Genomic DNA, 144,179 nt, shown 5'->3' with positions numbered 1-144,179 from the left:
CTCCCGAGGATCAGGAAAAGACTACATTTACTTTCCCTTGGGGAACATATGCATATTTTGTTCTTCCTTTTGGGTTGTGTAATGCTCCAACTACTTTTCAGAGAGCATGGAGATCTATATGGATGATTTTACCACTTATGGTTCAGAATTTGAAGAGGAATTGAAGAATTTGAAGAAAGTTTTACAGAGGTGTGAAGACTATAATTTATCATTGAACAGTGAAAAGTGCTTTATGATGATGCAGGAAGGCATAGTTCTTGGTCATCATATTTTTATAACTGGAATACAGGTTGACCCAACCAAAACTGAATTCATTCAAAACCTCCATGCACCCACAAAGCAAAAGGATGTCCGAAGTTTCCTTGGTCATGTTGGATATTATAGAAGGTTTATTAAGGATTTTAGTAAAATTGTAGAACCTTTATATTGTCTTTTGGGATATAGAATTTGATTGGACCTCTGCATGCCATGAAGCTTTCTTGAAGCTCAAACATGCCTTGACTCAAGCACCAGTGCTCAAGGGTCTGAATTGGTCATTGCCTTTTCATATTCATATAGATGCATCAGACTATGCAATAGGAGCAGTTTTGGGGCTGAAGATGGACAATTTGGAGAATGCAATTTATTTCATCAGCAAAAACATGTAGGGACCTGAGCTTACTATCACCGAAAAGGAGATGTTGGTAGTCATATATGCACTTAACAAATTCAGACATTATATCAAAGGATATTAGATATATGTGCACACTGATCATACAACAATCATATATCTCATGAACAAACCTTCAATTATAGGAAGATTGGCTCGATGGTTACTATTGATGCAGGAATTTGATATTACAGTTGTTGATAAGCCAAGTAAAGCTAATGTAGTTGCAGATTATCTTTCTAGGCTTCCATTGCAGGATGATCCTGCAGCCATAGATGATGCTTTCCTAAATGAACATTTGTTTCTGATAAAAGCTCACACTCTCTGGTATGCTTGTAATGCCTGCCAAAAATACCCCAGAGAAATATAGCTAAAAACACGCTAATTTAATTTAATTTTTTTTAAACAATACAACACATAACATCACTTAAGCAATGTAGTGAGCACACAACAATAATTAAGTGTTATGAACATAGAATAATTCACTCAAGCTATTCAAACAATTATGCAAGTGGAATACAATAAATCATTACTACTAACTCCCTAGGGTATCTCAACGCCATTACTTAATCTACCTACATAAGCAATAAGCATTTACTTTCTTCCAGATCAATACCTCATAGTCTTAATCATTATACACACATAGGTGCAACATAGAAATACCTAACACCCATGATATGCAGCCTACCTAATCTTTCATTTAATATGAGATTTTATCTTTTAATGCATAGCTATTTCCCTTTTTCTCTTAGGTTCATTTTATATACCAAGTCCAAATGTTCCTATTACCATTAACCAACCTTCGACTATGAACATCACCATTCACATACCAAGATTAACCCTTACATTGCATTAACATAATTTCCATTTACGATTAGTTTCCACGTAATCATTTATGATTCTATGCTCCTAGCATGCTTATTACTTCATCATGATTCCAAAAGCATAGAATGCAATAATCACAAAGTTCTCCTAAACATTTAATCCATAGCCCATTTAATTCTCATAAAATCTCTTACACTATATCAATGAGCCAACAATCATCTTATTACAAATTAAGAAACTACACGAATTCATCTCAACACAAATTAAGGTACAATATCCTAATTCCATAACAACTAATAACATCCACCAAATGGAGATATAATTATTAAACTATAACACATGATACATTCTAATCCTTTCCTAAAAGACGAGCACTCATTTAATCGTCTTTCCATACACTTACTAGTAATTTCCATTAATAAGATTAGCAATTCATTCACTAAGAAGATCCATACAATATTTCATAAGGAACTTTCAATTACACCCCAATCAAAGGAACCTTCAATTACACCCCAATCATTATAAGATTTCAATTCAATCATTAGATCACTGTCTACGAAGTATGATACTATGATTTCAAATTCTTTAATCACAACTCCTAAACATGTCCTAAGATATCTGCCAACATTACTCAAACTCATACATCCTATCAAGACATAACATTTCTTCTACTTAAATCATTAGTTAAAGACATCATTTCAAATCTAATACCATTATCATAACATTTACCTAATTTACTTTTAACATGGTTCATCAAGAATACAAAATACATCATTTAGTTTTGAACAACAATAATTATCCATATCTCATGCATCCATTTCATTTAATATAAATGCATTACAATACCACTCAAGGTTCATCATTATAATCATCTACCATAATCAAAAGCTATCACTATAACTAGAACAACAGAGTCATTTCTCATATACATGACTTCTTTTACAACCGTTACATAAGAATTTCATTACATAAATCACATCATCATTTACATTCTTGCTGCAATTATTATCTATGAATAATCTGAAGAAGCATCCTCATCCACGCAAGAAGAATCCAAAGATAGGAACATCCCAATGGTTTAAAAGCACCAACCACCCGACCATGTGGAACCACCCCCTGTGCTAGGAGATGACACAAGGTCCCAACACACACTCTACATCTAGGCTGACACTCAAAACCAAAGAGACTAACCAACGAGGACTCTCAAGCAAGAACTCACACAGAGCCACAAGAATAAACTCCCAGAGGCGTAAAACTCATTAGGACATAAATGCATCCAATAAGCATAATCATAAATCATAAAGGGGGAACACATGTAGGAGTGGAGTGTCATCACATGCCATCCTCATAACATAATAACTTAATAGCACAAGGCACTAGCCTGGTGGACATGTGGAGCCATCTCAACCTATGAGAGACCAAGGGAGATTAGCTTACCCTCTTCATGGCCTTCTCATGCTTATCCTAAAACATCCTCCCTAGGACTAAGCCATGAGGATCAAAACTATTCATTATCTTGTTTAAATGAGTTATAATTACCCATCCCAATTAATTCATTGTCAATGTTATCACTTGTTTACAAATCATGGAAAACTCCAATGTGCCCTGGTGGTCTAGACTTCATGCATCCTTACAAGGAACCTCATGCCAGCCTATCTCTCATGACCCTGGTCATCACAAGAAATCCCACTCATCCTAACATGGCCCAACAATAAATCACAAGAGGCTCTAAAAAAAATACCAATCTGCAACATAACACTCATATGCATCCAATGGCTTACTCCCCAAAACAAGGATATTCAAGTAGCCAAAATCACAATGAACCTCTTGGCAATACCACATCAAAAACTATAATTAACCATCAATGAAAAGCATCATAAATATCATAAAATCCTTTTAATTCAAATCTGATTTAATGAAAACAAAACAGCAACCAAACTCATATTCATAAAGCCTTATGACAAGGAAACTTGACATGGTCAAAACTACAACAACATAAAAAAAATGAGCCTCTTGGCCAACAATAAACATAGGCATATCAAGCCATAAAATTTGCAATCATTAATGAAATTAAAACCACAGCAAGGCCAACTCACTTGCTGCCCCAAAACAATAACACTTCCAACTCACCAACCATAGCATATCAATATAGATGAGAGCACAATTCTTTCCCCAATAACATAGGAAGGTAAATATGCTTGAAACCAACAAAATACATCAAATAAAATCAGATATAAAAACTAGAAAACTCACCAACACCCTCAACAATGCCTCTGTACAAGAATTAATCTAGAAAGTACCACACAAGCAAACAAATAGAAAATTAACCTACAGGAAAAACTATAGGAAAAATTACAGGAAAAAGCACACGAAACCATTTCTCACATTCTAACTTGATTTCTCAAAAACAAGAAGAATAAAATAATCCCTTCCAAATCTGATTTCTGAAAATAAGAATCAATTTAAAATTCTTTTCTAAATCCCCAAACAATCTTTCAGACACCTTGCAGACAATTTGTTAAAAAAGCACAATGCGAAGTGCTGGTAAAACCACCAACCTGGAAAATGAAGAAATTGGAAAAAAATCTGATGTAGAATCCAAAAAAACAATCCAAGCCTTTAAACCAATTTGAATCCAACCACCAGCAATCTCCAAATCAATCTCAGAAAATCATTCACCAAAGATGCCAACCTCCGTGAATGCACAGGAAGGCCTATTTATCAAAAATAAAAATAAAACAAAACAAAACCAAGCAAAACCATCCTCCAATCAAAATATTTCAAAAATATTATATTCCATACCTACCTTCCCAAAGTTCAAGAACATAAAATATATTTTCTACCTACCATAAACTTCCAGCCAATCAAATCCAAGGGTAGGTAAAATAAATTAAACCATTGACCTGGGGTGAAAATGACTTTTAAATAAAAGAATACAAATTACCCCCTTTTAATTACTTAATGGGTAAAATAATATTACTCAATAAATAAAATCTAATAAATTAAATATCAAATACTCAACATTAAATTAAATAGATCAAATAATAAATTAATCTTTATTAAATAAATAAATAAAAGATCAAGCCAATTAGATTAAATACATTATTCACTTAAATAAATTCCTTATAAGGAGAAATCCAATTACACAATGAGAAATCCATATCTCAAAACTCACACAAAAGAAGCTGGAGGGATTTGATCTCCAAACCTCCAACTCATGATGAAGAGGCTTAACCAATACACCACAATACTTACTTGACCAATAAAAAGGAAAATAAAAATAACATAAGATATCAACAAATTAGCTAACATCAAGATAACCTCACAAGGTGAACATCTTAGACCTAGAGTAGGTGAGGGGAACTTGTGCCAACTTCGAACCACATGCCATTAGGATTTAAAGACATGCTCAGACTTGTGGAGCCAGGTGGAGTCGGTGTCTGGTACCTGCAAATCCTGCATCCACAAAGAAATGATACGGCATATGCATATATATTATAACAGACAAGGTTTAGAGAATCACAACGACACATCCCGCTCGCAATGAGTGATGTGGCATTGTCTCTATCCCGAAGACAATCAAACAAACCATATGATCAACTCATCATAGATAATCATTAAATATGGTTAGTACATAAAAACATCATCAAGTGCATGATTAGTATAATTCATGATTATAGTAAGTCATGTAAAATCCATCAACACATATGCTCATCAAATCACATGATCAATATAATCTTTCGATAATCAATCACATAATAAGTATATATATTGTCTAATAAATCACGTGATCAATAATGATAGTATCAACATCATATAAATCATCTGAAATAGCCTATGCCCAATAATGTCTATCATGCATGAATTGAAAGTCAACTCTAGTCAAAACAAGTCAAGTCAAGGGTGGACACTACAATGCTGATATTGCAAATTATTTAGCTACTAATAAGATGCCTTCTCAGTTTTCTCCTAAAGAAAGAAGACTGCTAGTTGAGAAAAGATTTAATTTCTCATGGATTGTTGATTGTTTATTTTATACTGGACTTGACCAAGTCATAAGAAGGTGTGTCAGAGAGGACGAAACATATGATATCCTTCATGCATGTCATGATGAGCCATGTGGAGGACGTTTTGCTACTAAAAGAACAACACTTAAAATCCTTAGCACAGGATATTATTGGCCAACTTTGTATAAAGATTCAACACAATATACTAGAAAATATGATAGATTCCATCGAATGGGTAGGCCTACTAGATCTGATGAAATGCCATTATATCCCCAAATATTGGTTGCACCGTTTGATAAATGGGGACTAGATTTTGTTGGACCAGTTGATCCTCCTTCCAATGGGAAATCTTATATTCTAGTATGCACTGATTATGTTACAAAATGGGTGGAAGCAAGGGCCATGACACATACAAGAGATGATAAGGTAGCTAAATTTCTCTATGAGGAAATATTTACCAGATATGGAGTACTAAGAGAGATTGTTTCAGATCAAGGACCACAATTTACTTCCACATTAATTACAGCATAGGTAAATGAATATAATATCAGACACAGGAAGTCTACTCCATACAATCCTCAAGCCAATGGTCCGGTAGAAGTTACGAACAAGGATTTAGAAGCTATTCTTACCAAGACAGTAACTCTTCATAAGAAAGACTGGAAATAGACTTCTTGAAGCCATGTGGGCATAAAAAACAACATGGAAGACAACAACTGGTTTTACACCTTTTGAAATGGTGTATGGAAAAACAGTAATGATGCCCATTGAGTTTGAGCATAAAACTCTTAGGACAACTATACAATTGAATATGACTCTCTCATAAGCATGAAAAGACCACATCATGTAATTGAATGCTCTAGATGAGCTAAGAAAGATGGTTGTCCAGCATACAAAGATTATTCAATAGCAACGACGTAAATGGCATGATATGTATATCAAGGATAGAAAATTTAAATCTGGAGATTGGGCATTGCTATATGATTCAAGATATAAGAATACTATGAGAAAACTCCAAAAACGATGGTTAGGCCCATATGAAATAGATGAAGTTTTTCCAAATGGAGCAGTTCAGTTGACAACAATAGACCCAGTCAGATTTAAACTTTTGGTCAATGGTCATCGACTATGCCTTTATCATAAGCCTGCAACAAAAGAATAGTTCTTGTAGCAATTTGCTAATCAATTGCAGACCACAGTTCCTGCAACATCTAGAGAGGACATTATGGACGCAGCTTCTACAAAGGGTCTTCTTGGTCCTCAGTCTTAAATTCTTCATGCGCGCCTTCATAATAAATATCATTCTCTGCTAATAATTTTCTCATCCACCTCATCCCAATTCATATTTGTTTCTATCACATCATTCACTTCATGCCATCTCATATCATATTATGAATAACTAATCATTTAATACAACATTAATTAGTACGATTGCAGGTATGTGTATTATTTATTTTTCTTTTGATTATGCATTTATTCTTTCATTATGATTATTACCTGTTTTGATTCGCATAATCTGTGTACCCTTCCCTGTGTCCTTTTTCACATGTGTGGACACGTGTCATCTTAAGTTGGGGGGGTGGTATTTTATGGTCTAATTTACGGGTTGTGTAATTAGGTCTCCTTGTCAATAATGTGTTTTAATTTTTTTGAAATCATTTTTGAATGAGAAATCCTATGGCATGAGTGAGTAGTTCATCCTGCCGCCATAGTCGATGAAAGGTACTGAAAAAGAAGTAAAGTATTTCGGAGCATGAATTTTCAATTCTGCGGAATATTTCAGCCTTTAATTTTGTTGTGGTAATTGTTTTGAAAGTCAAATTAGCCATGGGAGGGGACCCTATCCATCATGAACCTATAGTTCATGATGCTTTGCTGCAGGACGTTGAGTGTGAACATTACTTTTGGATGTAAGGGTGGATTGACTATATTCTAAAATTGATGGATTTTAATAAATAAATTGCTCATGAATTCATGCGCACATACAGTGAAAGAGAAGCCTCTGTAAAAGAGTTAAGGGTCATTGCCACATAACAAGGAATTGTCGATGTCACTGGGTTACCGTGGGAGGGAGAGTTGTTTCCTGAGGTGAAATATGCAAGAAGCGCTAGGGAAGAGAATACTCACCCAGTAGACGAGCCTTTGAGTGTGGTCAAGCAGGGAACCAAACAGACATCTCTTCTAGCAGAATGGCCCCAGGTTTCATTTTATGTGATGAAATATATTACATGTGATGGTATGTACTCTAATTTGCATTCGATTCATTTTAAATTACTGAGTCATCTACGACATGGCCGAAGGATGAATGTTCTGAATTTCTTGTACCATCTTATCTCCATAAGGGTGGTAATCATTCTGTTAACCATCACGACTTGATCAAATTGTTGGTAGAACGCTCTCTCAGAGATGTCTCGCAGATGTCATGGGGAGAGTTCAAGGATATCTTGCAATTTGGGGAATTAAATGTCCCAACTGCAAAAGAAATTGCAGCTCAAGAGGAATATATCGGAGAACCCTCATCTCCTAGGGTTTCTGCAACAAACTAACCTCCTATTGTCGAAGAAGCCTTGCCTATTGTAGAGGAAATGGTAATTGAACCAAATATTGAGGAGCCCTCCACTCAATCTCAAAGTGGAGTGTCATCTTCTAGAAGGAAAGGAAAATAAAAAGAAGCAGTTGATGCAGAGGAAGAGACCATAGAACGGCCTCAAGCAGCACAGGTTTCTCCTACAACTAAAAGGCGTAAGATAAAGGGGAATTCTCTTGCAGCAACACCTCCTACAACAATGTCTCCTGCAGCCACTCCAAAAATGTAATTAAGGAGTCAACAGGGTAAAAGAAGAACTCAAGCAACAGGGGATGTGATTGAGGTCATTTCTGTGGAAATGTTGTAACTAGGGCACGGAAGTCAGATAGAGGTTCAACCGCGAGAAGAACATGGAGCCGATAGACTGGCAAATTTGGCACATGTAGCAAAGAATTTTGAAGAACCGGTTGATGAGATTTTGATCCCTCGGGCAATAACTCACAGGCTCCCTTCGTCTCTCACTAGTTTATCCATTGCACTTACATTTTATAGACAATGGGAGATAGAAAGGGCTAGGCTACAAGGAATTATTGATAAGCAACGGAAAGAGATTGAAAAGAGGGAAAATCAAATTGTTGAATTGCAAACCAAAGTAGACAGAGTTGCAAACATGGTTCTTGAATTGATTCAGTGCAGGGCTCTGCCAAGAATTTATGTCTTATATTTGAAGGAGCAGTATTTATGTTTCAAGCTAAATCGCATTGTTAGGGATCTTAGTCCTTCTTTAGATACTTCGCAGGAATTTTATAATGTCTATCAAAACTCTCCTACAACCGTTAAGAGTTTATTATGTGATTTTTATTTGTATAATTATGTTGTCTCTTCTGACAACAAATGGAATCCTTACTGTACATTGGTGACATTCAGCTAAAAGAATTGATGTCATGGATACAAAATGAAATCAGTATGGGAACACGAGCTAGAGAATATAGGAATTTGGAGTTTGATTGCCCACTGCCACTCAGAGTTGAAGACAAAAACCCACGATATATGTACTATGACTGGCATAAGTCGTTGACTAGACCTGATGTCAGAAGCCAGGTTTAACAGCTGAGAGGAAGCATTTCAAGAATCTGAGCATTTGGTTGAAAATGAAAATCAAGTTGCAGTTGAATGTTTGGTTCAGCGTTGGAACAATCTTCCAGAAGACCTAAAGCAGGGTGAACCCCATTCACTGCCTAATTATCATGCAGCCACACAAAGAGCTCCCAAGTACATCCACTTTGGTAGGACAAAAAGCAATAACTAGCCACCCTTGATATTTCAGCCACCTATCCTTATGTGGCCATTGATGGGATACAGGGCTACAGACAAACCATATGAAGAGGCCATAGAGGAAGCCAGGTGGACTAGGCTGGAAAATATGAAAGAGTTTTATTGGAACTTGGCTATAGGAGGTACAAGACAAGGAACCATAGGCAATTTACAAGTCAGTACCCGGATTAGAAATTTTCCTCTTGCCGGAGGATCAACAAGACATTAAGTTGGGGGTAAATGATGAGCTGAAATAATAGCTCTTTTATTCCTATAACTGATAATTTTTTGGCATGTTTTAAGTTGCATATTGGGATAGTGTTTGAGTCATGTGATGTATTAAAGTTTGACTATGTGCATTCTGGATGATAACTAAACCCATTAAACCCTGTATTGTTTTGACCTATTATTCATGTTGCCATGCGGATTATTATAGGTAATATCATGTGTGAATGTATAAGTGTTATGATTAATGAAAATAGATATATATGTGTGCTTGTATGTCTATCTTTTAAATGCAGAATAAATGAGTTGTTGCAGAAGCGGTTATTACAAGCCAGATGGAGAATCACGTCATAAAAGCAGTTGGAGACATTCAAGGGCAGTTAAACATTCAAAACAACAAAGAAGATGGTGTGCATAAGAATCAGCAAAGGAATAGCAAGGCGATACCAGATTCATTTATGTTTGTCTTCAGAAAAAATCAATCTAGTAACACCGCCATGTTATATTCTTGGTTGCGGTTTAGCTGAGTTCCACGTTTCCTGTGGATTAATTTCTTCTCTTAGTAGACATAAATGTTTTTGCCTCATTTCATTGGCTTAATCTAGATTGTAGGAAGTTTGTTATAGTTTTCAGAATCTGGAGCATTTCTTTCATTTCATGTGTTGTATCGACTTTTGAAAACAATGAATAAAAGTGATGTTATTCTGAGTATATAGAATTATCTTTGAAGTCTGGATACACTCATCCAAGGGGGCCCACTTGGTGAGTATTCTTGTGTGTTTGTTAGATTAATTTTTCTCTTTGCTGCAGTAGATGTTCTAGCAACTGACTATTCCTGCAGCCACTGGACCAGATCTTGTGACTGTTCCTGCAGCCAAAGCAGACAGAGTAATTCCTGTTTGTTAGCTCTGAACTTACTTAATAGTTATTTAATTAGAATCTTTTGTTAATGTTAAGCTTTCTAGTAGCCATTCAGTTTTTACATTTTCACTTGTTTATTTCAAATAGATCTAGTTGATACAGTAGTGCAGAATGACTATTACCGGAACTTAGTGCATATACAATGCAGACCCATTTCAAGTAATACGTCCTTGGGTTGACAAATAAATGAACTTCAGTAATGGAGATAATAGCTACATAGAATGAATGACCAATCTTTGGGTTGAGAATTTAGCTCTAGTTATTGTTCCTATTAGCGAGGTTAACAGTTACCATGTTGGCACGAGTAAAGGGTTTAAAAGATTCTCATTATTTTCAAAATTGGATGTGTTATTATATGAACATAATCAGAAAAGGAAGCTACCAAAATAGATTGGGGTGAGCAGATAAGTGATGCACTTTTTGCACAATTGAAAGAGGTCAAAATAACATTGAAGTTCTACATGACCTCATACCTTGTGTATGCAGCCACCTCTATGAGACAATATCCAGGTTTGTCTACAAAGGGCGACAAGAGGTTAGTGCCTGTTTGGAACTATTATGATCAGCTCACAATCAATAATCAAGGAAGTCATTTCAAAAGGGTTAATGATGCCTTCTTTGTTGTATGGAAATGTATGTTTGATAAGGACTTACAGAAGAAGAGACTTTCAGAAGCAACATACAGTAAGGTTTCTCATTTTGGTTGTGTCTTTCTCCAAAAGCTATTGGTCGATATTCAGTTATGACCAACCCAAAAGCTATTGGTCGATATTCAGTTATGACCAACCCAAAGGCCAAGAATATGGAAGAAGAGATGCAATGGAACACCATGAGAAAATTCAAAGCTGGAAATAATTTTGATTTTCACGGAATGAAGAACAAACTCAAAATAAGTTACACTCATGTATATAGGTTTGAAGATGTATGGATTGATTGTGAGGATGAAAAGGATGTGAGGAAGACGAATTTTAGTCGAATTACATTGGAGCAAATTGAAAATCTAGATTTGGCTAAAATCTCGATGACCATGGAGGATACTAATGACATAGTGGACCCAGTCTATTTTGAATGGAAGATTGTTGATTCCCCATTACCACATGTTCAATGGTCAAAAAAGGAAAGTAATTCCATGGTGCAGGAGCACCTACCTATGAAGGCATAAGCCAGGAGAAAGATGATTTTCTATTAGTGAGAAGCAATATAATAAGACCCTATGGGTCCTTTTTTTTTTGTAATTCAATATCATAGAAGTGTGACAAGTTTGTCCATGTTTGGTTCAAATTGTCATCTAGGGTCTGGTAGAGCAAATTGAGTCAATAAGGGTCAAAATGGTCTAAATTGAGGGATCAAGTGACCACAAGTCTATTTGAGTCATTTTTTATGTTTTAAAGTCAAAAGTAATCATTTTGTGGGACTATGATAGTCTAGAGTCTAAGTTGGTCGAATTATGCAAAGTTGTCATATTGTCAATTTGTTGTCGTGACAATTTTGCACTTTTTGTAAATCGTGTTTCTCCAACGGTCAATCAGTTTGAAAAACAATTGGAGGAGGTTATGGTCATTTGGGAAACACCTTTAAAGGCATGTTGGTTATGTTGATTGATTTGTAAAGGAATTTGAAGCATCAAAAACTGTTGGAAACTCGAAAAATTGTTTGATTTCTATTGATTGCATATTGAAGGGGGATTGGTAAGAATGCTCATGACATAGATCCCGCAATTAGATTGTCTTACCTTTTGTTTTGCATTCAGTGTGGAACCCTGAAGTGATCGCTGCCCATTTCTATAAGTAAATCTTTATCGGGTAGCCTAAAACCCTTAAACCCTTAGGGTTTGACTACAATAATGGGTTTTCGCCTATCAATCCTTAACTAAACTCTCTGCCATTACAGGAGATGATAGAAAATTGTATCATATGTCATTACCAAAAGCCATTAATAGGTTACAATATGGTGAAGAAGATGGAGAACTAACCCTAGGTATGGAATCTCTATGTGATAGACCAGTTTGATGAGTGCAGTGCGTGAGAATTGAGAGGTAGAGCATTGGGAGAGGGTTTCAATGTGGTAAATAATTATTTTGGAGGTTTACATGACATTTCATGGTCAGAAATGGTCACCCATTAAGACAACCAAACCAGGTTGTGAAAGGCATTCAGTCAAATAGGTCTAAAAGCCCTATTAGGTCTGTTAGTGCATCACCGGTTTGAATATCTGCAAGTTGTTCCAATATCAAAATCTGAAATATTGTTTAGAACTCCCAAAAGGGTATCCAAAAACATAATTTGTTTGTCTATATCCTCAGGGTGCCAAAAGTTATCACCTAATTCCTTCAAAAGGAGGCCTAATAGCAACTGGTTCAAGTTTGTGGGCGAATGAGTCAAAATTGATGTTCCAGTGGATCTAAACCATGAAATCATGTTTCACTCATGTTCAGGTGTTGTGAGAACACCCCTCCAAGGATTTTTGTATTGAATCAGTCAACTGGACCATTCAAACCTCTAAGCCTAGTAGTAGCCCACTCATTGTTTGTAAGGGTGTGTGTAATCACACAAGAACCTGAGAAGTGTTAGTTGTCTGAAAGTGGACATAGTGGAGCCTTGGGTTCTTCCTAGGAATAATTTGGTGTCATTGAACCATTGTTTCATTCGGTGTTGTGTATAGACTTTTAGAATTAGGGATTACCGGTTGAGTATGTGAACCTTAAAGATTGACTAGTTCAAGGTCACTTCCTTCCGGTCTATTGCCTCCTCATCATATTGGTATCAGAGCAAGATTTTGAAGATCACTTGGGCGGTGTGGTCTTAGTGTATGTCAGAGGAAGAGATTGAAATAGGGGCTGATAGAATGCCTCATAAGGGTAATGTCACAAGATGTGGTGAAGAAGTTGATTGAAGAGATGTTTGAGTCCAAGCTTGAAGAATTGAAAAAGACTAAGGATAAGGAAGATGGAAGTGACATTGATGAACAAGGGGATAAAGAAGAGGGTAAATCCTCTAAGTGGGTAGAGGAGATACCTACAGATCAGAGGGAATTTTTAGATGCCTTGAGTTCAGTCAATAGGGACACCATTGATGGTTTTACTATATATAGTGGAAGTATGGAAGCAAAAGAGGTGATAGACTGGATTGAAGCATTGACCAGTCATTTTGAGTACAAGAAAATCACTAAAGATAAGAGGGTTAAGTTGGCAAAAGCAAGGTTGAAGGGGTCTTCTCTTACATGGTGGAACTATGTACAAGGAGAGAGATTTAAGGAGGGAAAAAGTATGATAACCTCCTTGGAAAGGATGAAAGCTAAAGTCATGGCAAAATTCATGCCCATTGACTATGAAGTGCAAATGTATAGAAAACTGAAGAACCTCAGACATAGAGACCTTGATGTGAATGCCTATACAGAAGAGTTTCATAAACTCAGTCTCGGATCAAAGAGACAAGAAGAAGAGTTAGAGAAAGTGGCCAGGTACTTGAACAACCTAAGGATGATTATCCAAGATGAGATCAGTATCTTGGCACCAGAGACAGTGAACAAGTGTTTTTAATTGGCCCTAAGGGCATAAGAGAAACTAAAGAGAAGAAGTGAGCAGAGTAATAGAGGTAAAGTAGGGAGAAGTTTCAGAGGAAGAGGCAGTTTTGGAGGAATAAGTCCTAACCAGAGGTCTAGTGGTGAGTCTAGCCAAGGAGAGCAAGTTGGGGACTCAAGTAGCAGAGGAGGCTACCATAGGAGAAGACCTAATGGTAGAGGTGGGACAAATGGATCAAGGAGAGGGTCCAATTTCTCAAGTATGAGATGCTATAACTGCAATCAGATGAGGCACCCGACCTACAAGTGTCCAGAGAAGGCCTCAACTTCTCATGGTGGTGAGAGGAGAACCACTTTGACTCAAGAAGATGCAAGGAGTGTGACATCTCCTAAAGTGAGTTTGACATCAGAGATGAGAGAGAACCTGATGATCAAGAGGACACTGCTCAAGGAACCAGTGAAGACTGAGCCACACCAAAGGAAGGCTTTGTTTAGAATCAACTGCAAGATTCAAGGTAAGGTTTGTAAAGTTTTCATAGATTCGGGATCTACTGATAACATTGTATCTTTGGAAGTAGTAAACATGTTGAACTTGGAAATAATACCCTATAGTTGTCCATATAGAGTCAATTGGTTGAACAAAGGGCAACACATACTCATCAATGAACAAGCATGGGTAGAGTTTAGTATTGGGGGGTATAAGGATAAAATTTTGTGTGACATCCTTCTGATGGATGTTTGCCATTTCTTGCTTGGCAGACTATGGCAGTTTGACAAAAGGCTCATCATGATGGAGAAAAGATTCTTACTCCTTCCAAAAGGATGGTGTGACTTTTAGGATACAGTCAGTGGTAGAAGGGGATCCACAACATGTAGGATCTAGTGTGATGATGGTAGGAGAAAAATAATTCCTTGATACACTAAAGGAGAAAGGTGGAGTAGGTTTTTCTTTGATTGTGAAGCCCAAGGAAGAAAGGAAGAACAGTGTGAGTGAGTTAGGACCATAGGAGGTCAGGGAACTGCTAGACTAGTACAAAGGAGTGGCTACATAAGATATACCTAATTCCCTACCACTTATCAGAGATATTAGTCATCAGATCGACCTCATACCAGGAGTAGTACTTCCTAACAAGGCAGCATATAAAATGACCTGACAACAGAATGAATAGATAGCGAGGAAAATTCAAGAGCTCCTAGATAAAGGGTTGATAAGAAAGAGCCTTAGCCCATGTGCAATGCCTATTGTTTTAGCCCCAAAGAAGGATGTGAAATGGAGACTTTCTACTGATTCTAGGGCTATCAATAGGATAATAATCAGATATAGGTTTCCTATTCCAAGGATAGAGGACCTAATGGATTATTTAGCGGGAGCTACCTATTTCTGTAAAATTGATCTCAAGAGTGGGTATCATCAGATAAGGATAAGAGAGGAGGGTGAATGGAAAACTGCATTTAAAACCAGTAAAGGGTTGTATGAATGGCTTGTTATGCCTTTTGGTCTTTCAAATGCCCCTGGTACCTTTATGAGACTAATGAATGAAGTGTTGCAAGAGTTTATAGGGAAGTTTGTGGTAGACTACCTTGATGACATATTGGTGTTTAGTAAGAGAAAGGAGGAGCACTTGAAACACTTGGAGATAGTCTTGAAAGCGGCTGCAAGAGCAGAAGTTGATGATAAATTTAGAAAAGTGTGACTTCATGAAGCAGGAATTGGTGTACTTAGGTTTTTTCATCTCTAAGGGTGACTTGAAGATGGATTCTTCTGGTAGAGGCTATTCTGAACTAGCCTACACCTAAGACAGCCGGAGAGGTAAGAAGTTTTCATGGGTTGGAAACATTTTATAGGAAATTCATTAGAAATTACAGAGATATTTGTTCACCTATGTTAGAAACCATCAAGGGTGGTGGTAAGGTGAAGTTTGTGTGGACGAAAGAAGAAGATAAGAGTTTTGAATGTTTAAAACAGAAAGTTGTCAAGTACCCAGTCCTAGTATTGCCTGATTTCAGTAAGGTTTTCACAATTGAATGCGATGCAAGTGGTTTGTCTATAGGAGCAGTATTGAGCTAAGAGGGGAGATCAGTGGATTTTTTTAGTGAAAAACTAAATGAATCAAAGCGGAAGTATTCCTCGTATGATTTAAAGTTGTATGCTATGGTACAAGCTCTGAAAAAGTGGAGGCATTACTTGCTTCCTAAGGAGTTTATTGTGTATATTGGCAATCATACTCTTAGTTTTTTGAATGGACAGGAGAAACTCAGACATAGACATATGAAATGGGAATGAAAGTCTTCAAGCATACACCTTCATCATCAAGCACAAGAAAGGGGTAGCCAATAAGGTTGCAGATGCCCTAATTAGGAGGGTGTTGATAGTGCAAGAAGTACAGTTGCAGAGTATGGGTATTGAAGCACTCAAAGGATTGTATGAAGAGGACCAAGATTTCAAGGAAATATATAAGGTATGCTGTGAGTTTGCAAATGCTTTTAATGAAGAATTTTCTGACTACACCTTGCAGGATGGTCTTTTGTTCAAAGAGGGTCAGTTATGTATCCCTAAATATTCAATGAGGGATAAAGTATTAAAGGAGAAACATAGTGGTGGTTTAGGAAGTCACTTTGGGTTAAATAAGACCTTGGACCTAGTTAGGAGGTTTTACTTTTGGCCTAAGATGCAGACTGATATCAAAAAGTTTGTGGAGAGTTGTACTATGTGTCAGAGAGAAAAGTGGGTCTCAACCAATGCAAGATTGTACCAACCTTTGCCTATACCAAGTAGACCATGGGAAAGTTTGAGTATGGACTTTGTGATGGGATTACCCAAGACAAAGACAGGTAATGCCAATGTGTTTGTTGTGGTAGATAGGTTCAGTAAGATGGCTCACTTTATTCCTTGTAAAACCACAAATGATGCTAGTTATATTGCAGGATTGTTTTTCAAAGAAATTGTTAGAATCCATGGGTTGCCTTTGAGTATTGTATCTGACCGGGACAACAAGTTTGTAGGGCATTTTTGGAGAGCCTTGTGGAAAAGGTTGGGTACAAATTTGTCTTTTAGCTCAGCCTATCACCCTCATACCGATGGCCAAACTGAAGTTGTGAATAGGTCATTGGGAAATCTTCTTAGATGTTTGACAAAGGATCATGGGAGTAGTTGGGATGGGGCGATACCCCAGGCAGAGTATGCCTATAATGATTCAATAAACAGGAGCATGGGTCTAAGTCCTTTTGAGATTGTCTATGGTAGTCATCCAAGAGGAGTCTTTGAATTGAGAGATCTCCAAGGGTTGGACAAGAGGAGTGGAGATGCTAATGAATTTACAGAGGCTATGAAAGAGGTACATCAACAAGTCAAAGATACCTTACAACAGAGTATTCAAAAGGTTAAAGCAAGAGTGGATCAAAGAAGGAGAGATGTGCAGTATCAAGTGGGTGACATGGTAATGGTTCATCTCAACAAGGACAAGTTGCTTAAGGGAAGCCATAGCAAGTTAAGGATGTGCAAAATTGGACCTTGTAAAATTTTGGATAAATATGGTCCTAATGCTTACAAAATTGAACTTCCTGATGATGTTGCTATTTCACGTATATTCAATCTTTCTGATCTAACATTGTATAGGAGTCCTACAGCAAGAGAATGTGCAGGTGAATCTATTTAGGAAAGTGAGGAGTGGATAAAACATTTACTACCTAAGGAACCGCCTAAAATGGAGTGCATCTTGGATAGCAAGGAAGCCTGGAAAACAAGGCACGAGACCTATTTTGAACACTTAGTTAAATGGCAGGGTCTTCCTGACTCAGAAGCTACATGGATGCTGGAGGAAGATATCACAAAGCAGGGTGGTGATTTGCAACAGCTAGTCTCTAAGAGGACTTGAGACAAAATTCACCCGAGGAGTGTGGTGTAGGAGCACCTACCTATGAAGGCATCAACCAGGAGCAAGATGATTTTCTATTAGTGAGAAGCAATGTAATTAGACCCTATGGGTCCATTTTTTTTCTTCTGTAATTCAATGTCCTAGGAGTGTGAAAAGTTTGTCCATGTTTGGATCAAATTGTCATCCAGGGTCTGGTAGAGCAAATTGATTCAATAAGGGTCATAATGGTCTAAATTGAGGGATCAAGTGACCACAAGTCTATTTGAGTCATTTTTTATGTTTTAAAGTCAAAAGTAATCATTTTGTGGGACTGTGATAGTCTAGAGTCTAATTTGGTCGAATTATGCAAAAGTTGTCATATTGTCAATTAGTTGTCATGACAATTTTGCACTTTTTGTAAGTCAGGATTCTCCAACGGTCAGTCGGTTTGAAAAACAATTGGAGGAGGTTATGATAATTTGGGAAACACCTTTAAAGGCCCCAAACACCAAATACTATATGTTTGTTGTCTTGGTTATGTTGGTTGATTTGGAAAGGAATTTGAAGCATCAAGAACCGTTGGAAACTCGAAAAATCGTCTGATTTCTATTGATTGCATATTGAAGGCAGATGGGTAAGAATGCTCATGACATAGATCTTGCAATTAGATTGTATTACCTTTTGTTTTGCATTCAGTGTGGAACCTTGAAGTGATCGTTTCCCATTTCTACAAGTAAATATTTACCAGGTAGCCTAAAACCCTTAAACCCCTAGGGTTTGACTGCAATAATGGGTTTTCGCATATCAATCCTTAACTAAACTCTCTATCATTACAGGAGATGATAGGCCACTGTATCATATTTTAGTAGCAAAATCCATTAAGAGGTTACAATACGATGAAGAGGATGGAGAATTAACCCTAGGTCTGACATCTCTATGTGACAGACTAGTTTGATGAGTGCAGTGGGTGAGAATTAAGAGGTAGAGCACTAGGAAAGGGTTTGAATGTGGTAAATGAGTATTTTTGAGGTTTACATGACATTTCATGGTTAGTAATGGTCACCCATTAGGAGAACCAAACCAGGTTGTGAAAGACATTCAGTCAAATAGGTCTAAAAGCCCTATTAGGTCTGTTAGTGCAACACCGGTTGGAATATCTCCAAGTTGTTCTAGTACCAAAAACTGAGATATTGTTTAGAACTCCCAAAAGGGTATCCAAAAAAATAATTTGTTTGTCTATATCCTCAGGGTGCCAAAAGTTATCACCTGATTCCTTCAAAAGGAGGCCTAATAGCAACTAGTTCAGGTTTGTGGGCAAATGAGTCAAAATTGATGTTCTAGTAGATCTAAACCATGAAATCCTATTTCATTTGTGTTCAAGTGTTGTGAGAACACCCCTCCAAGGATTTTTGCATTGAATTGGTCAAGTGGGCCATTCAAACCCATAAGCCTAGTAGTAGCCCACTCATTGTTTGCAAGGGTGTGTGTAATCACACAAGAACTTGAGAAGTGTTAGTTGTCTATAAGTGGACACAGTGGAGCCTTGGGTTCTTCCTAGGTATAATTTGGTGTCATTGGACCATTGTTTCATTGGTTTTATGTAAATACTTTTGGAATCAGGGATTATCGGTTGAGTCTGTGAACCTTAGAGATTGACTGGTTCAAGGTCACCTCCTTTTGGTCTGTTGCCTCCTCATCAATCCATTACTCAAATAATTGCTCCTATTTTGGCCAATACTAATGCATGGTTATTGAAGAAGAAGATCAAAATGAAACAACTTCCTACCAGTTCCGGCAATGATGATAATAGTGATGGTCCAGTTGGTAAAACAACTACAGCTGAATTGAGGACCAAAAGCAAAGAAGATGTGCAAGTACCACCATCGATCCCTTCAACACAATCCAAGGGAAAAGGACCTAAAATCAAATTCACTATCAAAGGGTCAAAGAAAGGTGAATCTTCTTCAGTAGTACAAGAGACACAAATAAAGGAGCCTGAACAACAAGCTCTTGAAGAGACGGAAAAAGAAAAAGAACAAGACGAAGGAGAAATTCCCGTGAACGGGAAACACAGGTTGAAGAAACAACTCATCAAGGTGAGAGCGATACTCCCACCACTTCACAAGTATCAATTCCTACACAGGTTATTATTCATTCTATTTAATCTGATCTAGATCAAGAAGAAGAGGAATATAATAATGAAGGGTTGAATATGGAAATACCACAACGGGAGGGTGATCAATAGTATTATACATTGTCTAATCTCTCCAGTTTTGATGATATTCCATCATCCACTATTAAATTTTCAATTTTGGATTTTACTGAATCTATGGAGCAAGCATTTGTAGAATAACAGATGGTGCCCTTACTTTCCACAACAATCATAGTTGAAGTTCCACTCCGTGTGAGTATTGTTGTTACCACTAGTGTGCCATCCACATTTCCATCCATAGTTGTTTTCAAGGAGGCATCAATAATGGCTACTATTTCTACATCAACTGAAATACCACCGGTCACCGCAGCCTTGATACCAATGATTTCATCTACAACTGTCGCAACTTCAAGTCAGAATGTTCCTCAGATACCAGTTGATTTTCAGAAGGAAGCCACAACTCCATCCACTAACACAGAATTACCACCATGGATGGATGTAGTAGCACCCAAAAGAAAGAAATAGGTAATTTCACTGGATGAATTTAATTTTGAAGAGTTGGCTCCTCCCAAATCCAAAAGTACTAAAAAGCTAATGATTGTTTCTCGGGTACTAGTGGATCCTACTACCAAAAAGAAATATGCTGAGGTTATGGTGCCATCTTCAGACAAGAATAAGGATAATATTCAACTTGGAGATTATATTATATAGACTGTAGAACTTGGAGTGGAGACACATGAGAGTGTCAAGTTAGAATCTCAAACTGCTTTCAATTCTCTGATGCGAAGATTTGATCAAGAAAGAGATGAAAAGAATGAATTAAAGCATAAATGTGAACAGTTGACTAGTGTGCTTCTCAAGGTCACACAATCTTCCCAGGAAATCGAGCCAATTGTTTCCTCAATGGATATTGAGGCTCTCAAGAAGGTGAAACGGGTGGGCATCAAGGGCTGAGTAGTGGATGAGTGGATATCTCGATTGAAATCAGAAGGTTCCCATCTTCTAGATTCAACGATTAAGTTGTTGACTAATTTTGAAATTATTCAAAGTCAAATGCAAGGTGTTAAAAATTCCTTATCTCAAGAGGTCAAAGATACTGAAAAAGGTGTAACTCTTTGGGGGTAAAATGGAGGATTTCAGAATTGATGTCCTTGTGGAGAATAAGATAATTCCAACAAGAGAGAAATATATACATATTCTGTCATTATTGTCTCATAAGAAAGAAATAATAAGCTCAATGATTATGGAGATGGATCGGGAAAAGAAGGAAGGTGATGATGAGATTGATCTTATTTCAGCGAGATAGATGATATTCCTTGTTATTTGTATGATGATAATTAAAACCTTGTGACCAGTGAAGCCATCATACAAGAATTTATTTCCTTAATAGATCACTGTACAAAACAAGATTTCACATCGAATGCATTTGATAAATTGTTAGAAATACAAGTTAGTTTTGAATTTCTTGCATCAATGTTGAAAGATGGAAAAACAAAATACATAAAGGCTCAAGATGTAGTTTCCAATGTTTGTGTCATCCCCAATTCTACCACAATGTCAGACAAAGCCGAGATGGAAGCTATTTTGGTCAAGTTCAAGGAATTCCAAAAAATCCAATGAGGAGGAGAAAGATGAATAAAGTGTCCCCTTTTTGACACTTTCTTTTCACGTAGTTGCATTGTTAGATGCTGCAAGTTTTCTCGCAGCTGCATATTATCTTTTTGTTGTAGTTGTATTCAAGTGAGACTATGCAGTTGAATTAGTCAACCGTGCCAACATTTTTCTCCACTCTTTTCCTATATAAGGAGGACCCTCATTTGTATATATTTATCTTTGATATGCTTAGCAAAACTCTATCGAAATTTTGTGCCAACTAAGACTTTGTGCTTTTTGTTGTAAAATTCGATTCAAGGAAATAAAGATAGCAATCAACTTATTTCCAAACTTTGTGTTGAATAGAAGATTGTGATTGTGATTGGGATTATTCTTATGTTTAATTCTTATAATCATTCCTTACGTTCTTGAATCTTTTGGTGAAAATCGTAAAAGTTTATGAAAGAGTTTTCTAATTGTGGAAATAGACTTTGTGTTGTTTACATATTTGGGAATTTTTTTGATGTTAAGTGATTAGTAGTAGGCTTTGTATTGCTGCTATTACTTGTAGTTTAAGGAATTGGGAATTTATACGAGAAGACTCTGAGCTGTAAGTTCAATTTCTTATCATTTGTAATCTTTAGCTTAGTTAGATTTACATTCAAGAAAGACTTTGTGCTTCTCGATTGTAAGCTTTTGGTGTAATTTGTTGGAGTAGTTTGTTCATTTCTTTAAGTATCATACGTGATAGGGAATTGTAACAAGTGGAGGGAAAATACATAAAGTCTAAAAAAAGAGAGTTATATGCCCGAAACTTACCCATGAGTATTAGTTTCTTGTTAATTAGAGAAGAAATTTCAAAGGGAACCTCCCCTTGCCTAGAGGAGAGATTAATTTCTCAACATAGTTGTGTGTGAATTATATATTTTGTCATTGGTACGCTACTGACAAAATATTCACCCAACAAAATTAGAAGAAATTCAAATTTGAGGAGATTTGAATTAATTGAAAGTAGAGGGAAACAAAATTAATTTAATTTGGAGGAAATAAATTAGATAATTAAATAATTTTAAAAAATAATTTAATCATGGGAAATTAGAAATTGAACTTAATTAAATAATAAAGATTATTTAATTAAGGTAAATAATCAAGATTAATTAAATAATAAATATTATTTAATTAAGGTAAATAATCAAGATTAATTAAATAATAAAGTGTCTACAAGATCTACTTTCAATTCGACTGGTAGAAAATCAAGCTCCTTCATACATTTTTCATGGGTTGTTGTTTTTTCCTTGTCAATTGATATTTCTTGTGGTTGACCCTTTTGTTTGGAAGCTGTAGATTGGAAGCCTTAGTTTGTTTTGGTGTAGTTGTCCTATATTAGAATTCATTCAGGAGTGGTGTTTTCTTTTTCCCTTGGTCAACATCCTCCTTTGCATGCTTGACAAATAAAGAGTTCTTTATGAGTTCAACTTAATTTTTTTCTCAACTCTTTGTGAGATTTCACGCACACTTGCACAACACATCTTTGGGAGGTTCAACGACATTTGTATTATTTAATCTTTTTGTCATTTTCAACATCGCTTGCATGTAATTTTTTTAAGGCGCACTGAAATAAAGTGCCACTTTTGTGTATGGTTTTTGGGGATTTTGCATATTTTGTTGTGCCTTATTTTGTGCATGCATTGTATTATAAAGTGTCATGGGGGGTTGTGTAGTGCCTTTGGTTTTGCCATCACACCTTTTTTTGGTGAGTATCTCTCCATGACAACATTGAGTCCTAGTGATTCTTGTCCCATGTGTGTACCTGCATTGGTTGCATACACCTTTTCAATTGTAGGTACTTTCTTGTGCACATTCAAATTCTCCTTCATGCACTAGGTGAGACACAATTTTAGTGGATCTATCATGGTTCTTTCTTGTCAACATTATGGCCTAGGGTTTCTTACTATTGATGCTAATGCTTTCTTAGTTTTGCTTTTGAGTGAGCTAAGTATTTAGTAATTGTTCTTATGTTCTATCTAGATGCAATGGTTGTATTTTTGTGAGATGGAGCTTTTACCATATAGACACTCTTGTATTCCAGTATTGTAGAGGTGACTTATCCTTAATTAATCAGTGTTCTTCAAACTATTGACACCTATATTTTTTACTAGCAATTTACTCTTGCATAGTCGAGTAGTGTCGTTGGGGTCACTCATGTAGATTAATGTGCCATTTGTATCCTTGACTACTAGATGTTTGCCTTTGTTTGCCATTTATTATTTTCTTGAGTAGTGTTGTTGGGGACCCTTATGCAGATTGTTGTCTTCTTGATCTTGATCATCATCTTGTTTTTAGAGGAGGTTCTTCATTCAACACTATAGCAGTTATCATTTGACAATTTTCAACAACTTCTTTGTGCTTCAGAGGATTCTCTTCATGTTCCTATTATTTTGGGACATTGATTTGGAGGCTTCTTAGTCCTTTATTCCTTTTTCGCAGTTCATGTTCTTTTCATGTATTGCATCACTTTCTTTTGGAGAGGGGATTTTTCCCATGTGGTTTTCCCCTTTTCTCCACTTATAGATGTTATGTTGTGGAGTCTGATTAGTCTCCAAGTGGGAGATTTTTGTTATATGGAACCTAATCAGACTCAGAGGTTAAAATTTCCCTACTTCCATTAGCATAGTTTCCCCCCAATTTGTTCAACGAGGGGTTTGGGGGCAGTGCCCCTAGCACACTCCCTGTCACAATACAAGGCGAGGTCGAGGGGGAGCGCCACACGGGCCCCAAATGCCTTTTATTATTTTATAAAGGCGTTGGGAGTTATTTTCCTATTTGATGACATATTCTAACCCTATTTCTGTAACCGGCATAGGTCTTGTTAAAATGGCTAAGGGTTAAGGTTTTTCCGTAGCATTTGCAATGGTATTGAGTTGCAAGAGATTGTTGGTTGTAATCTGTTCGATTTGTTATATAATAATATTAGACTCTCTGTTTGGTGGATGTAGCCCAAGTTTGGGTGAACCGGGTTAAAGTTGTCTCCTCGCTATTATTATTTATGTGTTTTTTATTCCTCTATTTAATCATTATTTGCATATAATTGATATTTTATGCGTGCAATTCCTAACAAGAGTGGCCTCCTTTTTGTACATGGGTACCTAGTCAGGCCTTTAGTTGCCAAGAACCATCTTACATTCATGCATTTAGAGGTTTTTACTTCACCCTAAGTTTCACTTAAGGGGGGGTGTTAGAGTATTTTAGCTATTAGTTGCTTTTTAACAACTAGTTATGCCTTTTTTTTGCTTAAGTTCACTTAAGATTGTTTGATTTTAGTTGTGCATCTAATTTAGCTATAGTTGAGATTTTTTTAGCTCCTCGTGCTTGCACTTTATTTCTCCTAATTTTAGCTTAGGGAATCTTTTTGCTCTTTATAAAAGCACATCTTTGTACATTGTAAATTCATTTAGTCATTAGATAATCATTATGATTCATCTTTCTAGATCACTTATCTTTTGGCCTCCATAGTCTTGCTGTCTCTCTCATTTTGTGATAGGTGTTTGATTTCATGTGATCTTCAGGAGCTACGGGGTTGAATAATCAACTTTAATAATTATAGTATCATAACTTTTTTAATAGCCCTTAATTATTTCTAATAGATTCCCACAAGCTTCCAAGCTAAGAAACCAAAAATAGAGGAATACCCAAAACCAGTTAAACCTTCGGCCTTGATACCAAATCTTGAGAAATAAATAGGTTCAATACCAAAGATTGTGATGGTCAATCTCTATCCAATAAACTAATCAAAGGATGAGATACAAGGTTTGGACAACTACAAAATGAAAATGTAAACTTATATGCAAATCTGAAAATTAAGTTGTCTCACTATGGAAAACCATGCTTAGATCTTTTTTCTCAGTGATGCAAAAAATTAGCCTATATATCATGCTCAACAATCCTATCTTATATGAACCTATAACTACAAAAAATAAATAATGACATCACCATATGATAGCAACAATGAAGCACACATCAACAACGTATGAACACCACATAAGACAAGATTCCCACATCGGGAAACCCTTGTAGGGAAAAACTCCACCAAGAAGGGAGGCCAAGTATGCAGTGTCAACAATAAATGTGATTACAATACATTCACTTCCATTCTCCTCCCTGCCACCAACATGGAAGCAACTTTGTACCTATGAACAACCTCCTTATGCCTCCCATGTTGAACACATTAGATACTAAGAGGGTGGGAGGGGGTGAATCAATATCCCATAAAACTTAATCTTTTCTATGTCAACTATTAATTCAGATCTTTAAACTAGTCAACACCAAACAAAGATAAAGAAAACAACACAAATGCACAAGAAAACACCACATATATGTGGAAAACCCCACGAGAGAAAAACCACTATGAAAAGAGCTAGTTGGAGCTACTGTCCAAATCTAGAGTCGCAAAATATGAACAAGTTTACAACTTTGTTTTAGGGATACAACTCATGGAAGCTACAACTCCCTGAATAAAAGTTCTATGGTTGCAAACAATGGAAGTTCACTACTCCCTAAACATTACACACTTATAGAGGAGGAAACAACCTCATAATAACATGAATAAATTAATAAATTCTACCACAACAATTCTGCACCATCGACTGCCTTTGACTCAATGCTTCTAGCAAACTTTTGGACTTATCTGAATGTAGATACCTTTAGCTAACTACTTCTAGTATGCATAAAGTTGTTTTGTGCAAACTTCATAACTACCACAACCACCACACACATCCACACTCCTATCCACACATTACAACTAAATTTATCTTTCATTTATATCCTCTACAAACATCAATAACCTTCACTAGGTTGACCAAGTATGTTGAGACGTGCACTATCCAAGAGATCAGCCCCAACAATATCAACAAAGAAAGGAAACCAACTGTGGTCCAATCTAAATGATAAACATGACCTAATTCAATCTTTAAAAATATTTTCATGATTGCAAAAAAATCATAGTAGTGGTGTGCATACTCCAAGTTGACCAAGATGAATCATGTAGGCATAAAACATGCATCCCCCAAGGAGGTCGTCCCCAAACACTTCCACGGTGGAAGGGAAGTAAATGTAGACCAAGCTAAGAGATATAATAGACCAAAAACACCTTAGGACAACTCTCCATGTTGGAAAAACCATGATACATTAACACAAGCATTCTAGGTCAATCAAAAAACCACTTATCCTTCTAAGACATTCAATCTGGTTAACAAATAGTTTTGAAATGATCAGGAACATGGATACAAAGCATAGGACAATATAATATTTTTTAAAAATAATTTCTATACCATTCTTTCATATTGTCACATTCAACTAAGTTGGTGCAATTAAGCAAATACAACATTACATACCAAGTACGCTAGAAAACATAGTCTTGAGATAGAACATTAGTGATCATACTTGCGGTAAACATCAACACTTGAAACTTGAACTAAGACATTGCATAGAAAACATAATGATATCTACCAAACTATTGTAGCAAACACATAAATTCAGATAAATGCAAAGTATTTCCTAGATTGGTCTATTATACAACCAAACTATCTATATACAACAATTACCGGAACCATCTGCAACAACTCCAGTGTCATGAAAAGATAAATACACATCATTACCGACACATACAAGCTAATTCCAAACTGCAAGTCCATATCTTCAACTCTATAAAGATGTTGAGCATTCTCCCAGACAGTAAATAGTATCACACCATGCATTCTCATACTTTCAACAATATGCGAAGACCAGAACATCTTTGCAACATCAATTCCTTACATAGTATCATATCAAACTCATCATCATACTATTAAGATAATGTGACATTAACCTTGCATTCTCTATCCATCCATATGTCTCCATATTCTTTAGAAAGTGTTCCCTAGAACATGCGAGGAAAATATTAAATATTTGTACTTTATGGCTATTTGTAATTGCATTTTCAAGAGGTGAACATGAAACGATGATAAATATAAATCAAAATAGATAAAATAAACTCCTTCCTAAATCCATAATGAGACATGAAGGGTAATGCATAAGGAGATCAAGTTTGGGAGGAGAAAAGGTGTCCATTTGGGGTTCTGAACCATCATTGCAAGCTTTAGAGAACTCAGAATGTGTAAAGTCTGAGTGGATTTGGGTTTGGTGCCCATGAAGAGTTACTTGAAGAGTTGTTTATTTATTTATTATGTCTATTGGCTATTCATTGTCCAAGACATGGGTTTTTGTAATTGGATTTGGCCCCTTGTTTTGGGAAAACAATAATGGTTTTTCCTTTCCCATTTGGCTATAAAAGGGAGCCAAGGCATAGTTGTTTAATCATCAGTTAGTTATTGTTTCAAAGTAATACTAGGATCATTTGGATAAATGCATTATTATGGTGTTCTCTCTTTTGAAGAGTAATAATATAATTGCCCTTATTCTCTAGTAGACCTTTTTCCCGAAAGGGTTTCTCCATGTAAATCTGGTCTCTTTTGGTATGGTTATTTTTATATTTTATGTTGAATGATGCAATCACATGTTCATTTTAGACTTAGTTTCAGATTTGGCAATCTTTTCAAATTTGTAATCACATAAGAAAGTTAATATTGCAAGATTTATTCACCTTGATTCTCAACATTTGGTATCATAGCTTACAGTTTTACTGAGAGGGGGATGCCTTTATTTTCAAGTGTTGAAGGTTTTTTTGTTGCAATGGGAGATTTTGTTACATGGTTCGTAGATTTGAGAAGAGTATTGAAAGTCATGGCTTCTACTTCTCGCAAAAAAAATGATAAATTTAATGACACTAGTTGGAAGATGTGGAAACTGAAAATGGAAGATGTTTTGAAGGAAAGAGATAAGTGGTTGCTAGTTTCACATGAAAATAAACTAGAGGAATCTACTTTAGATGATGATGCTTGGAAGAAATTGAACAAGAAGGCATGAGGAACCATTCAATTGCGTCTTAACCAATTTCGTCCTCTTGAATGTCTCCACAAAAGACACCACATACAAGTTGTGCAAGAAGATTGGGGACATTTATCAATCTAAAAGTTTGTCCAATAAGTTATATTTGAAAAGAAGGCTATATTATTTGAAAATGAAAAAGGTTGAATCTATTACAAATCATTTAAATGCTTTTAATGTGATTATAAGCCAACTTTCATCAATAGATGTTAAATTAGAAGATAAAGATAAATGTATCTTATTTCTTTGACCTTTCCCCAAATATTGAGAAATTTTGATTGTTGCTATTAGTGGTGGTAGTATAGAGCCAGAGATGGACACCTTGATTTTCATAATTCTTTCATAAGAAGTGAGAAGAAAGTCTATGAATGTTGGCTCCCAAGATGCCTTGCTTGTGCGAGGAAGGTCCAAAGAGAAAGGACCCGAAGGGGATAAAAAGAGGGATAAGTATAAAGGACGATTAAAGATCCCTGGAAAGAGTAGAGTGAACTATTAAACATGTCGAAAAAGAGGGCATGTGAAGAAGGAATGTAGAGTTAAGAAAAAGAATGTTAATTCCTCCACAGAAAAGTCCTTCGATGATGATTCTGATGCTTTGTTTACTTTTGCTAACATTGTTAGTGATGATGCTTGGCTTATTGATCTAGGTGCCTCCTACCACATGACTAGTCACAAGGAGTGGTTTTCCTCTTACAAAACATATGATGGAGGAGATGTTTTCCTTGGTGACAGTAGTTCAAAAAAGGTTGTTGGTAAAGAAAATGTAAAGTTGTGTTTCAATGATGGAAGAATAATAAATATTGATAATGTTTTGTATGTTCCAAGAATTGTGAGAAATCTTCTTTTTGTATCCAAGATGAATGATTCTGGAGTGCATGTGACATTTGACAAGTTTGGTTGCAGGTTGGTAAGAGGGAGTTTGGTGATAGCTAAAGGATCTCGAATAAGAACTTCATTTAGGCTTAATGCCTCTACTTTTTTTAACTCTTCCAATGTAACTAGCAATGAAAATACATGTATAATGTGGCACTAGAGATTGGGTCACATTGGTAAAAAAGGTCTTAGGATGATTCTAAATAAAAACTTGGTTGATGGTCTTTCTGATTATTTAGTTGGAAAAAATGATTTCTGTGGGCATCGTGTGTTTAGTAAACAAAATAGATCATCATTTCCTAAAGGAATTCATAAGGCAAAGTGATCATAAGAGATTATTCATTTGGATGTGTTTGGTTCAGTGGATGTTGTATCTTTGGGTAAATCTTGGTACTATGTTTCCACTATGTTTCATTCATTGATGATTTCTTGAGATACACTTAGATGTATTTTATGCATTCTAAATTTGAAGTTTTCACTAAGTTTAAGGAATTTAAGGCCTTAGTGGAAAAACAATCAAATAATAAGATAAAAGTGTTGAGGACTAACAACGGGGGTGAATACTCTTCAAGGGAACTTGATGAGTTTTGTAAGCATGTAGGTATTGTTCGGAAAAAGACTACTCCTTACACTCCCCAACAAAATGGGGTAGCATAAATAATGAATCAAACCATAATGGAAAGAGCTAGGAACATATTGAGTGGTGCTATGCTTGATGGATGATTTTGGGCAGAAGTTGTTGGTACTACTTGTTATTTGATTAATAGATCTTCTTGTTCAACTCTTATTGACAAAACTTCTTATGAAGTGTGGACATGCAAAAAACTGTCGATTGCACGCTTAAGGGTCTTTGGCTATGAGGCTTTTGTTCATGTGCCTTAGGAGAAGTGATCTAAACTAGATCCAAAAGCTTAGAAATACATCTTCGTTGGTTACAATGAGAATATAAAAGGTTATAAGATTTGGGATCCTTTAACCCAAAAAGTGATTCTTTCTATAGATGTTATTTTTCAGGGAGTTTAGAGCTTACTCAAGCGAAGAACAACCAAACGAGAAGACAAAGACAAGGCACTTTGAAGCAAAGATTGAAAAGCTAGAAGATGCACATGTGTAAGAAAAGATAGATGTATCTGAGGATGGAGAAGAAGAAAAATAGGGTTCAAAGGGTTTAGATGATGTGTAGGATGAGCATATAGAGGAAGATGAATAGATTGAGCCCACTACTCCTACCTTGAGGATATCCATAAGGCAAATAAATCTAGTTTATAGGTATAGGCCACTAGATTTCTGTTGTATATTGGCTTTGTTAAGTACTGGCAATGAACCTAGATCCTTCAGGGAGGTTCTCTGTACAAAAGAAAGCGAGTCTTGGATGTAGGCCATGTAGGAGGAGATGATGACCTTAGACAGTTGTGACACTTGGGATTTCATAAGTTTTCCCAAAGGAAGGAATCCTGTTGGATGCAAATAGGTATTTAAAAATAATTTTGGAGTAGATGGATAGTTAGAGTGATATGAGGCTAGACTGGTGGCCAAGGGCTACTCCTAGAGCGAGGGAGTTGATTTTGGTGAATTTTTCTCTCTTGTTGCAAAATTGACTTATTATTAGATTCCTAGTGTCCGTTTCTACTACTTGTGATTTTAAAATAGAGAAAATGGATTTTGAAACTTCTTTCTTGCATGGGGATATTGAGGAGGATATTTATATGCGATAGCTTGACAGTTTTGTTGTGAAAGGGAAAGAACAACTAGTTTATAGGTTAAAGAGATCTATGTATGGTTTGAAACAGTCACCTAGGATGTGGTACTATAAGTTTGATACTTTTGTATTGAAGTTGGGTTATAAGAGGAGTGAGGAAGATCATTCCATTTATATTAAGGTTATTGATGATCAGACGCTAATCATTGTCTTGTATGTTGACAACATGTTGTTCATGGGCAAGTAAGGTGATGATTAGAGAACTTAAGGCTCAACTTTATGGAACATTTGATATGAAAGACTTGGGGGTTGCAAAATATATTCTTGGGATGAAGATTAGTAGATATTAGGCCCACATAAAGATTTGGTTAAGCTAGAGTAAGTACGTTGATACTATTTTGTAGAGGTTTAATATGCATGAATTGTAAGCTAGTTAGTATTCCTTTTCCAATTGGTACTAAGTTGAGTTTAGACACGTGTCTGAGTTCTAGTGATTATCATGACTGTGTGTCTAAGGTTCCGTATGCTAGTGTCATTGGGAGTTTGATGTATGCAATGGTTTGTACTAGACCAAATATAGCCCAAGTAGTGGGAGTTCTTAGCAGGTTTATGTCTAATCCTGGTAAAGAGTGTTGGGCTTTTGTTCAGCGGGTGTTTAGATATTTGTGAGGTTCTTTTTATTATTATTTAGTTTATCATGGTATCGATGATGCACCTAAGCCATTAGACATACATTGTTTTGTTGATGTAGATTGGGTAGGTGACTTGGATAGTCGAAGGTCCACTAATGGATATGCATTAATGTTAGAGGAGCAATGAGTTTGATGAGTAAGATGCAACCCATAGTTGCTTTGTCCACCGTTGAAGCATAGTATATAGCTACTACTCATGCCTTTAAGGAGGCGATGTGGTTACAAAAACTTAGTATTGGCATTGGTTTTGATTGCAAGACCGTGAGGATCGAATGTGACAATAAGAGTGCCATATGTTTGGCCAAGAATCCTATGTATCATGCTCGTAATAATCATGTTGATGTTCAGTATCACCTTTATGTGAAAAATGGTTGATAATGGTAAGGTATTGATATAAAATTTTGACACTTTGAATAATGTTGTAGATTCTCTTGCAAAGCCAATGACCACAAAAAAATTCTCTTTGTGCAAGAAGGCCATGGGCCTTAATCATTGTACTTGATTTTATTTTATGTATCTCTTGGATGTAATTGCAATGTATAATGTCAAGTAGGAGAATATTAGGATAAGGTGACATTAACCTTACAATCCTAAGCCATTCACATGTCTCCATGTTCTTTGGAAAGTGTTCTCTAGGACTTGTGAGGAAAATATTAAATATTTGTACTTTATGGCTATTTGTAATTGCATTTTCAAGATGTCAACATGAAGGGGGTGATAAATATAAATAAAAAATGATAAAATAAATTCCTTACCACATCCATAATGAGACATGAATGATCATACATAAGGAGATCAAGTTTGGTAGGAGAAAAGGTATCCATTTGGGTTTCTGAACAGTCACCGCAAGCTTCATAGCACTCAAAATGTGTAAAGTCTAAGTGGATTTGGATTTGGAACTCATGAGGACTCACTTGAAAATTTATTTATTATTTTTTTATGCCTATTTTCTACTCATTCTCCAAGGCACATGAGTTTTTGCAAGTGGTTTTTGCCCCTTGTTTTGGGAAAACAACAATGGTTTTTCCTTTCCCATTTGGCTATAAAAGGGAGTCGAGACATAGTTGTTTAATCATCAGTTGGTCATTGTTTCCAAGTAGTTTCAAAATCATTTGGAGAAGTGTAGTGAAGTGTATTTTTGTGGTGTTCTCTCTTTTGAAGAATAATAATATACTTGCCCTCATTCTTTGTCAGAGTTTTTTCCCAAAAGGGTTTCTCCACGTAAATCTGGTGTCTCTTTTGGTATGTTTGTTTTTATGTTTTTTTTCAATGGTGCAATCACATGTTCAATTTAGATTTAGTTTCAGATTTATAATCACATAAGAAATTTAATATTGCAAGATTTCTTCACCTTGATTCTCAACACATACTTCTAATCCTCATCTTAATACTTATAATTATCAACCTAATTCTTCGAATCCTCATCTTAATATGTCGTCATGATACACAATACATCCTTTGTAAAGAAGGCATGACATCCAATAATGAACTTCATTATCATCACTATTCATCAACATATGAGTGAAAGCATCAAAGGCATCACACCACTAAGGGTTGACATTAATGACAACACAATATGCTAACACCATATTTACAAAAATATTTTGCAACATCCCACCTATCCTTGTTCTTACAAATTAACTCTACATTCAGCTGTTCTGCATACTTTCTAAATCGAAAGAGCCAAATTTATAGAATAGTAAGAGATCCAAAACTACCAAACAAGGTGTCCAAAGAATACTCTTCATTCTGACAACCACAAACCTTGGATTATCTCCATCAAAGGTGAAAGGGCAATATTTTTGGCTCCAATACTTTCCCTCCAACTTGGCTACCCAATCTTGCAAGATAAACATTACATTAAACATAAAAAATGACAAAAACCCAAAAGACACATGTTGCATCTTCCAAGCCCCAACTTGGAGAAGCCCAAAGGACACTCATTTTTCCTCTTCCTAAGTCATTACTTATCTCAATTTAGGCATCCAAATGTGGGGAAAATAATATTAAATATATGTGTTCACAACCCACCTTTACTACTATTAGTGGAACCAATCACCCCTCATGAATTTATTACAAACAATAGTGAGAATACACTCTAAGCGCCTTAGGACACTTTCCAAGGATGTTGGGACCATGTCATAGGATTTTTCATTATAGATAACACCTTAATCCTAACAAAGGCAAGTCCTAGTGCTAAGATGAGGAGCAAGAAGAAAAGAATCCATGAAGAAGAAAAAGAGAGTTGTAGAACTTTGTGGTACTTACGTGATACTTTCCATAGATAGAAATTAGAAGCTACAAACATATTGAAAAATTTATAGGTCTCTAGTATTTGGTTGGTGTTTTTTTTTGTTTTGTGTTTTGTTTTGTCTTCTATTCAACTTGTTGTAGTTTCATTATTTTTTTGAAAATATTTTGTTGATACATTGCTGGTTGTAAAGGGTTCTATGACCCCCTCAAAACTCATTTTACCCCTTTTTCATAAAAACATGCATCCAATTTAAAATATATTGACACACAAGTCAACATTAAATAATCAAGTTAATTATAATAGAAATAAATTTTAACTTTGAAAAGGTGGTAAATAAAAATTTGCATGTTGAGATAAAATTAAATCTATAATCTAATCTAGAAGGGGAAAAGCCTTGTGAATTAGATTGGTTTAGTTCCATGGTTGAGATAATGGGATATAGGATAGAATATGCTTAATAATGGTTAGCCATCTACAAAACATGAGAAATGGAGCATTATGACATTATACTTATTCAACAAGGTAAAAAATCAATACAAATCAAGAGTGTAAAAGGACAAAGATTGCACTTTTCTCCTTTATAGTTAGTATCATTACTTAAATGCACTCTTATAAATATTTAAATAATATAGGTTTTGGCCTGCAATAAATCTCTGGATACTTCATTTTAGAAAATATATATTCACATATATAGAGGTAAGGTATATATACCTTAATGAATAATATAAAAGTAAATTAAAAACAACTATTGCATAAAATGCTTAGATTCAGGGAACAAATGCACCAATTTAATATCTTGATTGATAGTAACTTTAAAAATCTATTGCAATACCAAAGACAAGACTTAATTCAGATGGAATCAAACTAGAATGTAAACTTCTTATTCAAACTAAAGCAAACCCTCTAGATGTAGCTCAAAATGAAGTTTTGAATAACATAATAACATCAAACAATCAACTCAAATGTTGTTGGAACTGGTTCCTTGAAATTATTAATTGGGTGACTGTTAAAAATGAAAGGCTCTTTGACTTCATTCTTGCATGGCCAGACAATCAAAAGACAAAATGGTGTGATATATGGTTAATTGGACCTTCCCTAGTAGTATGGCATATCTGGAAAGAAAGGAACAAGAGGATTTTCAAGGAGACATCATTGTCACAGGGAATGCTGGTGGAAAAGATCAAAACCGCAATATAAGAAGTAATGAATGGAAAGAAAATAATAGGCAGGACCAAAATATACACTAATTGGGATGCACAAATGGAGAAGAGATGGGTCCTAAAAGAGCCTCAAGTATATGTGCCCCCATTGAAGTGCCCTGATAGAAATACCATAAGATGGAAAACCTCTCCAAGGAGTTGGACAAAATTGAACTTCGACGATGCCAGTAAGGGGAATCTGGGGGTATCAGGTATTGGAGCCATAATCCGAGATGATCAGGGCAATATCCTTCATGGGCTGTTTGGTGGCATTGGAGTTGCCACAAACAATGAAGCAGAGATTCGTGCACTGGAAGCAGGACTACGTCTTTGTGTTAGGCAAGGAATTTCTAGAATCATAATTGAGGGCGACTCACAGATAATAATAGATGGGATCAGTCGGTCAAGTTTTCATAACTGGAAGCTTATTAAATGGGTTCCCATGATAAAAGAGCATCTTAAGAAAATTGAGAGCTATGAGATTGGGCATGTCTGCAAAGAAGGGAATCAGGTGGCTGATTACCTTGCGAACCTCAGTGTGGGAGAATATGATGACCTTGTTTACTTTTACCATACATCTATAGCGGAGGACATCAAAGGACAATGTCTGAAGGACTGCCAAAGATATCCTCAACAGGGGATCGGGTAGCATGTCTTCGACCTTTTGGACCCTATCGGTTACCGGGGCATTGTGGTGGCACCTTGATAAATACTGGTGAAGTACGAGTCTGAGACTGTGAGCAGGAAATTGTCCCTTTGGTGGCACCTTGATAAATACTGGTGAAGTACGAGTCTGAGACTGCGAGCAGGAAATTGTCCCTTTGGTGGCAGGATCACATGGTCCCCAAACAATCCATCATGATGCCTAGAAGTTGCTACTGCATCGATAATGGCATTTTGCAGAATGGGAGATCCCAACAGGATATGGGCAGGGCTCATTTGATTGACATCACAAATCACAACCTTATATGGCGAAGGCGTCTGACAAAGGCAAAATAGGAAAGTACGAGTGCTGTTTCAGGAGCTTTGCAGAGACAAATTTGGGCAATGGCATATTTTGGAAGGGTTAGTTGCGTGAATTGCGAAAACACACTGAATATGCAGTTGAGAAACTTGTTTCGCACTAAAGATTATGTATATGATTCTGTTCGGGGGCTCGTGGGCATCACTCTAAATTTTGATAGACATTGGTGTGATGCTATGGTGTTGGAAGCCATTCTCCTGCCTTTGGTGGATATCATCGACTCAGGGGAGTGTGTGGTTGAACTGCTTGCAGGGTTAATAAAACCATTTATTGCGGATAGTGTTGCCAATGCCATTCTGAGTATGGAGGAAAGAAGTCAAAGTGAGCATATTGAAAATATATTTCCAGTTTGAAAACTACTTACCCTCTAACTTGGAGGATGATGGCGAAGAAGAGGGCAATGAGGATGGGGAGGATCGTGAGGATTCTGCAGAGGATGAGGAATCTGTAGATAGTGACACCATTCGTGAGATGGCCCACAGGGAAGTATGGAAGGAAGAGCGCGAGAGATTGAATACATTCAGAGAGAATGCGTGGGAGATATTTAGGTGTGTTGTATTCAATGGAAATATGGAACCTTTTCGAAGGGTAACTGAGTTTGATGATTGGTGGCTTCCGGAGAACTCCACCCGTAATGCAATCTGCATTGGTGAATTCAATGCTGTGATCTATCAAGCCATTGGGGGGCAGGTGTAATGTCAGGGTAGTGTCGGATGAGAATTTTGGGTCTATTTGGTTAGTGTGGGATGATAATTTTGGATGTTTATGTAATTTGGGGTCTATTTGTAAAGAAAATGCCGGGTGTGCATAGACGAGTGGGTTTCTCTTGTCTAAAACTATATGTAATTTTTCATAGTCTCAAGCAATATAGGGAGCTATCCCCATTAATGGTAGCACTTATTTTAAAAACAAATTAAAAAAAAAAAACAACTCAAATGTTACCATAATCTTCACTGTGATTTGGTTTAATTCAATGACAAGGTGATACGTGGATGCTCCTTTGCTCAAAGTTGCTTGATTTAACATCATGTATTTGGCACAAAATGATAATGGATTGATTAGGATTGAAATGGACAAGAGAGCCTTAATTTATAGAATTTTGGAAGGAGGAATGGATGGTCAAGATTTGAAGATGAGATTAAAGGCAAAGTATGCTTGAGAGGACTTCTTTGGGATGTAGGAGAGGATGGAGACAATGATTTTGTGCATAATTAGAATGAACTTACTAAATTTAGTAAGTGGTTGTGACCATGAGGGAAATAAGGGACATGTCCATGTAATGAAATTATATCATTGGGTTTGGTGGAAGGAATAGTGGAACTTTAAGAATAAGTGTTTCTAGGTCACTTTTATTGATAGAATGTCTTGAGAAAATATAGACTTAATTAAATAATAATATTATTTAATTATTTTAACCATATGTGAGGTGGAAAATAGGTGGAAATAGGTAATTATTTATTTACTTATCGTGAGGAGATGAAAAGGTGTTTAATTAAATAATTTAATTAGGTGTGGAAGACCTTAAGTGAAGGGGACTTGTCAAGGTGATGAAATTGATTGATTAGGACTAGGTGATAGAGACTAGGGAATGTTTTAGGCGTCTACAACTACCTTTTTTTTTTAATTGGATTAAGAATGAAAATACAAAGATAAAAATAAACCTACAGTTAAATAGCTGAAAACAAAAGCCTATCAGTTGTAACAAGGGGTTACAACTGAACTATCAAGAGCATTTTCAACAAAACAATTGTAACAATAATACCACAACAGAACAAGGATGACAATACTCTAGAATTTCATGTAGAAGGCATCATTACCAAAATTAAATGTAGTTGGACATTGTTTATCAACACACTATAACTCTTCAGAGGCAGTGATAGAGAGACAACAACTGGCAGAAAAACTGGAGCAAACCGGAACCTTCAATGGTGCCAACTTCCTTGTCAATAAGGCTATCCCAAAGTCTTTAATCCAATAAAAAAAAAAAACATTTTTTTTAATAATTACGTTTTTTCTTCTAAATTCAATTCTTCTTCTTATTAATGAAAATGAAAAAAATCTACAATAATAAACCAAAAGGTAAAAATCATTAAGAATAACACTCTAAAAACAAATTTCATAAAAAAACATTTCCTTCGTAAAATCATTTTTTCTTATTTAACTCTTTTTTTTAATATTGATAAAATTTCTTTTGATTTTGATAATATTTCTTTTGATTCAGTAATCTTATTACTAAGCTTAAAAAAAAGAGGAACCAATCCCTAATCTTAAGAAGACTCAACAAGCATTATAATATCTAAACCATGACAACTTAATACCATTCTACTAAATTTATTTTATTTTGGATTTTATGCAAACCATGACAACTTAATACCATTCTACCAAATTTATTTTATTTTGGATTTTATGCTTATGCATGTGACTAGCCATATATGAGTCCCATAAACTTGGGGATGCGTCTATTTTGGTTCCAAAACGATAGTACAGATTGACTAACACGTGTGTTAGTCGCGCGTTTTACATCGTCAATTTTGCAATTAACGGTTGCGATTGACTAACTTGTCGCTAACATGCTGTACAAAAGGGTCACAACTATTCTGACTCCAAAATAGACCTTTTGTATAGCGTGATAGCGACGTGTTAGGCAATCGCAGCCGTTTATTACATAATCGACGGTGTAAAACGCGCGACTAAAATGCGTGTTAGTCAATCCGTACTATTGTTTTGGAGCTAGAATAGACGCGTCTGCACGAAAGGTCCGTTTTGGAGGGCCGAAGCTATTCTGGCTCCAAAATAGACCTTTCGTACAACGTGATAGTGACGTGTTAGTCAATCCCAGCCGTTTATTACAAAATCAACGATGTAAAATGCGCGACTAACACACGTGTTAATCAATCCGTACTACCGTTTTGGAGCCAGAATAGACCCCAATTCTATTCTGGCTCCAAAACGGCAGTACAGATTGACTAACATGCGTGTTAGTCGCGCATTTTACACCGTTGATTTTATAATAAATGGCTGCGATTGACTAACACGTTGCTATCACGTTGTACGAAAGGTCCATTTTGGAGCTAGAATAGCCGCAACCGAATAAACACAACCTAAACTTTTTGGGGGCCGCGACTATTCTGGCTCCAAAATAGGCCTTTCGTACAACATGATAGCGATGTATTAGTCAATTACAGCCGTTTATTGCAAAATCAACCGTGTAAAACGCGTGACTAATACACGTGTTAGTCAATCCGTACTGCCGTTTTGGAACAAGAATAGATGCGTCCTCAACAATATTAATAAATAATAAAAAATATATTAAAAAACATACATTCATACATACGTTATCTATACACCAAAGTCGCCTATTTTGGATAGGAAAGGTGATAATTAAGGGAAAGGTATTTCCAATGCCTGCGAGGGTCACGGGCTCCTGGTTCCACCTGTAGCTCCCACGACAAGTGAAACTTTTGGATACTGCATCATTTTGTTGGTAAATAAAATACAGGAATCTACCATAGCTGTGGGGACTACTACAACAGCAGAGCCGTTTGAAGACAAGGGTGTGCAAAACGAGTTCTATTTGAAGCTGTTGGATTTGGTGGGTAGGCAGGGGTACTAAATTTGTTTTGGGTCCACTTACCAATCTCAAATCTATTCATCTCTCTGCAAATCCTGATTCCGATCGCAAGGGCAACATGATCTCACAGTTCTTCGTGCTCTCACAGAGGGGAGACAACATTGTCTTCCGAGATTGTAAGTGCTTCGATCATCTTATCCAAATTTTCCAAATTACGCCGTGCATCTATTTATTTAATTTTGTTTAATGCGATCTCAGAAAGTCGGCCATAAGTTGTGATTATCATTGGTAGTAGAGTAGAACACAGGGGAACGACTTTTGATGGGCAGTCTTGCATAGATCTGAATTTATCAGTATTATATAGTTGTTTGTGATGTGAAATTCATAAAGATGGTAGGGCTCTGTACTAAAATTACGTTAACACACGTCGCTGACTTTTCAAGGACTCTGTAATTGGAATATACAATCCTTATTCGTAGTCCCATGAATGACATCCGAACCTGCATGGAACCCTTTCATCCCCGAAATTCACGAGTAATAAAAGAAAGACAATTCAGTTTCATACAATGTGCTTGTTAATAACAGACATTAATAGATGCTTGGAATATTTTCATTAATTATATTGTGGTTGCGTTGATTCCAATCGTGGCTAGCAAGGCACCTCCTTTCCCTTGCTTTTATTGCGCCTGCCTTGCTTGATTTTGTTGTAAGGGAGGCAACTGGTTTCGACAAAGCAACATTTTGTAATAGTTTTTTATGCTCATGTTTGCAGAGAAACCATACCAGGGTTTGACTCACTCCTGCCGAGAAAAAAGAGTTCTTATTTCGTGCACTCCTTTGTATCTCACTATTTACCCTTACCAGATAACATAGAGACAGCCACAATTCAACTGGTGAGAGAATGCACAAGGCACTTTCAAAGTTTTCACCCTCAAGTCTTTTCCTTCTCCAGAGATGCACGGTCAGGAATCCTCCCAAAAAGACCTTTAAAGCAGATGTAGCAAGGGAAATAATTTATTTATTTTCTTAATCTAAGCTGCGAAGAAGAAAAAAGTTAACGAGACCCTTAAATCCCGTCACACCCCGCAACCCCCGAATTCATATCCTCTAATTATAACCTCCTAAGCGCTCTCCCCTGAAGTTCACAGAGACCTGAGGATCAATAAGCAAACTCTTTTGTTGATATACACTAAAACTGTTCCAGGTGCAACTTTCTTTATCATCTTTGAATTCAACTTTATGTTTGCAAATGGGGCTTAAAGTGGAGAAGAGGGTCTTCAATTCCTCAATATTTTTCTCATTTGATAAAATATTGAAGGGCCCACAGTGAGCCCAGGGTGCGTGGGTGGGACCTTGGGTGAACCTAGGCTGCTCCTGGGTGAACTCGAGGACCCAAGGGCCGCCCAAACAAAAAATAAAAATAAAAATCATATTTTTAAAAACATTTATATGAACAAAAATGTGTCAAATACCTAATTTCACCATTAAGCGATAATATTGGGAAAATGGTGCAGCGATAATATTGGGAAAATGGTGTGCACCATGATCTTGAAAATTTATGTTTTGATCCGTGGATGCCCAAGCTCTAATGAGTTAAATTTATGTTTTGATTTGTGGATGCCCAAGCTCTAATGAGTTCACCTATTGCCATTGCATTTTTTTTAGTAATTCCTTTGTGATATCCGTTTCTTGAAAAATCCTCTTTTTCCTTTGAAGCCAAATTTCCAAATAATTATTATGATGGAGGATAAGAGGGTTTTGTTGGAGATGGTTGTAACCTTGGCAATTGTTGCAGATTCTTTGATGAAGCTCGTGAGCACAGAGGAGTTAAGATGATGCAATTTCTACGGGCTTCTTAGCCCTTAGCATTTAGTTCACTTTTGTTGGTTTTCCCTTTTCTCTTGCAAGGTATATGAAAAATGAGAGAATGTTGGAACTAGGTGTTATACACCTTGCAATTTGTAATGTTTGTATTTAATAATTTATTATTTTATTTGTTTTGTATTTTTTATGTGCCCACATACAAATGGATGTCCCACTTGATGTGGCATTGTTGGCCACATGTAATGTGTAAGAGAGTGTCAATGTCATAGAAAATGGGTAAGAGCATCTATGACATTGTAAAATGCATAAGATATTCTATGATGCGTGCAAGAGCATGCAAAGAGGGAGTTACAAAGTGGACCTTGCAATTGACCAACTTATGATGTGCACGTATGACATGCCACAAAAAAATCTTGGCTAAAGGTGGCAAAGTCCAAATTGAGTGCCCAAGTTTTTGCCAATGAAATATTTTCATGCAAATTACATCTAATGACATAATGTTGGTCTTTTTATCCATGACGTGGAGGGTGTTGGAATTTGTGCCACGGGGGTAGGTGACACTTTTGGGCTTAGGGATTTGGTACATGTTTTTTAAAAACCATTTATGGTTTATAGGTTTGTACTTGCCTATATTTTATGTGTGGGTCGATGGTTTTAGGTGAAAGAGAATGCACTCATACTTGCGGGGTTATGCTGGCATGAAACCAATGGTTTGAGATACTGTAATATTATATTGTATTAGATTTGTTGCTGATAATACATTGGGCATGCTTTGGAGGCTAAGTTTTTCTTGAAATGGTTTTCCTAGGGTATATCTTTTGTTATGTGTTATATTCTCCAATATTCGTTAGATTTGTAACTTGTTGCATTGATTCTCCTATAGGATTAACATAGGAGTTGTCTAGTTTCCTTTAATGAGATACTTAGCCCTTAATTTTTTGTTCCAGAGACTTTCTCTTCCCTTCTATATCCTCTAGAACAATTTTTCCTTGGGCATTAATCATTAATGATAATCTTTTATCATCTGCATTCCCATTCTGTTGGCAGACATACTACCTACCACTTAAAAAGATGCATATTTTCTTCTCCTTGGAAATGCCTCCATATAATTTTTTTTGCCAACTTTGTTGGCATGCTTATCATCAACACCATGTAGAAAGGCATAGCCCAAAGAGTGGTCATGATAAGCAAAATCCTGCTAGCTAGAGACAAACACTTACCTTTCCACCCTGCAAGTTTAGTCTGAAACCTTTCCAAGTGTTGCTTCAATAATGTCCTAATGTTGCTTCCATGAACAATGGTATACGAAGATAGGAGTAGGGTTGGAGTCTATTTATTTCAATAATCTAAGTAAAAAATCATTTTGTTTTATTATTTTTCTTCAGTTAATCTCCTGCTCTTATCAACCACTAGTTTTTAGACGAGCTATTCCTTTCTGTTTAAAGACATTACACCAAAACAAAACCAGAAAGGATCTGTCTATTTTCAGCCAAAGGCTGGGTAGATTAAAATGAGGTCTCTTTAAGGGGGCTATCTGCTCCCTGGACAATTTCAGCCCACAATTTTTACAATGGCTACCTCCCCAAAATCAAATCAGATTTATAAGGTTTATCTAAAATAATTCTTCTCCTGATGATGGATCACGGAGTGTGATCCGAAACGTTGATGCGAAAACTATCACACAATTGAATCCAGAAACAATTACAGAAATCAATATGAATTGTGGAAATCTAATATCATTGAAATAATTCTGACGACATCTTGCACAACGAAAAGTCATTAAGCCCTTCTTGCTAGCTTAGAAAGAGAACAGCTACCATGTACACATGGAAACCCCCTGTGAAGGTGCAATTATCCAGATAAGAGATGGAAAATAGGTTATGACTGCCTGGGGAAAGCCCCGATCTACAGATTTATAGGTACTTTTCTTGGACCCAAAGAATTATGTTTGTGGGTACAAGAAAATTGGAAGTCCATTGGTGCCCTAGATATCTTAATGATGCCTAAGGGGTATTTAATGAGAATCATCTTCATAGAACAAGAGAAATTCCTGATCTTTCTAGGAGAATATTTGATGAAAAAGTTGGGTCATTTCATGGTGTTGAAGATATTGTAGCTTTAGTCAGATTAAACTGAAGCGCCGAAATAAGACACGAATTAATATCTTTGTCTAAGATAAACTTGAGATATATATGAATTAATATATCAAATGCTGGAGGTGCGATTGAATTACCATTCGATCCATGTTTGTATTGATAAACAAACTAATGGTTAGTTGGTACTTACTAACTAAACGGATTATTACTAACTGTTAAGACACACCGTTTGATGATTGAAGGGACACAACCAATCATGAATCGGTTCTAAGCTTCATATATATATCCTCATTCGATGGAAGAATGCAATCATCGAAATCAATAAATGACTTGCATTCTTCTGCCGAAATAATCCCAGCGACCTGAATAGTCATTCGATATTACAGACTGATAACAATATCCAAGGCAGTTTATACTGCAGATCGAATACATATTATAAGTGTTGGGCATTCATGTTTAGTGAATTAATCATCATAACAGACATTACTGTACACTTACCTGCATATTCAAAACAAAATTTGATTTAGTTAACATTCATCTATATCTTTATTAAGTTCAATTTGCATTAACATGGTATCAGAGCCAAGTTATAAACTGATCCTAAATTGAACTTGAGTAACTAAAGATCACACAATTTGAAGACTAATCAAATTCCTTCATCAAACATGGCAAGCACGATCAGATTCAAAGATCGATTAGATGGAGCAAATAACTTTTCGTCATGGAAGCTAAGAATCACTATGTTGCTAAAGGAAAACAAAGTATACCCATATGTATACGATGAAATCACCGAACCTAAAGATGAACTGGAAAAATCTCAGTGGATAGAAAACAATGAGAAGGCCATGAGATTGATCATAGATGCTGTTCGAGATCACATTGTTCCAATCCTAGCTAGACAAGAAACTGCACATCTCATGATGAAATCACTTGAAAATGCATTTGAAATCAATAATACCGGCAGGACACTCGCACTCAAGAGGCAAATAAACAACATAAGCATGAATAAAGATGAGACTATAAATGCTTACTTCATGAGGATAACAGCACTTCGAGATCAACTATCTTCAGTTGGATGCAAAATTGATGAAAAGGAATTAACCTACACTGCCTTAAGTGGATTACCCAACTCATGGGAACCTTTTGTGCAAGGCGTAAGTGCAAGACCTGAACTTTTTAACTTAGACAGACTAAGATCTGATGACTGTCTTCTAGAAGAAACTAGACTACTCACTAAAGGGAGCAAACAAAAGGGTTTAGATGAGGACATTCATGTTCTTAACACTAATTCCAACTCTAAGAAGAAGGAAAAGAAGAAGAATTTCAAGAGGAAGAGAAAATTTAATAGAAAAGGCAAACCAAGAAAAGATGTCTCTCAAATTCAATGCTTCCGATGCGACCTATATGGACAATATGCTGCTAACTGTCCAGATTGAACAAAGAAGCATGCAACATATGCCAAGGTTGGAAAACCATACTCTCAAGAGGAATCTGAAATGTTCACATTCTACACAGCACTTTCAAATCAAGTTTTCAACATATCCAGCACCTGGGTGATTGATAGTGGATCATCCCGACATATCCCCGGATATCAAGAAAACATGAAAGATATGGTGGAAGAAACTGATGAGGAAGTTACTATTGGAGATGATTCTGCACATCCAGTGAAAGGAGTGGGGTCCTGTACAATCAAGTTAGAATTAGGAATAACTATTCAGTTGAAGGATGTACTATATGTACCCGAAATCAAAAGGAACTTGATATCCATTTCTGCCCTTGAGGATAATGGCTATAGGGTCACCTTCATGGATGGAAAAGTCTTGGCATGGCCTAAAACATCTACATTCAAGAAAGCTCAAGTTATAGGGAAGAGGCATGGATATCTTTACAAATTATGCACTGAACCTAAACAAGCCCTTGTTCATGAAACTTCAGACTTGAGTGAAATTTGGCATAGAAGATTAGGGCATTTACATTTCCGTGCTCTAAACTCTTTAGACAAGATGGTAACGGGATTACCTAAGTTAAACCTCTCGCACTATGGGACCTGCAAAGGATGTGCTTTGGGAAAGAACACCAAAAGTTCTTTTCAAAATAGCTCAAGCAAAACCAAAGATACATTGGACCTAATCCACTCAGACTTGTGTGGACCTATGTCCAAACCCTCCATAGGTGGAGCCTTATACTATGTGATTTTTGTGGATGATTTTTCAAGGAAGACTTGGATCTATTTCTTAAAGTACAAAGAATCTGAAGAAATTCTAAATAGATTCAAAGAACTCAAAGCCCTGACTGAAAACTCATCCGGGAAGAAAATCAAGACTTTGAGAACAGATAATGGGAGAGAATATACTTCAGAATTGTTTAAAGAGTTTTGTGCAATTGCAGGGATTAAGAGGGAGTTTACAGTACCTTATAATCCCCAACAAAATGGAGTAGCAGAGAGGAAAAATAGAGCTATTGTGGACGCTGCAAAATCAATGATGTTTGATCAAAACTTAGATACCTCATTTTGGGCGGAAGCATCTCGAACAACAATTTATATCCAAAACAGATGTCCACATTCTCATCTTAACAACAAAACTCCAAAGGAGGTATTTACAGGCCGGAAACCAGACATAAGTCATTTAAGGATATTTGGTTGTCCTGTATATATTCATGTTCCAAAAGAGAAGAGAACAAAATTGGAGCCTTTCGGAAAGAAAGGTATTTTTGTGGGATACAGTGAGACTACAAAGGCTTATAGAATCCACATTCCTGAACAGAGACAAATAGAGCTAAGTCGGGATGTAATATTTGAGGAGGATATTGCCTTCAAAAGGGCAAAGAATTATGATGAGTTGGAAATACAAAATCCTCCCTCAAACGAGGAAACATGTTACTTCCCTGAAGTTCAGATGGAAGCTCTTTAAGACACTTCTTATGAAAACCCACCTGAAGCTGAAATTCAGAGGGAGTATCAAGAAGAAAATCCAGATATCAACAAAAAGAAACAACCACTCCGGGCTAGAAAAATAGTAGAGGAAGCAGGAAGCTTCACGACATCTGATGGTACATTCAGAGAAAGCAAGAGGCCCCGGAAACTAACTTATGATGCACTGATGAATGAAATCCTGAACTCAGAACTTGGAAGTGTTAGTGAAGCCCTCAAAAGTCAAGCATGGAAAGATGCCATGAAGGAAGAGTACCTGTCCATCTTGAAAAATGATGTTTGGGACATAGTGCCCAAACCTAAAGAAAAATCAGTTGTGTCCTCCAAGTGGTTATTCAAGATTAAACATGCTGCAGATGGCAGTATAGAAAAACACAAGGCACGGTTTGTTGCTAGAGGCTTCTCACAGAAAGAAGGTATTGACTACGAAGAAACTTTTGCACTAGTAGCTCGATACACCTCGGTTAGAATAGTATTAGCCATTGCAGCATCCAAAGGGTGGAAGGTTCATCAAATGGATGTTAAAACTGCCTTCCTAAATGGAATTATTGAAGAAGAGGTTTACTTGGAACAACCTGAAGGCTTTATAGTTCATGATGCCACAACTCATGTGTGCAGACTGAAGAAAGCTCTTTATGGGCTAAAACAGGCTCCCCGAGCTTGGTATGAAAGAATTGACAACTATCTCATGAACTTAGAATTTTCAAAGAATGTTGCAGATCCAAATCTCTATTTTAAGGTTATTAATGGTGACTTGCTGATCCTAATACTTTATGTAGATGATCTCCTAATCACAGGTAAGGACCATCTCATTATCCAGTGTAAAAGGGATCTAGCTGCAGAATTTGATATGAAGGATTTGGGACTCTTACACTATTTCCTAGGGTTGGAGGTATGGCAGAAACCTGACAGTATTTTCTTGAATCAAGGAAAATACACCATTGATATATTGAGGAGATTTGGAATGATGAACTGTTGAGCGATGTCTACACCCATGGAAACAAACTTGCACAAGTTGAAGGAAGCTACATCAAAGTCCAAAGTGGTGGATCCTACTCATTATAGACAGATCATTGGATCACTTATGTATTTGGTTAACACTAGACCTGACATATGCTATGCAGTTAATGCTTTAAGTCAGTTTATGTATGAACCTCGAGAAATACATCTTGTAGCAGCAAAACATATCATGAGATATCTACAAGGCACTATTAGATATGGCCTTAAATATGATAAAGTTGATTTTGACTTACATGGATACACAGATTCAGATTGGCCTGGAAGTGTGTCTAACCGTAAGAGCACTTCTAGATACTGTTTCAGTCTAGGATCTGCCATGATCTCTTGGACAAGCAAGAAACAGTCCTCTATAGCTCAAAGCTCTACTGAAGCAGAATACATAGCAGCCTCTATGGGAGCCCGAGAAGCAGTGTGGCTTAGGAAGTTGATTGTGGGACTATTTGGAAAGTCTCTGAAAGCTACCACTCTTCTGTGTGACAATCAAAGTTGTATAAAGCTTTCTGAAAATCCAGTATTCCATGATCGATCCAAGCATATTGAAATCCCCTATCACCATGTAAGAGACATGGTGGAGAGACATGCTATTCAATTAGAATATGTTAGTACAAGTGATCAAACAACATACATTCTCACCAAGCCTCTTTCAAAAGCTTAAGTGGAGCACTTCAGGAAGAAACTTGGTATGGTTGAAATATAATTGAGACATAGTCTCAAAACTGTTTTATTTGTACTTATATAAAGTTGTTTAATGTGTAAACTCTTTATTGTCATATGTGTTGACTCTATGACGGTTATGGGCCTGCCCCCCTGTGCACATTATGGGAAGGTGAGGATCTTTCTAATAATGAACACTTGTATGCAGTATTGTAAGGTGATGACTTTGCAATACTTACTATCATGATGAATATCATGCTGACTTGATATCGAGTATGTATTAATATTCCTTATGGATAAATCATGGTGGATATTATGCAGACTTAATATCCATGGATATGCCATGATGAGTTATCGTAGACATCATGATGTCAGGACACATACCATAACCGGGGTATTTAAATATCATGCTGACTTGATATTTAATATACTCCTTGATATCACAAGTAGTGTGATATCTAAACCTGTTCATACTTAGTTAATCTTCCCTAGCTAAGAGGGAGTGTTGAAGATATTGTAGCTTTAGTCAGATTAAACTGAAGCGCCGAAATGAGACACGAATTAATATCTTTGTCTAAGATAAACTTGAGATATATATGAATTAATATATCAAATGCTGGAGGTGCGATTGAATTACCATTCGATCCATGTTTGTATTGATAAACAAACTAATGGTTAGTTAGTACTAACTAACTAAACGGATTATTACTAACCATTAAGACACACCGTTTGATGATTGAAGGGACACAACCGATCATGAATCAGTTCTAAGCTTCATATATATCCTCATTCGATGGAAGAATGCAATCATCGAAATCAATAAATGACTTGCATTCTTCTGCCGAAATAATCCCAGCGACCTGAATAGTCATTCGATATTACAGACTGATAACAATATCCAAGGCAGTTTATACTGTAGATCGAATACATATTATAAGTGTTGGGCATTCATTTTTAGTGAATTAATCATCATAACAGACATTACTGTACGCTTACCTGCATATTCAAAACAAAATTTGATTTAGTTAACATTCATCTATATCTTTATTAAGTTCAATTTGCATTAACACATGGAATGTTAGTCTCTATCATTCAACCCAACATAGGATCTTCCAACATTGTCTCAATATCGATAAGCTCCCTCTAATTCCAACTTTTCTTATTCGATCTGAGCAATAATATCAAGTAAGATGGGAGGAGTCATTGGAGAATAGTGAATACATAACTATCTCTAATTTTTGAAAACATCCTAGGGTGTTGAACTATGCCAGGATCTGTGTCAACATAGATCTGGAGAAATCCTTATGAGCCATAATAATAGTAGATCTTGCTGGCATCTAATGGGAACAACTAGTAGACCATAAAATATACATTTCAAGTGCAGATCTTGCCCTGAGCACAGGCACCTTAATCTGGTATGATCCACTTGTCACATACAAATGGAATGGAGGAGATCAGGGACACAAATACATATTTTTAAGAAAATGCACAAGCGAATCTTGCATAAGGAGGAGAAGTGTGTAATAAGTCTCAAATCTCCCCTTTGCAGACATCCACAACATACAGTGGAATTAGAGAGAATAAATTCCATAGAGAATATCAAAGAGAAGGCAAATTTTGCCAAGTCCACAACACTAAAGAGGCCAAGGCACAGAAATGAGAATCACACCCAAATGGTCGACCTTGACAACACCCAGGTCACTTGAATTCGGTGCAACAGAAGAAAAGCAGAAATAAAATAGTGGATTATTATTTCCAAGAATTGGCTCATAGGAAACATTGAAATCAATCCCTAGGCTGGCAAAACAATACTTTAGGATTATTGGCCTTTAGAGCTTGAAATCGATCTCAAATTCCATAACCCCCCAAAAAAGCAATTTAAATTCTATAGAAATACTAGGACATGGTGTAAGGAAAGGGGCCACATTAGAGGATCCACAATCTACTAATTTATGCACAAGATCAAACACCTGAAACAAGACTCAAATATTGAACAAACAAGCCTTTGGCAATATTGTCCTAGAAGTTGCATGTTTACAGCAACAATTGGGCTTCATTTTAAAACTTATCCTAGAAAAAAGGTTAACCTCGGGCTTAACAAAATCAGAACAGCTGATCTACACTCTTACGCAGGCACAAGAAACTTATTTCTGGGTTCAATACATTTGAAAGGGTGATACAGATAGAGCATTTTTACTAATAAGCAGCAACAAAATAGCATTCTGTGTGCACAAATGAAATGGACTTATCCAATAAATTTGCTCTCACCATTGAAGAACTAAACAATAGGAGAGCCACAGCACAATCCAGTTTGATGCAGTGGTCCCAAGCTAATTGAAGAAGAAGACAACACCACATTCATGCAGCCAGCAAAACAAAAGCAGAAATTAAAGACACTATAATCTTCTTTCCACAAGGATGAGGTTTTTGTAATTGATAGCTTTCCAGGTCTCCTTTTACTAGAAATTTTGGAAAATCATAAAATCTGATCTTATTGATTGTATTGAACTAAGTTACCAGTTTGGGTTCAGGTGCTAGTACGACAATTTTTTTTGGGGTTGGCCTTGTTTTGAGTATGTCCATGCAAAAAAAATGAAAATCATAAAAATATACATATTTGCAGCCTAATGGAATTTCCCCACCATTACTGTTTGATTTTGCCTTAAAACCTCTATAACCCATTTTTGAAGCAAAGGCAATGGCATGTGATGTATTGCGACTGTTTCCACCTTTGACTCAATGACATGCCACTTGACTATTTTGAAATGCTCATGCCTTTTGAATTGGGTATATTTCTTTGATTTAGTTATTCTCTTTAAAACAGCTAAAGCACATCTAACCTCTACCCTCTGCCCTCTGCCTGATGCAACTTTATTATAAATTAATGAAATATAATGTGACCTTGAGTGACACATGGAGATGAATGAACAGTGGTATGCCCAAAAGCGATGAAAATCTTAATTTAGTGAATAAAACCCACAGATCTTCCATAATAAAGAGAACTAGAGTTCATGATATTGCAGCTGAATAAGCAGAAAATGCAGGAAGTAGCGACAAGATTAATTATTGCCCATGCAGGTCAAATTTTTCCGAGGCAAACAAAGTTTTGTATTTTGCACCCCAAGCAATGGTTGTAGAGAAGTTCAGTGTGTCATGATCCCAATTTCAAGGGCCTAGTGGCCTTCCATGTGGTGTTCTATAACACCCGATTATTCTATATTTGTTTTTGGTATAATTAAATAAATCATTGGTTGGGAGAATTTATTAAATATTGTAGTAAATAAATTATTTCTCCTTTATAGTTTTTTTTGTACTTTTTGGAATGTTTTATCAATCGACTGGATGTTGGCTCTTCCTAACTCAGCACACAAGCCTTTATAAGGCGTGCTGGGCATGAAGGTTGGTATGCTTGGAAAACTGATTTGCTGTGCTTAGCACACGAGGATTGCTGGAACGGTCTTTCATGCAATCAGGTGAGGTGGGACGACACCCCCATTCTCCCGACTGTCAATTCCAAGCTGTGATTCAAGCCATCGATCGATCTTTGTTGTGTCCAAACAGGCAGTGGTGAAACGGAGTTTGCATCAGGGAGGAGAAGAAGCGGTTCTGGAACCATCGGTATTGAGCTAGCATCGGATCGTCTACAATCACCCTCGCCTTTGTCTTCGATAGGGCTCGGGTGATATTCTGTATTGTTTCGATCAGCTGCCATTGGGATAGACCACACAAGCATATTGGATAGGAATAAATAGCAAAGGTTTAGAAGTCTGTCCAGTTCGCGTCCTGGGAGGAAAATCGGTCTTTTGCGACTTCCAACGCAAGAGCAATCATTGCATTAGCTGAACAGAATCCGCACTATAAGGAGTTCTCTTCTGCAGATTTGTGGTTAGGTCATTTTGTTAGTACTACTCCGCTGTTCACAGGGAGTCGGTTGTATGAGCTCTATCATCAGATGACACATTTTCGAGCTAAGTCAATTCAATCTCTGTTCATTTTTCCTAAAGAGCAGAATATCTGAATGTTTTGTTTATGAATCAATACTTCCACCCAATGCAATAACTTTCCTGGTTACTGTTTGTATTGGCAAATTCTGTATATTTTCCTTTGTGTATGAGAAGGTATTTTTCAGTGGTATCAGAGCATCAAATCTTGCTAGCTTGTGGGAATTGTTGAATGAGAGATTGAGCGCAAAGGTATCTACAGAGAGAAAGGAGAAAAAAATTGGCAATGGGGGACACAGATGAAGAAGCTAGGGCTTTCTTCAAGAGGTCTGAGGAAATTCAGGCCAGTGTGTCTGAGACTCTGAAGGAAGTGGCTCAATTATTGAAAGACCTCAAGCAACAACCAACTTGTGACAAGCTAGTTAATGATAAGGGAGAAAGTAGCTGTTCTGTGGGCGAAAAGACAGTCTCAGAAGGTGGGAAAACCACGGCCAAAACTAGATCATTTAGAACCAAGTTCTTGACCAACGAGGAGACTAATGTAGAATAGTTGGAACAAGTCAGTGAAATAGATCGTCTCCATGAGGAATATCACTCTCTGAGCGAAGCTATCAGGAATGATATGACATTTGCTGAATGTTGTGGCCTCATATCGAGAAATGGCCCTAGGAGAAAGGGGTACGAAGATAGGAAGGATATCCAGTACCGCTTAGGGAAGATTACTATCCCTAATTTTTGATGGAACAAGTGAAACATCAGCAAGGTCATAGTTGCAGAAACTTGACACCTACTTCTCTCTGAATCCCATGCTTGAGGAAAAAGCTCTCAAGTTTGCTACTTTACATTTGGAGGGCATAGCGCACGAATGGTGGTATCATGGTATAGTAACTCAAGGGCATGATTCCATAACGACCATGGAAGAATTCGGTCAACGATTGACAGAAAGATTTGATAGGAAGGATCCTGATATCTATTTTTGAGAATTAGCACAGTTGAAACAAGAAGGTAAGGTGGAGGATTATGTGAAGGAGTTTCAACAACTTTCTGTGATGGTGCCTGATGTATCAGACAAGAGGTTGGCTGTGCTCTTTGTGGAAGGATTAGCCAAACCCCTTAAGGGTCTGATTAGGGCTTTTGTTCCTGGCACGCTTCAAGAGGCTACTACAAGGGCCCTCAATATGGAGGAATCAGTAGCTTGGAACAACACTAATATTAGAAGAACAACACCCATTGCACCGGCCAAAAAATCCTTTCAGAAGAAAACAGTGTCGACCACAATACCATTCGACAAGCCTAAGTCCCTTGATGTTTCCAATAATGAGCCGAGGAAGTTGTGTTTCCAATGTAGGGAACCTTGGCAGCTAGGGCATTGTTGCTTAGGAAAAGGGTAGATTCATTACATTGAGGTGATCTCTGACGAAGAAGTGGAAGGTGGGGAGACTGATTTTGAAAATGAGGCAAGAAATGTCGAAGAACCTGCGGGTGGCACTCTTTTTGCACTCACGGGAGAACCACGATATAGTGCTTTCCGCCTTAAAGGAGTCTTGAAAGGTCAAAAGGTTATCATTCCTATTGATAGTAGCGCCACATACAATCACATCAATGAAGAGGTAGTTAGGAGATTGGGACTAAATACTACTCCAATTGAAGGATTTGATGTAAAGGTGCCAGTGGGACTGTTTTATCTTTCACTCATAAGGTACCTAGAATGGAGTTGACCATGGGAGATTACAAGTTGTAGGATGATTTTTATGTGATTGACATGGAAATGGAAGTAATCTTGGGGTGTCAATGGCTGCATACAATAGACAAATATGAGACCAGCCATCGGAAAATGGAAATTTCTTTCCAACACAATGGGAAAAGGGTAGTTGATGAGGAGGCAACAGACCGGAAGGAGGTTAACCTTACCAGTCAACCTCTAAGGTTCACAGACTCAATCGGTAACCCCTTTTTCCAAAGATCCTTACACAATCGCCAAGTCAAGCAATGGTTCAATGACACCAAACAACACCTTGGACAACCCCAAGGCTCCACTATGTCCACTTTCAGACAACTAACACTTCTCAAGTTTTTGTGTGACTACACACATCCTTGCATACAATGAGTGGGCTACTACTAGGCTAAGGGTTTGAATGGCCCACTTGACCAATTCAATACAACAATCCTTGGAGGGGTGTTCTCACAACACCTGAACACAAATGAAACATGATTTCATGGTTTAGATCCATCAGAACATCAATCTTGATTCATTTGCCCGCAAACCTGAACCGGTTGCTATTAGGCCTCCTTTTGAAGGAATCGGGTGATAACTTTCAACACCCCGAGGATCTAGACAAACAAGTTAAGTTTTCAGATACCCTTTTGGGAGTTCTAAACAATATCTCAGTTTTCGGTACCGGAACAACTTGTCGATATTCCAACCGGTGCTGCACTAACAGACCTAATAGGGCTTTTAGACCTATTTGACTGAACCCCTTTCACAACCTGGTTACATTTGACAATATGACAACATGACAACTTTTGCATAATTCGACCAACTTAGACTCTAGACTGTCATAGTCCCCGAAAATGATTACATTTGATTTTAAAACATCAAAAATGACTCAAATAGACTTGTGGTCACTTGATCCCTCAATTTAATTTTAGATCATTGTGACCCTTATTGACTCAAATGACAATTTGACCCAAACATGGACAAACTTGTCACACTCCTAGGACATTGAATTACAAAAAGGATCCATAGGGTCTTATTACATTGCTTCTAACTAATAGAAAATCATCTTGTTTTTGGCTCATGCCTTCATAGGTAGGTGCTCCTGCACCATACTCCCCAGGTGAAATTTGTTTCAAGTCCTCTTAGAGAGTAACTGCTGCAAATCACCACCCCGCTTTTTGATATCTTCCTCCAGCATCCAGGTAGTGTCTAAGTCAGGAAGGCCCTGCCATTTAACTAAGTGTTCAAAATAGGTCTTGTGCCTTGTTTTCTTGGCTTCCCTGCTATCCAAGATGCACTCCATCTTAGGCGGTTCCTTAGATGGTAAGTGTTTTATCCATTCCTCACTTTCCTGAAGAGACTCACCTGCACATTCTCCTGCAGTGGGACTCCTATACAATGTTAGATCAGAAACATTAAATATAGGTGAAATAGCAACATCATCAGGGAGTTCAATTTTGTAAGCATTAGGACCATATTTATCCAAAATTTTACAAGGTCCAATTCGTCTCATCCTCAACTTGCTATGGCTTCCCTTGGGCAACCTGTCCCTTGCTGAGATGAACCATTACCATGTCACCCACTTGATATTGCACATCTCTCCTTCTCTGATCCACTCTCGCTTCAACCTTTTGACTATTCTGTTGTAGGGTGCCTCTGACTTGTTGATGCACCTCTTTCGTAGCCTTTGCAAATTCATCAACATGTCCACTCCTCTTGTCCAACCCCTGGACATCTCTCAATTCAAAAACTCCTCTTGGATGACTACCATAGACTATCTCAAAAGGACCTAGACCTATACTCCTGTTTGTTGAATCATTATAGGCATACTCTGCCTGAGGTATCACCACATCCCAACTACTTCCATGATCCTTTGTCAAACATCTAAGAAGATTTTCCAATGACCTATTCACAACTTTAGTTTGGCCATCGGTCTGAGGGTGATAGGCTGAACTAAAAGACAAATTTGCTCCTAATCTTTTCCACAAGGTTCTCCAAAAATGCCCTACAAACTTGCTGTCTCGGTCAGATACAATACTCAAAGGCAACCCATGGATTCTAACAATTTCTTTGAAAAACAATCCTGCAATATAGCTAGCATCATTTGTGGTTTTACAAGGAATAAGGTGAGCCATCTTACTGAACCTGTCTACCACAACAAACACACTGTCATGACCTGTCTTTGTCTTGGGTAATCCAGTCACAAAGTCCATACTCAAACTTTCCCATGGTCTACTTGGTATAGGCAAAGGTTGGTACAGTCCTGCATTGGTTGAGACCCTTTGCTCTCTGACACACAATACAACTCTCCACAAACTTTTTGATATCAGTCTGCATCTGTGGCCAAAAGTAAAATCTCCTAACTAGGTCCAAAGTCTTATTCAACCCAAAGTGACCTCCTAAACCACCACTATGTTTCTCCTTTACTACATTATCCCGCATTGAACATCTAGGGATACACAACTGACATCCCTTGAACAAATGACCGTCCTGCAAGGTGTAGTCAGGAAATTCTCCATGAAAAGCATTTGCAAACTCACAACATACCTTATATATTTCATTGAAATCTTGGTCCTCTTCATACAATCCTTTGAGTGCTTCAACACCCATACTCTGCAACTGTACTTCTTGCACTGTCAACACCCTCCTACTTAGAGCATTTGCAACCTTATTGGCTACCCCTTTCTTGTGCTTGATGATGAAGGTGTATGTTTGAAGACTTTCAACCCATTTCATATGTCTATGATTGAGTTTCTCCTGTCCATTCAAAAAACTAAGAGCATGATTGTCAGTATACACAATAAACTCCTTAGGAAGCAAGTAATGCCTCCACTTTTTCAGAGCTTGTACCATAGCATACAACTCTAAATCATATGAGGAATACTTCCTCTTTGCTTCATTGAGTTTATTCACTGAAAAAAGCCACCGGTCTCCCCTCTCGGCTCAATACTACTCCTATAGCCAAACCACTTGCATCACATTCAATGGTGAAAACCTTACTGAAATCAGCCTTAGGCAATACTAGGACTGGGTACTTGGCAACCTTCTATTTTAAACACTCAAAACTCTTATCTACTTCTTTGGTCCACACAAACTTCACCTTACCACCACCCTTGATGGTTTCTAACATAGGTGCACAAATATCACTGTAATTTCTAATGAATTTCCTATAAAATGTTGCCAACCCATGAAAACTTCTTACCTCTCCAGCTGTCTTAGGTGTAGGCCAGTTCAAAATAGCCTCTACCTTGGAAGAATCCATCTTCAAGTCACCCTTAGAGATGACAAAGCCTAAGTACACCAACTCTTGCTTCATGAAGTCACACTTTTCTAAATTTATCATCAACTTCTGCTCCTACAACCGCTTCAAGACTATCTCCAAGTGTTTCAAGTGCTCCTCCTTGCTCTTACTAAACACCAATATGTCATCAAGGTAGACTACCACAAAGTTCCCTATAAACTCCTGCAACACTTCATTCATTAGTCTCATAAAGGTACTAGGGGCATTTGAAAGACCAAAAGGCATCACAAGCCATTCATACAACCCTTCATTGGTTTTAAATGCAGTCTTCCATTCATCCCCCTCTCTTATCCTTATCAGATGGTACCCACTCTTGAGATCAATTTTAGAGAAATAGGTAGCTCCCCCTAAATAATTCATTAGGGTCCTCTATCCTTGGAATAGGAAACCTATATTTGATGGTTATCCTATTGATAGCTCTAGAATCAGTGCAAAGTCTCCATTTCCCATCCTTCTTTGGGGCTAAAACAGTAGGTACTGCACATGGGCCAAGGCTCTTTCTTATCAACCCTTTATCTAGGAGCTCTTGAATTTGCCTAGCTATCTCTTCATTTTGTTGTGGGGTCATTTTATGTGCTGCTTTGTTAGGAAGTACTGCTTCCGGTATGAGGTCAATCTGATGACTAATATCTCTGATAGGTGGCAAGGAATCAGGTATATCTTCCGCAACCACTCCTTTGTACCGGTCTAGCAGTTCCCTGACCTCCTCAGGTCCTACCTCACTCACACCCTTCTTCCTTTCTTCCTTGGGCTTCACAATCAAAGCAAAACCTACTCCACCTTCCTCCCTTAGTGTATCAAGGAATTCTTTTTCCCCTACCATCATCACACTAGATCGTACATGCTGTGGATCCCCTCCTACCACTGACTGTATCCTAAACGTCACACCATCCTTTTGGAAAGAGTAAGCATGATCAGCCTTTTTGTCAAACTGCCACGGACTGCCAAGCAAAAGATGGCAAGCATCCATTGGATGTTGATCCCCTTCTACCATTGACTGTATCCTAAACGTCACACCATCCTTTTGGAAAGAGTAAGCATTCTTTTCTCCATCACGATGAGCCTTTTTGTCAAACTGCCATGGACTGCCAAGCAAAAGATGGCAAGCATCCATTGGAAGGATGTCACACAAAATTTTATCCTTATACCCCCCAATACTGAACTCTACCCATGCTTGTTCATTGATGAGTATGTGTTGCCCTTTGTTCAACCAACTGACTCTATATGGACAACTATGGGGTATTCTCTCCAAGTTCAATTTGTTTACTGCTTCCAGAGATACAATGTTATCAATAGATCCTGAATCTATGACAACTTTACAAACCTTACCTTTAATATTGCAGTCGATTCTAAACGAAGCCTTTCTTTGGGGTGGCTTAGTCTTCATTGGTTCCTTGAGCAGTGTCGTCTTGATCATCAGGTCCTCTCCCATCTCTGATGTCAAATTCACTTCAGGAGATGTCACACTCCTTGCATCTTCTTGAGTCAAAGTGGTTCTCTTCTCACCACCATGAGAAGTTGAGGCCTTCTCTGGACACTTGTAGGCCGGGTGCCCCATCTGATTGCAGTTATAGCATCTCATACTGGAGAACTTGGATCCTCTCCTTGATCCATTTGTTCCACCTCTTCCATTAGGTCTTCTCCCATGGTAGCCTCCTCTGCTACTTGAGTCCCCAACTTGCTCTCCTTGGCCAGACTCACTACTAGACCTTTGGTTAAGACTTCTTCCTCCAAAACTGCCTCTGCATCTGAAACTTCTCCCTTCTTTTCCTCTATTACTCTGCTCACTTCTTCTTTTTAGTTTCTCTTCTGCCCTTAGGGCCAATTGAAAACACTTGTTCATTGTCTCCGGTGCCAAGATGCTGATCTCATCTTGAATGTTCATCCTTAGGCCATTCAAGTACTTGGCCACTTTCTCTGACTCTTCTTCTTGTCTCTTTGATCTAAGACTGAGTTTATGAAACTCCTCCGTATATGCATTCACATCAAGGTCTCTCTGTCGGAGGTTCTGCAATTTTCTATACATCTGCACTTCATAGTCAATGGGCACGAATTGTGCCTTGACTTTAGCTTTCATCCTTTCCTAGGAGGTTATCATACTTTTTCCCTCCTTAACTCTCTCTCCTTGTATATGGTTCCACCATGTAAGAGCAAACCCCTTCAACCTTGCTTTTGCCAACTTAACTCTCTTATCTTCAAGGATTTCTTTGTACTCAAAATGACTGGTCAATGCTTCAATCCAGTCTATCACCTCTTCCGCTTCCATACTTCCACTATATATAGGCAACCCGTCAATGGTGTCCCTATCGACTGACCTCAAGGCATCTACAAATGCCCTCTGATCTGCAGGTATCTCCTCTACCCGCTTAGAGGATTCCCCATCTTCTTTATCCCCTTCTTCATCAGTGTCACTTCCATCTTCCTTATCCTTAGTCTTTTTCAATTCTTTTAGCTTGGACTCGAGCATCTCTTCAATCAACTTCTTCACTGCATCTTGTGACATACTCTTAGGAGGCATTCTGTTAGCCCCATTTTCAATCTCTACCTCTGACATACACTAAGACCACACCACCCAAATGATCTTCAAAATCCTGCTCTGATACCAATATGATGAGGAGGCAACAGACCAGAAGGAGGTTAACCTTACCAGTCAACTTCTAAGGTTCACAGACTCAACCGGTAACCCCTGTTTCCAAAGATCCTTACACAATCGTCAAGTCAAGCAATGGTCCAATGACACCAAACAACACCTTGGACAACCCCAAGGCTCCACTATGTCCACTTTCAGACAACTAACACTTCTCAAGTTTTTGTGTGACTACACACACCCTTGCATACAATGAGTGGGCTACTACTAGGCTAAGGGTTTGAATGGCCCACTTGACCAATTCAATACAACAATCCTTGGAGGGTTGTTCTCACAACACTTGAACTCAAATGAAACAAGACTTCATGGTTTAGATCTACCGGAACATCAATCTCGACTCATTCGCCCACAAATCTGAACCGGTTGCTATTAGGCCTCCTTTTGAAGGAATCGAGTGATAACTTTTGACACCCTGAGGATCTAGACAAACAAGTTAAGTTTTCGGATACCCTTTTGGGAGTTCTAAACAATATCACAGTTTCCGGTATCGGAACAACTTGCAAATATTCCAATAGGTGTTGCACTAACGGACTTAATAGGGCTTTTAGACTTATTTGACTGAATGCCTTTCACAACTTGGTGTGGTTCTCCTAATGGGTGACCATCACTGACGATGAAATGTCATGTAAACATCCAAAATACTCTTCTACCACATTCAAACCCTTTCCCAGTGCTCTACCTCTCAATTCTCACGCACTGCACTCATCAAACCGGTCTGTCACATAGAGATGCGTGACCTAGGGTTAGTTCTCCATCCTCTTCACCCTGTTGTATCCTCTTAATGGCTTTTGGTACTGACATATGATATAGTGGCCTATCATCTCCTGTAACAACAAAGTGCTCAGTTAAGGATTGATAGGCCAAAACCCATTATTGCAGTCAAACCCTAGGGGTTTGAGGGTTTAGTCTACCCGGTAGAGATTTGCTTGTAGAATGGGGCTGCGATCACTTCAAGTCTTCACACTGAAAGCAAAACAAAGGCAAAACAATCTAGTTACAGGATCTAAGCCATGAGCATTCTTACCAATCCACCTTCAGTATGCAATCAACAAAAATTAGACGGTTTCTTCGAGTTTCCAACAGTTCTTGATGTTTCAAATTCTTTCCAAATCAACCAAAACTCAACCAACATACATTCTTCGGTGTTTGGGGCCTTTAAAGGTGTTTCCTAAACGACCACAACCTCCTCCAACTGTTTTTTTCAAACTGATTGACCGTTGGAGAATCCCGATTTACAAAAAGTGCAAAATTGTCATGACAACAAATTTACAATATGACAACTTTTGCATAATTCGACCAACTTAGACTCTAGACTGTCATAGTCCCCCAAAATGATTACATTTGATTTTAAAACATAAAAAATGACTCAAATAGACTTGTGGTCACTTGATCCCTCAATTTAGACCATTGTGACCCTTATTGACTCATGGACAAACTTGTCACACTCCTAGGACATTGAATTACAAAAAAGGACCCATAGGGTCTTATTACATTGCTTCTAACTAATAGAAAATCATCTTGTTCCTGGCTCATGCCTTCATAGGTAGGTGCTCCTGCACCAGTAGTATTACGCAGACTGTCCATCAAAGGGACAATAGAGGTATCAGCTAAAAGAATGGAAAGTGTTTTTCGTAAGGGACAAGCAGCATGGGCAGCTGAGTGTATCATTACCAACACAAAAGCTGCAAGGAAGGAAGGTTCAACCAATGTGCAGATCCAATCAATTTTTGAGAAGCATGGTAATGTGTTCAAAGACATACCCCCAAGTTTACCTCCTAGCAGAGGTTTCTAGCATATCATTGAACTCGAGGAAGGAGCAAAATCAGTAATGATCACTCCCTACTGCCATCTGAAGGTATACAAGGAGGAAATTGAAAAAGCGATCAAAGAATTGTTGGATATTGGGCACATCAGGCCTAGTTCTAGCCCCTTTGCATCTTCAGTAGTGCTGGTCAAGAAGAAGGATGGGACTATGAGGATGTGTATCGACTATTGAGCTCTCAATAAGAAGACTATTAAGAACCGTTATCCAATACCACGGATTGTTGAATTGATTGATGAGCTTCATGGAGCAAGGTACTTTTCTAAGATTGATTTGCATTCGGGATACCACCAAATCAAGTTTAGGGACGAGGATGTGCACAAGACAGCATTTAGGTGTCATTATGGACAATATGAATTTTTGGTAATGCCTTCCAGTCTAACGAATACTCCAGCAACCTTCCAATCTTGTATGAATCAGGTTTTCATTCAGCAATCGAGATTTTTTTTTTTTTTTTGTCGACAACATCTTAGTTTGTAGTAAAACCTTAGAGGATCATTTAAAACATTTGGAGGAGGTTTTGAGTATCTTGGAGCAGCAATCTTCTTATGCCAAAGCATCCAAGTGCGAATTCGGGTTGCAAGAAATTCTGTATTTGGGATTTAAAATCAATGAGCCTGGAGTGAGGGTAGATGAAGAGAAGATCAAAGTTATTCAAGCTTGGCCTAGACCAAGCAATCTAATGCAGCTGAGAGGATTTGTGGGATTATGCAGTTACTACAGAAGGTTCGTAAGTGGGTTTTCTCAGCTAGCTGCCCCCTTAACCAATTTGACCAAAAAGGAAGCATTTGCTTGGACTCCATCAGCTCAACAAGCCTTTGATAAACTCAAAGAGGTGATGAGTTCATGCCCAGTTTTAGCAATTCCAGATTTCTCCCTTCCTTTTGTTTTAGAATGTGATGCTTCTGTTGAAGGGATAGGAGCTGTTCTAATGCAGAACAAACATCCTATTGCTTATGAGAGTAGAAACTCAATGAAGCTGAGCGTAAGCTGTCAATTAATGACAAAGAAATGTTGGCTATAATACACGCCTTGACTAAGTTTAGGCAATATCTGGTTTGTAACAAGTTCCTGGTCAAGTTTGATCATAATAGTCTGAAATACTTCCTCAATCAACGTGATTTGAATGATAGGCAGCAGAAATGGGTAAGTAAAATTCAAGCCTATGACTTTGATATTGAGCATGTGAAAGGGAGTAGCAATATTGCAGCTGATGCCTTATCTAGGAAACCACACTTACATTCTATTACTGACGTATCTGCTGATTGGAAGACATTAATTACAGCTGATTATGTTAAGGATCCATTTGCTACTGACTTTTTGGAAGGGAAAGTGCAAGATGACAGGTTCAAGGAGGTGAATGAGCTGATTTTCTACAAAGGATGTGTATACATCAGACCTGAATCCAAAATGAAGGAAAAAATTCTTAAGGCTTGATATGACACTCCCCTTGCTGGTCACCGGGGGTTCTACAAAACATATAAACAAGGGAACGTTTTTCTTGGAAGGGGCTTAAAAAGGATGTAATGTAGCATGCGAGGGAATGTAAGGAGTGCCAACAAAACAAAGCGGAGCATGTATTTCCAGCTGGACTATTACAGCCTTTACCCCTTCCCAATCAAAAGTGGGAAAGTATAATAATGGATTTTATCACAGGTTTGCTAAAGGTTCAAGGTAAAGACTGTGTATATGTGGTGGTTGATAGGCTCACAAAATATGCTCACTTCCATGCTATATCTTCAGAACTTAAAGCACCTCAGGTGGCAGATTTATTTTTTAAGGAGATTTTCAGATTTGATGGCTTGCCAAAGACAATTGTGAGTGACAGGGACAGCAAATTTCTCAGTTTGTTTTGGCAAGAGCTCTTTCGTTTTACGGGGACAGAGTTAACACCTAGTACTAGCTACCATCCACAAATGGATGGACAAACTGAAATAGTGAATAAATGGATTGAGGACTATTTGAGGAATTATGTTACAGGCCAACAAACAACATGGGTTAAATGGTTACATTTGGGGGAATATTGCTACAATACCACTCATCATTTATCCATTGGAATGTCCCCTTTCAAAGTCCTCTATGGTTACGATGCTACTTCTTTTGTGGATTTGATTTTTTTGGATAGCAGAGTGCCTAGTGCTAGAGATGTGGTGCAACAAAGTAAGGATATTTTAGTAGCCCTCAAGGAAAACTCGTAGCATGCTCAAAATCAATAGATGATGTATGTCGATAGGCATTGAACGAAAAGGTCATTTGAAGTTGGAGACTTGGTATTTTAAAGATTGCAACCCTATAGACAATCATCCATTAAGGGAAGTGGAGCATAAAAGTTGAAACGATGTTTCTATGGCCCTTATCTAGTAATAAGGAAGGTGGGACAGGTCGCATACGAGTTGGGGTTACCGCCCAATAGTCGAATCCACAATACATTTCATGTCTCTTGCCTCAAGAAGGCTCTTGGGTAGCAGGTTGTGCCTTCGAAAGAACTGCCACCACTTGATTATGAAGGCAAATTAATATTGGAACTTGAAACAGTATTGAATGTAAGGGAAAAGAGACTCAGGAACAAGCTGATTCCAGAAAACTTAGTTAAGTGGAAGGGCCTTCCGTTGGAAGATGCCACATGGGAAGGTATTGAGATTTTTGACCATCCTAGTCTGCAATTGCTTGAGGTCAAGCAATTAGAGGATAGGAGGAATGTCATGATCTTGATTTCAAGGTCCTAGTGGCCTTCCATGCGGTGTTCTATAACACCCGATTATTCTATTTTTGTTTTTGGTATTATTAAATAAATCATTGGTTGGGAGAATTTATTAAATATTGTATAAAATAAATTATTTCTCCTTTATAGTTTTTTTTTGTACTTTTTGGAATGTGTTATCAATCGACTAGATGTCAACTCTTCCTAACTTAGCACACAAGCCTTTATAAAGCGTGCTGGGCGTGAAGGTTGGTATGCTTGGAAAACTTATTTGTTGTGCTTAGCACACGAGGATTGTTGGAACGGTCTTTCACGCAATCAAGTGAGGTGGGATGACACCCTCATTCTCCCGACTATCAATTCCAAGTTGTGATTCAAGCCATTGATCGATCTTTGTTGTGTCCAAATAGGCAGTGGTGAAACAAAGTTCGCATCAGGGAGGAGAAGAAGCGGTTTTGGAACCATCGGTATCGAGCTAGCATTAGACCATCTACTATCACCCTCTCCTTTGTCTTCGACAGGGCTCAGGCAATACAGATTAGGCGATATTTTGTATTGTTTCAATCAATTGCCATTGAGATAGACCACACAAGCATATTGGATAGGAATAAATAGCAAAGGTTCAAAAGTCTATCCAGTTCACGCCTTGGGAGGAAAATCGGTCTCTTGCGACTTCCAATGCAAGAGCAATCGTTGCATTGGCTGAACAGAATCTGCACTATAAGGATTTTTTTTTAGAGATTCGTGGTTAGGCCATTTTGTTAGTACCACTCCGTTGTTCACAGGGAGTCGGTTGTATGAGCTCTATTATTAGATGACACATTTTCAAGCTAAGTCAATTCAATCGCTGTTCATTTTTCCTAAAGAGTAGAATATCTGAATGTTTTGTTTATGAATCGATACTTCCACCCAATGTGATAACTTTCCTGGTTATTGTTTGTATTGGCACATTTTGTATATTTTCCTTTGTGTATGAGAAGGTATTTTTCACAGTGGGCAATACAGGCAAATAATGAGGTCAATATTTCATGCAAGTGAGCCAATTTTCATTCATGGGTAAATCAATCTAGAATAAGGATGTTAAAAAATTAAAAGAATTAAAAAAGCATCAAAATTTAGCAAGGGTTGGCCCATTTTTTGCATGGGTCTTGCAAAATGGACCCACATTTGCCTAGGTCTACTATAGAGGGAACTTGGTTGAATCTGGGTCCATTTTGCAGGATGCCTAGAGGGACCTAGACTGGGTACAAATTTGACCCAGATCTTGGGGCTTTTAAAATGAACTAGTAACAAAGATGTTGAGGAATCAAGGCAAATCAAACAAATGAACAAGGCCCTTAATGCTAACTTTGGTATTAATATATAAAAATGGAAAGGTTGAACGAATGGATTGATGCCGATCCATTGCAATACACAAAATTGTGTAATTTTTTTTTGTCTAAATAGATAGTTATATGCCTTAATGCTTTAGCTGCTTGCTAAGATTCATTGACAAAGTTTAGTTTATCAAAAAAAATGATAGACAAAATCTTTAGGTGCAAGAAATCCTCCACTCACCATAGATCAAATAGTGGCATGGAGTGATAATGGATTGCGAGATAGAACGCTAAATGGCTTAGTTCCTCAACATGCTTTTGGAAATTGAAATTTTATGGAGCTTCATGAGGTAATCCAGATTAGGTTTGAGTCAGGCACAGGTTGGAGTTGGGGTTGTTCATTGGGACTCTTCATAGTCCTCTGTGCATGGGGTTCTTTGTTTTTGGGGGTGCTCTCTAATATTGAAGCATGAAGAATGTTGGTGGTTGAAGGTATTTTCTTGGCTGTTTCTTTGGGTTTTAAAAGGTGATTTTTGAAATGTGATTTTGGGTCTCCTAAAGAAAACCCTTGTTGGAAATGTAATAGTCTTTTGGAAGAAGCCAATGTTTTGTAGGCTCTTTTCAAGGATGTTTTCTTCACTCATTGCTTTCAAGAGATTAACAAGGTAGTGAATTATTTGGCTAATCAAGGTATCATAAATCAAGCTCCATTTTTAGCCTTGTTGAGTTGATAGGGTGGAGTCATGGATGAGTTCGCCTCTTTGCTCAAATGGACTTAAATTTGATTTTTTATTCCTCTCATGCTTTGGTGGCCTTTTGTGAGGTTTGTCATTTTTCTAAACTATCCCTTGCTTGCTACATTTTCCTTTTGTTAGGACAAACTATATGTAGGCAATGTGGGCATTTAATCACTAGTTTATAAGATTTTCCTCCTCTCTTTAGCATTCCTACTCTTGTATTTATATTGTATCTCGGGGTCCTGATTTGTGCTTTATGTGCCATGTGGTTTCTTCTTGTCTCTCCTGCTGGTGGAGTAGGTAAGTAGTGTTTTGTTAGTGGTATTATCCTTGGTGTGGCACAAACAGGTGCTGTTATGGCGAAGGATCCTCGCTTCAAAGGCTTGGCATCAAATAGGAGGCAAGAAGTTATTTTTGATTATATGATTGTTGGTTGAATCTCACTAATTAAACACATTTTGTGTCTTGTTGGGGTGGAAGATTAGGGGGTTGTACGCTTGTGGGCCCCCACAATGGAGGATGTTTTGCACAACTTTGAGGCAAAAGTGGCGGTTCTAGTGGCTAGAGCTTGGGTGTTGAAGTTTTTGGTTGGTGAGGAGGGGGCCTTAGTGCTGTCGGAGGTGGATGAACAAGTAGATGTCCTTGGTCGGAATTTGGCAATTTCTCCTTGCATGGCCAAATCCAAGATAAGGACTTTGGAACAAGAACTTGAGGCGGTAAGTCATGAGCATTGGGAGGTCAAGAAATATAATTTCAATACAAATTTGGTTTTCAAGAGTCTCCTTGTCACCAACAAATGACCTATCTAAGTGTCAAGCTTGTGTACTCCTCTTGGTTTGGAAGGTGATGTTTGTTGAAGGGCTGCAAGCTCAAGGAGTTGGTTCTTGGAGTTCATTTCTCCAAGTTGGAGGACTATGAGAACGCTGGCCTCCTTGTTAAATATGTAGTGGCTGTGAGGGAATTTGTGAGGGAGGACATTGGTGTAGCTAGTTGGGGGGTGTTTTATTAACCTTGTCATTTTTGTCTTTGGGCTTGTTGTTCTTGTGGTTTTGTCTTGTCTAGTGTATACGATGGACTTTTGTCTCTAGTTTGGTTTAGCTAATAGCCATTTTGATCATTATCGATCTTATGGTATTTTTGCATGGGTGACAGTGAGGGCCTCAATGAACCCTCATTTAATTACAAAAACCTAAGGCATGGAGTGATGATCAAACTAGACATCTCTATGGCTTTTGATAGATGGACTATCGTCTCTAGTTTGGTTTGGTTCATAGCCATTTTGATTGTAATTGATGTTATAGTCTTTTTGCTTGGGCGAGGGACCCAATAAAACCCTCATTTAATTACCATTACTTAGATTTCTCTCATATGTGACATGGATGTCTACAATCTTCTAGGCATGAGGTTTGACCTCTCTATTGGCAAGCAGTTGCAATCTATTTCTGTACATCTTAATTTCTTTCATGAGGATCAGTTTGAGCTTCAAGAGTTCCTCGTATGAGGGGGTGATTGCATGAGCTTGTTCATCAAAGATTCCAACCAACTTTATGAGAGGATGTTGGAGATTGTAATTTTGACTTGTGCCTCTTTCGTACTATTGAGTTATCAACATGTGGTACACCTTTGGGCTATTTGTTCTCTTATTTTGTTACATTGTACTTGGTACAATGCTTACATGTGTTAGTAAGGATAACATTATATCATATTTGGATATGTGCCTTGACTAAGTTGTTCTATCCTCTTTTCATGTGTTGGAATGATGCATAAACAAAGGACATTGCTGTCACCATTTTATCCAAGTAATGGTAATGATAATCACTATTAATGGATTTGTAGCTTCTAAATAGAAGACCTTTATCACAAAAGGTATTACCAATCAAAGGGAAACTTTAGAGTCACAGTAAGAATAAGAGTAGTTAGAAGCTTCAACGTTAGAGTAAGTTCATTGTTGGAGTCCCAAACTGCCAATATGGCTTTGCAACTACAAAAGCTATCCAAATGATACTCTAGAGTCTAGCCAGATTTTGGTGCATGGATTGCCAAGAAGAGGGACATACGAAGATAAAGTGTTGGAGAAGAATATCGAGGGGATAATGGTAGTTTGTGAAATATGCAAAGCTGAGTATGAGACAAAGCAATGTCCATTGCTTGAAAAGGCAAAACAGATCAAAACATCCATTTGGTGCAAGATTTGTGACAACCCAATTGATTACACAATGGAACACCGTATTTAAAGAGAAATGAGTGATGCAAGATAGTTAGGATTGCATCAACGGCCTGTTAACATCTGGAACATAAGGTAAATCATAGAGTAAGGAATTATATTGGATTCAACTAGTGTAATGTCCCCAATTTTTTATAAAGTGGATTAATTGAATTAATTGATTAAGTTGTCCAAAAATTAATTTTGTTTCTAAAGGATGACTTTAATTAATTAATTTAATCATAAAATAAAGTGAATAATAAAATAATAAAATAATTCACTTTATTAAATAAAGTTCTCCAATATTCAATTCGACCTAATCTTCCAGATGTTTCCTAGAGCTCTTTATAAGGAGGCTGGCTGGGAGAAGTAATGCATGCTTATGGATTTGATAAAGGGTTTATGATTTCTGGAGACGGAAACCTTTTAGGAGTTTGATAGAAGGGCTGGACTAAAACTAGTTTCCCAAAGGGGTGGATTCATGATGGAGTCTACATCTGTGCCAAATTTGTGAAGTCTTCATTTGAAGACAAATTTGCGAATAAGTTCTATTGTCAGGTCTAATATTAATACTGTGTGTGCATTGAAGAGTTTATATCTTGAGTTTGGGAAAATATGATTTTCTATTTTGAGTATGTTGGATGTTATAAGGATTGAATATTTAATGGTTTCCCTAAATATTCACTGCACTCAATATTGGCGATTTTGTGGCTTAGTGATATTTACCGTATGATGGAAATGAGCTGAAGTGATAATAATTAAGTTTATTTTGAGTTGCCGTGACATTTTGGAGTAAATCTCTTTAATTAGGCTGGTATGTCTAATGTTTGGCGAGAATAGTAATATTGGAGGCCGATATATTAAGATTGAATATTTATTTGACTCTGCATCGTCTGGAGTGGCTATATTTCATATCGGTGGGGGTTCTCATTCAATATTTTGGCCGCTCTCTTTAAAATAATAATCGGCGGCATACAATTTCAATTGTGATCTAATTATTTCTGCCGCTCATCTTGAGGTTAGTTTGACATAAGGAGATGAAGAATATAATTGATTCATATTTCATTGAGCCAATTCAATTAAGGTTGCAGGCTATACTTTTATTGGTGTGGCAAAATAATATTTCTGAAGATAACTATATTGGGCTCCTATGAATTACTCTGTTCTATGGCAGCAATGGTCTCATCCTTCATCACATATTCCATGGCATATTGATGCGATCTCTCCAGGAGCTTGGTGTGCTGTGCAAGAGAATTCTGGGTGTGATTACTAGTGGAGGGTCGGACATATGTGTGTTGTTGGCAGAGAGCGAATAGGATATCGCTATAACGTTGAGGAAGTTATATATTGTAGCGTGGACTCTTATCAGAAAAGAGACTAAGCATTTATGCACCATATGAATTCCAAGCACCTTCCGACGCTGGCGATCTCATCACTAATCTTCCTATGTGTGTTGTTGGCGGAGAGCAAATAGGATATTGCTATAAAGTTGAGGAAGTTCTATATGGTAGCATGTACTCTTATCGGAGAGGAGACTGAGCATTTATGCACCATATGAATGCCAAGCACCTTCCAATGTTGGCAATTTCATCACTAAGCTTCCACATCATCTCCATATTTTGTAATTATTGAGTTACTGCAACAATTAGAGGTCAGGATTTCATTTCTTCTGTGGTACTGTTATTATCTATCAGGGATGAATAAAGGATTGCAGATTTGATTATTCTCCTATCTTGTTCTGTTTTCTATGTGCTGTTGATTTTTGGAAATCTTTACTCCCTAAATTGTAAATTAAGAGTGCACATTAGAATGATTGATCAAAATGCTTATTTAATTTTTGAGAAAAGTATTGTAAGATTAGGGTAAACTCAGTAAGGATCATTTCAATGAGTCACAATATAATAACTGTAATCAGATTTTGGTGAAGGTCCTGTAGCACAAGGAGTACAATATGGGAGAAGATATTATGGACAAGTAATTGGCTGAAGAAAAGGACAATCACAAAAGGCTGTTCCAAACGAAATGATACTGATTATATTCAACACAACTGTCCCAAGTTCTCACAATATGGTCATCATGTAGATAGTCACACAACTAAGGACTGCCTTGAGTTTTGTGAAAAGATTCTTTTGTGCAATAAATTGCAGAAAGGAGCCAACATGATTTGAGTATTGCTAGGAGTAAAGTTTGTGTCAACATATGGATTCCAAGCCAAACCACAGGTGGAGTATTGTCCTAATAAACTATCCATATGTCAATATTACTATTAGAAGAGTAAATATGCAACAACAATAGATAAGAAGAAGGTGCGAAAGAATCAATTCAATCGGCACCAAAGGCTGGTTTGGTCTATCCCAATTCTACTCTACAAAAGAATATTCTACAAGCAGCTGCTGATGCAATTTATAAATTACAAGAAGTTTAATAACACTCAAAGGATTGAGAGCTTAAGCAGAAGCATCTTTAGGAGGATAGTGTGATTAAAAATGCCGAGTTAGCAGAAATTTTGATTTTGTTGAAAACAGAAGGAATCCTACTCTTATTGAAGCATTGGTTACAAAATATATGAAAATTGTGCACCACCAAATTACGAGCATACAAGTGGATGGTTGTTATGTGATGTCCTAATTGATTCTAGTGCATAGCAGTCATCACAAAACATTTTGATTAAGATAGGATGGAGTTCTCTGGTGTGTGTGTGTGTGTTTATGTCTGTGTATGTGTGTATGTATGTATGCATGTATGTATGTGTGTGCGCGCGCGCGTGCGCGTGTATGTATTTGTGAATGTGTGTATGTATGTGTATATTTATGTATCATATGTATATATTAATATTATTATATAATATGTTAGATGTGTATGATACACACTCACACACACATACACATATAGGAGATAATAGTTAATGGAAATCATATGATTCACAGTTGACAGTGGTAGAAAATTCCAGCAGCCATCACGTGCCAGGGAAATGATGTGTGGAGAAGCAGGTTGAAATTGGAGATTTTGGTCAGATGCATGGCAATCATGATGTGAAGGACTTCGGGCTCAACAGAGCATTCTTCTGTATCTTTTAATGAAGCAAATTCCTAAATATATACAGCTAGGGTGAGACTCAACAGCCCTACTAGCTATATGGCCAGGTATGGTAGATAGCAGATACTATTTTGATATCAGATTGGCCCTTGGTGATGTGTGGAATGAGGATTCAAATCATGCTGCAGCAACTGGGCACCCTTAGTGGTACCTGTCAATCTTAACATGTGGTTGGTTGTTCCTGAGAATTTGTAAGCAGTTACTTCTGATACCCATTATATCATGAAGAAACAGATTTTGGGAATACAACCAATGCTCATTAGTGTTCTGGTTCAGGCCTCTCTGTCTCCAAAATGTAGAAATCTATGTATATCTTCTTTTCAACAAAGTTGCTTCATTATTTAAGTTGGATAAGAGGGTATGAGTTGAAAGAGTTAAGTGTGGTTCATATGTAGCTGTAGCGTGACCTTGGTGTAGAAAATGAAGTATATTTATAATTTGGAAAAATGTGAGAAATGGAAAGCTGTCAGTAGTAGTTCAGAACTCTAGCAAATACCATTGATGAGCAAAAAGATTCTTTACACATTGAGTAATTATGGTTTCCCTAATGCCTTAAAGGTCTAGATGATTAAAATTTAATGCAAAAGAAACAAATTCAATTGATCATGGCGAACTTCCAAATCACTATGAAACCGCTTGGAATGTTTGTTATGCTTGAAAGGTATAAGGTGCTCGCTTGAAAAAACTACATCCTACAATAACACTTAAAATTTGAAGAAATGATTTAGTGTAACACTATAGATTAAGTTCACACGGTCTTCACTTTTTCCTCGTTTGTTATCATATCAGCGCAGTGCGACAGTTGAAAAAATAGGAAGATTATTGTCAACATTGATATTTACTAACGCTAAATGATAGTTTTTGTGAACTACTAGTTTTAACCTAGAATATCTTTGTTAAGGCTAAAATATCATATACAAGACTTGGTTTTCCTTGGGAATTGCAGTCTGGAGCATAATTTAGCTGGTTACAGTGTTTTTAGATCTTATTTCATATTTGTCAATCATGTTGTGCCTCCTAAAATATGACATCTTTAGTTAGTCATTTGGATATGAATTTAGTAAGATTTAGGTGTTTCTTAATTGTTTAAATCATAGATTACCTGTGTGACTGTGCTGTTTCTGAGGTTCCAGATCGTGGGGAGGTACCTAAGGGAAGCGCAGAAATATTTTTTCGCAAAGTGAAGTTCTGGAAAGGCGATGATGGAGAGGAGGCACCACCAATTTTCGTAGGTATTCTGTTACCGATAATATGAGTATTTGACAGATACAGCCATATGTTTCAGAATTTTTGATGTACTCTAACTGGCATTTTATCATGAAACTTTTTAAAGTTTTACACTTTCTGTGTGACTTCTGGATCATTGAATTGCAAATATTAACCTTTGTAAACATCCGTATTTTTGTCAAAATGTGAGAATGGGTTGAATAATCTAAGATCTTATATGTGGACGGACCTCATTTCACTTCATTTTACTATATTTGAATTTTTGACTGAACCATAATTCTCATGCTATGATGCTATGGTGCTGTTTTTGTTTTACCTTTGTACTTCATTCTGTTAATTATTTATAAATATTTTCTCTTGGAGGAAATCCCCCCCCCCAAATCTTATATTAAAAGGTTGGATCATGAGTGTTCATATTGGCAGATAATACCATGGTTGGAAATTTGGAATGATTTTGCTGGATCTGATCTAGATGTGGATTATTGTGATGGACTGAGCCAGTCTTAACATTTATTGTATTTATATTTTTGATTTTATCTCCCCCCATTTGTGATGGGCAATGCATTTTGGCAGGTTCCCTGAGCTCATGTGGAGTCACGCCAATGAACCAATTTTTTATCGTATGAGTAGCAGCATGTGCCAAAACTCCAATTTTCATTTCAGGTGTTCATATTTTTTTAGATAACTTAGAAGGGGTTCTATTGGCATCATAGTCCATCAAAATATAGAGCATACATTCTTGAGATAATACTTTCCAGTCCAGAAAGACCACTATCAAATGAAAACCACTATACTGCAAAATACTATGCTCATATATTCTACTATTATTTGACCAAAACACGAACCCTACCAACACCTAATAAGTAAGAACATATTAGCAAAAGAACACTGCCCATATACCATCTCAAGGGACATATGGACATGTAATCACCAACCCAACCTTATATGACACCCCAATGCCCACACTGGGCATCTGCACCATGACCATCATTAGGAATAGCTTCTGCCCAATTGGTCACCCTAGGAGTCCTCCCCTGATGAGCTTCTGCTAGTGAGGGGAAACATAACATAGTGCCTTTTGGCAGTGGTCCCTATGTATGGAGGCTCTGCAGAACATTGGAATTGTATAATCACTGCCCACTTCTGATCTATCCTGGGAATGCAAAGTATGTAAGCCCGCTAAAACTTTACCAACCTCACTACAGAAAGTGTGGAAAAACCAACGTGAAGATGGGGAACCTCAAGTTCCTCCTCCCTGCAATGCTTAGGAGCCGAAGCGGATATTAAAACTGCGTCCTCCATATTTGCCACTTTTTTGGCCCTTCTCTCCCTTCAATACCTACTGTTGTGACGTTTTCACACCTAGCCCCATTGCAAATGGGGACCCCCACTTTTTTCTGCTGTCTAGGATAGTTGTAGAGTCTTTTGCTATTAGCCTTTGCTTTGAGGAGGTGTAGGTGGTCAAGAGCTGATCGAGTCAGGGCTCTCTCTTTAGGATGAGGTAAAGTCAGTTTGTTTTCAAGGCTTAGGAAATGAACAATTCACGATAATCATCATCTTTTGCTTTCTTAAGTGGAAATGAAATGCAAATTTGGCTAAGGCAAGTTGATTTTGAAGGTCAAACATTCTAAGTTTGCATTTTGGAGGACTGTCATTGATCCCTCAAAAGTGCGACAAGGATTGAGTGATTTCCTTTGACCCCGCAAATGTGCGACATAAGCATTTGAACGATTTCCTTTGCCAATGGAAAAGTGCAACTTAAGCATTTTAGGCATTTCCTTTGCCTCCTTCAAGCAGTGACTTAAGGTTTTGACTGATTTCCTTCGCCTCCTCCAGGCAGCGACCTAGGATGACTCATTTCTTTGAGGATTTTGATCAGCGAACTAAGAGATTTTACTTTCAATCAAGCTTCAAAAGATGACTTCCTTTGACCCCTTGAATGTGCGACATAAGGATAAGGTCATTTCCTTTGCTACTTTGAAAGTGCGACATACGGTTTTGATCACTTCCAATGACATGCTCTAAGTGTGACATAAGGATAAGGTGATTTCCTTTGATAGGTGAAATGTGCGACTTAAGGATTGATCATTTCCTTCGCCCCCCTAAAAGTGCGACTTCAGGATTGATCCGTTCCTTTGCTATGCTAAAGGTGCGACTTAAGGGTTGAGTGATTGCCATTGACACCTCCAATCAGCGAATTAAGGTTTTTACATTGTATTGTTTGAATGAGATCATGATCATACCAGGTGCATTGCTAAGAAGGTGATTGCAAGATCGATTGATGACAAGATAGGAAGGAAATCAATCACTTCCAATGGAAGGTCAAATCCATGAAATTAAGCATTTTCATCATTTCCTTTGATTGCCTAGATCAGCGGCTTAAGGTTTTCACTTCCATTGACAGCACTTCCTTTGCTCAACCAAGGCATTGTCAATGACTATCTAAGAGCCCGCATTTCCTTTGCTTAGTCAAAAGCCCGATCAGTGTCAATGATCCCACTCAAATGATGAAAGGATGCAAAGGAGAAAGGAAGGAAGAAGTCACTTCCTTTGCCCTATGAGATCCACGAACTTCCTTTGCCACCTGAAACGAACACAAATCAGGTCTCTCTCAGACCTGAAACCTATCAAATCAGGCATATAAAGTGAGAAATCAGACATGAATCAGGCCCAAGACACAAAATCAGACTTAAGTTGATGAAAAATTAAGTCAAATGGAGAATATCAGACCCAAAATCTTGAGTTCCATGATCAGAAAATTCATTTCCAGATCTAGAGAAGGTAGTAGGAAGCTTGATCAATTACTTTTTGCAATGTTTTGATTTAAGTTATGTTTGTTTCCAGGTTTGATGCAAGGGAATAAACATGCAAAAGAATGTGAAGGGAGTCAAGACTTCAAGGCGTGGAAGCAACATCAGCTCACATGCAACATCAAGATTTTACCTCATAAGCAAAGACAAGAGCCCAATGAAGACATTGCACTTCAAGTCTCAAGCTCATACAAGGCAGCTAATGGGATCATCATCAAAGCACTAAAAGGCAAGAGTAGGAGTCATATACATCAAGGGGGAGCACAAGAAGACTCCAGGCACAGTGAAGATCAATGCATTCAAGGCAAGAAGGAAGGGTCAGGCATAAGCAAGAGAAGGTCTACATCAAATGCAGCACTAAGGCAGAATTACCAAACAAGAGTTGAAGGGTGAAATGATCAAGAAGAGATATGCCTCATTCATTTACAATTTGTGATGAGTTACAAAGATCAATCAAGCTGAGGTGGTGCCTAGTCTTCACCTATCCAATCACATCATTTCAAGATAAGGCATCTAGATTCAATGTGCCTATCTCATCCATCAAAGAGATAACTACCACATGGGCACAAAGTTCGATGCACCTACCATCGTCATCTATTGGTCGAATTTTGAAAGGCGGACATGTGTCCCATCAAATGTAATTTTGTCATTGGTCAAGCATTAAATGCTTTGTAATGGGTTTAACAAACCTGTTGTGACGTATTCACACATCGCCCCATTGCAAATGGGGACCCCTGCTTTTTTGCTCTCTAGGGTTTGCTTTCTAGGTCTTTTAGGGTTTTGTCTGTTAGCCTTTGGAGGATGAGTGCTGTCGAGGGGATTATTGAATGGCAGGCTTTGCTTGAGCCAGGGTGAGTCCGCAGGATCCCAGAATTAGGGTTTCCTTGAGAGTCTTCCTTGGGGCCTGGTTTTGCTCTTGTTGTTAATTGTGTCTTGCTTGGTGAGTGAGTATCATTCTTGGAGGTCCGAGCTAGGTCAAGCTGGTGAGTGATAAAGTCTGGAATGTCATCTTGATCTTCAAATGCCCTGAAATTTGGCTAAGTCTGGAATGTCCTGATCCTGAAATTTGACTAAGTCTGGAAAACTGAAGAATCCTCCAAAAACTAGATTTTGCAATATAACTCTTGGAGGTCCGAAACCACTCTCAAACATCCTGAAAGTATATATGGAATATAACTTAAAGTATAAGATTATACGTAAATGTTATATGCCATAAAATGATCCTGACGGAGAGTCCAAAATGTCAAATTTCGCTCTTGACCCTTCCAAAGGGTCCAAAGCGAATTTCACTCCTGACCCTTCCAAAGGGTCCAGAGCGAAATTCTCCATAGGACATTCTACTTTGACCAAAACCTAGAACTGACGCATTCCCAGGCTTGAATGAAGGTAAAAAACGCTTGTTTGAATGAAAAAATGTGAAAATGAAGTCAGGATCTTGGCCAAGATTAGGAATTTCGCTCCTGACCCTTCCAAAGGGTCCAGAGCGAAAATCTTTATAACTCTTGTTTTCCTCCTTATTTTGGCTAGGCGTTGGCTTGATGGGAGATGAATGGGTATGTTTTTGCCTTGAGAGGGAGTTTGGTTGATTTTGAAGGACAAGATTTTGACCTAAAGGGGAATTTCGCTCCTAACCCTTCCAAAGGGTCCAAAGCGAAATTCATCATAAACCTTGCTTCTTGACTTGAATGGATTAAGAACCTTGCTCCTAATGTGGATGATGATCTAATTTTGCCTTGTGAAGTGGTTTGAAGCTTGAAAAATGAGTAATTTAGCCAGGAATGAGAATTTCGTTCCTGACCCTTCTAAAGGGTCTAGAGCGAAATTTCTAAAAGCTCTTAATTTTGCAGTAAAGGAAATCAAGTTTTGATTTGTTATGGCATGGATGGAAGGAAAATGACTTGCTTTTGCCTCTTGGGGTCGTTTTGGAAAGTAGAAATGAAGGATTTAGCCCAAGAAGGGATTTTCGCTCCTGACCCTTCCGAAGGGTCCAGAGCGAAAATCTCTTTGAGACACATTTCTTGCCTTATTTGGCCAAAATTTGATGTCCAAGGCATGATGAGATGAAGTATGAACATGGTCTAGCCTTTGGGGATGTTTAGAAGTTGTGAAAATGAAGGATTCTAGCCAGGAAAGGAAATTTCGCTCCTGACCCTTCCAAAGGGTCCAGGGCAAAATTCCTTATAAGTATACCTTTTGACCTTTCTCAGGCTTAAAACCTTGTTCCTAGGGCAAAGGGAGATGAGATTTTACCTTGCAATGAAGTTTCAAGTTGAAAGAATGATGATTTTAGCTCAAAACCAGATTTTCGCTCCTGACCCTTCCAAAGGGTCCAAAGCGAAATTCTTGGAAACTCATATTTTCTTCTTGGAGATGGTCAAATTCTTGAGTTTATGGCATGGTTAGGTGGACTTTGATGTGTTCTTGCCTTTGAATATTGGATTGAGGTAATGGAGTAGCCAAAACAAGCTCAAAATAGGAAATTCGCTCCTGACCCTTCCAAAGGGTCCAGGGCGAAAATCCTAAAATCTCCTATTCTGCCTTGCAAAACAAAATCAAACTTAGATTGGGTGAAAGAAGAAAGATATTTCCTAGCTTTGTGAGGTTGATTGAAGTTGGAACGATAAAAAATGAGCTACAAGAAGAGAAAATTGCTCCTGACCCTTCCAAAGGGTCCAGAGCGAAATTCTTAAAAATTCCATTTTTGCCCCAAATATACATCAAGCTTGGTGTTGGTTGAGAATAAGGACGTCCTTGGGCATGTATCTAAGCAAGTATGATCACAAGGTGAGAAGAATTTGAGCTAGGAATGCAAAATTCGCCCCTGACCCTTCCAAAGGGTCCAGGGCGAAATTCTTATGGAGCCTGTCCTTGGAAAGGATTTTAAGCAAACTTCATTTTGATATCTTCTTGTTGATGATTTAAGGTAGGAAATGCTATGTTGAAATGAATTTATCATGTGTCCTTAATCATCTTTTGTTGTGTTTTGGCATATGAAAGAAGACCAGGACAAGGACGACTTTCTCCAGCCCAACATCAACAAGGACGACTTTCTCCAGCCCACCTCATCAAGGACGACCTTCTCCAGCCCAGCCTCATCAAGGACGACCTTCTCCAGCCCAGCCTCATCAAGGACAACCTCTTCCAGTCCAACATTTGAAGGAAAGGCAAGGTGGCATCCCAGTCATCACTCCTCCAGTCGGGTTGGTCCACTTCAGCATGTCCAGATTCAATGTACCTGACTCATGGGAGATGGCACAAACTTCGATGTACCTACCCCGGTTCTCCATTGGTCCAATATTCCAGAGAAGACATGTGTCCAAATAATGCAATTATTTCATTGGTCAGAATTAAGTTTGTTGTAACAAACCCTAATTAGCGTTTCATTGTAAAATCTTGGCCATTGATCTCAAATTGATCTAAGCCATTGAATTGTATTGAGGGTGCTATATAAGCCCTGGCTCCTCATTTGTAAAGGCTAATAGTTAGTGAATAGTTGATAGTAAGTGAATAGTTAGTCAATAATAGCTAATAGTGAATAGTTAGTAATAGAGGCTAGAATAGTAGAATAGCAATTAGAGTAGATTAAGAAGAGAAGGCAAGACATTGTTGCCTTAATTGTAAAGACTTCTTTTCATTGAAGATATGGTGGAATATGTTGTTTCTTTGCAATGTGCATGGTCTCTTGTTGAATCTTCATTTTTGATGATAGATGATTAAATTGAGTGAAGAAAATTGTTGAATGCACCTGTGTGGAATCTGTCTAGTCCATACCACTAGCCTCTTACTGATGGTAAGTGCACCTTGCGTGGTCAACTGGCATAAAATGAGCTTAATCTTAAGTCATTACACGTCTATTGTTCATGCATTATCTTGAATGGTGATCATTGTCAGATGGTGTACGATATGAACATATTGGAAGCATCCCTTAGAAGATCACACTGAGTTGGTGTCGAATTGTTCAAGCCTGATGGTGAGACCCAGCCCAATAGGACTCCACCTGGTCATTCATCCATCTTCTCGCATTCTAGGTAATAGAGTAGACTTCCTGAACCCTGCATCTTTTGCCATTTGTTTGTCTTCCAGTTAGTAAATAGGACTTGTGATTCGAGCAAATCAGACGTTTAGTCATCAAGTGTAAGTCCCCTTGTGATTCCAACAAAATCACATCATACCACAAAGAGCTTATCCACGAGTAGAGATCCTACATAACAGGAACCTTGAAGCTTCTCCGATTGATCCTTCTGCGATATCTTCAGCATTCGGGAGCTTTATTCAAGAGAGGATAAGGTACCTTTAGGTATTTTATTATGTGTTTCGTTGTGTACAAAATACACATCAACAAAACCCTAATTAGGGTTTCTATCCTTCGATCTTGGCCATTGATTGCGAATCAATCTGAGCCATTCGATTGTAATGAGAGCACTATATAAGGCTCTACTTTTTCATTTGTAGAGGTGAAGATACTGAATAGACAAGAGAAAATAATAGATAATAGCTAGTAGTGAATAGTTGAGTAGCAGATAGCAAGCAAATAGTTAGAGTAGGAAGAGAAGGCAAAGATTGTTACCAAGACATTGTTGTAAGAAGCATGTAAACTTCTATGAAGATATGATGAACTCTCTATGTTGATTCAACAATTTGCATGGTCTCTACTTCTCATTTATTTTCATGTTGTTTAGATGAATGGAAGAACTTTGTGTATGATCAATGGTGAAATTCGTATATCTATACTACTAACACCTTTCTAATGGTAAAGTACCGTGCCTAGTCAATTGGATTCGTCTTAGCCAAGCTTAACTTCAATTATCGCTTCTTCATTGATATGCATCAACTTGATGGTGTCTATGCTTGTAGTGGTGATTTCAAAATCATCAAAGCTATCCTTAGGAGATTGCACTAGCCTTGTGGAGATGTTCGTTGCATGTCAAAACAAAGCTTAGTTGGGTTTCACCAAAGATTGTCCATTGCTCGTACATTCCTAGGAATTAGATTACATCTCTCTCAAGTCTCAACCCTTATCTTTTTCCCTTTTTTTTCAATCAAGTTAAATCCCACGTTCTAGCGACATTCAAGCATTCAACATAAGTCCTCTTTGTGATTCCAGCAATATCACATCAAGCAACTGGGTCTATCCAAGAGCATGTCGAGACCTGACATTCGAGAACCTTGGAGTTGTCCCACTTGATCACGTAGCTTAGCATTTGGGAGATTTTGTTCAAGAGAGGATATAATACTTAGTATTTTATTCTGTGTTGCACAGTGCATAAAAACACCATCAACACCTACCTCTTTAACCAAAGCCATTGCCCTAAACTGGTTTGGTAGGAATAGCTATAACAAACAGAGCCTAATCTCCATGTCTTAAATAAATTAGGTAAGGTTGATAATAACGTCTTTGCAGATAGGTGGCTTGGGCCTGTTGCCAAATTCTGAGCCCTTAATACCAAGAATACTTTTGGTGGATCCTATGCAGCTTTGGATTCATATGCAAAAATAATCTTCAACCTCCTGGCATAAATAGAGCCATGAATCTTGCTCTCCTTCCCCTTGCCCAAGCTCCTTTTACTTGCCATCATGCTTACAACAAAGAAACAACCTCCAAGACACAAGCAAAAGTAGAGAAACCCGTCTAAACACCATCTCCCATTTTGGTCTTCCTCTATGACATTCATCTCAACTTATTAGCATCTTCCTGTAATTTTATACCCTAGGTATGTTAATCAGATTTATATAATTGATTATGCCCTAGATTGTAATTAGATTTGCAGTATTTTAATAAGCCAACATTCAGTAAAATCAGAAATAAACACAGTAGACAAACAAGCATACCCTGGGAAAACCTCCAAGGAGAAAAAACCCAACATGAAAGACCCACAGGTCAGATTATATATTCTCCTCTAAATCATAAGTACAATACTTAGCTTGAATCTGATCTTCACATATCAGATCTGTCCCTTTGCATGCTTCAAAACTGCATCAAAATACACTATGTCCTCTTGGACAATTTTGCACAAGTCTGGATAAGTTTGCACCCTTCCTTGAAAATTCGCACCTTAGCAGCAGAGCTAAATTCGCTTTTGCTTGAGATTGAATTGATGATTTTGACTTGAGAAATGTCCTTTATTTATATGGGCTTTTAACCTTTATTTCAAGTCGGCCTCCTTTAGGTTTTGGCGCCAAATTTATTATGGCGTGAGTGTTTTAGGATAGCGTGAGAGATAGGGCTGGGCCTAGACTTGGGGTCACGTTACCCTTTAGGGCCTAGACCTAAAAGGGATGTTGCCTTTAATCCGAACCCTATAAAGCCCTAGTTATAAACAACACTCCCTCTTAACTAGGGAAGAGGAGAATACATAATCTGAACCTTTAGAGTTCCATCTAGCACACAAGCATAGAATGGATCTAGCACACAAGCATAGAATTACATCTTCCACCTAGCACACAAGCATAGGATGGTTCTAGCACACAAGCATAGAAAGTGTAATACACAAGTGGGTCTTTACATAATTACAATCATCCATCTAGCACACAAGCATAGATTGGACATAATTCATTCTTGCACACAAGCAAAGGATGATTCACAGTGCTGCAGATAGAGTCACTGAGATTGCAGCTCCCTTTCAATCAGGGTCCCGTTTTCCACAACACCAAACCTGTCTCTGAAGTATTCGAACTTCACTCTGGATAAAGGTTTGGTAAGGATGTCCGCAATCTGTTCATCTGTGCTAATGTACTTTAGATGAATGGCACCTCTTTGCACCATGTCCTGAATAAAATGATAGTGTGTTTCCACATGTTTGGACCGATCATGGAATACAAGATTTACTGACATCTTTATACAACTTTGATTATCACAATGAATGGTGGTAGGATCACTAGCTTGACCAAATAATCCAACAAGGAGCTTACGAAGCCACACTGCTTCTCTGGATGCAACAGATGCGGCAATGTACTCAGCTTCTGCAGTGCTTAATGCTACCGAAGATTGCTTTCTACATGCCCAAGAGATCATTGCAGAGCCCAAGTTGAAGCAGATACCTGAAGTACTTTTCCTGTCCTTGACACTTCCTGCCCAATCTGAATCTGAGTAGCCTTCCAAGAGCATTGAGGTATTAAGTGAATACTTTAGCCCATAACCAATCGTGCCACGCAGGTATCTTAGAATGTGCTTGGCAGCAACCAGGTGAACAAGTTTAGGTAAGCTCATGAACCGACTGAGAGCATCCACAACATAGCAGATATCTGGCCAAGTATTGACTAGGTACATCAGGGAGTCAATCAACTGCCTGTACTCAGAGGGATTTGCAAAATCAGAGTTAGCTGCAGAAACACTTAACTTCTTTAAGTTAGATTCCATAGGGGTATGCATAGGTTTACAATCTAACATTCTAAATCTTTTCAAAATATCAACAGTATATTTTCCTTGACTTAGAAAAATTTCATTAGCTCTTTGCCATACTTCTAACCCTAGGAAGTAATGCATTAGACCTAAGTCCTTCATTTCAAATTTTGAGGCTAATTCCTTTTTACATCTCATGATTAATTTACTTTCACCAGTGAGAAATAAATCATCCACATACAAAACTAAAATAAGCATCTCATCATTATAAACTTTCAAGTAAATGTTAGCATCAGCATCATTCTTGGAAAATCCTTAACTTAGTAAGTACTTATCAATTCTTTCGTACCAAGCACAAGGAGCCTGTTTGAGCCCATATAAGGCTTTCTTCAACCTGCAAACATGAGAATCTCTTTTATGGATTACATAACCTTCTGGTTGCTCAATATAGACTTCCTCCTCAGTGACACCATTAAGGAAGGCTGTCTTAACGTCCATTTGATGCAACTTCCAACCTTGGCTGCAGCAATAGCTATTATAGACCTAATAGAAGTATATCTAGCAACAGGGGCAAAGGTTTCTTCATAATCTATTCCTTCTTTTTGAGAAAAACCACGTGCTACAAACCTAGCTTTATATTTTTCAATACTACCATCAGCATTATGTTTAATTTTAAACAACCATTTAGAGGAAACAACAGACTTACCTTTGGGCCTGGGTACAATGTCCCAGACATCATTCTTGATGATAGACCCATACTCTTCATCCATGGCTAATTTCCAAGCATGATGGGACATAGCTTCTTCGATATTGTGAGGTTCAGACTCAATTATATTGCACATCACAGAAATGTAGTTGGCGTGATTTTGGAAACTCTTGCTATTTCTAAAGGTTCCTCTGGGAGCAGCAAACCCTTCAGCATCTTGAATCGTGTTTCTAACCCAAAGTGGTCTCTTCTTGTAGACCACAATATCCTGAGGTATATCGGTAGAGTGCATGGGTTCTGATGGGTCATTCTGAACTTCCTGATCTGGAAGGTCAGTAGACTCCTCCTGTAACTCAGGGTTAGCATCAACTATTGAATCTTGATTTTCAATCACCATATCATAATTGTTGGTTAATGAACCTTTAGATCTTTTGAAAGCAATATCTTCTTCAAAAGTTACATCTCTACTTACCTCAACATACCTTTGACCTGGAATGTAGATCCTGAAGGCTTTGGAAGATTCGTTGTATCCTACTAGGATGCCTTTCTTTCCAGATGGATCCAACTTGGTTTGTTTTTCTTAAGGCACATGAACATACACAGGGCTTCCGAATATCCTTAGGTGACTGATGTCAGGTTTGATTCTTGAAAAGGCTTCTTCAGGTGTCACATCCTTTAGGACGCGATGAGGACATCTATTCTGAATATAAACTGCGGTTTTGGATGCTTCCGCCCATAGAAAAGGTTGCAAGTCTTGATCATGGATCATGGATCATGGCTCTTGCAGCTTCAACAATGGTCCCGTTCTTTCTTTCAGCAACTCCATTTTGCTGAGGGTTGTAGGGAACACAGAACTCCCTCTTAATTCCTGCGTTAACACAAAAGTCATAGAAACTACCTGAGGTATATTCACCTCCATTGTCAGACCTCAAACATTTAATTCGATTTCCTGTAGTATTTTCAACTAAGGCTTTGAATTCTTTAAATCTGTTTAGGACTTCTTCAGACTCTTTAGATTTAAGAAAATAGATCCATGTTTTCCTAGAGAAATCATCTATGAAGATAACATAATATAGGAAACTGCTAGGAGATGCTACAGACATAGGACCACATAAATCTGAATGAATAAGCTCTAACCTTTCTTTAGCCTTACTATCGCTTTTATGAAAAGGATTCTTTACATTCTTACCCATTGCACAACCTTTACAAGCATCATCATGAGATAAACTGAGTTTAGGCATACCTTTGACCATTTTACCAAGAGTGGGAAGAGCTTGAAAGTGAAGATGACCCAATCTTCTATGCCACAACTCTCATGATTCAGGGGTCTCATGAATGAGAGCTTGAATTGGATTAGCTGCAAGCTTATATAAACTATCACATCTATTTCCAATAATACGAGCAGATTTGAAATTAGATTTCTTAGGCCAAGCGAGTACTTTCCCTTCAGAAAATGCTATTTGCAAACCCTTATCTTCTAAGGCAGAAATGGAAATAAGATTTCTTTTAATACCAGGTACAAAGAGAATATCACAGAGTTGTAAGGAAATACCAGAATCTAGTTTTAAAGAGGTAGTGCCAGAGCCTTTTACCGAGTATTGAGCATCATCACCGATTACTACATGAAGATTGGTGTCCTTTTCAATCAGATCTGAGAGATGCTCACGAAATCTTGAGATGTGTCTGGAGGCACCACTGTCAAGTATCCACGTATTGCTGTCCGTAGGAACATTGCTGGATAGAGCAAAGAGAAGAAGGTAATCTTCACTTTGTTCGGCAACTTCATTTAAATTGGCTTCCCTTTCCTTTGGGTCATTCTGACAATCTCTGGCATAGTGACCATACTTATCACATCTGAAGCAACAAATGTGAGAGGAATCTCTTGACTTTTTCCTTGGATCATAGGAGGAGGATCTAAAATCTTTGCTTCTCTTCTCTTTCTTCCAATGACCACCTTTCCTAGATTTAGTTAAGAGAACATGATTATCTTTGAGAGAGTTCTTGAGTTTTCCTCTTACCTCAATTCGAGATTCCTCTTCGATGCAATCAGATTGAAGACGCTCAAAGTTGGGACGATCGGCTCTTCCACCAATGCTATGAATGAATGGTTCCCATTCATCAGGTAGACCATTTAATGCAATCATAACAAGATCTTTATCTGAGATTTGGCAATCAAGAGTGCTTAGCTTGTCCTTTAGTTCATTGATCTTCATGAAGTAGGCTATGATTGAGTCTTCTTCTTTCATTTTCATGTGAAGAAGCTGCTGTCTTAGAGCAAGGGCCCTGCTGAGATTGTTGACTTCATACATCCCTTCCAAGTGTTTGATCATTTCTCTGGCAGATACAAACTTTGATATGACAGTGACAAGATGATTCTTGACGGACTCAATTATGATCCTTCTAGCCTTGAGGGAATCTTTCTTGAACAGTTTCAGCTCTTCAGCATCTTCTGGAGGAGACAGCCTTTCTTCTACAACTTTCAGTAGATCATTCTCTTCAAGGATCAATAGAATACGAACTTTCCAAGCAGCAAAATCAATGGCTTCCTCAAGTCTATCTTCAGCCTTCAAACCTGACATTTTTAATCTGAAAACAAACAACAGCTATATGCAACAATTGATTTGCTAAAATAAGAAGTTAGTGACACCTTAGCTCTGATACCATGTAATTTTATATGCTAGGTATGTGTTGACGTGTATTTTGTACACAATCATACACAGAATAAAATACCCAAAGGCATCTTATCCTCTCTTGAATAAAGTCGCTAACTGCTGAAGATATCGCAAGAAGGATCAGTTAGGATGACTCCAATGTTCTTTTTAGTAGGGTCTCTACGTGTGGATAAGCACCAGTGGTCGTTGTGATTGCTGTGTCATCAAGGGGCCTTACGTCGCCGAAGATTTTTCCTAAACTAAACAAACTTTCAAAAAATGCCAAAAGAGTAGGGTTTGCGAGAGGTCTAATCTAATCTAACCCTAAGAATGACTTAATGTGGACAAGGCTTGGTGAGATTCTACCAACTTCAATATTGCTATAAATTAACAACTCAATTGAAATTGATGCGATCTTCTAAGGTAATAAATGATTTTTCAATACATCAAAGATCAAGGACACTACCACGAAGGTACATATCCAAGATACAACAACGATTGAAGGTTTAAGCGATTCAAGTATCTCCAGTCGACCACGCAAGGCGTTCCTACAATCAGCAAGAAGCTAGTGGTTTGGAAAGCGAATCCTACCAAAGATCAAGTCCAACACTTTGTCCTTCGAATTAACACACTACTTTGATTGAGAATGATTCAAGAAAAATGAACAACCATGAAGATAACCAAGAGAATTGCAACAAAACACCATAACTTCAATATTTCATTGATCTCAAAGCCATCATGTACAACAATTGTTTGAATTCCTTTCTCAAAGCTCAATCTTGCTACAAAAGTAAATTGCTTCTAAACTCTCTTATTCTCTAATACATCAATAATTTCTAACTCTCTCTGATTTTCTAGTTCTAGTTACAAAATGAAAAGAAATGAGGGTATATATAGCATCCTCAATTACAATGAACGGTCCAGATCGAAAGAAGATCAATGGCCAAGATTATGACACCTAAACCCTAATTAGGGTTTTATTACAAAAGTCCCCCTTTTATTGCACAACATTAAATGCATAGCCAAATATTAAATTTGGCACAAAAATCTAGGAGACATAGACCAATGACAATTAAGGTGCCATGTCATCTATAGTAATCTCTCATCTAGAATCTTATTCCCTTTCCAATGCTCCTTTTTAGCATATGCAATGAATCCAGACACGATTCCTTCGATCTCAGCAATTGGAATCTCGGGAAGATTCTTCATTCTTTCTTCTAAGTGGATGAATTGATCAAATGCCTGGAGAAGAGCAGCGTCCCAACCAGGTTCAAGTTCCTTAGTCTTCTCAATCAAGAGCATGGTAGCAAACATCCGGTCCCGTTGCTCATCTGTGATAACATTAGCATCCTTGCAAAAGATGACTTTGACTTTGTCCTCCAATTCCTGCAAATCCACATCTGTCTCAACTTCGATCCTCCTGCCAAGAATGGTACGCAGTACCTCAAATACTCTGTCTTGGATCGGGTGGATAACCTCCTCAACATGATTGCACCTAGTACTGATGTCCTCGAAGAGAACTTCCTTCATCTGGAGTAAGGTTGACCATTGAAGCAAACTATGAGGTCCTCCATCCATTATCTTTTCCTGTGCCAGGACCTTCCTTGATGTTTGTCTGATTACTTGCAAGACAGGAATGATAACATCTTTAGTATGAGCAAAAGCAGCTACAGTTATCATCAAGTTGTGGATGACCTCAAGAACCTGAATAGCCCGGTGAATGGTCTGCATCATCCTTGTTGCAAATTCAATGGCAACTGTATGGGATTTGTCAATCCATGAGCTCATAAGCTGAATTAAACTCCTGACTCTCTCTGCCTCACCAATTGATTGAAGGGGAAGTGCCTGTGTAGGGGATACTGCTGGATCTTGACGTCCCAAAGGTTGATTGAGATGGCTGAAGTATGTTCTCCATGCACCGACCTCTCTCTCAAGCTTTCTATTTTTCTCCATTTCTTCCCTAAGCTTATCTTTCAATGCCTCAAATGAATCGGTGGCATCATCTAGTGTCTGCTCGGCTGTGAGTGGACCAAGCTCAAATGTCTCTACATCATATTCCTCCGCAAGGATCTCACCTTCATACTTGTCCACGGCCAGTGTAGCTATCTGCAATATTCTGGATCCAGTTTCATCTCTAATCATCTTGGACATCTTAGTAGCCTTCCTCTTCTCTGTCACTTCCTGGGAATGTCCAACGAGACTCTCCAAATCAATCACATTGTCCTCATCCTCGACCACAATTACCTTCGTTAATCTTTCCTTTAACCAATTTGGGATGGCAGATCTTGTTTCTTTAACCTGAATCTCCTTAAGCAATTCTTCTTCTCTGGGAGGAGATGTTAATTCATTACCTTCCCTATCTTCATGCAACTCATTATCCTGGAGAGATCCACCCGGTGACCTTTGAGGTGCCTGTCCTTCTTTATCGTTCTGTACCATTGACTCCATAGACTCCTCTATATCAAATGTCCTCTTCTCTTGTCGAGAAGATGTACCAGATGAACGATCTCGGTTGGCCTCTTGCTTCTTCTTGGAAGATTCTCTCTTCTCAGGTCTTTCTTTCCTCTTCGAGCCTCTTGGATGGAGATTGCCGTCACTTGCACTTCGAAGGTTGCCTTCACTTGTATTTCTGGGATTAGGATTGCCTTCGCTTACACTGGCTCCACCCTCAGCTGGTCTTTCCTCCAAGGTAAAAGTCATAGCTATGCCTTGCTCTCTCAACTTCTGATGCTGCACATCAATCCATCTGCGAGTACAAGACAAGACTGGAGCCATCAAAGCATCTAGATCCACAACCTCGGGCTCATTCCAATCTAACCTCACTGTTTTGCTATCTCGATCATAGGATGATTGGAGATGTCTGCCACTGTCCTGAGCTTGGTCGGCCACTCTGTAAATCTTGCATTTCCTGATGAAATCCAAAGGCAATCTAGAATGCATCTTCCTTTTCACTTCAAGATCGTCTAAGAGATTCATCATAAACTCTTCTACCTGAAACTCATGCTTAAATTTCCTACCGACTGTCTCCTCTATATATCCATGTGGATCAAAGCTTTCTCTCAAGGCAAAGAATGAAAATGAATACAAAGCTAACTCCTTCTCTGCGTCATCCATGGCTAGAGCATTAGGACATACCTCAACTGAATTTCCTAATATGATAGGTACAGGAACTCCATTTCCATGTCTGTGTCTGAATGCCTTCGCATAAGCTGCCAACTGTCTAGTTACTTCAAGTAACACTATTCTGTCTGTCGGATATCTCGGCAACATGTATGGAGGTGAAGGACATCCATGAACTCTAATATAAGTAAATTTCGGAAATTGGATAAACCAAGCACCGTACCTCTTTACTAGCTCTTGTGCATCCTGTGATAGCCTATTGTGAATCCCGCCTTGCAATGTCCTGGTGATGTTCATCGTGAAGGTATCATTAACTAACTTGTAGTTACTTCCTGGTGGATGATGCAAGTGGACATAGGAATCACAAACTCTGACCTCACCGGGTCCTCTTCCAATCACTCCTCTGTGAGGTAGTCCTGCATATTCAAAGCTCCTGATTAAGGCATATATGACGTATGAACTCATGTGGAAAGACTTGGTAGCCTTCAGTCTCCTTAACTGTATGTCCAAGCAATGGCTAATCATTCTAGCCCAATGAATTGTTCCTTTTCCCTGAACTATCACTTGGATGAAGTAGAACATCCACTTCTCGAAATAGAAGGCTTGAGGGGCTCCTGTGACTCGGTTGAGCATTGTTATCAAATCTCTGTACTCCTCCTGGAAATCGATCCTATGTGGTGTGTTCGGGGTCTTGCTCAGGCGAGGACGACTCTTAAGTAACCAATTCTTGTTGATGATGCTTAGGCAAGCATCTGGATCATCTTCGTACATGGACTTGGCTCCTTCTAAGCTTTTATAAATCATATCTTTATGTTCTGGTAAGTGAAAAGCTTCACTTATAGCCTCCTCTGAAAGATAAGCAAAAGTATTTCCCTCATTAGACACGATTGTTCTGGACTGTGGATCATAATGACGAGCACACTCGATCATCAACTCATGGCACTGTACTGCTGGAGGGAAGCCGATCGCCTTAATGATGCCACTTTCGATTATCCTCCTGGCGACAGGCGATGGCTTGCCAATGTAAGGGACCTCTCGAAACTTCATCGTACTGAAGTTGCCCAAGTTGGTATCTCCAATGTTGCTCCACTTAGACACGATCTTGGTCTCCAGTTTTTCGTTCTTTTGATCTTCTTTCATAAGAGCTGGACGACTGGTGGATGCTCCCGCCTTCGGGGTCGCCATCGTAACACCTACACAACATTTCATAATAAGTAATAGATTTTGCAATGTATAACATAGATTAGATTAGAGATTAAATTTAGGAAACTTCGTGATAAGTCTTTGAGTTATCATTTCCTAAATATGATCGAGCTACTGAAATTCAAAATTTCAAAATTCAAAATTTAGGGCTATGACGATCAAAATTCAAAATTAAGGCAAGGGATCACATCACCATACCTTACTTGAGAGCTAACTCTAAAATGCAAAATTAAGAAATTCGCCTAGGCAAAAATCGGAGTTTGGAAGATTTCAACGTGATTCCCTTCAAACGAACGTCCTCCTTAGCAACTTCGCCTCCTTTGGGGTCTTCGATGTCTTGATGGCAAGCTCGCTTCACTTGAAACTAAGTTCGCACTCCCCTTTGATGATGTTTTGCACCTCCTTTATGAAATTCGCACTTCTCCTAGTACTCTCCAAATCGCATGCAAAGGAATGTTCGAATGATGACTTGAAAATGAAATAATTCACCTCCCCTTTATAGGCGCTCACCCTCTCATTCACCTCTAGGCCGACTTTGCAAAATAAGGCAATTTAAAACAATTTTTAAATAAAAACCAAGGGCCGACTTTGTAAAATATAAGATTTGAAATTTAAGCGCTCACCCCACTTTAATTTTTATTTAAAATAATAATTAATTCATTTAATGCCCTTGCAATTAATTAATTCGATTTTTTAAAGGCAAAAAATAATTAATTAAATGTCCATGCGCAAATTTTAAATGCTAACTTTAATTGAATATTCAAATTTTATTGATTTTAGCATTTAATAAAATTCAAAAATGTTATTAGCGCCAAAATTTGGGAGATGGAAAAATACAAACCATATCGCTCTGGTCCTTGGGAGAGGGACAGGAGCGAATTAGCATTTTAGCCTTGATTCTTTTGTCTTTTACGTTCAAAACTACCTTCTCCACGTGCAAACTGGCACCTTCGTTGGGTTTCTCGAGCTTGATTGATTCAACTTTGTGGATAAATGCCTCTTAAGGTCAATATCGCCCTGGTCCCTTGGTGAGGGACAGGAGCGATCCTTGTGTTCTACTTAATCCTTGTTTCTTTGGTCACCAATTTTCATCACTAGGCAAGTAACAACGTTACCCCTTCACTCCACGCATACTTTACTTGGCTTTTACAAAGCACATTTGATGTTTGAAGGATTTTCGCCCTGGTCCCTTGGTGAGGGACAGGAGCAATCCTTGTGTTCTAGCCAAAATTCGTCATCTCTTAACCTTAGCTTCTCGTTGATGACCTTTCAAATGACATATTCGATCTTGTGTACCTTTGCTTGACGTGATCTTGTGGGACGAATGATTGATTTAATTAATATCGCCCTGGTCCTTGACTGAAGGACAGGAGCGATCCTTGGTGTCCTGGGCTCATCCTTGTTTCTATCAACTCGCAAACGCCTTCACAGTGTAAAACAATGTCCTTTGGTCCTTCTTGAACATTTGAAATGTGATTAACATTCAAAACTTGAACCCCCATAGAGATTTCGCTCTGGTCCCTGACTGAGGGACAGGAGCAAATTTGGGCATATCGTGTAAATCCTTCATCATATTGACTTGCAATTGTCTTTGAGGCGCAAAATGATGTTCTTTACTCCCTTTCGAACACTTGAAATGTGAGTGGCAACTTAAATTTGGATACATTTGAACATTTCGCTCTGGTCCCTTGGAGAGGGACAGGAGCGAACTTGGGCATTTCCATCACCTTTGCAGTCTTTGATACTTCATTCTTCGTCGAGACACCTCAAACGTCATTGCCACCTTGTACTTTGACTTGGAGTGACTTTATATTTGTAAGGAAGGCAATATAACCAATATTTCGCCCTGGTCCCTGGCTGAGGGACAGGAGCGAACTTACACTTGTAGGCTCAATCGTGCTTTGCTAACTTCCAAATTTATCTTCAACGGATTCGTTGTGCCCCCTTTGCTTGCCTCAAACTTAACACTCACTTGATCTTCGCCCAAAACTTGTCTTATAAGAAAAATCGCTCTGGTCCCTTGGAGAGGGACGGGAGCTATCACTAAAATTCGCCCTGGTCCCTGGCAGAGGGACAAGAGCGATTTTGCTTCTAAGTCTAATTTTCCTTATGATGACATTTCCAAGTTACATTCAACTGACAGGATGTACTTCCTTGGTTCTCCTCAAATCGCGAAATTGTTGAAATCTTGCAAGGACAAGGCAATGTTGGATTTTAAGCTCCGGTCCTTCAGTGAGGGACAGGAGCGATTTGTCTTCCACAGGCCAAAATATCACGATTTCAAGGGTTTAATCACTTCACAAGGCAAAGTTAGGTCATTTCCAATACCCGGGATCAATCATCAAAATTCCAAAATTTGGTCAAAATCATTCAATCATACAAGATTCCATAACTCATCATCAACACTTAGGCAAAAATTGGACTTTGCATCAAAATTCCGACTGAACCTAGACCAACTCACTTGACCACCTGACGAATTCACCTTATTCAAAATTGCATCCTACGGGAGGAAGCTCAAAAAGCTCTCAAGATTGACTGGATCCTGGCCTGAAAACACTAAAACGGGAACCCTAAGGCTTGACCCTAGTCCAGACGACTGACATACTAAACCAAAACCCTAAAAAAGCAGAGAGAAAGGCGAGCACAAACGAGCAAAAAGAGGGGGTCCCCATTTTAATGGGGCGATGTGTGAAATGGTCACAACAGTATGTTAATCAGATTTATATAATTGATTATGCCCTAGATTGTAATCAGATTTGCAGTATTTTAATAAGCCAACATTCAGTAAAATCAGAAATAAACACAGTAGACAAACAAGCATACCCCGGGAAAACCTCCAAGGAGGAAAAACCCAGCATGAAAGACCCACAGGTCAGATTATATATTCTCCTCTAAATCATAAGTACAGTACTTAGCTTGAATCTGATCTTCACATATCAGATCTGTCCCTTTGCATGCTTCAAAACTGCATCAAAATACGCTATGTCCTCTTGGACAATTTTGTACAAGTCTGGATAAGTTCGCACCCTTCCTTGAAAATTCGCACCTTAGCAGCAGAGCTAAATTCGCTTTTGCTTGAGATTGAATTGATGATTTTGACTCGAGAAATGTCCTTTATTTATATGCGCTTTTAACCTTTATTTCAAGTCGGCCTCCTTTAGGTTTTGGCACCAAATTTATTATGGCGTGAGTGTTTTAGGATAGCGTGAGAGATAGGGCTGGGCCTAGACTTGGGGTCACGTTACCCTTTAGGGCCCAGACCTAAAAGGGTTCGCATGTTGCCTTAAGGCAATCCGAACCCTATAAAGCCCTAGTTATAAACAACACTTCCTATGTGCACGAGAACGCAACAGTCGATGGCTCCTGCCACTGTACTTGAGCCAAACAAAATTTGTCGACAATCCTTGCAATCCACCAAAGCTGACTCTCCTAAGCAATAACTCTCCACTTCAATTAGAGCCATTCACATGCTTCAACCGTACTTAAGACCAAAAGCACACAACTCTAAATGAGGAACGGTGGGCCTCTAATTATTGCTTCTCATTATGAAGGCTATACTCTGGCCTTCCAAAAGAAACTTCCCCTATTATCTAAAGGAGGTTTACAATGTAATTACTGTTCAATATTAGGCCACGAAGTAAGTAAATGACTATATATTTCTATTATCGACTCTTGATCAACTTCCATATTTTCAATATAGTCTGCAACAGAATTTAGATTACATTTACAATGAAAAAATTGATAGACTCAAATTTGTCCTTTAACTTTGATACTTCTGTATACCTATCAAGTCTCCATTTCGAATTGACACCTTTGATAATGACATTAATGAACACCTGCGAGTTACCTTCAACTATTGAATGTTTTCAGTTCTGCATAAGAGTAGCACCTAAACCAGCTAGCAATGCTGCACACTCTGCTTTGTTGTTTGTCTTTATACCAAAGAAAAGAGAATCGTCGTAAACTAGGTTACTACCTTTAGAGGCCCTTATTTGAAAACCTTTGCCTGCTACACCTGGAGTCCTGTTGGAGGCTCCATCTAAAACCCTATTTCCTATGCATGCATTACTATTCTCTCTTATCTCTTGAACAAGGGATCTCAGGTATTGATATTATGTGAATGACTGTTTCTTAAAGCATTTACCTGAGGAGGCTTTAAATACTTGGAAAAAAAACCCAATCCATAACCTGTACATTAAGTCATGTCTTTTGGTGTGCCTATGGTTCACCACATAATTTGTTGATTTTTTTGATGCGACTTATTCTAAGGAATAATTTTTGTTTAATTACTAGTTTTGAATATCACATCTAATATCTTTATCCCATGCAGAAATGGTCTTTTAATTTCCAATTACTCTTACAAGTATTTGATCTTGTTCAACAATTGGATCCTTCTCTATGTCAACCAATTTATATGTGTAAGAATGATTGCTATCCTTTCTCCTCCACCAGATATCCACCCCAGTAATATGTGGCAGGAGTGGCTGATTTATAAGATTATTATTAAAATAAAAATATGCAGTTCTGTTTTCTTTTCATCTTTTAATATTATTGAATTCTTGTTGATGGGTAAAATAAAAATATAGTTTTGTAATCAACAATCAACCAATGAAAAATCTTTCGATATTGTTGCCCAAAACAAGTTGTTGGCATACCAATATTTTAAAAAAGAAAACCAGATCCAAAAGCGCAGAAGCAGTAGCTGCAAAACATTGCTTCTTTAACACACCTCTCAAACCAGGTGGTCTATGATGTCCGTGTCTGATCATACATATTTGCATATGAAGAAGTGTTCTAGATATGTGCTGAAGCACTTGAAATAATGGTTCCAGGTGGATACAAAGGTCCCTTATCCATCCATTTATACCAGCCCTAAGAAACCTGCTGCAGTACTTGTCACTAGATTACTTCACTTTTATCTAATGATGAATTACTGGTAGTTGTCAGGTATGACCCCTCCAAGATGATCACTTACTATCCACTAATTTCAGATATATACAATGAGGCTGGATCAATTTTACATTGTGCCTGTGTGAGCTTTTTAACTATAAATCATTTGCTGTGCCCAATAAGGCCACACTTTTCTAGGTTTGAGGCAAGCATTTATTTACAATTTGAAGAGCAATCCTTGGTCTCTTACAGCAAGAGTAGCAACAAAAGCACTTGGCCCTTCTTCTGACTATCATGCATTTCGTTGTTCTTCATTCAATACTCACATCGTGACTCATGAGTGAGCTTGGCCATCACAGGTTACCAAGTAGGCATATCATGGATAGAACTCTTCACCAATCTGCAGCACATGAAGTCAGGAAACTCAAATGCTGAATAGGGTCAATGCGAAGGGATTTTGATGTATCTACCGGGTTTTTGGGCAATATTGACCAGTAGGTGCCACTCTTCAATGCTCCTCGACTGCGACACCTCATAGATGACCTGCAACCACCAAATTGCTATACACAGCGCTGTCACCTCCCCTCCTGGAATCACTCAGTCTAGCAGTGCCTTTACTCAGATCTCAACCACAGCTGAGCGAAATAGAGAGGGTGCCTATTCATACCTCTATGACAATGGGGTGATAGATATACAGTGTTTACAGCTGGTGACCAGCCAACGAAAGGTGTAACAGGTGTGAATTCAAGCTGGATCTTTGAAGAAATTTATAGTCTTACTTTTAATTTCCTGAGTTGATAACAATGGAAAGTAAGACAATGAGCTGGTGCACAGCTCCTACTATTCTATTCTGGAGGATATAGTTGCAGAATTATAGTGAACTTTTTTTGGAAGGATATGGCAGTGTCTGAGATTGAAGATTTTGGATAAATGGAGTGAAGCCCCTCTGAGTAACTAAACCTCTAACGTAGGGCGAGATCTGACTCACACGTGGATGAGGTGGAAAAATGACCCATGCTGAAATCGGGGCTAGCCAAAGCCCCTACTATAACTAACTATAATGTGGGTGGGGGGTAGGTATATGTATAATGTGTCATCTCTTAGGATTTGGTATAGGAATTTTGTATTCTTGCATTTTCTTGAGCAGTCAACTGCCTAGGTAAGGAAGGCCTTGCATGAACTACAGGATTGATGGGTAGGAAGTGTCTATTTCTTGTCCACCCATTCATCATGATGTTGCATCCACAAAAGACCCATGTGGCCTCATCTCTTCCATGAATACATTCATCTTGAAATATCTGTCTTGGATGGTGGTACTCAATTTTGTCTCCACAAAAGGCATATATGAAACACCTTTGGCTACCTTAGCCCCAGCCTTCTTGAAATTAGGAGAGCAATCAACATGGAAAGGAATGCCACTGGCAAAAAAGAGTTTGCCAGTGGCGTCGTTTGCTCGTCTTAAGGTTGTGAATAAAATCTAAGCTACTGGTGCTGTTACTAGTTCAGATTCGCATTCAAGGGTTCGGTTTGTGGGTTCAGTCAAATTTTTTTTGGACTTGAATTTGTATTGGGTTCATCGATACAAAAACATATTAAAATCAGAAATATATACATATTTGCAGCAATAATTAAGTGTAAAATACATCACTATATTAATAGTCAAATAACATAGAAAAATACACGTGAAACCATTTTGGGTCCACAAAATATGACCCCATAATCTTGCCGGCATTAAGCATATTTCACCTTAGATTTGCCTTCGCTGTTAAAGTTTGAATGTTCCAGTGCAAATGAGTCTAGCACTAAAGAGAACTCACTTGTGGATATGAGTAGCAAAATGAAACATGGTTAATATCAAGCTTGGTTCTAGAAAGTTAGTACCACCCAGACTTAAAATTCAAGAAAATATTTATGACATGACTCAAAAAAGCCTCAGATCCAAGACATAAGCCAACCCATCAACTTTGAGTTTGGAGGTGAGGAATTAATTAGGAGACAAAAGGAAGAATGCATGCATCTGAAAGTATAAGCTTATTATTTAGACAAAACAAAGAAACAAATCTGTGGACATAGAAACGATAAAGCTCACAGATCAAATGACTCTGGTCAGTTGGAAGCAATAGGGTGATCAAGTATAGGGAAAACATGAATGCCAGAGCACTCATACTACAGATGCAAGAAAGCTGTGGGTTCCACCTAATCAATGCATCAGGTCTGACACATGATCAAATTTATCCAAGCTGACAATTATGCAACCTGTGGACTCAAAAGTGCTATAGTGAAATTCACTTGTTTGATGTAGAAACCCCCCAAATTCTCCCTCGGTTTGCCAGGGTTCATTGGGATGGATTCACAGGCTGTAGGCGGGACATTGCCCAAACCCACAAGGGACCAGACCCGAACCCTGAACTTGGTTTAAACGGGACTGGGACCCAGGGCTGCTAGGAACAAACCGGTAACTGAGGATAAAGTATTCCCATAATTGGATCGGTAGCTGAAACTGTGGATTTTATCTCCTTTTTAAGTTCCATTCGACTCACCTCTAGAGGTCAAGCGTCTGTGGAAGTTATAGAGGATGGGGATGGTATAGATGGAGTGGAGAAATTGATATAATATGATAAGTTTGGTCTCCATGAATGAATGTAAATTCTCACAGACCCCAAACTCTTAGCCATTGATACAAAAAAAATGCATATGCCTTGGTAACGCTGCCCTAGCAATCTTGAGAGAAAATATTGTTCTTCCATTGCTGAATTGACTGTGGTTTGTGGGTCTCAATAAAGATGGGAACTGTAAGAAAAACTGTGACGTTTTCTGAGTCTAAATGAAACATATCATTAAATGCTACAACAATGAAGTATCAATTGCTTTTTGACTTACATTTCTTTTGGGCTAATTGCATAACTGTATTACTGTTAGAATTATGGAAATATAAAATAGTTATACTACACAACTGTATTGCCTATAGAATTGTGGAAACAAAAAGTCGTGAAATTTAATATCAACATCTATTCTCTCTCAGTGGAACTATGAATGGAATAATCAATACCAAATTGAAGGTAAGGACACCTTTTACTGGTCCTCAATCATTATATTGGTTGTAGTACACTCTAATGAGCTTCCTGTTACTATTATTGCTATTTTCTTGAATGCTATTATTAGGTTCTAGCTTCTGCCAAAGCTGAAGATGGTTTATTTATTATGTTGTTTTTTGTCCTATTCCTCTTTATAGGTTACTTAGAATTTTAGTATTTTTTCTTTGTTTGTCTTGACTTACCGAGTCAGTTTCGGAAAAAACTCTTTGAATGTGAGTAGATTATTTTAAACAGCATCAATATCTTTCCTTTCTGAAAAGGTTGCTTATTTCATTCTATTGGTTTCAAGATATTTAGTATCTTGAAAAGGTTGCTCCTTGGTCGATAGCTGTCAAATAGCATTACACCAATTTCTTTCAATGCTTAGCAGATATAAACAGTTCTGAAACTATTTTCTGTTTTATTAAGTGTAAATTCAACAAACTAATTTTGATTTGGGTCCATTTCTTTGATGTAGAATGTAGATGGCGTGAACTATTTACATGTAAAAGTTGCGGGACTGTTATTTGTTGCAACTACAAGAGTAAATGTGTCACCTGCACTTGTGTTGGAGCTTCTGCAGCGGATAGCACGTGTTATAAAAGATTATCTTGGAATTCTAAATGAAGATTCACTTCGGAAAAATTTTGTCCTTGTTTATGAATTACTTGATGAAGTGATTGTGAGTCCCAGATTTTTACCCTCTTTTCTCTTTTCTTTCCAAAATATGAAAATTGTATTTATGAAGTGATCAAATATATTTCTCTGTTATAAAGTTCTATGAAAAGAATTTTCATTGAAGCTTTATTATATAGGTCACGGAATGTTTAAAATTAAGATATCAAGCTTTTCGGTAATGCAGTTATTTACACTTGTACATGCTAACAGACTTGTCACATGAAATTCATGCTATAAAGTTTGCTGGAGATTAAGGAAAACTTGAACTGTGAATCATTCCAAGTAAAAGCATACATTTCCCCATAATTCTACTATGCCAGTTTATTTTAGTAATGCAGAACGTTTTGTTGGTAGTGTTTTCTATGAACTAAAGGGTGACCACTACTGATTTCTCAACTCTATTTTTATGCTATAACTTGAAAGCTCTGCCAAAGTTTGTTTCAATGAATCTGTTAATATCACTTCTGAATTTCAAGGTTATCTATCAAGCATGTTGGAAGTATCATCTGTTCCAAATTGGGAAATATTAGATTTGTGAGAAAATCTTATTTAATTACACACATTTTACCATAGATTCAGTGCAGAAATGCTGACTTTTGTTTACATTAACTAATTTTGCTTGCAGAGGAATCAAAGGGTTACAGTTCAGAGCAAACTTTTAGGATTGTATTGAAATTGAAATCTCTTTCTAAATCTCTTCTTTAGGTCTGATTTAATCCAAGTGTCATTTGAACAACTAATCCAAAGTATAAGAATGACATGATTTGCCATTGCATTTGTAAAAATCAAGAGTTTGGTACTGATTTCAATCACTGTGCTCCAACTGGTAGTGCAGGAGGGAATGGAAGTGGGTCCATACATGTTATTCTATGTGGCCTCTGATTTTTTTTTTCAGGGAATGGAGAAGGTGCACACACTAAAGTTTTATCCAGATTGGTTTCACATGGCTATCTGTTTTCTTGAAGCCAATAGATGATGTTGTTGAGATAAAATAAATAATTGTATCTTGTGATCTTCGATAGATCCTGTGTCTAATACATATTGGCTATGCAAATACAATATGCAAACAAGTAATCCAGAGTCTAGCTATAGGAATGGCATGATTCATCATAGCATTTCCAAATTGTACGAATTGGGTATTGTTTTCCATGTTTCATTCAAACAAATAATCCAGACTATAGGAATTTCACGATTTCCCTTAGCATTTTTGAAAACCAAGTATTTGGTTCTGATACTAATCACTGTGCTCTGACTGGAAGTGCAAAAGGTAATGGGAACTTGTCAATACATGTGGTTCTAGATTGGCTCTGAATGGCTTTTATTCCAAGGAATGGAGAATGTGCACATGCCAAAGTTTTATGATTTATCTTGCCATTTCTAATGGATTATTTATGTGAATAGTCTTTAGGAGCATACTGTCTACAAAATATTGGAAGCTTTATTTCAAAGTTGGTACAACGTCTACTGATACAGATTCCATCGACAGGAGGCAATGGATATATCTTGATCAAGTCAATAAGCATACCAGTTGTAGATTCTATGCTAGCTAGGTTACTTGTTTAATAATTATAACTTTTTATCGCTTGATTGGTTAGAATTTGGGTTTATGCTCCAGGGTTTCTGTGATGAAGGTAGCACAAAGTTACTTTAGCAGGAATGGCCATATAGTCGCTATCAATTGCTGTTTACTAGGTTACCTACCATACATTAATATAAAAAAAATGTAAAGGCCATGTTGGAACATCTCAATTATTTGATTATATCATGGAAGTGTATCTCTTTCTTTAGGATTGCAAAAGTGGAAACCTACTGGCCATCAATTTCATTGAAGGGTTTCATGGATTTGAAGGTGGAAGCCATGTGCTATTGCGCTCTATATTTTTTGCCATCAAGATGTACACCATTAGGTGGTATCTGGTAGATACCATACAAAGCAATGCTACAACTGAAATATCATATTGTTTTGCAAACCCTTTACGATGGCTTTACCCATATTAAATGTGAGTGCTCACAATTTTGTGTATACATTAGATGATATAAATATACCGATCTTGAGAAGCTAGCAATCCGGTTCCATTCACATATTTCCTGATACAAGGTGTTTGAATTAGAATTTTAAAGCAAGAATTTTCTATAATGCAAACTTTTCTCATGCTGCTTATCCTGCATCCATATCTAGTTTGGTACGAGGATGTTTCTCCAGGATTGTGGTTTTCCATTACCCATGGAACATACATGAGACTAATTGTAGAACACATGATTTTCCCAAAACATATTATCTGCTTTCACATCATGACAAATACTACATTACATATGGTTGCATAAAGTACCCAGAAGTTGTTGTACCATAAACCCACACAAAACTAGAAAGAAAAAAATTAGTGTTCTGTGACTAAAATACTTGCAAACTAAATCCTGTTATTTCAGATTGTCTTTTAGATATAAACCTTTAAAATTCATCTTCTTAAACTACAAGTCCTAAGTTACTGATTTGGGTACGGATACGGATATGGAATCAGCAATTTTTTTTTTCCTTGGGTACGGGTGTGGGTACATCCACACACACACACACACACACACACACACTCACACATGTATATGTTCAAACATCAAAATTATAAAATATAATTATATAAACTATCACTACCATTATTGATTATTACAAATGATACAATCCATACAAATATGAAATATACAATGTAACTTTCCATACATAAATGATAAATCCATAATTGCCAATGCCTTTACTTCTCTCTCTAAAGCATTTTTTAGATTTTGTTTTGAAGGATTTTAATGCTTAGAGTCTTAGACAACTGACAACCATGGTATTACTGTGATTAGGTAATGAAATATCAATTGCATTAAAATCCCTGCAGTACTCCATCACTGATGATGCATATCACTGCAGCAAATGTTGCTCAGATCCATACAAATCCACTTTAACAACACACAAATTGCAGCTGTATATGAATGAACTGAAAAAAATGTGGTATATAATACAGAGGAAAACATTCTAAATTTATAACTGGGTTTATGGAACATTTTCTCCCACAGAGGACCCAACTGCCTGGGAGGAACCCGGGTGGAATCCACGGGGGACCAGGCCCGGACCAGGACCTGTAAGGATTTTTGGACCCGATTCCAAGGCTGCCAGGGCGATTCCGGTAATTGAGAGTACAACACCAAAGGGCACTATATTCAATTTAGAAACATAATCATTACTGTGATCACAAGGGTACTATGAGACTAGTTTTTATTTATTTTTGCATGGGTAGATGACCCTAGGGTTAAACAAACAGCCTCCTAGTTTGGATACAAACCAAAACATTGTCAAAAAATATGAAACAAATTTTGTGTAAAGATAAAATACCTTATTTGTGGTAGTTTTGACATTGCCTACTGCATTCGTGAGAGCTAGACACACATTAAATATTCATAGCATCCGTGGGTTTTCCTAAATTTGGCTTTATGTCTATTGTCAAGGCTCCTAATGCCAATTTTATTAGAATTTTTAATTATATTTTAGTCAGTTATATTTAATTCTATTATTAGCGGTCATTTAGCTTTTTGCTTTTTAGTTGGTTAAGTGAAACTATTGCTTTTATAAGAACGCATAGTTTGCTTTTTAGATTTTAGCTTTTAGCTTTATTTAACGCTTTGTTTTAGCTTCATGTTGAAGCGTTAGATTAACGGTTTGTTCTTTTTAGAACATCGTCTTGTAATTCCTTTATATACGCTTGTATATTCGTTATTAATTTATTCAATATCATTCGGATATTGATTCAATTATTTTTCATGGTATCAGAGCGGGTGACGAGGCATTAAAATTTTTCGTGCTCTTTTACCCAGATTTAATTTCCAAATTTTTTGTAAAGTTATTTTTTTATGAAAGAAATTTGAATTATAAGTTTTTTTTGGGCGATTTTTTTTCAAGAAATTTCCAAGGTGGACTTTTTTTAGGAAGGTTTTTAATAATCGCGAATAGTAGGAATTTTTTTTGGGGCACGAATTTTATCCCGAGTTTTTGTATGTATTTTTTTGGGGCATCCTCCTTGGTTTTTTCGTGTTGGGATATTTTTGGCATGATTTTTGCGTCTAAGTATTTTCACGGCGGCACAACGTTTTTTTCAGGGCGCGTGCTTGTGTTTCACAGATTTTCGGTCGTAGGTTTTTCGTCTACTTCTTGCTAGTGTTTTGGGTTTTGCGGGATTTTCTCTGTGCGACCTTCTAGTGTTTTACCATGCAATATTTTAGGGTTTTCACAATTTTTTCCTCAAAAATTGTTCGTAGGGTTTATAATTTTTCCTTTATAATTATAATTTGTAATTTGCGATTTTTGCGTGGGATTTTAGTTATCTGATGTTTTACCGTGTGATGTTTGGTGTTTTGCCACGTGATGTCTAATGTTTCACTACATGATGTCTGGTGTTTTGCCGTGTGATGTCTAGTGTTTTATAGCATGATGTTTGGGGTTTTGCTGCGCGATGTTTTAGGGTTTTGTTCGATTTTCTTCTCAAAAATCGTTTCAGGGTTTTAATTCATGTTTAGGGTTTTTACCATTTTTTTCCACAAAAAATGATGATTTGTATCTTCAGTTTTGGAGGGTTTGTCGATTTTTCCTGAAAATCGTGGTTTCAAGTTTCTGTTTTACCCAGCATCAGGTTGGATGGGTTATGGTAATCTTGATCATTAACACTTTGCAGATCCTAGGAGGGTCTTAGCCGCAACAAAGTGTTCTTTCCGTTTGTGATCAAAAGACCTGCAGTGTCTTCTGTAGGGTAGTTAGTAGATAGAATGACCATTAAGGGAGGGTATTAGAATATTTAATTATATTTTAGTCATTTATATTTAATTCTTTTATTAATGGTCATTTAGCTTTTTGCTTTTTAGTTCGTTAAGTGAAACTATTGCTTGTTTTATAAGAACGCATAGTTTGCTTTTTAGATTTTAGCGTTTAGCTTTATTTAGCGCTTCAAGTGTTTTAGCTTCATGTTAAAGCTTTAGATTAACGGTTTGTTCTTTTTAGAACATCGTCTTGTAATTCCTTTATACACGCTTGTATATTCGTTATTAATTTATTCAATATCATTCTGTTATTGATTCAATTATTTTTCAAATTTTGGAGAAAATAGCTATTCCATGTTGTTGATGATTAGAGTTGTGAATCCAAAATCCCAAAGCATGGGTAATCTCCCAAGTGCTAGGGGTGTTCAACCTGGGAAGAGCACCATAAATCCTATGTTTAGGTTGGGCAACTTAGGACCAATTATTGAGGTGGGTAAGACATCCTTCACTTTTAGTTTTCCAAGACCAAGAGGGATTTCCCTAAGGTGCTGAACTGTATGATACTACAAGGATTAGACAATTACCTTTCTACAAACCATACCCACTGCAAAAATGTATCCATATACTGGTTTTACAATAATACCTATGTGCTGGTTTAAATATCCAAGGCCATGCACTTTTATATAATAGAAAAGGCTTATTATGTAGCGTGTTTAAAATATTGGTACCAACCCCTATTGTTGTTATGCACTCATACATGGAAGCATGACAATCTAACAACACAACTAAAAGAAAGTGATTGTAATTGTTTTAATGTGTTGGGGTGATGAGAGGTAGAGTCAATAGAAGATTGGTGCCAATTCCCTAACAAGGCTATACAGAGTCATGAATCCATCCAAAACATGCAATGATTGAAATCCTAGTGTTACTCCTTAATGAAGGTTTCACTTAAGACTATACTCCTTAGAACATACAAGTAAACTAGGTTCTAAACATGTATTCAAAGAAATAACAAAGTTTTCAGAATATTAAATGTCTCTTAGTAATCCATAGACAGACCTGAGCATTTCATTTGTTATTTTGAAATGAACAATAGGATGGCCAATTGATCACATATACTTTGAGAAATGAACACAATGGCAATGGAGACAATCAAAGATCAATTTCACACTTAAAACTTGGTCTTCAGAGATTACAATGAGTTTGTTACAAATTTGGGATAAGCCTAGATCATTAAAAGACAAAAATGTCTTTTCCGTAAACTGAAATCAAAACCCTAGCTATGTGGAAGTGTTTTCTTCTCTGTTCTTCTCCAAACTGATTTTTCCATGCATTTAAAATGAAAAAGAAGGCATTTATACCCAATGCAGCTCGTGCCATAGTGGGAAATGTCCAAACTTGCATCAAAATATTGAAAATCTGTGACCTTAGCAATTGGAGGGGTTCCCATACTCTAGCTGCTACCATCATAAATGTTGTATCAAAATCACCTCTTTGGGAACCATGAACATTTGGACCTATGAGCAAATTATCCTTTGTCCATTCGCCATACATATGAACATTAATGGCATTAAAAATCCTGTGCAATGATGCGCTCAAAAAATCCACTAAAAGAGTGGCCTAAAGATGGCATGTTAGTTGTCAGGCTTAGCAATAATAACTTTGGTATGGGTTGAGCGTTGAACTTTTCCTTCGGATTTGTGCAAATCTACATATAGAATGTTTTTTGGGTACCATCAAATTAACTTTGGTAGTTGTAGGGCCAAATTTGGTTATTAATGAGGCTCTAGGGCTAGGCTGTCCAGGAGGGTGGGTGGGAGATGTGGTGAGAAATGGCAAGAATTCTAGACAGTTGGGGGTTAGAGGAAACTCATACCACATTTTACGATTGGAGGGTTGGGGAATAAGAGAGGAATGGATATAGAAGGATGGGATGGATGAGGAACTTTGAGTTAATGATGTTAGCATGATGCCATCACTTTAGGGTTACTAACATTAACATGATGTCATCATGAATTGGAATCAAAGTTTTAGACAAGCCTTAAAATGGTACCAAGTTAAGGGATAGTTGAAAGCTTGACCTTGACAAGGAAATAAAGGAACTGTTGACATCAACATGATATCATCTAGATGAAGGTAATAGGGAAACTTTGAAATCTTGATGAATGGGACTTAAAGGAAAAGTGAACTTTAGGGATGTTGGGATTAGAAGGGATGGTATGAAGCGATAAAAAAATGTGAAAGTTCAAAAGGTTTGAGGAATTTAGGAAAAGACTTAATGTAATTTCGGGCTGTTAGAATTTCGAGGAAGACATGATCGAGATGACAAGTTTGATGGGGATGGAGGGATTTGAAACTTCGAAATGTCAACAACACTCAAAAAATTTGTGACAAAATAAAATTTGGTGTTGATACTTCGGGGATGGATGGAAGAAGGTACTTGAATAGGGAACGGTTGAAAATCCAACTTCGACACAGGCTTTTATGACTCTTGGGTTTAGGGACTGGGGATGCCAAAGGAGGTATGAATGTGTAGGAAAGCCCAAAAATTCTAAAGGTTGACAAAATCAAAACCAAGCTGATTTTGGAAGGATTGAAATGAGATATTGGTATCTATAGGGGAGGCATAAAGGTAAGAACGTCAAGGGAAATGGCAGACAAAGTGCAGACTTGAAATTTTAATAACATTGCACCATTTGACACTTTAAGGAATCCATTTAGAGTTTCTCAGATCAATTATTAGCAAAGGGTGGGTAAGGTCAAATGCACAACCTTTGGAGGAGAACAAAGGAAAAAATAGACACTTAAAAGTTGAGGTTACAACACAGGTAACTCGTCGATTAACTCATCCACTCCAAGAACAAGAAATTGCTTCTTTATAATCTTGTTATTTAGTGTATGAAAATCATTGCACATACAAAAATAACCATCTTTTTCCCTAATTAATGCCACTGGTGTACTGAATAGGCTCTTGCTTGGAAAATTTGCTGCTCATCATCTTGTACTAGTCTTGTGATAGGAGTAACTAGGGTTATCCCATGGTATTGCTTGGGCATCGTGGGTTCCCTGCAGGCTCTTCACTAAAGGAGGATGACCTGCAGGGAACCCAAGGTACTTGGATGGGACCTTGGGGGCACTCAAGCCATTGTTGCGCGAACCTAGGGGGACTCAAGGGCCAACCCAAAGAGAAAAAACAAAAGAAATTCATTTTTAAAACGTTTTTGTAAAGAAAAAAGGTGCCCAATACCTATTTTTTCCTGCTCAAGTGATACAATTGTGTGTGCTGTGAAGGTTTGTGTGGTTTTAAAGGCTTTTCTTTGGGCTTGCTGGTAGGAGCTTTGCCCTTTGATCCTACTCAAGGGACACCCTCCCTGGATCTTGTGAGAAGTGTCACCCCTTGACCTTGTTGGGAGTGTTGCCCCCATACTCCCACGAGGGACACTACTCCTTAACCCCATTGGAGGTGTTTCCCCTAGACCTCAATGAGGGGCATTGCTTGCCCACCCTACTAGGGTTTTTACCCCTAGGTTTCGACAAGGGGCGTTGCCCCTCGACCCTTGTGGAGGTGTTGCTCCTAGATCCCCATGAGGGGTGCTACCCTTCAATCCCATTGGGTTCTCCACTCTTAGAGGCCCACTAATTGTCGGGATTTTATCACATAAGAAACTTGATTACAATGAGTGGGTTGCGAGGAATTGGGATCTAACCCTTGAGTGATTATTGTCAGACAACTTGCTAGAAATCTCTTTAAATGAGGCAACAGCTACATTGACATGGCTAGTGGAAGTGGCCTTGTAATTCATTGTGGGTCAAATGAAATTTGAACCAAATGTTGACTTTGATGCTCTCGATGAAGAGCAATATGAAGATTATTGAATATTGATTGTAATTTTCACTGTGTATTCTATTGACATTGACAAGTCACTGAATTATAAATTTATGTGTATTATTTTTTTGAAATTACGAGGTATTTAAATATTTTTATTGGCAATTATGAGCGCCACTGTTTTAATATTTATAATTCACGAGTGAATGGAAATGAGAGTAGACTAGCAACTTTCGATATAGCATTTGATCAGACCATAATTACACTGTCAAAAACAACCATATTTGTGCCATGTGTGATTCTTTGTTTGTGTGACAGGATTTTGGCTATCCACAGACTACTTCAACCGAAGTATTGAAGTCCTTTATCTTTAATGAGCCAATTGTAGTAGATGCTGGACGTTTGCCATCACTTGGTCCTGCTTCTTTGTTCATGGTAATAATATTTTGAAGCCTTTTTGATTACATTTTCATTTGAATTTCAAATATTATGAATTTATGATTGAGCTTCATCCAAGAGATTTGAAATTCCAGTCTATTTATTCCAAAGTAGTTAAATGAATGTAGCTTTCACCATTGGGCTTTGAGATTATACAGCAAGGATCAAAGCGAATGCCAGGAACAGCTGTTACAAAATCAGTTGTGGCCAATGAGGCTGGAGGCAGAAAACGAGAGGAAGTTTTTGTTGACATCATTGAAAAAATAAGTGTAACTTTTAGTTCTAGTGTGAGTACTTCCACTGAATCTCCTTAAAAGCATGAAGTTGTGCATAAATGTTGCATATAATGGATTACTACAGATTAATTGAAAAATCAAATTTCTTTGAAATGCATGCATATTGAGTGTTTTTTCGTGCCTTAATTTTTACTGCAAATGTTGTTGATGAATTTAATAATTTATTATTATGTTGGAGACATAATCCATAACAATAAACTGATATGAAACAGGGGTATATTCTGACATCTGAGATTGATGGGACCATTCAAATGAAAAGCTATTTGACAGGCAACCCTGAAATTCGACTAGCCTTGAATGAGGACCTGAGCATTGGGAGAAGTGGCCATTCCAGCTATGGTATTTGTGGCTTTTACTTATTTGATGCCCTTTCAAATTTATCAGCCATTTCTATTATTGTGAAGTTTATCACGAGTCTTTTCAGTTAAAACCATTTATTTCTCTTTTTAACAATTTGGATTTTGGGTTTGATGGTTAAATATATCATAGCTTCTTATTTGAATTGATATTCAAGTCCAGTAATATTTTAGTTTAAATCTCATTTTAACTCACTGCAGACATTCCTACTTGCAAATATTTTGAAGTAATTAGTTTACTGTTTAAGTGTGCTTAAGTTCAAGTTGCAGCTGTATTTGGTAGGATTTTTTTATTCTTGTTTAAAAGTAATTAGTTTACCGACATAAAGTTGCATATCAGATTACAGCAGCTCAGCTGGGGCAGGAATGGTAGTGTTAGATGACTGCAATTTCCATGAATCAGTTCGGCTAGACAACTTTGATTTGGACCGAACATTAACCCTGGTGAGAAAGTAATGCCAGCTTTTGTCAAGGAAATGATGGCATTAATGGTCTCAGCAATTTCAGCTACAAAGCTAAGTTTCATCTCATATTTTTATTTGTCAATTTGTTGCTTATTATACCACTTGATGTATAGGTGCCCCCAGATGGAGAATTTCCTGTTATGAACTATCGTATGACTCAAGAGTTTAAGCCCCCATTTCGTGTGAATTCTTTGATTGAAGAAGCTGGTGCATTCAAGGTTTGAATTCTTAAATCATACTTAATAAACATCTTGCATAGCAAGCTTTTCGCTGAATGTATGGGGTGTCATTCAATAAACTTGCATTGTTGATGATTGTACTTAAGGTATTGCTAGTATTGCATCATTGGTAAAGAGTATTTCGAATATTAAAGTTGATTTGCTTTTCCTTTTTATATTTTTCAACTTCCAGGCAGAGGTTATGCTGAAAGTGCGTGCTGACTTTTCCAATACGATTACTGCCAACACTGTTGCATTGCACATGCCTCTTCCAAAGTACACAACAAGGTATTTTTTTGTGCATCTTCATTGTGGTTTGGTGGTTGTGTGGGAAACTGATTTAAAACATCTCAATATTTGTTCATTAAATGCACATGTAACAAATATAAAATATCATGGCTGTTGATGATACATTCTGTTGATGTCTACATTGTAAATACCTAGCTCATTCCAAAAAGTATTAAATATATTCTAAGTTACCTAATCGGCAGGATGTCATGCCTATTCTGGTCACGAAATGTCCCAGAATTGGATTTGTAATGGAATCTTCTGTGAATTCATCCATTTCCCAAGCTGAAACAATTTCGTCAAAAAGCTGCCAAATCTGCATGAATCTGACAGTGACATAAGGCTTCTAGATTGATTTGAAGCATTGGTGTTGATTTTGACATACTTTTTTGTTGAATTTTCAACCACAGAAAATGCTAAAATGTGATGTTTTCTTTCTTACGTTTGTTTTAACTTTTATATGCTGATTTTACTTGTTTTAGGTGATGGGAAAAGGCACAAAATACAAATGCGAACACCCAGCACTATAAAAATATCTGACATCTCCTTTCCGTGCTGGTGTTAGCTTATCCCTCTTTACTATCTTTCTCTCTCTGGTTAGCTTCAGTTAAACAGCCAAAATAGGATAAGGATTGAGCAACAACAAGAAAAGTCAAAATAATAAGCTGGCAAAAGGTTGAGGGCTTCAGATTATAAGGGTGCAAATCTTCTCCCTCTCTCCTCTTGCTCTTTAGGATAGTTCATCCACTTATGGAAAGATGAGAGGATTTGTTGGCCCCCCCGCGTACCACTGTGTGTCACATCCTTGTTTTGTTGGTTGAATTCTGATTTCTAGACATGGAGTGACAAACATGAATACATAACACAGATACAAATACTTAACTGATAAGATAACTCAATCACGAGAAACAAATATGTGAATTCATACTCTCTGCTGTTTGAATACCCTGTGCTGCTAAGAAGGTTTATTTCATTAAAATACCTTTGCATATCAGTTTTTACTTTGGCGCCAGTGGATTTATATCACCTTGTTCTCAATGATTTTGATGTTATGTTGATTTTGGTTATCATTAATTATATGTGCTTAGACTTAGCACTGGGACTAATTTGATTTTTCACAAGGAGGAGGAAATTGGAGCATATTTCAAAGCATTAGAGATTGAAACAAAAAGAAAATTGAAAGGCATGTGTGAGGAACAAACTCTAAAAGATTACATAGAAGACCATGGGAAAGGATAGAAAAGATGTAAAACGAGAAAAGAAAAAGGAACCATGGAGGAATAAGGGGAAGCTATTTTTAAATTAATATGGTGCCTTTATTTTTTATTTAAAATATGATTATGTTCGTAAAAGGAGGTTTATCTGTCTGGATGTGCCTATATTAAATATTAAATTAATGACATGAGATAGATATGCATCTCCAAACCAGTGTTCCACCGAGTTTCCTGATGCAGAGACGGGGGGATGCATCTTGGGGGAGTGGTGCTAACATAATACATATAGTACTTGAAAAATTAGTTTAAAAAAGATAAAGATGTATCAGTATAACATAATAACTGTTACTCTGTATAAGCCTAAGGAATAGGTAAAGTTTAGTTTAAACTTAAACACATTGCAATGATTGCATCGAACTAGTAATAATATAAATTTTATATATAGACATTGGAACAAGAATTTTCAAAATTTCTGATTTCATAATCATGATTCATCAAAATTACAATCAAGTTATCAAGATTCAACAATGTTCAAAGTTCAAAGTTCAAAAAAAAATTAGCAAATACTTGAATCTAGATAGTAAGAGTTGATGGCTAATAGTCTAGACTCTAGAAGTAGAGTATAATCATCCCCAAGCTCCTCGCCAAACTCCTCATCATTGAACTGCTGGACCCTACATGCTCAAGCTCATCTATACCAATACCAACCAGTCCTGTTTGTGTAGCATCATCATCAATCTGTGCTGGCTCTTCTGGCTCTACATCCCATCTGGCTGCTGGACTCTCCTTGTATGTAGATGTGTTGCGGTTTTTGAGACACAAGGCCCTATGTACCGCCACAAGCTTCTCTGCCTTCCTAGAAGTAAGTCTGTTCCTCTTAACAGAGTGGATAAAGCTGCAAGTAGACCAGTTCCTCTCAGCAACAGAAGAACTAGAAACCTGGGACAGCAAACAAATGGCTTGAGTAGTTGTCAAAGAACTAGGTCCATGCATAGTCCACCACAACTTGGGGTCCTCCCGTGACATAATCTCTAGATCTATCTTGGCTGCCTCTAGATATCCCTAAAGAGTGGCAAATTTTGTCCACTCGGTATGAATCTGGCTAGCCTTTGTAGGAGCATACATTTTGTCAATTGCCTACATGAATCCTTCCTTCACCTCATCATTCTCTCTAGGTGTAATTCTGCTGGGCCTTTGCACATACCACTTTGGGTTCAATGCATAGGCAGCAATGCGTAAGGGAGTGTTGAGCTTCTCCCCATCTGCGATGAATGATTGACTGAATATGCTCAATTTAGAATGAGCTTCTATTGAGTTTCAAGTTTGTGTGGTTGCAAATGAGACTAAATGTCTCTTTTATAAGTTTTAGGTGAGTCCTTGGGGGTTGGGGTTAAGTTAGGGTTAGCGTGGAATCACTTTAGAAAAAAAAAAAACCAACTTTCAATGCTGCCGCCATGGGAAACCTATCCACGTCCCCTATCCTGTTGGGGATGCCCAGGCATCTCAGGGATGTCCCCTGCAGAGAAATGTTCAAGAAATATATGCAGATGAAGGAAACATCCTAGGGTGTGTGGCGGAGGTGGAGAGTTGGTGGAGGGACATTCCCCAAGCATTCCCCTGGCTTGGAAACACCATGTTTTTCTGGGTGGACCCATCCCTGTGGAACGCTGCTCCAAGCTAATAATTATGGTGGTTTTGTTTAGCATATGGATGATATATGGTATTTTAAACTTAATTTATTCTTAAGGCTGCAAATTTCTATCTATCCATTTAAATTTTTTTATATGCTTTTTGTACAGACATACCCAGAACATACCTAGCCTCCCCCCTTGCCTTGAAAAATAAATTGAACGAATGATTCAATAATCAGATGATTACATTGAACGATATACACACATATATATAGAGGTTACAAGATGATGTTCTATAATTGGAGCATAACGTTGAAGTAAAAGATTAAAGAGCTAAATGCTAAATTAAACGTGAAAGCTAAATTAATCGTGAAAACCAAATTAAGCTTAAAAGCTAAATAAAGCTTAAAAGCTAATTAACTTAAAAGCTAAATGAGTCGACAACTAAAATTAGAAGATGGCCACTAAAAATAGAAGATATTAATATTATTTTAACACCCTCCCTAATGGTCATCGTACTCAATACCCTATAGAAAACACTGCAGGTGACATGCAAAGAACACTCTGCTGCTAGGGAGACCCTCCTAGGATCTGCAGAATGTAAATGACCAAGAGTACCAAAAGCCATCCAAGCGAATGTAGCCTTCACACGCGAATTAGAGATCTGGCACACACGAATTACTAAAGCCTGAAACAATGATTTTGAGGAAAAAATCAGCAAACCCTTTTGCAGAAGAGTACCGACTCCAAAACTGATTGCAAGATACCACGGTTGCAGATGTTCGCCCTGGCAGGTGCGACACAAACTGACTACAACAAAGCTCAATTTTTGAGGAGAAAAATCGATCAAAACTAGAGAACTTCCAGAATCACAAATCCCATGCAAACTTTGTGTATTATAGATGATTTTTGAGGAAAAAATCATAAAAACTAGCAAACAATTTTTGAAGAAAAAATCGTGAAAACCTAGAAATCCCACACAAGCTTGTGGATGACAGATAATAATTTTTAAGGAAAAAATTCTAAACCCTGAAATAGGAACCCCCGAAAAGAGAATTTACGATTTTGAGGAGAAAATCGAAAAACCAAGAAATTTGAGGGTTACAAATCATAGTTTTTGTGGAAAAAAATGGTAAAACCCAGATAACTAAAATCTTACGCGAATATCGTGGATTACAGATGAGATAATTTTTAAGGGAAAATTATAAACCCTGCGAACAATTTTTGAGGAAAAAATCGTGAAAACCCTCCCATGATTTTTTGTGGAAAAAATAAGAAAATCAATAGACAAATTTTTCAGGAAAAAATCGTGAAAACCCTGGGACTTTAAGACGAGGTCTGGCCTAAATCAATCTGATCAAGGCAACGATATTCAAATATCGTCAACATGCATTGTTTCCAAGTGTTGTGGCAGCTGTTGAACTTCTGTCTGTGTTCCAACATGATGTTGGTCAAAGATGCCATCACAAAAATGGAGGTTGAATGAGGTCAACCTAGTGAAAACATGAGGCAGAAGAATCTGATTAAAAAATCAGAATAGAAGCAGCTGCACAAAAAATCTGAAACCCTGGAGGAGAATTCTGGCAAGAATTCTAAGGCGCGAATTTCGAGGTTTGGAAGAAACCCAGAAATTAAAATTTTCTGCAAACTTAAAACCTAAAATTTTTCTTGAAAATTAATCAGAAAAAAATAATAATATGCAGAAAATAAAAAAATGCCTTTGATTGTGTAAAAAAAACAGAAAAATATTGACGATTTTTTTAAAAAAAAAACGCAAAAAAAAAGGGGGCAGAAACCCTAGGTCAGATATACAACATAAATGGCACCCAAAAGACACCAAAATTCCCGACGTCCATAGAATTAGCAGACATCGCTGACTGTTTTTAAATTCCAAGGCAAATTTGTTGGCACAAAATTCGAGGCACGGAAAACGAGGCACCCAGAAAATCTGAGACCAACCTTGAAAAGCTCTCGAAAAACCCACCAAGAATCTGAAATCAGAATGCAGATCCGACGGCTCAAAAATCGAGATATGGAAAATGATGCACCTATAAAAATCTGACGATGACCCAGTTGAGGTCTCAAAAAACCCACCAAGAATCTGCAACCAAAATAAAATTTTGACTTGAACTGAAGGGTCAAAATTCTAGTCGAAAATTGCAGAAACCCTAGGAAAAATTTCAATCTGCAAAAAAAAACCTCCAGGTTGCAGGCCTGAAAATCTCCAGAGTCCTAAAAAAACATGAACTGCTGCCCAACACAAAGAAATTTGCCCACAAACCAGAAACCCTTGAAACCCTCAAAAAGCCTTCAAAAAAGCAAAATTGTTTTTTTTATAAAAAAACAATAAAAAAAAATCTGGAAAATATTCCAAAAAGAAGGCCATGAATTTTTATTAAAAAATTCGCCAAACTTTAAAGAATCCCATTGACCCGCTCTGATACCATGAAAAATAAATTGAATGAATGATTCAATAATCGGATGATTACATTGAACGATATACACATGTATATATAGAGGTTACAAGACGATGTTCTATAATTAGAACATAACGTTGAAGTAAAAGATTAAAGAGCTAAACGCTGAATTAAGTGTGAAAGCTAAATTAATCGTGAAAACCAAATTAAGCTTAAAAGCTAAATAAAGCTTAAAAGCTAATTAACTAAAAAGAAAAAGCTAAATGCTAAATAAAGCTTAAAAGCTAATTAACTAAAAAGCTAAATGAGTCTACAACTAAAAATAGAAGATGACCATTATAGAAGATATTAATATTATTTTAACATTCCCCACCCCACCTCCAAAAAAAAATAAAATTCTGCTGTACTGGTGCATTGTACCCACATATCTGTACCTGTACCTAATTCTGATTCCACGACTTTGAAAATGATAATAGAACCCAAAATGTAGATTGCAAACTGCTATGCTAACTATTTTCGTTCTTATCAAATGCTTTATTTATTTGCATGATCAGGGGTGTTGTTTTTCAACTTTTTTTTTAATACAAGTTTTTCAGCAGTTTGGAATTGTGTGTCTAGATTGCAAGCTTGGTGAGAATGCAGACTAGCACCGGTACCTCAAATTAGGATCAACAAGTCTTGGTCCTTCTTGCGCTCACAATTTAGATTGGTTGGTCTTTCTCGATCCATTGATTGACCATAGAGGGAAGCATTCTTATAATTGCTAATTGTTTAGCCTATATAATAAGAGGGCGAGTGAAGCCAATCTTCTAACCGATGTGAAGCTGGGGGGGTGGTGGGGTAGCTGTAGCTGGGAGGCTGAGGGTCCAAACCTGATTCCTATAGATCGCCCAGTGTGGTGTGTTCAACCCGGTATAAAATGTAGAATCAAACCCCATCGAAATAGATGTTGTAAATCCCGTTAAAGCCAATCCCCTCGATTTGAAATAGATGTTGCTGAAGAGTTGAAGCCGCGAATCCCGTCAGGTGTGTACTGCGTGCATTTTCTCCGACATGTTAAGGGTTTCATTAAAAACACGATTTTTTGCCATTTTTCTCGCGATTTTTCCTCTTAAAACAGCTCATTTTTTACCCAAAAATCGGTGGCGATTTTTTTGCAGATTAAATTGTTTCAACTTTTGACGATTTATTGACAATTTTTTCATCCTTGATTAGAAGCACTCGCAAGAGACTTCTCATAATGCCTATACTGAAGAAAGGCTATGGTGTTACATTTTGGAATCATGGGCAGGGGTTTGAGTAATCTGTCATAAGGAAGAGGAGTGTTTCCTACCATCCAAGGTCATCTCCTATGTAAATAAGGGTACAATGAAGTGATTAATGTAGCTTTTAATGGAATTTTTTTGTTTTTGTTTCTAGTCATGGAAGCCCCACAATTAACTCCAGTAGCTTGTGAATGCTATAACTTCATTCTTTCTTGGATATATGTGTTCGTGTGGATGTGAGCTTTGCTTTTGTCAAAAGGTAGTTGTTCAAGAGGAAAGGTTCTATTCTTGAGTTAACTGATCTTCCATTTTATGGTCTGAATCAAAGATCTGGCAGTGTCCAGACATGCTGATATTTTGTTATAAATTTTCTTTATGGTCAAAACTATTTTAGTGAGGCTGAACTTGTATATAATTTGGCTAAATCATATCTTATCTTTTCTAGTCTATTAGTGACTGCAAATATCTTTTCTCATTTTATGTTTATACTTTATTCTTCACTAAGCTGTGGCTGTAATTATTGGAATCTTCCTTTTACATTTCTATTCTCCACTAAACTGTGGCTGTAATGATTTAATCTTAATGTAACATTTCTTTTCTCCACTAACCTGTCTCAACCGTCAATTTGTTGTTCTTGAAGTAAATACATGGAGGTATGCAGTGAATTTTACAAATTTATAAATCTAGCTTTCAGTTCAGAGAGAGCTGTGTTGGATATTATATTGCTAGCATATTTTAGGTGAATGCAGAGCATCGGGTAATTGTTTTTTAAGAATGTAACAATAGTAGTGTTTGAGGGCATTGAATTATTTGAATTTTGTCTACTGTAAGGATTCCTCCAAGTATTGACTAATCAGTCTAATCCATTTTTAATTCTATAACTTACTGTAGCTCAAACATTATTTCCCAAATTAAGAATGCACTGATTTTCTTTTTGTGTGTGGAAATCATTTGAGAAAAGGCTAGTCATGACAACCATGACTTTGAAAATTGTCATTAGGATTATAAAAAATCTAGTGTTGAGCATTGTTAATTGGGCTTTTGATCCTACCTGCACTTGTAACACTTGAAAAGTAAGTAGTTTTTATGAACATGGAAATTTTTCTTGGTGGATTGTTCATGAAGGACTTTTACAACCCTAGCTACAGTAAAATTGCAACCCTCAAATGCAGAGTAGCTGGATATACCTCTGCCCCTCCTTGGGTGTGTGTATCCCCGTATTTGTATTGGATACAAATACGGATACAATGTGGATATACGTTGCATACCATACGCACATGTGCCCAAAATACCTTGATTTTCTAATCGTGTCGAAAACTGTGTGATTCAATTTTTTAAAAATCTGATGTAAATCTTCTTAAATTTAATTTAAAAAAAACTTCAATCATGCATTTTTTTTTTTGGTATAAACAAAACCTTCACCAAATGAGGAAGACAAATGAAATGTTTTTTGGTGACCTACTTTTTTGGTTTTCTTCCAAAGCAACTTTACTAATTTTTCGCATATTGTAAATTGCTAAATCAACTTATAATTATTAGTGTTGAAAAACTCTTCAAAAACTCTTTTGACTCACGAGTACCCTTGAGTTTTGTATTAAAACTTTGTCCACATTCATATAATTTATATTTTCTTGCGTACAGTTAAAAAAATGTGATTTCCATTGGTGGTAAAGGTTTCAAAGGCCTCAATTTGGGTTGGCTGCCCTTGAACCCTGCAAGGGGCATTGCCCCTTGACCTTGCTGGCGGCGTTGCCACTAGACCCCATGAGGGGCACTATCCCTCAACTTCATTGCGGTCTCTACTCCCAAATCCCCATAGTTATTGGAATCTGTCAAATTAAAAATTTGATTCCAATGAATGGGTGATGGGGGATTGGGATATAACTCTCGAGTGTGCCTACTTAGATGCTATTATTGCACAACTTGCCAAAAATCTCTTTAGATGACTCAACTTCTACATATGACATGGCTAGTGGGAGTGGCAATATACCTCATTTAGAGTTGAACTTGTTTTTTGTTCTATGGTATGAATTAAATTCTATTTTTGATTATTTAGTGATATAAATAATTAATATGCTCAACAAATTTAGTATTATGTGTTTTGTTCGAGAATATTTTTAAACATTTATGTATGTAAATTGTTCAATAAAATTGTCAAGTTTTTACTGAGTCCCGAGTTTTTAAAATTTTTGGGCCTGCTGAGTTATGGCCAAGTTCGGTTTTTCAACTATGATAATTATGTATGTAGCAATTGTGTCGATATTGCTTTTAAAGTAATGAAAATATCCTCTAATAACTTACAAATTTGTGTTAAATATATGTGTATGTGTTTTTTCTGAAGTTCGTATGCATCCGTCCATATTGGGGTCTTCATAAATGGCCATATCCATATCTGTGCCCATGCAACTTTGCTCAAATTGTTAACTCGTTCAGAGTCCAATCATAGTAAAAACATAGAATGTGATATATGCACACCTGGAAAGGAAAGGGTTTTCCATGGAGTTATCATGCAACCCATACTGTAGCATTTTCAAATAGGCTTTAATGTCAGAACAAGCATTGCTATGGATTCATTGTTTGAGCTCGATAATTTGATTATACTCTGTCAGTCAGCTTAGGAAAAATGGGCAAACCTAAACTATAAGATTAATTAGGAGAAGAATAGGCTAAGCTCCTTAGGAAATTTGCTTGAAAACTTTTGAAATCTGTTTCAGGCTGACTGTTTGGTATATTGAGGTCCAAACTAATTGCTGTTGTTGCTATAACATAGAATAAATACTGCTGAAGGATATTTTTTCAAGGACCAAATTGGTAATTGTTTTAACATGAACTTGGCTTTGTGTTTATTCTACAGAACTTTTGTTATTCATCTTTCATTGTCCTCTTACAAAGAAATGACAGGTCCTAAATAATTTAGTCTCTTTGGGTCTGAAGTAGCCTTTGTCATTGGATTGATATCATGTTTGGAATAGTTATCATTCTTGAATGTTAGTATCTCTAAATATACTAGATTGATCGGTAACATGTTGACAGGGTTAGCTTTGAGTTGGAGCCAGGAGCAACAGGGCAAACTACAGATTTCAAGGAAGGAAATAAGATGCTAGAATGGGGCCTGAGAAAGGTTGTGATACCCTTCCACCTTTCTCTGCTAGAATGGGGGTTTGATATTGCTATGGAATATATATACTATGGGTTTGATAATTTGATTTATCCTTTGACTTTAACTTACTGAATTTTTGGCCAGATTGTTGGTGGTGCCGAACATACATTACGGGCAAAGCTTACATTTTCACAGGATACTAACAGTAAGGAAGATATTTTTTAGAAGAATCTGACATGAAGTTTAATTATTTTATAAGTTTTGTAAATGATTATTATAGTGAACTGTGGAAATGTTCTGAGATGCTTCTATTATGATAATATTTTTGAATATTCAATGTTTCCCATTCTCTTACACAATGCAGTGAATATAACGAAGGAGTCAGGTCCTGTCAGTATGACTTTCACTATACCAATGTACAGTGCCTCAAGGCTACAGGTACGATCCATAGATCAATAAAAAGAAGCTAGTTTGCACGTTTCCTCCTTTATAGTCACAAGTGGAATATTATCTCTACTAGTTTTATTTGGTCGAAACATCTTATTTGACTAATATGTATCCTTCCACAAAATAGCGGAATTCCTTGTGAATATTCACATTAGGATGATAATTGGTGTATTGATAATATTCCATATAATTTAATTAAACTATAATGAAATGAGATCTTGAAGACTTGTACAGCACCATAAGTCTTCATTTCTTTAGGGCCTAGGCTAGCTCTTCTCCACTAGGGTAGTGTATTGTATCTGGGCCCTTTTGTAGACCAGCAAAATATTTACATATCATAAGTTGTCTTATGTGATCTGCGGGTCAACTTATATTTACCAGACACGAGTACCATGATTAGCAGCATAGAGGTTGCAGGGACTGATGCATCATTAGATTACTTTTGTTTGCATAATTCTAGAACTTTATCTTAATTGGCCTATTATCTTGATTCATTGTGTATGCTTCCCAACCCTGCTCACCCCACCCATCTTTCTGTGCTTGTGGTGATCATTTGTAAACTCTGAATGAGAGACCCCATGTACAGATATATTTAAACATTTTTCCTTCCAGACAATCAACTTTATAGATGAGCACCAAAGGTAGTTGTATCTGGTTTAAAGGCTTAAATGTATTGTTTTATTTCCATAGCTACCCGTGGAATCTGTAATCAATATAAACAATTGAAATACATGCTGGGCATGGGAACTGCCTTATTTGATCAACTTGACCAGCATTTTCTCATTGATAGCTTATCCACCTAAATCTTCTGCTTCATAGTATCAAGCTTCTTGCCAGCCTTCATTTGGTATGAAGATCCTGAATGGCTAACTATCATGGATGCATGTGTCTCTTATCTTTCTTGTTTCAAATTCCTGGGAGTTTTTCGGCTACATCGATTCCATTTTGCTTGTATACAGCCATCCAGCTTGGGGTTCTACTGTACAGAGCTTGTCTGAACCTCAATTTTGTTACAAGAATTTGCTCCTCAAGTTGTATTGTCTCAATTTATCTTGTTCTGGACGGGGTATTGTTTTCTAATGGATATGGCTTGTCATCAGTGATGGATGGGTCTACAATGTTTTTTAATACCTTTTCCTTGCGAGCTGCCATATTTGATCATCTTGACCAACTTTTTCTCATTGATAACTTATCAACTTAAATGCTTTGCTTCATAATACCAAACTTCTTGCCAGCTTGCATTTGGTAGGGAGATCCTGAGTTGCTACATGTCACCGATTCATGTATCTTTTTGTTGGTGTTCAGAAACCCTTTTGGCTACATCATTCCTATTTTCCTAGTGTACAACTATCTAACTTGGGTTTCACTGTACAGTGCTTTCTGAACATTATATCATTATGATAATTTGCTTCTTGAGTTTCATTGTCTAAATGTATCTGGTGCTAAATAGGGTATTGTTTTGCAATTGATATGTTTTGCCATTGGTGATCGATGGGTCTGCATTATCTTTTTCAATGCTCTTTTCCTCGGAGCTGCTTTATTCTATCAACTTGACCTGTGTTTCCTCATTGATAGCTTTGAAACCTTAGTCCACTTCATAATGCTAACTCCTCTTGGTCTGCATTTTTTATGGAGATCTTGAATGGCCGACCATCGCTGATGCTCTTATCTCTTATCTTGGTTTTTTGCCACGTTATTCCCATTTTCTTTGTGCACAACTATCCGTCATGGAATTGTACTGTACAGAGCTCAGCTGAAAATTATATCATTATAAGAAGTTGTTCTCAATTTTTTATGGATTCAATGTATCTGGGTCTTGATGGGGTGTTCTTTTGCAATGGAAATAGCATGTAAAGCAGCTTTTTTTTCCTTGCTGTACTAGACTTCTTCCATGTAAATTATCTGCATTTGCTGACACTATTTAATCTGTGAATCACAATGCTGAAAGGGATTTTGATCTTTGTTTTAGAGAAACTTTCTGCCTGCATCTTGTATGAATGTCTTGGTGATGTTATACTGTTTTCAAACTGCATATGCTACTGGCACGCCATAAACGTTCTAAATATTGCTAGTTGAATTTGTTTTTGTTACAGGTGCTAAATTGCATATTCAAATCTGAAAAACATTGTCATCTAAGTCCTAGATAGTTTAAAAAAAAAAAAAATTTCAACATTTTATGCTGGGGATGTTTTCTAATCATATATCCATAACTTTCTTGCAGGTGCGATACTTGCAAATAGTTAAAAAATCCAGAACTTACAATCCTTACCGTTGGGTGCGATATGTGACTCATGCTAATTCATATGTCATCAGAATATGAACAATTAGAAAATCGAAGATTTGTTTTACTTGTTTAGTTTAATGCATTGGGATTCGTGCTGCATTTGTTAGGATTTAGAAAATTTCATCACACTTAAAGTGCTGTATTATATATATAATATTTATGGTACTACTTATGTGGTGACTTGCTTGGGGAGACACCCTTCAATTTTTGTCCATGAAGATCTCTCTCAGGCAAGAGGTGGAGGAAGTGGTTTTGATTGAAGGTGAGGAGAAATAAAAAGGTTATGTTACTATAGAAAGGTAGTCATTAGAAACTGTATTTGTTGATTTTTCTTTGTCATTTCCTTGTAAACTGGTTGCCATCTGTTTACTTTGCAATTGCCATCATCAAAACATTCCACAGATGAAATAAATCTTCTGTTCTCTGCATATAATTGATCTCAGAAAGTGCAAGTGTGTCACTAGACTCTGTCAAACAGAAGTGACCATTATTCACCATTTATATCCCTTTATGCTGAAAAAGTGATTTTCTTTCGATTGGTCTCTGTGGGTCATGAAATGCATGGTGTGAAGGTGGTTGTGACAAAGTAATCTCATGCTTTACTAGTATTCTGGCATTTTATCCATATAGTTTCTTGGAATATTGCATCATAAAGAAATGCTAGACGATGGACCATCCCAGGAGTAGGTGAAATGGGTAGTAATACATTTTATAACAAACACGTGAACTCAAAGTAGGACGAGATTATATTAAAACAAAGCATGGTATACTTGGGAATTCTGAACAGCGGAACTAAAAAGGAAGTGGGATACAGATGCTAGGAAATATGAAAAAAGTTCATTTTTATTAGGCCTTAAGTATCCTGTGAGTAAAAACAAGAAACTTAGCCTTGGAGACTTTTAATTTCTAGACGTTCATACTTCATAGTGTCAATTAATTTTTTTTAATATTTATTTTGGCTGTAGTATTGACATATTTAAACTACTTGTTTGACAATAAGATATCTCAATCAAAATATGGAGGCACCATAATGAAGCCGACATCTTTTGAAGTTCACAAACATTGGGGAAACTTTCCAGTATTGGTTTAAGAATTAATATTACTCTAGAAATATTCTTCTATTTCCCTAAGATTATATATGTTCTAATTTCAGATTTGGCAAATCATTGAAGCAAAAATATTGATTTGTAAAAATAAGGGAAGTCGTCATTTTGAGATGGTAAGAAATTGCGATATTGTTTCAGGAGAATAATGGAAAAGTAACCCATTGGAGAATATAAGCCACTCTATCTATTCCTAAATCTTTGGAAGGTAAAAATATAAGCCCTGAATCTATTCCTAAAATTTAGGAAGGTATATGTGGATATTGCAGTTTAGCGAGAGTAATACGTCCAAACCATTTTAGGATTAATTTCTGTTAATAGTTAAAACGACTTGGAATGATTTTATAGGGAAAGCTTTTGTTTCCTTGATTATTGTTGCAACACAACAAAATTTAGCTCTTTTGCGCATATTTGAGCTATTTAGTTCTTTTGTTTCCCTGGTTATGAATGCTCAGTTGACTTTCTTAATATGCCCCATAAAGTTTTTGAGAAAGGTGTTATTAGTTATACATCTGGTATCAAATCTTTAGTATTTTGTAAAGGTTTGATTCATTGCAAGTAAGGTGTTATATGTGGTTCATTTCATAGTGTGTTGGTTGAGTGGTGGTGGTGTTGTGCTTACCAATGTTCAAATCTCTGTTAGGCCATTGTGATCGTAGGCATTGCCCTACTCATAGATTGTTTGTGTTGCTTCTGTCTATAATGCAGAAGTTTGCTTTTATTTTATGTTTGATAGTACAAGGTTATGAATGCTCAATTGACTTTTTAATTTTAAAAATTAGTTCTTAATTTGCCCTTTAAGGTTTTGCATCAAATATTTATTTTGATGTAAAGTTGTGATTCTTTCACAATGAAGCACTATACTTTAGTTAGTGCAATATTCTTTGGTAGTTATGTGTGACATTATAGATGCATTTAATATGATATATTAGACATGCGTTTAATATTGTGAGACAAATTGAGTAAATGTATTTAATATTAGAAGCTTGTTTTGTGAGCCCATCACTTAATTAACTTATGATATAATGTGTAAGACACATTGGAAAAATGCATTTAATATAGTTGGAGTGGGTATAAAATGCATTTATGGAGTCATATGAAGGCTAACCATTTTACACATGGATTGGAGAGCATCTGGTTTGCTTTTGAGATTATAACGGCTTTTGGGTATAAAATCAAACTTGGGTTTCCACCTTAGATAATGCCACTTGCATGCCTTGATCAATGGTGACTTGAAGATTTGGTAACTTTTTTTTATTGCATGCATTGATTAATGGTGCCCACCAGTAGTCGTGAGGGCTAACTTCATCAACATGTAGCCGTCACATGGAATATTGTAAGACCACTTTTTTTTAAGAAATGTGAAATGGACACTTAACTATCTACAATTGAGGTTTGAAGACGTGACTCATCATGTGACTCGTCAAAATAACGTGTCTAGTGCAAAGTGTCCAAAAAATGGCTTTTTAAAGATTCTACCAAAACTTACTCTAAAAATTCTTAGTAGTTGAATAAAAAAATATCATTTGTAATTTAATACAATATCATATTTTTATGTAAAATATAACTATATGCAACTTAAATGGACTAGATGCCTATTAGTAATTATAAGTGTGTTATCTCTAACTTTTATATCCAACATCAAATGACTAATAGTTGAACACAAAAAAATATTTGTTGTTATAAAAACAACATATTATTATATAAAATACAACTTATATTGAACACAAAGGGACCAATTGTTGAACACTAAAACCTTTGGAAAATCCTTCACATTTTATGGAGAAAAACAAGGTATTTATTGTGTTCACCTTTTATATTTGTGATAAGACAAATTATTAATATTAAATACTCCAATGCATATACATTGCTACCCCAATAGTTATACACATAAGAATCATATTTTTTCACTATGATATAACAATACTTGTTTAAGTGAGCATCTTATTTTATAAATGACACTTATAGTGGATAATTGTGATATTTTATTTGAAACAAAAAAATGATTTATTTCACTTGTTATTGAATGTATTTATGCCATTTTTATATAGTAGTTATAGGTTTTTTTGTGTTCAAGTATTGGTCCATTTTAACCAACATTTGGTAATTTTTTTATTTACATGTGGATTATTTATTTACAATATATAGTATAAATGTGTGGCAAGACTGGATATTATAAGCACAATTGCTATAATGACTATTGGACCTTGTGCAACTACTGGCCCCTCTCCCCTATGGTGTCTGAGATGATGAGACTTAGAGGTTTGAGTAGTGGTAGTTGTTTCTTAAGAGGAATCAAGTGTCTTGAAGTGGGATATGTGGTCTCTAGTATACTTGTTTTGAGATATTAGATTTGTTGCATGCATATTTGTGATATTTTATTATTTAGAATGTGAAAGATCAATGAGTTTTTTAGATGTGTTTCAATGATCCAAATTTGCATGGTGGTTGGGTGGCTCATAATTGCATGCATGCACATTTGTTTTTACTAAATGTGTTTTGTAGGTTATGGAAAATCGTTTTTAAGACCACAATTCTTAAGGTTATTTAAATGCGAGTTTTTAAGATTTGTATGCATATTTTTGGCATGGTTGGAGGCTTGTTCATGTCTTTCATGTAAGCATATAGATAAGAGAGTAGCTAATTCTAGATCAATATGCTTGAGAGCTAATCAAAGAAATATTTAGAAGATCAAAATGACAATAATGATAATCTATATGAAAGATACAGTGCAATATAGAAGAGATATATTCCTTACGAGAGAAAAATGTGGGTATAAATAGGATGCTATCAAGAGATGAAAATGATAATCGATATGATATAATAGATGTAGTCACATTTGTAGTACATCACCAAACTAGGGAAGTACAAATGCACTAAATAAACTTAACAAGTTAGGTGTGAATAAGACACAAGTAAATTGGACTAGGAAAAGATGTTAAGACTAGTGTTTTCACACCAATATTCTCATCATCCTTGCCTTGTTGCCCAAGTGTAATGGAGGGTAAAGAACAAAATGTGGTAAATCCTTAGATCACTAAAGGAAACATAAAGAAGTTGTAAATGTTTGCCAAAGAACGACTACTATACCAAAATTGAAAAATCTCCATCCAAATCAAGATGGAGATTGGGATCAAAGTGTAACAAATTTGTATGACCAAATGAACATTGCTTGAGCATTGCACAAATGGTGAATTCACTTCAATATATTGCATCAATGCAACAATTTTTAGTTGAAGTACATCTACCACACCAAAAGAGCTATAAATCTACATAAGTGAGCAAATGAATATTGCTTGAACATTCAATGGATGGTCAATGCACACAAATGTATTCAAGCAATTTAATAAATTAGTTGTTAAAAAGACGTGACACAACCAAAAGGTGCCAATAATCTCATAAAAATGATTAATTGCATAAGGTATGTGGATTCATAAACATGTATTCAAGATTGTTTATATAGCACGTGGTTTTCAGTAACTAGGGATATGACATTATAATGCATTTAGGTGGATGGAAAGTTGTCACGTGACACACATCTGTTAAGTTGGTTATATTGGGTCGTGTATAATTTGTGCAATTAATTATATTAAGAGTTGAGTAGGCCTTTATTAGGATTTACCCTTCCATTACATTATAAGGAGGTATATATAAAGGAAGGTGATTATCATTGTAAGAGATGTGTGTGAAGTATGAAATTGTATTTGGGATTTCTTAGAGATATAACTTGGAGTGGCTTCTTCCTTTAGGAGTATTATATGGTGTTACCTTACCTTAAGGGTTTACTCTATTATTGCATATATTATATATTAGGTATATTGGCCCACAAACATGTCTTGTGTTGTGTGATATCTATATTTTGCATTATATTATTTCCATTATCATATGTGTGGATCTTATTAGTGGTTCAACTTACCAAAATACATAGGTAATTAGTTGTTGCATCTATCTAATATATATGAATGATAATTAGACACATAATTCACTACAAAAGTGATACCAACAAAGAATTATCATAAGTGCAAATAGTCCAATATCTCACATAATCTTGATTAGGGAGAGATATGATAGCTTCACTAAAAATTGTCAAAATAAAGTAGTGCAAGAAGGTGAAGTGACATTAAAATGCCCAATATGGTCTTGTAACTTAAAAAAAGTGCAACAAAACATGTGAGTGAAGGGAGATGAGGACATGCGTATGAAAATATGACATACACAATAATTGCTTGTGACACTACGCGAAGTAGTGAGAAAAAAAATGACACAAGGAGATTGCAAAAACCAAGTAGATCACCAAATTTAGTTAAATTGTCAAATTTATCAAAAGGCCTAGATTTGGTGATTACTAAAAATCCTAATAAAATAGTTTAGAATTGAAAAGTTTGAGAAATAACTAAATTTGGGTTATACCACCAAGTATACCACTAAGTATGGAAGCTTGCTAAATATACTTTGTTGCTACTTGTTAGAGGCTTCACTTCTTAAATAACTACAAGATAAATTTGTTGACCCCTAGATGGAGGGTCACACATATTGTTGAACGGGGGAGTCTCCATATTTGATGTGGACAAGATATTTAGAAAAAAGTATTTTATTTGGGTTGGGATGTAAAGCACAGCACTTGCCATCCTTATACAGAAGTGGGGTAGGGCCCATGACTCTTGTCACTCCTATGAAAAGGGTTGGATGGGGCCAAAAGGTTTGTAGACCTTACCATGATAGGACCATGGCTAGGGTTGCAACTCTATTACGAATGTGGTGGGGAGGGGTTTGTACCACTCATAAGTCCCAAAATTTATAAAGAAACTGTAACAAGATTTTTTAAACAAAGCACTATAATTTTTTTAGGTTTTTTAATATTTTTTATTTGAAAAAAATAGGAGGCCCACAAATTTTTGGTCCCCTTTAATAAGATACAATGGAATCTATACATCCATGCACTAGTTTTGAATTTTTTGTGATTTAAAAAATAAAAACTACACCTTATGTAGACAATGATGTGTTATAAAAAATACTTTATCTAAAGTTACACACTTCCTAAATGAAAACCTTTTAGATCTAGTCTCCAAAGATTAATTTGGAAATTGAAAAAAATGGCAAATCCAAAAAAAAAAAAAGAAACCTTTGAACAATAGTAAATATTTTTATGAATAAATAATGTTAACCTCCAAAAGAGAAATCACTCTAAAATTTGATCTTTTTCATATGTTCCAAGTCTCTAGATCATATCCAAGGATGCAAGAGAGAAGCATACTTAGCTTTTACACAATTATCGTCCACTATCTTTTGAAAATAGACTAACCTATTATCTTATATCTTTTGAAAATGAACTAACCTTAAATAGTCACTCGTTACAATAATATTAAAAAAAATTAGAAGACCAAAACGACAATAACAATGTTTAATGCAAAGGATACATAGTGCAATATATAAGGGATATATTGCTAACATGAGAGAAAGAGGTAGTATATATAGGATACACCACCAAGAGATGCAAATGTACAATCAATATGAGATAATAAGAGATATAGTCACATTTTTAGTACATCTCCACCAATTTAAAAAATTGCAAAGGCTTTAATTAAACTTAACATTTTAGGTGTGAACAAGGGAAAAAAAAAAACTTAGTAAAAGACACATCTAGACTAACATCTTCAAACCAACATTTGATTCTTGAATTGTGTTTGTTTTATGTTGTAGATTGGTGGTGTAAGATCTGTACATCTTATGTCTCTTCTTTTAATTTGATGCTTTATAATGCTCATGATTCAACATGTTTTTATGACCTATTTAGTGGATATATTATTTAGGTGAGTGCATGCATGGTGGTACTAATAAAAAATCTTGACTCATGATTATACTACCTCATACCTTGTATTGAATGCACAATAATTATTATGTTAATGCATTGATGTTTGTGGTTATGGGCCATGCATGGCTATTGTGGTGCATTCTTGAGTGTTGCTTGTGTTGATTTAGGAACCATCCACATGAGATGTTTGATAGGCTAGCTGTGTTGGTGCTTTGTGTTGTGTTGTAATTATGTTTATGAAGACTAAATTATATGTTTACTATCATGCTTTGTGATATTACTAACCTATTATGATCACAATCTATGTTGATGTTAGTATATTACTATATGAGACATTAGATTATTGTGCAATTGATTTATGTTGATTATTTCAGATTCATTGTTTTTATTTCAATTATTAGACTTTAGTCACTTTTAGTTTGATGATTTAGTATTTCTAATTGACAATGATTAAACGTTATTTGATCATGTTTATGTGTCGTTTTGATTATGCATATGTATAAAATCAATATTGTGATGTGATTATTAAGTGATGAAATTTGATGACATATATGTGTCTTGCGTAAGTATATTTGTGTTAATGAGATTTAAATTGTGCTTCGACTACCATGTATTAGATAGACTTGTGTGCTCAAGTGTGTAGTATAGGTGAAAATCAATGGTAGCCGATAATGGAGAAGTAGGATGGATTTGTTTGAGTGTATCAATCTTCTTCCATGATAGGATAATATGATGTGACATGATTTACTTATGAAACACATCTATTTGAATCATGTAGAATTAAAGATCCTTGTGTGATGAAGCCAATAAAGTGTTCTAATTGTGTTAATTTTTTTCTAGTATACGTAAAGGGGGGTTCTTATGTGATATTTAATGAGGTTCTTTACAAGGGTCATGTGGAAATTAAAAGGTATTTTATACATGTTGAAAAAGGTTAATTTCATTATATATATCATTACAAAATCAACTCAAGAGTTGCATATATAAAGTGAATTTCATTTATTAAAAATATGATTTGTGATATGGAAATAAAGTTGTGGGTGAGAATATTTGATTTTAGAAAAAATATTTTAAATATTATTACTTTGTTGAGTGCAGAAGGAAAAATGTCATTATTTGGAGAAAGTTTGTAGTACAACAAGCCACATACCCAGGTCATTAGACAACCAAACATTTTTTTGTTGTTGGATGAACATAAGAATGACACAAAAATTTGCAATAAAACATTGAATTGTTACACTGGATGTTAATGTGCACACAATATCATGTTAAGAACAACAAAATAAAGACATTGAGAACATAAAAAGGTATTGTTGGCCAAAAAATAGGATACAGACATTGGTCCAAAAATATATAATATCTAACTAGAAACAAGGGTTTGAAACAAGAGCCTTGGAAGATAGAATATACTTTTAGAGATATCATCTATGGTCCATGTCCCCTATTGTAGATATAAGTAGATAGAAAGATCTATTCACCAAAATAGAAGAGATATAAAGAACTTATAAGAGACAATAAAGAAGAATAATATATTAAGGAATATCGAAATGCAATGAATATATGTTAATATATGAATACAAACAATTCTCAATTATGATCTATTATGTGTATATAGTATTTTATTTTGATTTACAACTAACATAGGATCCAAAATGCCTTTCCTTGTTGGCTCAATAGGACTAAGTCTAGGGTAGAAGACTACAACATCATAAATCTTTTGGGTACAAAAATTTGGTTCATATCCCTCAAATTTCTTGCTAACATTGGTTCCATTGTCAAGACCTTGGTTGGGTTTTGTTGAGGTTTGTTGATAAATTTTTTAAATTGTAAAACTATTACTAGATTAAGAAACAAGCTATAGATGATAGGAGAGATATGATCAATCAAATTATTGTCTTCTTGATGTTTACCCTCTGAGAGAGGGTTAGGTGCCAAAGGGATGAGAAACAAAAAGGAGGAAAAGGTCCAAAGAAACCTATAAAAGGATGTGACCATTAATATAACTACTAGATAACTACCATGAGACATAATATAGGAGTGATACAATTCCAAATCTTAAACACCCATTACCAAAGGAGACAAAAGGTTTTCAAGAAAGATCAAGGAGTAATTTGAATAAGAGAGGAAGGAAATAATGGCTAGCCCTAATCGAGAGGAGAGGAGAGAAATCAAATGGTGGAAGGAGAAGAAAGATATATAAGAAGAATGAAGATGACAACAAAGTCAAGGTTAGTGCACACCATTGGGGGTGCTTCTAAGTGCATCGATGTGGGTGCTATTGTACAAAAAGGAAAAGACAATAGAACAAAGAAGGAGAAGACACTGGAGAAGATGAGTTTACTACTTAAGGAATCAAAAGACTTGTAAGTAGTGTTGAGAAGATAATACATAATCAAGAATCTAAAAGCTTGTTGTTAGAGAAAAGTTGTAGCATGGAGGATCCTAATTTGTGAGAACTTTCTAACCCTAAAATTAAATAAACTATATTAAACTAGATGCTAGGTTTAAGGAGTTCCTCAAAACTTCAGATAAGGTCCTATTTGTTAATGATAAATATTTGGAAAAGTTAGTTAACAATTTAAGTATAGGTTAAAGGAGGAAGAAAGAAAGAAAGAAAAAGCTAATAAGGAAGTAAGCATAGATGTGGCCATTAACCAATCAAATGTCATTTACTTAAAAAAGGGTAAAAAAAAAGTTATGAAGAGTTGCAGCCTCAGGACCAAGACCCATCCCCATCAAGGTCTAAAAGTAGGAGAGTTGTTGTAGAAAGATCAACAAAGCAAAGAGAAGAGAGGAAAGAAGAGAAGAAAGAGCAGAAAGAAGAAAGTAAAGATCTAGACAACCCTTGGAGCAAAATTTTAGGGGATGACTATTTTAATATAAAACTTGAAAGAGACAAGGTTAGATAGACAAAGCCTTGGAGTAGCATTAGAAAGGAGATGAAACGAGCCACACCAAAATCAACAAATAAAATGGTACACAAACCTAAGTAAAGAATCCAAGACAAGTTCAAACATTATGGACATAGCAATGAAGATCCCTATCTTTTGAACTAGCACTACTGAAGCTATTGAACATTTATTTCTTTTAGAGTCCATATTGTTAGGGTTTCAAGCAGATCTGAAGCAAATATGAACTAACAATTATATGCAGATTTAAATACAAAAGATAAAGAAATAAAATAGGACACAGATAACACAGAGATTTAACGTGGTTCACCCAGAATGGGTTACGTCCACCATACACAGTCGTCCAATCTTTCTTATTATCCAGCAAAAACAATACATCAACCTTACAATGCCTTAAGCATCCCAGCTACTTATAACATGCGTTTTTTAGGGCAAAAACAAAGTCGACCTTTTTAGGGTTTTACTACAATGTCGATTTTCATAAAAAAAATACCCAATTTTTTTTTCTTGAGGGCTCCCGTCCCCGAACCCTCGCTTTTCTCGAGGGCTACCACCTCCGAACCCCTGCCCGGGGCCCAACCCGGCCCCGAACCTCGGCGAGGATACTTGTTGAGTGTACAGTACTTTGTTGATCAGTCGCCACATTTCAACAATCTCCCACTTGGAGACTGATCAGGCTCCACACCGAACAATCTCCCACTTGGAGACTGATACTACATGACACCACTGTACATGCAACATCCGCTGGATAAAACACTAGGACTCGACTGGTATAAATTCCACAATTATCAATCAAGAAGACCAATAGAAACTGATGAAGAAATCAACTTCTCTTGTGGAATTGCCTTTATGAACATATCGGCAGGATTCTCACTTGTGTGAATCTTCTCAAGCCGTAACCGACCCTCCTCCAAAACAGTCCAGATGAAGTGGTACCTGAGCTGAATGTGCTTTGTCCTTGAATGAAAAGCAAAGTTCTTCGCAAGACGAATGGCACTCTGGCTATTAGTATACAATGGGCTATCCTCTTGTGTCTGACCCAATTCCTCCAAAAAACATTGCAACCAAATCATCTCCTTGCTGACTTCTGTAGCAGCAACATACTCAACTTCAGTGGTTGAAAGTGCAACAACCTTTTTCAGTCTAGAAATCCAACTAACTACAATTCCCCTTATAGTAAAAACATACCCTGTAGTACTCCTCCGTGAATCAATATCACCCGCTAGATCAGAGTTAACAAATCCACTCAGAGCAACATTAGATCCTTTGAAACATAATGCCTTCATAGTAGTTCCTTTCAAATACCGAAGAATCCATTTCACAGCATTCCAATGTTCCATACCCGGATTACTCATAAACCTACTCACAACTCCCACTGCATGTGCAATATCTGGCCTTGTGCATACCATTGCATACATCAGACTGCCAACAGTTGATGAATATGGGATGTTAGACATTTTATTAACCTCTCCCTATGCCTTTGGGCACATCTCCTTAGTCAATTTGAAATGACTAGCCAAAGGTGTACTAACTGCTTTTGCATCCTGCATGTTAAATCTTTTCAACACCTTTATATACTCACTTTGGGACAAATTCAAGGTTCTATTTTTCCTGTCCCGTGTAATCCTCATACCGAGAATTTGCTTAACTGCACCCAAATCCTTCATAGCAAATGACCTGGCTAATTTCTGTTTAAGATCATTTATATGTTGCATGTTAGACCCAACAACAAGCATGTCATCAACATAAAGCAACAGGATAATATAACTGCCATTATGAAATCTCTTAAAATATACACAATGATCAGAATGACATCTATGATAACCGTCTTTAGCCATGAAACTATCAAATTTTAAATACCATTGTCGGGGTGCTTGCTTTAGGCCATACAGACTTTTCTTCAACCTGCACACCAAGTTCTCCTTACCTTTGACCTCATATCCCTGTGGTTGCAACATGTAAATTTCCTCCTCCAAATCTCCATGGAGAAAAGCTGTTTTGACATCTAATTGTTCAAGATGTAAATCATCTGCAGCCACAAGACTAAGTATAGTTCTAATTGAAGTCATTTTTACAACTGGAGAAAATATTTCATCATAATCTATACCCTTTTTCTATGCAAAACCTTTTACCACAAGTCTGGCCTTATATATTTTCTGACCTCCTTCCTCCTCCTTTAGCCGATAAACCCATTTGTTAGGCAAGGCTCTTTTTTTTGCAGGTAAAGGGACTAAGTCCCAAGTCTTATTTTTCATCAAGGAGTCCATCTCCTCTTTCATGCCTAGCTCCCACTGTTGTTTGGCATCTACCTGCATTGCTTCTTCATATTCTTCTGGTTCACCAGAATCCAGTAATAAAATAGAATACAAAGAAGGATAAAATCTTTTAGGGGGTCTACTTGTCCTCTTAGAATGTCTAACACTTGCAGGAGTTTGTGGGACAATCTGCTGTTGTTGAGCATTAGGTACCTATGGCATTTCATTTTCAGGAATCTCATCCAACACCACATATTCTTGTTTGTCCTGTTCATGCTTCTTTTCCTGCATCTGTTCTTTATACATGACCTTCTCATTGAATATAACATCTCTACTTCTAATTATTTTCTCATTTTCAAAATCCCATAACTGATAGCCATATTCATCTATCCCATATCCAATGAAGGTACATTTATGAGATTTAACATCAAGCTTGGTTCTATTTTCTTTATCAACATGGACAAAAGCTTCCCAACCAAAAGTTTTAGAAAAGAATAATTTACCTTTTTACCAGTCCATGCCTCCTCTGGAATACCACCATCCAAAGGGGTTGAAGGTCCTCTATTTATCAAATAGACAACAGTATGTACAACATCTGCCCAAAAATGTAAGGGCAATCCAACATGAAATCTCATGCTCCTCGCGTGTTCCATGATGGTCCTATTCATTCTCTCTGACACGCCATTTTCCTGTGGAGTTCCTGGAACTGTCTTTTGCTTTCGAATCCCATTTAAGGAGCAATAATCTTCAAATGCTTTGCTGCAATACTCACCTCCATTATCCGATCTAAAACACTTCAACTTTTTTCCTGTCTCATTCTCAACCAAAGCTTTCCATTTCTTAAAAGTTTCAAAAACATTTGATTTTTGTTTTAGGAAATATACCCATGTTTTTCTGGTTTAGTCATCAATAAAAATAACATAATAACAAGAGCCACTAAGAGATGATACCTGAGCCGGTCCCCATACATCTGAATGTACAAGCTCTAACTTCTCACTCTTCTTCTCTTTCCCAACCTTGAGAAATCTGACTCTTTTCTGTTTACCATAAAAACAGTTTTCACAGAACTCTAAATCAATCTTCTTTAGTCCTGGCAATAGATTTTTGGAGTGAAGGGTTTTCATCCCTTTCTCACTCGTGTGCCCAAGCCTATGGTGCCACATTATCGAATATGTTCTTGCAACATTTATTGTTGTTGGCCCTGCAGTAATTTTATCTGTAGCAGCTAGGGTAGAGTAAGTGTTACCTGTACACAGATATAATGTGCCTACCTTCGCACCTTTAGCTATTACTAATGATCCTTTAGCGACCTTCCACATACTGTCTGAGAGGGTAACTATGCAACCTTCACTACCTAGTTGCCCTGCAGAAATTAAATTTCTTCTTAAATTAGGAACATGTCTTACCTCCTGCAGAAACCAATCATTTCCATTCTGCAACTTGATCTTTATCTTTCCTTTTCCAACAATTTGACAGGGCTCATCATCACCCAAATATACCTGTCCAAAATCACGTTGAACATAATCTAGAAAACATTTTCTATGGGGTGTAGCATGAAATGAAGCCCCAGAATCTATTACCCAGGAATCATTAACATTATCCAAACATAAGATTAAAGCATCTTGTTAAGTATTACTTGCAATATTAGCTTCCTTACTGTCATTTTCATTTTTGTCTCCTTTGTTTTTTCGAGACCAACAGTCTTTCTTTAGATGACCAAGCTTTCCGCAGTACCAGCAATCTTTCTTTCCTCTAGATTGAGAGCGTCCTTTCTTTGACTTCCCTCGTGACTTCTCATTCCCAGGGCCTTTTCCTCTTTCCTTTGATCTTCCTCTGTTCTCCACATTCAAAACACTACCCGATGATGTTGGAGTCTCACCTGTGCTTTTCCTTGGCATTTCCTTGCTTAGGATAACACCAACAATATCATCAAATACCAAAGTATTTTTACCAGAGACAGAGTTACTTATAGCCATAACCAAGCTATTCCAGCTTTCTGGCAAAGAACATAAAATCAAGAGAGCCCTAACCTCTTCTGCAAAAGTAATTTTTATCGAAGATAATTGACTGGTAATTGTATTAAATTCATTTAAGTGGTCCGCTACAGATCCTCCCTCACTCATTTTCAAATTAAACAGACGCTTCATAAGAAATACCTTATTCGAAGCCGAGGGTTTCTCATACAACTTAGCCAATGTCGCCATCAAATCTATAGTCGTTTTTGCTTCTGTTATATTGAATGCTACAGACGGTGCAAGGCACAATCGAATGGATCCTAGTGCCTTTCTATCTAAAATGTCCCACTCTTCATCTGACATTGTGGTCGGTTTCTTTGCCTTTCCTTCCAATGGCCGCCACAAATCCTTTTGATATAGGTAATCCTCCATCTGCATTTTTCATAATTGATAATTCTGGCCGTTAAACTTTTCGACCTTGAATTTGGAATCCTCCATTGCTCCCACTCAAATCTGAAAGTCCTGCCAATTTACAGAAAACTTTGCTCTGATACCAATTGTTAGGGTTTCAAGCAGATCCGAAACAAATATGAACTAACAATTATATGCAGATTTAAATACAAAAGATAAAGAAATAAAACAGGACACAGATAACACAGAGATTTAACGTGGTTCACCTAGAATGGGTTACGTCCACCATACACAGTCGTTCAATCTTTCTTATTATCCAACAAAAATAGTACATCAACCTTACAATGCCTTAAGCATCCCAGCCGCTTATAACATGCATTTTTAGGGCAAAAACAAAGTCGACCTTTTTAGGGTTTTATTACAATGTCTATTTTCATAAAAAAAATACCTCGGCGAGGATACGTGCTGAGTGTACAGTACTTTGCTGATCAGTCGCCACATTTCGACACACATGGGAGAAGTTGCGGGAGTATGCAGAGAAGAACAAGCTGTTGGACTTCATGGGGTCCTTAAGGAAGGAAGAACTGAAGCGTCAAATCAAGAATTATCCTTAGTAGTTCATTGTTTTGGATGTGGTAAAAGACAAATTTTTGGCTAACTATGGCACCTTGAAGATTCCAATAGAGAGTCACTTAGATGAAAAATATAACACAAGGAGAAAATGAATATGTCATAAGTTATGTCAAGAAGTTCAAGGAAGTATGTAGGAAGTTGGAGGAACATTTGACTAAGAAGCAGAAAATAGAATGGTTCATATCTAGATTACATAGAGACATAAGAGCAAGATTGGATGGTAGAGTGTTTGATAAGTATGTTGATATAATTGCCATGGCCTACCAAATTGAAGCTCAACCATGGAGGAGACCAAAAAAAATAGAAATGGTGAAATACTTGAAGATTAATAGTTGAAAGTACAAAAGTTAGTACTAAAATAGGAAATTAGGGCTACTAAGCCTAAACAACTAGAAAGGATCTCATGCACATATTGTAATAGGGAATGGGACATCCACAATGAATGCCCCAAGGATTGAGCTTAAAATACCTTAGCAAACGTCAAACCAATTAGACCTAATTTTATGTATTGTGCTATTTGTCAAGAGTGGGACTTGCACCTTACATAGGATTGTTCAAAAAATAAACCTCCAGTTTGAAATGGAGGAATCAATGTTGGAAAAATCATAATTGCTGTGTTGATGAAAAGAGTGATGCTGGATATTGGATCCCACACTGGCAAGATAGCAAGAATGCCTATGCTATGTAGAATAACATGCAAGGTTACCAATGTGATAACCACCAATATAATTATAGAGGATGTAGAGGAAGAGACTAGAACAACATTAGAAGAAATGATGCTATTTGCTTCAATTGTGGAAAAATGGGCCACTATGCATCTGAGTGTTGGGTGGAGAAGAAACAAAAATGCACCTTTTGTGGACAATATAATGATAATATATTTTCATGTGAGGTTGCTAGAACATTTTACCAGAACTAGGATGCTAGCCAACCTTCCTAAAGTGACAAATTACAAAGAGAAGTGAGGGTGATCCAGAGGATGCCACATTAAGGAATAAGAGGTTACCATAGAATGGATGTGTAGTCTTTAGACACGTCTACCAAAGAATACTCTAGAGAAGAATACTCTAGTGTTGGGTGGAGAAGAAACAAAAATGCACCTTTTGTGGACAATATAATGATAATATGTTTTCATGTGAGGTTGCTAGAACATTTTACCAGAACTAGGATGCTAGCCAACCTTCCTAAAGTGACAAATTACAAAGAGAAGTGAGGGTGATCCAGAGGATGCCACAACAAGGAATAAGAGGTTACCATATAAATGATGTGTAGTCTTTAGACACGTCTACCAAAGAATACTCTAGAGAAGAACTAGCCATGGAGAAGAAGAAAATCAAAGGGAAGAAGAAAGAAAATATCTTGACTAGACAAGGTATTGCTGCCTAGAGACATAAGAAGAAACAAATGATGGAAGAAGGTTACAAAGAATATTATAGTTTGGAAGAAGAAGAGGATGAAGTATCATAACATTTTCAGCCTAATAAGAAATAACATGAGAAGATAATAGAGCAAGCTAAACAAACTATGCAAAAACAACAACAACAAGAGGAAGTAGGTTTCTTCATAGAGGAAGAGGTGAAAATGCTTGAAGATCTATAAGCCTTTGCCAGAAACAAAGATTTGGTGCTCAAATTGAAACAATGGGGAAAATATTGGAATAAGAAGAAGTAGGTAAATCAGTTGTTTGAGGATTGGAATTGTAAGAATGGTTTGTTGCTGATTAATGTTCATTTAAAAAAATCTTAAATTTATTTATGTTATGGTGGACCTGGGCACATACCTTAATATCATTCCATGCACTACATGAGAGAAATTAGAGAGGCTAAAGCTAGTAAAAACATCAATGAATATAAGTTTGGCTAATTATTCTAGAATTGAGACATTAATAACCTAGAAAAATGTTGAAGTAAATGTCAAAGGGATTAAACAACGTGTGGACTCTGAAGTGGTATAAATTAAGGATCCATTTAACACATTCAAGGTTCTACTTGGATTAAGATGGTTTGTTAATTCTAATTGTATTGTAGACTCCTAGAAATAGGAGATTTCATTTGCAGATACTACTTGAGTGGTGCATATCCTTTTAGGAGAACAAGATGATAGATCTTATAGAGAAGAAGTAGCACAAGATAATTTAGGAGAAGATGTGAAAAATCTCTATTCATCTTCCAAACTTTTGGATGGAGGAGAAGAAGAAAACGTAAACAATAAAGGGGGTAATGGAATTAGAAAATAGAAATAACAACATTGACAATGATGAAGTGTTGGAGGAATGGATGCAAAGTGAATCAAAGTTAACATCCTAAAGAGTCTATGGATTGTAGAGAGCTTCAATGAAACACACTAAACCTAAAATCGAAACTACACATCTTAGAAAATGCAACAAAAACGAAATTCTATATTCTTCAAGTTACAAACTAAATTGACATGCACAATGACGAAGTAGAAACACTCCAGATCTTGGCAATTCTAGATATAATACAAAATAAATATAGAAGACACTCATAACAAGAAAATCAACACCTTATGAACTTAAACTAGAAGAAACTTACCCTACATGAAAATTGGTAACTTAAGTATTGAAACACTAAAACCAGAAAGATACCGTAACTTAAGTATGGAAACACTAAAACCAAAAAGATACCGTAACTTAAGTACGGAAACACTAAAACCAGAAAAATACCCTAGAAGGATCTGACATGACATCAGGAAAAACAATAATAAATATGAGCTAACATAAGCATGTCTAATTATACTATACTTGTAACATAGTGTATTATTAATAAATAAGAAAATGTAGGTAATAATGATCCAAAAAATTTAATCGTAGAAATGCAACGGGCAGAAAAAGGCGAGAAATGATTAACAACACTAATAGTAGTAAATGAGCTCCACATTGGAAATCTTAAAAATACCCACACTCCATCTATCTACACACTTGTCTATTTTATCTCCCTTGTGCTTTTACAGAGATCATACTCCTGCGCACTTAACTCAACTGTACTTTCATTTGCCATCCCTAAGCCATCTAACTCTTACCCAAACTTTGGCTCATAATCTTGGCCACCCCTATCCTTATATCCACTGCAACTAAGCCATGACTGGAATGCAAAAGATTTCCTTACAAGGCGATGGAAACAAACCCCAATGACGCATTCTCAAGGGTCCCAGTTGAATTCATTTATAGAGAGGATGTGAGAAAATTCATACACTCACCATTGGATGAAACAAATCACACAAATTTTGAATAGCTCTGACAAAAATTGTTGCAAAAGGACACTAACCAATATGCACTAGAGTATGGCCACACAGGAGAAAAGGAATTGGTTTTCCTTGGCCTCACTAAGGAGTAGTGGGTTTGGTTGGTGTTAAGTAGGTTGCATGACAAATGTTTGTATATGGATAAAACCTATCAGATTACAAAGGAGACCATCCATGCCATTATTAGACTATTGGCGGATAGAGCGATCCCACTAAAGAATGATATAAAAAATGCAAAAGCAGAGAAGCTAACCATAGCTACTTTGGATGGCTCGAGTCTGAGCATTAACGATATCAGAAACAAAGCAGTGTTGTAAGCGACGGAGGTCATCACCTGCAAGATTTACTTCACAAAGCAGGAGGTATCTGCTACCACAATATCTATTCACATGATGCATCGAAGTGTTATTGTAGGAAAATATTTTGACTTGTGTGAGGCCTTGAGAATGGAGCTATTAGAAAATGCATCTTGGATGAAGGAATAGGATACCAATTTTGGTATGGTACAGTATTGATTTAATTGGATTTTTATTTTATGTGGGAACTATCACAATATGCCTGAAGAGTATGGGCCATAGGAAAACCGGTAGCCATGCAAATTCTAGAATATGCAAGAAATTTTCCAGACCCTAATGCATACATACAAGTTTTTGCTGGAATTTTAAGGGGTTCTAGAAAATGTTGTAGGACTAGTATAGGATATCACATAGTCATTCAAAAATATATAAATATATATTTCATCATTATTGCAATGCCTTTCTAACCTGAACCTAATTGAGGCGATATTATGTACTGATTCATGCTTTAGATGCTAGATGGTTGAATAATATTAATGATTTCAATTTGATGTTAACTGATTGAATGGTATTTATATTGAAAGTGTATTGTAAAATGTGTGTGTGTTTCACGCTTGCCCAAATTATGATTATTAAGCTCCAATTTATGAGTAGACGTAAAGAGGATGATGTCGTATCATTCAAACATAATGAGAATGAATACAATGTTATAATCCCCATATGGTGAGCATTAATGCTTCAATTATGTATATGTATATTGAGCAAGTATGCTTGACGTGTGTGTGTGTGTGTGTGTGTGTGTTTAAGTGGCTATAGGTACTGGGTATAGACTTCACTTAGCTTCACAGGTTTGAGTGTACCCCCGACGGTGGTTGATTGGAGATATCACATTGGGCAATTCTTACTATGCCTTACCCATCGTACTTAGTTTAGTATGGTCCCCCATGTGTTAACTAGTGTTAGACTCGGATACCACAATTAGTAATGTCTAAAAATCCTAACCCTATGTAGAACCCCAATAAAGAGTGTTTGATGTTTAGTTTATATAATTGTGCATTTAGTTTTGTGAATAATTGTATGGTTTAAATAACATTTTCTCATTATTTAATGATTAAATAAGTTGTTTGGTTAAGTGCATTATTATTTAATGTTTGCCTTGGGTTCGAGGTGAAATATGGGAAAAAATGAAGTGTTTTAGTTATTTATTTTGATTTAATACAAAATTACACTTTATAGTATTAAATGATAATTTAATATTTAAAAGGTAATAGAGCGTATTTATATTTATTGTAAAATGCATTCCACAATTGGGGTAACATCAATGTTTGAGAACCCAACTGTCCCTGTCCTCGAAACACTATGTAACATAGACATATAACAAAACAAAAGGCCTTAGAAATGTCTGCATCTCTTCCTGCTCAGGTGGCTTTTTCAAAATTTGAAAGCAATGGCACTACTAGGCAATCCTCTATCGTTCCTCTTGTGGGGGATTTGGGGGACCTGGGTGGTAAGGGCTCTCTTTCCTCCCGACCCTCTGCAATCAACGACACTTCTAGTGCCTTCGGTAAGGGCGTATCCTCCCGTCCTTGGGTTGCTAGTCTGCAGGGTTTAAGGGATTCTTGCATGCTGCCGAATGAGGACGTGTTTGTTGGGTAGGGTGCCTGGAGGTCTCGACTTGGCAGAAAACAGTTTGGAGGGTTCGTCCCTATTGCTAATGCCATTTCTGTCAATCTGAAAGATGATATAGTAGAGGAAATCACTTATAATGCTTCTATTCTCTCCCTGCATGGTGTGATCTGTCGGTTTCAAGGTTTTTGGCCTTCCCTCCCTCAGCTGCACACATGGATCTTAGAACAATGGGAGCCCCTTATTACTGGTAAAGTTCATATCTTCCCCATGGCTAAGGAGTTTTTTGTTCCTAAGTTTGATAATGCTCAAGATAGAACCAAAATCCTATGTGATCATTTTTTTAGCTGGGAGGACAAATTTTTGCTAATGATTAAGCCTTGACACTCTAATTTTCAACTCTTCTACTAAAATGTTTAATAAGATTTCGACTTGGGTTAGGTTACCTAATCTCTCCCTTCATTTATGGAATGATTCTGTTTTAGAGGAAGTGGGTAAAGCCCTTGTAGATTTTTTGATGGTGGATGATGAATCCTATGATGTTTTCCACTCCACCTTTTCCCACATATTGATTGATATGGATGTTTCAAAAGGGTTGCCTGCTGAGATTTTACTTAAATATTCTAAGGGTTCTTGGGTCCAATCTTTGGACTATGAAGGGATTCCCTTTCGATGTGGAAGGTGTTTCAAAACTGGTCATGCAGATGCACAATGTGGCTTTGAAAAAAAGGTCGTGACAACCACTTGGTGTAAAGGCGCTTCTCATCAACATTATACGATTGAGAAGAAATGTGAACAACCTAGGAGATTTTCAGAGGTGGTTAGTAGGGAACCACAAGATCTTGGGGCTTCCTCTCCAGATGTCACAGTGCTTGAGTCTCCCACTGAAACCCCTAATGTAAGAATGAATGAGCCTCAGGAGGCTAATTCTGGCAATAGCGCTCCCGCTCTTAATTCTGGTGGCCTTTCTAATATGGCCATGTCGATAGGGAAGAATACAAATGCTTATTCTAGGATTGAGGTTTCTAGCTTTTATTCAAATAATAATGGTGGGCTGGACTGACATGACATGGAAACACAAGTGGAAGAGGGTTGGATTTCTATTAAGGGAAAGAAAGAAAAGTGCTCTAACCCTCCTTTTGACACGACTCTCCACTCCCACAAGAGTAGCTCTAAAAGTAAATCTTGATGATTCTTGTTCGGGGGCTGGTTGCAAGCCATCCTTTTTGCAGCTGTGTGGCTGACTGCATGCTATTCTTTTTGTAGTCTTTTTTCCTAGGTTGTTTGTGCCTTTATGTTTATTTT

At 37.0% G+C, this 144,179-nt stretch overlaps 1 protein-coding gene across 2 annotated transcripts; it reads left to right on the top strand.

Annotated features, from left to right (window-relative positions):
- The first annotated feature begins 39,673 nt into the window (after window positions 1-39,673).
- LOC131072426 (AP-4 complex subunit mu) lies at window positions 39,674-123,146 on the top strand. 2 transcript variants are annotated; one of them, XM_058008570.2, is made up of 13 exons: window positions 39,674-40,055; window positions 73,020-73,114; window positions 99,385-99,588; window positions 108,514-108,630; window positions 108,762-108,920; window positions 109,142-109,268; window positions 109,626-109,729; window positions 109,863-109,967; window positions 110,161-110,255; window positions 119,816-119,903; window positions 120,027-120,087; window positions 120,247-120,320; window positions 122,551-123,146. In XM_058008570.2, the coding sequence occupies exons 1-13, from the start codon at window positions 39,998-40,000 to the stop codon at window positions 122,647-122,649; spliced, it is 1,386 nt and encodes a 461-aa protein (XP_057864553.1). In that variant the 5' UTR covers window positions 39,674-39,997; the 3' UTR covers window positions 122,650-123,146. The 2 variants fall into 2 exon arrangements, with proteins under 2 accessions (XP_057864553.1, XP_057864554.1); XM_058008571.2 differs by having other exon boundaries at window positions 39,675-40,055; window positions 108,792-108,920.
- The last annotated feature ends 21,033 nt before the right edge of the window (window positions 123,147-144,179 follow it).

The sequence above is a fragment of the Cryptomeria japonica genome, chromosome 8, assembly GCF_030272615.1.
Source record: "Cryptomeria japonica chromosome 8, Sugi_1.0, whole genome shotgun sequence".
NCBI classification, from domain to species: Eukaryota; Viridiplantae; Streptophyta; class Pinopsida; order Cupressales; family Cupressaceae; genus Cryptomeria; species Cryptomeria japonica.
Note: the sequence above shows the minus strand (reverse complement) of the source record. Positions and strands in the feature narration are given on the sequence as shown.

Coding starts and splice junctions, on each gene's coding strand:
- LOC131072426 (XM_058008570.2), top strand. CDS start 39,998: ATGATCTCACAGTTCTTCGTGCTCTCACAGAGGGGAGACAACATTGTC. Junction 109,269..109,625: donor AAGTGGCCATTCCAGCTATG/GTATTTGTGGCT, acceptor GTTGCATATCAG/ATTACAGCAGCTCAGCTGGG. Junction 109,968..110,160: donor AAGAAGCTGGTGCATTCAAG/GTTTGAATTCTT, acceptor TTCAACTTCCAG/GCAGAGGTTATGCTGAAAGT.